This window comes from Rhinolophus sinicus, chromosome 10 (assembly GCF_057876585.1).
Source record: "Rhinolophus sinicus isolate RSI-liver-muscle chromosome 10, RSI-T2T, whole genome shotgun sequence".
NCBI classification, from domain to species: domain Eukaryota; kingdom Metazoa; phylum Chordata; class Mammalia; order Chiroptera; family Rhinolophidae; genus Rhinolophus; species Rhinolophus sinicus.
In genome coordinates, this window is record NC_142510.1 from 18,597,020 (window position 1) to 18,731,594 (window position 134,575).

Sequence of the window (134,575 nt, forward strand, 5' to 3'; positions counted from 1 at the left end):
TCTCTTTCTTCTTCCATCTGTGCAATTTCCAGGTTTCTATCTTCAATGTCACTGATTCTTTCCTCCATCTGGTCAACTCTACTACCTAAGCTGGTTATTTCATTCTTAATTTCTTCTATTGAGTTCTTAATCTCCAGAAATTCTATTTGGTTCTTTTATAAAAGTTCAATCTCTTTCGTAAAATGCTCATGTTGTTCTTTGATTGTGTTTCTGAGTTCATTAAACTGTCTTTCTGTGTTTTCTTGCATCTCATTGAGTTTTTTCAGAACTGCAATCTTGAATTCTCTGTCATTTAAGTCACATATTTCCATATCTTTAAGTTCCTTTTCTGGAGACTTTTCACTTTCTTTCTGAGCTGTCCTGTTGCCTTGGTTATTCATAACAACTACTGATTTATTATTTCTCTTCCTAGACATCTACAGGAGTGGCTTCTGCAACAGGTTGATAGGAAGAGGTCTTTCTTTTGTTTTCCAGTACTTGTTGGTAGAATGTTTTATTTTCTCTCCGACTGCAGCCTTTTTTTTTCTCTCTCACACGGTAGTGCTATGTTTTCTCTGCACTATTCCAGCTTCTCACACAATGGGGGGATTCCCTGGGAGACGGGCTTCTCCTCTGTTAATAGTTCACCTAGGTCACAGGGTGCAGTGTCCGTGTGGGTATGCGGAGAGCTTTTGAAGTTCCAAAGCTCTTCCTGCACGAGATTCAGAACCCCTATGTTTCAGCTGTTCTGTTTACTCCTGGAGGGATCCGCCCAGATAGGTGGGGTCAGGGGCGGGGTGAGTTGTGAGGGGTGGCCCAGAGCAATGGCTGCGACCACCACCCCTGCCAGTCCTGCTTCCACAGCTCCCTCCCCGTTGCTGGAACTAGTTGGGCTGCGAATGTGTGTCTGTGGTCCACAGTTCTCAGAACAGCAAATATTCTGTTCTTTTGATCTGACACTGCTACTGTTCCACTTCTAGCACTGGGCAGGTGGGGGTGGGGCGAGCTCTGGGAGGGGAGGGAGGGGGCAGCTACTCTCAGTGCCTAAGGCTCCGTTCTCTGCTCAGCAGTGAGGGCTTAAACCACCGTTTTCAGCCTCTTCCCGCAGTCTTTTCTCTGAGGTCTCTGCCGTGAGCGTTGGGTTCAGCCGTGTTATATGCTGTCCCCTCAGCCGTGTGGGCCATAAGCGGAGCCCTAGCAGTCTGAGTTCTTCCCTCACTCGCAGCTGCGGTAGTTCCGGGAAGCAGCGAGCTCGGAGCGCTGAGCTGGGTCTGCGTCCTGCGCCCGCGTGGCTGTGGCTCCGTCTTCGCTCTTCTCCCTTCCCTCCTCTCCTGCTCGTGCAATTCGCCCACCTTTAGGTGAATTCAGTAGTGGGCCTCTTCGTCTTGCCTGTCTGCTGTGCAGGGAGTCCTTTGTGGAGTCACTGTTGTTCGATTAGCTGCAAATTCCAGGGGAGCTTTACAGAGGCTCACCTCACGCCGCCATTTTGATGACTGTGTGTCAGGATTTTCTTATTTAAGCAAAATAAAGAGTAAACCAAACAGGAAGCACTGAATGTGGAAATTAAACTGTGTGGACCTGTATTCATGCTTTTCATAACTAAGGCAGGCACGAATCATTCTGGTGAAAGTTTGCAAAACTATCCTGCGTCACACTTATTTGAAAAGATTATTAAAGGTATTGTTTAATTATTTTTTAAAGATACGCAAATTTCAATGGGGTTAGGAGGTAGCTTTCCCCTTACCAAGCAATTCTCTGACACCAGCTGGGTGTTCTACAATTCAGCTCAGCACTGACGTTGTCTACCCAGACATAGCATCAGATTCCACAGGTGAAGGGCTCAGTCCTACAAAACTGCCTCCCACCCCCACTCACATGCCATTTGTAAGCCTAGGTTACCACCTGCGCTTCTGACTGGTCATTTCAATGACCCTCCCTCCTTGGACATGGTTGGTTTTATTACAGTGGCTCACAGAACTCAGAGAAACATTTTACTTTAGATTACAGTTCAGTATAAAAGGATATAACTCAGGAACAGCCAAATGGAAGAGATGCATGTGAAAGGGCACCGGGCTTCCATGCCCTCACTGAATATGCCACACTTCCCAAATCTGCACATGATCACCAACCTGGAAGCTCTCTGAACCCCATTCTATTGGGTTTTATGGAGGCTTCATTACACAGGCATAGCTGAGTAAGTCATTGACCATTAGTGATTGAACTCAACCTCTAGCCCGTGTCCCCTCCCAGGAGATGGGGAGTGGGACTGAAATTTCCAACCCTCTAATCACATAGTTGGCTCTACTGGCAACCAGTCTCCATCCTCAGGTACTTTCCAAAAGTCACCTCATTAATGTGACAAAAGACACATTTATTGCTTTTGTTACGGAGCAAGGGCCTGCTGCCAGACATACACAGGACATACACAGGAGTCAATACTGTGGCACTGGTTTTGGGGGGGAAAGAAAGCTTTTATTGCTAAGTAGACCAGCAAGGAGACAGGAGGCAAGGCTCAGATCTGTCTCCCTGATCCTGTGCTTCAGGTGAGTTTTAAGGGGTTGGGGGAGCAGGCTGGTATGCAGGAACTCTGGCGGGGCAGGTTCCAATCACAGAGCTTTGGAACTTCGTCATTTGTGGTACGGGGGCTTCAGCATCGGCTATTCCTGGAAAATTGACCCTTTGCTTCGGAAAGGGTTCCGGTCATATTCCAGTACTTTGGTTCCATGGTGGGAGGCAGGAGGTGAGACTTTGGTCCCGGGTGCAAATGGGAGGTCCAGGTTCTCTCCTCTGTGCAGCTTCAGCTGTGGGACATGTGGTTTGGGTCTGTTGTCCCTGAAAAGCAACTCAGTATCTTGTCAGAAACAGGATAGGACCAGTTTGAGCTGCTGCCTGCAGTTCTACTCTCATCACTTAGGAAATTCCAAGAGTCTTAGGAGCTCCGTGCCAGAAACAGGACAAAGACCCAATACATCTTTCTTAGTATAAATCACAATATCACAAGCTTTAAGAACATGTACTGAGTTGGTGGTTCTCTTAAGTGGGGAGCCCCACTTGGCACCCTGTGGTTGCCCTGCAGCCCAGTGCCTGCAGCCTATCCTGGAACAGAGGGTTTCATGGCAGTGTCTGGTTTTTTTGCAAGTATTTGCATATTTTTGCAATTTGACCTTTTTGTTCTTTAAAAATGACTGGGAAACAAAAATGTTTTGCTGAGACAAGTGATAATACAATTGAGGCAAAGTTGGAAATCCTTATAGTTGCTGAAATCAGCAAAACGTTAGCCTGAAGACCTGCTTGTGAAGACAGGTCCAAAATGGAAGATTATGTGTGAAATGTGATATCACTCAAGGCAGTGTCTAAAGAAGAAATGTGAGGAAGATGGAGAAAATGAAGAGATATTTACATTTTGGATTTAGGAAAATGATCAAATAATTATTTTGTGGTTCCAGACGCAGAGAAGTTCCCAGATCCACAGAACTGACAGAGTGCTGTTTGCTGCAGACCACTTAGCACCAGAGGGAGAAAGCTATCGCTCAACTTGGCCTCGACAGTGTGAAAGGACAAAATTCAACTGAGTTCATTTGAAGATTGAATTGGCTTTAGTAAGTAATTCATGAATTAGGCGGCATCCCACCTAGTAACTAGAAGGGTGCTTCGAGGGATTGTTTTTATTGGAAGACGGATATGGCAGGGGAGTTACTAGAAAAAGAAAAGAAAGGATTATTTTTGAACCAGGGCATCTTTTGGGTGGCAGGGAAGGCAAGGGTTTTATGCAAATCTCCTCTCCTTCCTTTTAGGGGGAGGGAGAGGGCCCATGTGACATTATCTTAATGGTGCTTGACCAGAAAATTCCAGACTGGTTGATTTAAGATTACATTTCTGAGAGAGGTCAAAACTGCAGGTAAATCAGGTATTAACTCTAGGTTTTTAGCATGAGTGATGCCATTTTGGGCCTGTGGTTTTCTCTTTAACAAGAATCTTTGCAGGAAGTTGGTAAACCAGCCCGAAAGCGAGGAGTCATAGTCTGCCGTTCTCTGCAAGGGCATTATTCATGACCTTGCCGATACCTTGTTCATTTTTCTGTCCATTCAATATCACCTCAAGTAAATTGAGCTAAATGTTTGTTTAGAAAACTATTTTATATTGTCTATAGTTGACACTTAATCTATATTTTAAGTGTTAGAAGTAGCAGTCATATCTGTACTTAAAATAATATACCATAGTTAGGGCTTTTGTCATACATTTTAACCTTCTAAGTCTATGCCTGGGTTTTTATACATGGGACATTTTTTTCATGGGCTTTCAAAACATTCATTTATGTTTAATTGTGTAATCTTTACAACACACAGACAACAGAGAATAAATAGCCTCTACCCATGTATCTACCCCTCCCTGATTTAACATATGCTAAAATATTCAGTGCTGAATGTTAAATTTAACAAATGCTAGAAGTTCCCTCCCCACTGCACCAGAGGTGATCGCCCTTCTGATTTCTATCCTCATAAGTTAGTTTTATCTGTTCATACGAGAGGAATCATACATTATGCATCCTGGTGTCTAGTTTCTTTCACTTATGCTAATGTTGAGATTCATCCCTGTTGATACACATTGTCTGTCACTTACTGCTGACTAGTGAATGCATGGTATGTATTTACCAGCTGGTTATCCATTCTCCTCTGAGTGGGGTTTGCTTGTTAACCAGTACCCTCCCCCATGCCTCCCCTCCCCCGCCCCGAACCCCTGCTGCCTGAGGGGTGGTCTGCCCCTCACTAGGTTCACATCCATCCATCTGCATCCCCCTGTTCCCCCACTTCCACTTCCTGCTTTCTAAGCCTACCAGGGACCTACCAGAGAGCTAACCCCTGGGTATTCACTGAGTCTCAAGGGCTGGGGGAGGGGTTTTCTGGGACAACCATGCCCTGGAGGTGGTGGTGGGGGGAGAAGTTGGGGGTTTCTCCCAGGGTGTCTCTGGCCTCTTGCCCTTGCCTCTGTTCTATGATTAACCAAGGACTTCCTCAATAGGCCCTTCCTCCTGTCACTTCAAGGCCGTGAGTCATTATTCTAACTCATTCCCAAGCCACTGAGTGCCATCCAGGGCTCTGGTGCCTGACTGTCCACTCCTCCGATGCACTGCTCAGAGATGGCTTTTGGTGTTACATTCCTCCTGGGTGGTGAGTGGGGCCCTCAGTGCTGGGGAAGCCTCGGGGGAGGGTATTTACCTGGTGAGGCAGGCTGGGGGCTTGTGGTCAGCTCACACAGCTCGCAAAAGGAGCTGAAGGCAGGGGAGGGCCTAGTGTCCACGGTCTGGCCTGGAATCTGGGAGGGTGTGATCTGAGCAAACATGAGGGAAGGTGGGCTGGTGGGTGAGGCTCGGGCAGGTGATGACCTGCCTCTTCGTGTTCCCTAAGCATCCCTGCCTCCCTCCTGGGGGGCGCTGGGTGGGGGCACTCTGTAGGTGAGAGGAGTCAGCCCCAGCCACCCCTGGAGGGGGCACAGAAGCCACTAGAGGGGAAAAGACTGGGTACCATCTCCTGGCTCTTGTGTTGGTCCCACGTCTTGACCTCAGGTTGGCTGTCCCGCTATTGCCAAGAGAATGTTCCAGAAATAGAAAACTGTATTAGGACCACATTTGCGTGTCATTTAAAAATCAGATTTCACACAAAAATCCAGATTTCCAGCTTCTCTTGAGAAATGGCAAGGTCTGGTGGTTCTGGGCACTGGAGCCTTGTGATGCTTGCCCCATTGGGAGAGGCCACACTCTGAGTGTCCATTATTCTGTGGTGCTTACACCCACCCACGTGACTCACCAATGTCACCTGCCTAGCCCCTCAGGCACTTGAGTCAGATCTTTGGTACCCTACCTCTTGTCAGATCATCAGGGCTGCTTTTAGGCTCAGAATCAGAATCGTTCTCTGAGAGGAAGACGTAGGACGTGAGGCTCCCTTGCTATTGGCTATTGTAGGGTCCCAGAACCCCGAATATCTGGCCTCTTCCCAGAACCCTGGGGCTCAGATGTCCGGACACCCCCCCACACCCACCCTGTTACTGCCCAGCCCGGTATGTGGCATCCACAGAGCTTCTCTTCCCTTGGGAGGGAGTCGGCTCCTCAGTCCCTGACGGATCCCAAGAGAGAGATGGAAATTCCGGGAGGAATGGAGAGGAAAGGGGGTTGCTTGGCTACAGGGGAGTCAGAAAAAGCCCTTGAAATAGGAGCTTTTCCCCTAAGGCTTTCGAGCTGAGTCAGCAGGGAGGAGGATGCGTGGGTCCAGGAGCAGGAGGAGCGCTGGGCTGCTGGCGGTGCCGGCGGCTGCCCTTCTGGGCCAGTCAACAAACAGAAATTAGTCACCTGCTAAGGGCCAGGCACAGCCCCAGGCACCGAGACAAGGCAGACGCATTCCTTGCCCACGTAGAGCCCGACACCAAGGGAGAGTGACCCGGGAAACGCATGATTTCAAATGATTAATCAGCGTTCTAAGTGGGTTCTCCCATCTGGACCTTAGGGGCCTCTGTGTAATGAGAAGATGGCACAGGGCAGTCTGTAAGTAGAGTGACCATATGCCCTGGTGTATCTGGGGCAGCCTCAGCGTCCCTCCCCTGTGTAAATGATCAGCTCAGAAGGTCCCCGTTTCGATACTAAACTGTGTGGTCACTTTATCTTTAGAAGACGTTCCTCGTCTCACACACAAGGAGGTGACTGGCCTCATTTCAGATTGTGGACGTCCTTTGATGTGTCCTTGAGGGGACAGTTCTCTGGATTGTTGTCTTGTGCATTGTGCTTTGATTATTTTGAAGGGAGGGAGAGAGACAGGAACCACACAGCTGGCAAACCAGGAAACAAAAGAGAGAAGCCTTTCTCCTGGGCAGGTGGGAAACCAAGGCTGCCACCGCAGAGTGGGTGCCCAGAACCTAAGAAATCAGGGGGCCAGAGCAGGGGAGCTTCTCTGACTGCCCTCCCACCTTACCTTCTCATACTCCTCAGTCTTCGTGTCTTGTCATGGATTCTACTTGGACGTGGAAGAGCCCAAGGTCTTCCGAGAGGACGGAGCTGGTTTTGGACTGAGTGTGGTCCAGTTTGGCAGTTCTAGGTAGGTCTGCCCAGTCCCTTCACTGTCTCCCCTTGTCCTACAGGCAGGTGGCTGCACGGGGCATGCCCAAGAGGTATCCTGGGGGAGAAGCAGCATAGGTTGGAAGCCTGCCCGAGGCCCCTGACACCACGACTCACCATTCACCATCCCAGGAAGGGCCACAAACTCTGGGCCAGATGTGGCCTTGGGAGGGAGGTCTGGAATCTACCCTCCAGGCAGGGCTGGCTTTATCTCGCCTCTGCGCTGTATTAATGTTTTGCAGTCTCCCTCTTGAAATTATTCATAGTTTAATCTTCGCATTTGTGTTTTGGAAGTGAGGATTCATGGGACAGTGGAGGAGCCCTGGGGGCTTGGAGCTTGGCTCCTGAGCGGCCAAGCCTCCCACTGCCTTCTGGGGAAGGGTCTCAGCTTCCTGCTTCACCCCACTTCCCCACCTAGTGGCTCCTGCCAGCCTCGGCCCCTGGCATGAGCTGGGCAAGGTCAGGGCTGGCTGTGCCCAGTTTGCCCCGTGAGTATCCTTAGACCTAAGCGAGTGTGACACTCAATAACACATAGAAAATACCAAGACAGGTAGAGAGGGAGAGACTCCAAAAGAAAGGAAAAACCTTTTTCTCATCAACAAAAGGCCTCACATTTTAATGTTGCATTGGGATTGGCAAGTTGCCCTGACTCCAGGAGTACATGCTCTCAGGGCCCAGAGACAAAGACCCAAGGAGCTGAAGTCACAATGTAATGCAAGCGTAACCAACATTTGGGAAGCACAGGCAGGGAGAGATCTAACCCAGGAGGGAATTCCAGGAGGGCTTCACAGAGGAAGGCTCAGGCAACGAGCCTGAGCTCAGGGAGGTTCAGGTGGCCAAGAAGACGTGTGCAGAGTTCCAAAGGCGCACACGTCCCTCCCACTCCCCCACCCAGCTGGCAAGCTAGGGACAGAAAAGCAAGGGCCAGGTGCCACATTTTTGTTTTTTCTTTGTTTGGTTTAAAATATAACACCTAGACTGAAAAACACAAATCCAAAAGTCCAGCTCGGTGGACTTTTCCATGTGTGTGTTCCTGGGAATCCACTACCCAGACTGACGTGGACTCCATCTCCAGCTCCCCCACCCAGGTCTTCTTGGGCCCCTCTGATCACCCAAAGCCCAGCAAATCCAGAGACGGCCACTGTCCCTCTTCCATGCCCATCCATTTGTGTTCCAGCCCTCTATCTTAAAAAAATGAATATAAAACGATTGATTGATTGATCACTGTTCACTAGTATTTATAATAAGGCAGATCATATGTTGGATGACATTCTGATTGTTACACGTTTACTCTTTTTGCTGGTTTCTGCTAAATTGTACCCCAAATACTGAAAAGATTGAGTCTGCGTGTGAGGGATGGGTTGTGATAAGGAAAAAACATGCAGAAGAGTAGTTTAAGACTAAATGTTAGTTCATGCGTTTAGACCAGCAGGTCCCAGACAACTGCATCTGCTTAGACACAGGGATTCCAGCTATCCATAAAGGAATGGCTCTCGAGGAGGAACCTATAAATACCAATTTCACTAAACCTTGCTTGGCTAATTAATTAAAATACACCAGTGTTTATCTAGTCTTCTCACCTAAGTGGGAGGTTGTTGACAGTGATAAAAATTTTTCCAAAATTAAAAAATTCTCTCAAGGAGTTTTGCAAATAAACTCCTTGCATTTAATACGACTATAGGTACAGATATGGGTTCTGATATAGCTGTTTTAAATTGTCCAATTTAAATTACTTATATTCTATTATTGTTTAATTAATTATAGAATTATCTATTTGTTTTGAAAGCTTATGGCTTCAAGACATTCTTGTATTTAACTTGAGGTGATCTGTTTCTTGGGTGACTCAGAATGAGGGTACCCAGAAGCAAAATGCACTTACCCATGGTTGGGAAATACTTTCTTATTGTTTTGAATAGTTTTCTTTTTGGTGAAGGTTACAAAAACAACCCAAATCATGTGTATAAGTACATGCACGCACGCACGCACACGCGCTCCCAGGGTTAAACTCAGCCCTGATTTTTTAATGGCCTGGAGTGCTCAATGCCAAGAGCCAAGTCTCACTTCTTCACACGCCCAAAGCGCCCTGTGCACCCCCCCACTGTCTGTCATGGTTGTGCCTCCAGGCTTGTGGTGGGGGCCCCCCTGGAGGTGATGGTGGTCAACCAAACAGGACGCTTGTACAACTGTGATGCTGCCACCGGCCTGTGTCAGCCCGTCTCACTTCACAGTGAGTGATTCCACCCAGGAATTGGGACCCTCACCCCTCCCACCCCGGAGTGCCCCTCCTTGGCCTCCAGCCTGACTCTCCCCCCAAATGAGGGTCCAGCCTGAGGGTGACCGTGTGTATCCGCCCCCCCCAAATGAGGGTGTGCCTGAGGGTGACCATGTGTATCCGCCCCCCCCAAATGAGGGTGTGCCTGAGGGTGACCATGTGTATCTGCCCCCCCCCAAATGAGGGTGTGCCTGAGGGTGACCATGTGTATCCGCCCCCCCCAAATGAGGGTGTGCCTTAGGGTGACCATGTGTATCTGCCCTCTCAGCACCCCCAGGGACCCTGAACATGTCCCTGGGCCTGTCCATGGCAGCCTCCATCAACCACTCCCAGCTGCTGGTGAGTTTCTCTGGGTCACAGGAGGGCCAAGAGGGGAATGGCCAGAGGAGGCTGTTGGGCTGGGGGAGTCGAGGGGGCGTGCCCGGGCCCCTTGCCCACACTGGCCTCTGCACCCAGGCCTGTGGCCCAACAGCACACAGAGCCTGTGCGGAAAACATGTACACAGAGGGAGCCTGCCTCCTGCTGGACTCCCGCCTGCAGAGCGTCCGGACACTCCCTGCTGCAGAGCCAGGTCGGTCCGTAGGGACATGGATTCTCTGTGGAGCACGGGTGGGCTCTCAGGATGGGCAGAGCGTGAGGCCCGCGTCTGAGGTGACCTTCCCAGTAGCCTCACGAGCCCAAGGGGGCTGGAAGCATGGTCTGTCCTGGCAGGAGGCAGCAGGAGCCCTAAGCTGGTCGAGGGGTGAAAGTTTCAGGGGGCAGAAGGGAACCCAGTGTGCTGGCTGCAGGGGTCATGGGGGTCTCCAGTTGTCAGCAGGTGCAGGGACACTTCTTGGACTTGAAGAGGAAGGGCCTCGGCTGGTGACAATGTGTGATGAGGATGATGGAGGCGGTTCTGGATGGTGCCTTGCTGAGCTGACAGTACTCTGCCGACTAGTTCCCCTTCTAAGGGGCGCAACGATGGGGCTGTGGAAAGTGAACCCAGTTCTCCTGCACAGACAGTGGTGCCTGGGACGCTGCAGCACCATCTGTCTGCATAAACTCAGCTCCTGTGTCCTTGGGCAAGTGGCCTCACTCCCTGGGCCTCAGTTTCCTCGTTGGTAAAATGGGTTAAATCATCAAGGCGCTTATGAGAATTAAGATGTAACACAGACGAAGTGCTGAGAGCCCTGCCTTGCGCACAACACGAGATGGCTGTTAGGACGGGTCTAGCGGAGCGCCTGTGGGCTGGGATGAAGGGACAGACAGCCTCATCTGTGGCATCAGAGAGGCCCCCCTAAGTAAGGGCTGGGGCCCCTCAAGGTGCTGACTGGGAACTGCTTTGGACCAGAGAAGCTACGATGCTAGGTCTGGTGGGGTTTTAGCGAGAGGTGAGCAGAAACGCCCCCAGAACAAACAGAGCAGAGTCCACAGAGGGAACAGAGAGTGCCGGCGAGTGCTCCCGGCTTTGGGGTTCCCATGCCCTGCCTAGGATGTGTGTTCAGTCCACGCAGGAGATGTGGCATTGAAACGCCAGGAGGTGAATGTCTTCTTGACGTCTCTGGGGCTCAGAAAATGGCTGATGAATGGGCCGTGAGCTCAGAACCTGGGGCAGGGGTGGGAAGGACGGGTGCCGGGGGTGCATCTCCCGGTGGCATCCTCACAGGATCCTGGGGTGCGGGCAGGATGATCCCCATTCACAGACGAGAAAACAGGCTCAGAGAGGTGCATTCCCGTTGTTAGACGTGGCAGCTGGGCCTGACTGACTGGTCATTTTTGAGAAGATGCTCAGTGAGGCCCAGGGGCTACAGAAGTGACATTGTGAGGGAAATTGCTGGGCCTGAGAGGATGTGAGGGGTGGGGGTGGAGGGACCCCGGTGAGAAGGGGAGCACCTGAGGGCTTCCAGGCCTGCTGTGGCTGCATTTCTTAGTCACCAAGGGAACAGGGAGGGAGGTGACCCTCCAGTTCTTCTCAGCACTAGCTGCTGAAGCAGGCGGGATGCCGGAGGAGCTGCCACAGCTTAGCGTCACTGCTCAATGCCGTGGCCGCCTGGGGGTGACACGATATGGAGCACTGGGGGAGGTCCCAAACGGGTCTTGCACACAGGCCACAACTCCCCGACATGAGTCTGGGGACCATCTGAAATGTCTTATTCGTTACGTACTTAGAACGTGGCTCTCCATTATGGTGAGGACGGTACCATGGCAAGAATGGCGTCTGCTTTTAAATCGGGGGTCTTTTATCACATTTCCCCACAAAGCCTTCAGGACAGAGGCCTGGCCTGGAGGTTGAGCGAGGGGCATGGGGCAGGCAGTGTCCCGGGGGCAAGGTATCTCCTTTTTGACTGGGGTGACTCCTGGGGAGGGACTCACAGCCAATTCTCTGCAGCTGGAGTGGGCGCTTCTGTCCTGGTAGGGGCTGGGTCTCGGTGGCACAGCCCAGCACCCCCGAGGCATGTCCTCGGGCCTGGACCAGGGCCTGGCACGTGGTGATGACAGCGTAACAGCTGCCCCTTGTGGAGCAGGCCGTGGCTTAAGCGCTTTAGGTACATATGAATTCTTTTTATCCTTGCAGCAGTGCCGTGTGGCAGGCACTATGATTACCCCATTTTACAGACGTGGGACACGGGCCCAGGGAGGTTCCAGAACTTGCCTGAATGCACCTCCAGCAGGTGGTGCCACTGGGACTTGGGCCCGGCATGCGGGCTCCAGGAGGCACAGTCAGCCACTTGGCTCAACCGCCTTCCCCTGCGGTCTGTGACACCCTGACCGCGTGTGTTCGAAAATATTTGTTGGTGAAATGAATGAGGAACCCACCGGGCCCCTGTCCTCGTCTTCCTGCTCCCCTTTGTCAGACCTGGAGGGAAGAGGGGAGCAGCAGGGGCTCAGATGAGGGGAGAAGGATGGAGTCTCCTCTGGGGAGGGTGTTAGAAACAGGGTGGGAAGTGACCCTAGGCCAAGGACGGCCCTCTGACTCTGGACCAGGAAGGCTTTCGGGGCCCCAGCAAACGGCTGGGACTCACACGTGTGTCTCATTCTTCCCTCCCTCTCTGCAGAGTGTCCAAATCAAGAGATGGACATTGCCTTCCTCATTGATGGCTCTGGCAGCATCCACCAAAGTGACTTTAAGCAGATGAAGGGCTTTGTCAGAGCGGTGATGGGCCAGTTTGAGGGCACCAATACCCTGGTGAAGACCAGCCCGCCAGGCCTGAGAAGTGGGCTGGGGGCGGGTCTGCTTCTGGGGGCGGGTCTGCTTCTGGGGGTGGGTCTCCTCTGGCATCTCCCTGGGTTGTGGGCTCGGTGGGCCTGTGCCAGGGTCAAGGTAAGGTCCCAGCACAGGGCAGAGCTGAGCCCGACCCTTGGAGATCCCCCCATTGCATTGAATAGGTCCCCGCATGCCACAAAAAATAGATGTTTTTGCTGTTTACAAGCACTGGAGGATTGTAAAATAATTTAACTGAACTTAAATTATGAAATTTAACTTGGCCAAATAATTGATGATTCTTTGTTATGCTTTTTATGTGACACCTGATTTCTTTATCTTATTATTTAATTTCCCAGTCATTAGTGCATATGTATGGACAGATTCTTGAGAAGTGAGGGAATATAGCCTACAAATTGATTTCTCGTGTTACAATTTTTTTAAAATTTAAGTTTAACAAATATTGTGATTGACAGGGTTATTCTCTGTAAACTATGAAAGAAGCATTATTTGATTTCAATTTTCCGTTTTTCTTTTTGGGCCACTTTTTTCCTTCTGTGTTTCAGTATTTACAGAGGGTGCCAAAAAAAAAATGTCTACACATTTTAAGAAAGGAAAACAGTATTAAAATTGTAATAGTCAATATATACTGATAACAAAAGATGAATACAAGTCATGTTTCACTTCTGCAATGACAAGAGGTGCTCAAAGTGGTTCCCATCAGTGTCCAGACACTTCTGATTACGGTGAATGACTGCTTGAGCAACGTTGACCAAAGGGTCCACTTGTATACATTTTTTTGGCACGCCAGTATTTGTTGGGCCTGAAAAACACATAGAACATGGTTTGGAAACCCGAAGTTAGTCCAAAACAAAAAGTTTATTAAAAACAGAGACGACAGCCCCAGTTCCTGAGCCTGAGCCTTCCTCCTGGCCCCCACAGTTCTCACTGATGCAATATTCCAACATCCTGAAGACCCACTTCACCTTCGCTGAGTTCCAGGCCAGCGCCAGCCCGCAGAGCCTGGTGGACCCCATTGTCCAGCTGAGTGGACTGACGTTCACAGCCACGGGCATCCAGGAAGTGGTGTAAGTCCCCCTCCTGCCTCCACACAGCCCATGCCAAGCTGAGAGGCTCTGGGGGGCGGGGGACAGGGGGGTCTCACAGAGGGAAGGGGGATTGCAGGCAGAGTCCTTCCTGGAGTGTTTCTGGCCTCCTCCATTGCTGCCTTCCCACTGATAAAGGACAGTGCTCCTCTGTCCTGTGCTGTCCCTGTGCCTGGCCTTACATTGGCTGGACCCCGAGCCAACCTGGGGCAGACAGCTCATGGGCTTCCCATCCTGGCTCCCTGCTTGTTGTCTGGGCAACCCCGGGAGTTACTGACTCTTTCTGTCTAGTAAACTGTCAAAGGAGGAGAAACCCACACTGGGTTTATGGTGTCACATCCACCGCGTGCCGCTGATTAGAGCAGGTCATTGGGGCAGTTATTTCAAGGAAAAGGGGAAGTTTTGGGTGGAGAGGGGAGGTCTTTTGGGCAGTCGCATTCTGTGGCTTGCGCAGGAAAGCAGAGACCCGATGCCTGTCTCTGCCTGTCTTGTTTTCCCCTTGAGAGACGTGATCCCCATAAAATCTCTATGGGAAGTTCAGGCCCTGCTGCCCAGGGGCGTAGAACTTTCCCTACCTATTGGGGGAGTCACAGAACTCTTGCCCTATCTGATCTCAGATGGAGGAAGGGGTCTCGAGATCTGCATGGACGACCATGTTGGTGTCTTTGGTTGGGACTGGTAATCTTGCTGGGGTATCCTCTGCGTCCTCAAGGCCCCTAAATGAGGAAAAATAGATTTTGGTTAAAAGTGTTGGCCCAAGAAGCAGGACCCAAAGCCATCGACGCAAAGTGGCTGTGGGATAGAAATTCTTTTTAGCTTCATGGAGCCTGTGATATTCTCCTCTGGTTAATCTGGTCATTCAGGTGGCGGTGTTCACCCAGGAGCTGGGCCTGGAGCAGGGGGCAGGGGACTTCCTATGATTCAGGTTAGGAACAACCTTCTGTTTATGATGAAAAAGCTGATTTGAAAGGTGATTAAGATCGGGAACTAGGGAGCTAAGAAACTGGGGGATGGAAAACTTAAGGAAAGGGAAACTTAAAATGCCTGTAGGAAAGAAAACTTAAAAGTTTTTCGGGGGACGGATTGGGGGGCTACTCGCTTGGCCAGTATCATTATGGTGCAAACAACAACCCTGTAATTGTTAAGTTTTCATAATCCTGGGGCTCAGCTGTCCTTGCGTAGGGTCTCTGGTGTGGCTGTGGTCAGGTAGCGTCAGAGGCCAGAACGTAAGACCTTCATTACCTGGCTGCGGCCTTGGCTGGACTGGCTGAAAGGCTGGGCTCAGTCGGGATGGCCGGGCCCCTCTGTCCATGTGGTCACCAGGCTTCTTGGGCCCATGGCCCAGGGCATGGTGTCACATCCACTGCATGCCGCTGGTTAGAGCACGTTGCAGGCCAGTCCAGTAGGGGAAGGGAGTGTAGTGTGGCTCCCGGGGCCATCTCTGGAGACCAGCTGTGGCACAGTTATTATTCTCAAATATTGGGAGAAGCAGTGGCTCAGAGAGCTGAGATAATTTGCCCGAAGAGTGCCTGACTCCAGCACTCCTGCTCCAAACCATTCTGCCTCCTGGGAATGAGGTGCCATATGGATGGAATTTTAGGAACAAGGCGTATGAGTACCTTCATTACTGGTCTTACTAATTATTGTCAGTACGACTTTCAAAAAGGGCCGAATTAATTTCTGATCATACCCAACGGAGTCTGAGGGGACCAGGACTCCTCAGTCTGTCCAGATGAGCTTCTCATGCTGCAAACGATTTCTTCCCAGAATAGATCCCATCTCAGGAGAGTCCACTCCCTTTCTTCCCCGACAGGACTAAACTATTTCATTGGAAGAATGGGGCCCGCAGAAGCTCCAAGAAGATTCTCATCGTCATCACAGATGGACAGAAATACAAAGACTCCCGGGAATACAGGGATGTCATCCCCCAGGCTGAGAAAGCCGGCATCATCCGTTATGCCATTGGGGTGCGTCATCTCGCTCGCTTGCCGGCCTCCATGCACCTGCCCAGGCTGACAGGCTGCTGGGCTCCCTCTCCTCACCTGCCTCTCCGCTGCAGGTGGGCAGCGCTTTTCAGGAACCCCGCGCCAGGCAGGAGCTGGCCACCATTGGCTCCGCCCCCTCGCAGGACCACGTGTTCAAGGTGAACAATTTCACAGCACTTGGCAGCATCCTGAAGCAGCTGCAGGAGAAGATCTTCGCGGTTGAGGGTAACTGGGGAACAGGCTTCGGCACTGAGGAGGTCCCTCCCCAATAGTCCCTGTACACAGCTCACCCCAACTTGTTCCCTGTCCCCAATCCCCAGACCACATTCTCCTTGCTCTGCTCGGAGCCCTTGGAGCCTAAGTGACCTGTTTCCCACAGGAACCCAATCGAGGACAAGCAGCTCTTTCCAGTATGAGATGTCACAAAAAGGCTTCAGTTCAGTGCTCACCACGGTGGGTGGAGCGGGAGCTTGGTAATAGCTATTAAGGACTAACCCTGGGCGGGACTTGCCGGCACCTGGGACCCAGCAGAAACGAGAACGCAGAGCCCATCCTCGGGCTCCCCTATGGCAGGGGGCAGACCGAGGGCAGTAGAAGTAAGTGCTGGGGGCACAGCAGAGATCAGGGTGGCCAAGCTTCCCGCTCTCGCCAGCGCTGAGCCAGGGGAGGAGATGACAGGCAACAGAGGAGACGTTCACGTGTCGCACTGGGATGGAGAGAGGTAATCAGCGGCAGCCTGAGGAGTGACAAGTGAGGCTGCATGAGGAGAAAGGGCCGGCCCTGGAGAAAGCTGGCGAGAACTTGCTCTACGTAGACGGAAAAGCAAGTGCAATGGTCGTGAGGCGGGAACAAGGTGCTACAGGAAAGAGATAGAAGGCCAGCATGGCTGGAGCAGTGAGCCAAGGGCAGCACAGAAGGAGATGGCCACAGAGGTGGGAAGGGCCAGACCATGCAGACCAAAGACTGACAATGTAGCCTGCCTTGTCCAAAAGGAGGTGTGTATGCAAAACATCCGAAGGGATCTGCTTCAAAATAATTTGGGGGGCGACTGAGGGGGATGCAGAAATGAAACAAGGTTGGTCATGAATTGACCATCGAAGCTGGGTCACGGGTACTTATGGGTTCATTATTCGCTTCTTTCTACTTTGGTATATGTTCTGAATTATCCACAATCAAAAGTTTTAAAAGGCAGTAAACCACAGATGCAGAGGAGGAAATGCCTGTCACTCCCTGAGGGAACTAAGGAAGCCCCCAGAGCAGGTGACTTGGAGGCTGACTCTTCCAGAGAGAGGAGCTGAGTCCCAGAGAGAGAGGGGACAGAGAGGTGTCTGGCCTGAGGGTGGACGTGTTATGGGACAGAGGCTAACTCCACAGGTTTGATGGGCTGGATCCTAGATGCCCTCCTAAGGGGTGTGGGCACAGGGTTTTGCCAGCAGGGTGGTGGCTGCACATTTGGGTTTGAGGAGAACTGGAGTCGGTGTAGAAGATAGAGCAGAGGAGAGCCAGCCAGGAGGCAGAGCGGGTGGGACAGGGTGGGGACAGGGGACATGAACTGAGGACCTTGGGAGTCGGACACAGGCTGCTGGTGAGGGCTGGGGGGGCAATTCCAGGTAGTGAGTGGAGTCGGCTGCAGGATTGCCCTGGAATGGCTGTCCTCTCCTCTCCGCCCTGCTCAGCCCAGGATGGACCCGTTTTTCTTTCCAGGATGGACCCGCTTTGGGGGCTGTGGGGAGCTTCGGCTGGTCTGGAGGGGCCTTCCTGTACCCCCCAAATGCAAACCCCACCTTCATCAACATGTCTCAGGAGCATGAGGACATGAGGGACTCTTACCTGGGTGAGAAGAGGCTTTGGCTGTGAGGACAGGTGGGGCAGGGGCTGCCTGGGGGAGGGGCTTGAGGGGAGCCTTTGTGCTGAGGCCTGGCCCCTCAGGTTACTCCACCGAACTGGCGCTCTGGAAAGGGGTACAGAGCCTGGTCCTGGGAGCCCCCCGCCATCAGCACACTGGGAAGGTTGTCATCTTCACCCAGAAGTCCAGGCAATGGCAGCCGAAGGCTGAAGTCACAGGGACCCAGGTGGGGTGTGGAGGAGCCAGAGTGGAACCTGAGGGTGGCGGGGTCTCCAGGGGTGGAGAGGGGGCAGATGAAGGGGTTCGGGGCTCATGGGGGGAGGTCCTGCTGCCTGGGGGGAGGTCCTGCTGCCTGGGGAGAGGCAGGACCTGGCCCCGAAGGGGTGCCTCTGGCAGGGGCAGGCAGGGTGACTTTAGCTCTGCCCTGCAGATCGGCTCCTACTTCGGGGCCTCCCTCTGCTCCGTGGACGTGGACAGAGATGGCAGCTCCGACCTGGTCCTCATCGGGGCTCCCCATCACTATGAGCCGACTCGGGGGGGGCAGGTGTCTGTGTGTCCCTTGCCCCGGGGGGTGAGTGGCTGATGAGACCTGGCCTGGGTGGGGCTTGGGTGTGGGGTGGAGGGTTGCTTGGGTTAGAGCCTGACACTGGTTTTGTTCTGCAGAGGGCTAAGTGGCAGTGTGACGTCATTCTCCGTGGGGAGCAAGGCCACCCTTGGGGCCGCTTTGGGGCAGCCCTGACAGTGCTGGGGGACGTGAATGGGGACAGGCTGACGGATGTGGCCATCGGGGCCCCGGGGGAGCAGGAGAACCAGGGTGCTGTCTACCTGTTCCATGGAACGTCTAGACTGGGCATCAGCCCCTCCCACAGCCAGGTAGGCCCCATGTCTTCAGCCTCTTCCAGTCCCACCTCTTTCCTTCTTAGAGTCACCTGGTGACCTCTCCTTTCAGGGGCCTTAGCAGCTGCCATTACCCTCCTTTTAGTGGTTTAAATCCCTGAATTTCACCAGGCCCAGCTAAGCACAAATTATCTTTCCTCTCTCTGGTCCAAAGCAGACTTCAGTCTGTTGGGGGCAGCTTAGTGGCTAAGAGACCACAAGCCCCAGGTAAAGTCCTGGCCAGCCAGGTCAGTGGTGTGGCCTTAGGCAAGTGGCTGACTTAGCATCTGTGAGTCTCAGTTTCCTTCTAGGAAGCATTCAATGATAAACCTGCTCCATAGGCTTCTTGTAGAGATAAGTCAATGGGAGTACACTCGGCAAATATTTATGAATGCACATACAAATGCTGAGCAAATCTGTTCTCCTATTATTATGCCTTTTTCTTGTTGTCAGCCTGCACCCTCTTGAAGAGTTTGCCCCAAAGAGTCTCCTGTCTGTCTGGACTCCCTGAGATCCCCCCTCTGCTTGCTTTCCTTCCTATACTCTCATCTGCCTTTTCAATTTCTCCAGTCAGATCCGCTTCTGCTGCAGTCTCCTTCCCAAATCTTTCTTCTCAAAGCTTTTCATCACCTCCCCTTGACTTCCACGTCTCCTTTCCCTCTCTGGCCAGAGGATTGCAGGCTCCCAGTTCACCCCCAGGCTCCAGTATTTTGGGCAGTCACTGAGCGGGGGTCAGGACCTCACCCAGGATGGACTGGTGGACCTGGCCGTGGGGGCCCAGGGTCACGTGCTGCTGCTCAGGTGATGACTCCCCTCCTCCCACCCCTGCTTGCCGTGTGTTTGACTCACCTGGCTGCCCCAAGCCTGGGGTTCCTTCCAGAGGCCAGAGCCCCACCAGCTCTCTGACCCTTAGGAGCCAGCCGGTGCTACACGTGGCTGTAGCCATCAGGTTCACGCCCTCCGAGTTGGTTCAGGCCGTGTACCAATGCTGGGAGGAGGTGCCCACCCCCCTGGAAGCTGGCACTGCCACAGTCTGTCTCACCATCCACAAAATCTCCCTCGACTATCTAGGTGAGTTTCCACCAGTGGACCCAGGCCCTCACCCCACTGAGGTCCCCAGCCGGTCCCCCAGACAGAATGGGCCCAGGAATCCAACTGTCACTCACACCCCCACCCAGCTGCTGGTATCAGAAACCTGGGTCCCTGCTCTCCCGCTCTTCGCACAGCCAGACCTAGAGCTCTGTCTCCAGGATAAATCTGGAGTGTGCCCACCCCTCTCCTCCTACCTGGCCGCTGCCCACTCCCAGGCCACCTGTTTCTTTTCCACCCACACTTGGAGCTGCTCCCACAGTTGTCCTTGCCTCCCCTCGCCTCCCCGCCACCACCACCCCCCTTCTCCAAAGAGCAACTAGAGTGATTCGCTGAGAAGTACAAATCTGGCCTCCTCGCTCTGCTGCTCAACACTTCTCAGCCCCCTCGCTGTCGCATTTACCAAACTCCTTCTTCGCGATGCCCTCGTGATATGGCCCTTCCTGGCCACTCCAGCCTTTCACATCCCACTCCCCTCACTCAATGCACTTTTGGTAAATGTGCCAGCCTCTCCCTTTGGGCTTTACCCACTGTTCCCACAAGCAGGGACACTCCTTCCCAGTCTTCACCCCCTCCTGCTCCTCTCCAGGTGGGAGCCAGGCCCCACCCAGGCCTGGAAGAAATCTCTAAGCCTCAGGCCTCCTCATACCTGAGGCCCCACCCTTGTGACGGTCACACTGTGACGTCTGTCTTACGTGCTCGCCTCCTGTCCTAGACTGAGCTTCCTGAGGTCAGGGGCCACATCTGCCTGTCCTCTTCTCCACGTGTGTTCCTAGCACCTGGTACAGTTCATGGCCCGTAGACACTGCTCCGCAAATATTGAGGCCTGAATAAATGAAAACAGAACATTCGAGGCTCTCTTTGACTTTCTAGCTTCTGTCCCTCTCCCACTTTAGGTGACATGCGGAGCTCTGTCAGGTATGACCTGGCACTGGACCCAGGCCGCCTGACTTCTCGTGCCGTTTTTGAAGAGACCAAGCACTGGACTTTAAGTCGGAGCAAAACCCTGGGGCTGGGGGATCACTGTGAATCCATGAAACTGCTTCTACCAGTGAGGACTTTGGGTTCTGGGAAAGGGAAGAGGGGAGCGAGGAGGCGCCCCAGGCTGGCTTCTGGCGTGCCCGCTCAGTGGGGCGGAAGGTGGGGAGCCTGAGGCTGGAGAACCCAGCCCCACGGCTTGGCTGGGAAACTGTGACGGTGGGGAGTTGGTCCAGTGGAGGAGGAGAGTGGGTTCTGGAGCTGCCCTGCTCCCCTAGGGCTGCGTGGAAGATGTGGTTAGCCCCATCGCCCTGCGCCTCAACTTGTCTCTGGTGGGGGAGCCCATCCCCTCATCCCAGAACCTTCACCCCGTGCTGGAGGAGGGCTCAGAGGACCTCGTCACTGCTTACGTGAGTCTCCGACAGAGCCCCAAGGGTGCGTGATGCTCACTCTCCCATGTGCCTGAGAAACTCTGATGCCACCACCCAGTTCCCGAGACCCGCCTGGCCTGGACCCTACACCTGTCCCCACTGGCTATCCACCTCATCCCCACGTAAAGTCTGTGGTTTCCATTCTGCAGGCCCTTCCTCACTTTTCTCATTCCGGCCTCTGCCTTTGTCCACTTCGCAGCTCTTACTTGCAAATATGTCCTCTCTTCACTTCAAAGGTCTGTTCTGCTCCTCAAAGCTCCAGCCTTTTCTCCCTTTCATTTGAAAACCACACTCAGCATCTGTCACTTCTCGGGTCTCCTATTATGTCATGGTGACAGCATGCCAAATATCACACAGCTGGACCCAGCGCGCTCTGCACCTGCCCCTGTGGCTCTCTTGGCATCTTAGGTTCTTTGAGTGCAAGGGCCAGGTCTAATTCCCCTGTAGTTTCTAATTTCCACCCTCTCCCCAGCCCAGAACCTGTCCCTTTATTGACACTTAACAGTGTTTGTTGAATAGTTGTTCCAGTGTGAGTTGGCTTTGACTCCTCAGCTGGATTATGTTCCTAGGCCAGGGAGCTTGTCTTGCCTTCTTTGATGTTCTAACTGCCCACCCACACACACCACACTCCTCGCCGGTCCAGCACAGTGCTGGGTGCGGGGTGTATGACCCGTAATACTCGATGTTGGTGGGCACCCCTAAGGAGGGGCTGGAGAAGCACTGCGACGTGGAGGGGCAGACAGCAGACTGTCTCGCTGCAGCTCCCCTTTAAGAAGAACTGTGGGCAAGATCGCCTGTGTGAGGAGGATTTGCATGTCAACCTCAGCTTCTCAGGGTGAGTGAGCCCCGTCTCCTTTCACCCCAGATGCTCAGACTTGCGAGTCTCCCACCCTCTCAGGATGAAAAGTGCTCCCTTTGGCTGTCTTCTGACAAGGAATGATTTGGACTGGAATGTTATCCTCCCCCCCCACCCCCCCACCCCCCGCCGGCTCCTGCGTTCCCACAGGCCTGTCCTGCCCCTGACCCATTCCCAGTCTGTCCCCAAAGGAGCCGTCACTTTGTGCTTCCTCCTCAGCCTGCAGACCCTGGTGGTGGGGGGCTCTCTGGAGCTCAACCTGACAGTGGTTGTGTGGAATGAGGGTGAGGACTCCTATGGAACCGTGATCAACTTCTACTACCCAGCAGGGCTGTCCTACCGACGGGTCTCGGGAACTCGGGTCAGTAAGTCCCGTGGGCTCCAGCTGGCCGGGAGCTCTCTCCTGCCCTGGGTTATAGTCGATTCCTTTTAATTCTTCTACGATGAGATGTGTGTGTGTGTGTGTGTGAGAGAGAGAGAGAGAGAGAGAGAGAGAGAGAGAGAGAGAGAGAGAGAGGAGATGCATAAAGCACATGTATAGTTTAACAAATATTATTAAGTGTATGTCTATGCAATTAGCATTTAGGTCAAGAAATAAAGCCCTGCCAGCACCCCCAAAAGCCCTCTCACTATGTGCCTTTCCTCATCACATCCTCACTGTCTCCCCAAAGGAAATCACTATTTTGATTCTGTGATAATCAACCCCTTGTATTTCTTTATAGTTTTACCACCCGTGAGTACATCCCTAGTATGGGTCAGTTTTGCAGTCGTTGAACTTTATATAAATAGAAACATGTTATATGTTTGTGTGTGTGTCATTCTTCTTTTCTTCAATATTATGTTTGTGAGATTCACCCACGTTGCTGCATGTGGCTACAGAACATTTTCACTGCCACACAGAGCCCGTTGACTATACCACAATGTATGTATCCATTCTACAATCGAAGGTCATTGCAGTTGTTGATTTGGGCCAGACCCTTCTTGAGCACACATTCTGGTGTGTACCAATGTATTAATATTTGGAAGGCATATACTGCATGTAGAATTGCTGGATCACTGGGTATGTGTGTCTCCAATTTTCATAAGTAAAGCCAAACCATTTTCACCTATTTTCAATTCCATCGGCAGCGTATGAGAGTCTTGTGGCTTTTTATCCAATCCAAAACTTGTCATTGTCTGTTTTTTAAATTTTCATCAAATTGGTGGGTGAGTAAGAATATTTCCTTGCAGTTTTAATTTGCATTTCTTTAGTGAAGTTGAGCAACTTTGCGTATACTTCCTGATCATTTGGATTTCTTCTTTTAGCAAGTTCCAAGTCGTTTTCTTCTTCTATTGAATTATCCATCTTTTTCTTACTGAGTTGTAAATGTTGCTCACATATTCTGGTTACTAGTCCTTTTCCAGTTATATGTGTTCAAATATCTTTTCCAACCCTGTTGCTTGTTTTTTCAGTCACTTTATAATCTTTTAATGAACAGACTGTCTTAATTTGATTGTGGTTGGTTTTTATCAATCTTTGGTGTTTTTGTGTGGATCTTGTTTAAGAAATCTTTACCTTCTCCAAGGTCATGAAAAAATATTCCCTTATGTTATCTTCTAAAAGCTTTACAATTTTGCCTTTTGACATTTAAGACTTTAATCTGGTTGGAATTTATCTTATTGGATGGAGTCAGGTAGGAGTCCAGTGTTTGACTGTTGTTGTTTTCCTTTGTTTGCGTGGACTAATTTTCCCAGGACCATTTATTTAGTGAACAGTCCGTCCTTTCACCTGCTTCTCTATAAGCCCCCACTGTTCTAGACCCTGCATGTGGGTAACTGTGTGGACTTGCTTCTCCTCCCCTGGAAGCATCCCCATCAGCGTCCACTGCACCTGGCATGTGAGGCGCTGCCCACTGGGAACGAGCCCCTGAAGTGCACCCGCTGTCGCGTCAACCACCCCCTCTTCCAAGAGGGCGCTAAGGTCACTGCTCTCCCCGTCACTCTCCCTCCCTTGTCCTGACCCATTTCCTGTCCTCGCTCCCCCCTGACCTTCCCTATCCCCGTTCCTTTTTGCTTTTTCTCTCAGGGCACCTTCACGGTCACATTTGATGTCTCCTACAAGGCCACCCTGGGGGACAAGTTGATTCTGAAGGCCGATGCAAGCAGGTGAGCCCAGGCCAGCTGTGATGTGCCCCTCACCCGCCACTCTCCTGTCCCAGCCAGGGACTCCTCTCCTGGTTTCCTTCCCAACTGGCCTCTCCCTCTCTCTCCAGTGAGAATAACAGGCCTGCAACCAGCAAGTCCACCTGCCAGGTGGGGCTCCCAGTGAAATACGCTGTCTACACAGTGATCAGCAGGTGACTCCTCCCTGGCCCTTCCCTCTGACCTCTGACCTTCCTCCCAGACCAGCACCGCTGCAGCCAGCCCACTCTATATCGAAACTAGCCCTCCGATTTCTCACATGGGAATACTGGGACCAGCCGTGTGTATACCACACACAGACATACCTTGTTTGGCTGACTTCACTGTATTGAACTTTGCAGCTCCTGTGTTTTTCACAAATTAAAGGTTTGTGGCGACCTTGCGTCCTGCAAAGTCTATCAGCGCCAGTTTTCTAACAGGGTCAGATGATGGTTAGCAGTTTTCAGCAAGACAGTGCTTTCTAATTAAGGTCTGTTCACTTTTTTAGACATAACGCTATACTATTGCACATGTAACAGACGACAGTGTAGTGAAAACCTTGCTTTGATGGGCATTGGAAGCCAACTCATTTTATCGCGGTGCTCTGGAGCCGGACCTGCCGCGTCCCTGAGGCCGCCTGTACCATGATTCTTGTTTCTCTGACGAGTTGGCCTTCTGGCGGGACCCGCGCATCCCACCACTGCTGTGCGTGCCCGCCTGTGTCTCCAAGGTGCAGGTTCCCTTTCACATGAAGCCAATCTCGTCTTTGTGTGAAACACGGACATGCAGAAGCTAAAATGCCAGACTGAGACTGAGGCTTTCCTGAGATTCTGAAGTGGGGCACTGGTGCCCAACAGGACATGGTCTTTCACACACAGAGGAAAGTAAAGATCAGTTTTTTACGGAACTGAAGGAAGAGCGGAGATGTGATAAGCTGTTAGCAAGGTCTGTGAACACCCCAGGCAGAGGCAGGCCACCAGAAAGGCAAGCCTGGGTTCTGAAGGTGAGCGGAGGAGCGGGGCAGGCCAAGCCGGAAGCAGGACGAGGAGCCCACATGTCTGTACACTCCAGAGCTGTAGGCAGTTGGGACAGCGCTGGCTGCTGCTGTGGACGCACATATGAGGGAGGGGGACTCAAGGGGTGTCATGGCCCCTCCACCCTCCACGTAAGCCTCCCCCCTTCTGTCCGTGGGAAATACTGACTCTTATACTAAGAGCTTACAGGTATGTATCCCTAGGATGTGACAGGCATTGTTTTAAGTACTTTACATGTATTTATGTTTATTTAATCGTTCTAACAGTTCTACGATATGGTTACTGTTATTCCCCTTTGACGAACAAAGAAATCAAGAGTTTAAATAACTTCCCCTGTCACTCAGATGGGAAGTGGCAGAACCAGGGATGAAACCCTGATGGTCTAGCACCATGGCCAATGCTACATACCTCTCTCGGGATTGGGAAAGCTGAGTGATTTACTCAAATAGGACAAGAGATTTAGAACTGGGAGCTTGTGAGCTGGGAACATGGAAGCAGAGAGAGAAAGGGCTGGGGTGGGGAGCAGAGGAAGACTAATATACTGAAGGAAAAAAAGTGAATTGTAGTATTTATGCCAGTGCCACAAATCTCACCACAACTCCGTTGTTGGTGGCACTGCCGTTAGCACCCCCATTTAAAGAGGGAAAAATTACAGGGCTCCAGAGACATTAAGTAGCTTGCCTTAAACTGAAGCAAGCAGTGGTGGGCCTGGGATGTGAACCCAGGTGGTCTGGCTGCAGAGCCTATGTTCTTACTCATCAAGCTGACAGCCTCACCTGTGGGGAAGCTGGGAGAGGGGGCGTCTGACAAGGCAGGAGTTGTGACTTGTTAATTGATGGATCTCCAGAGCCTAGCATGCAGCCTGGTACAGGGTAAACACTTACTGAAGCAGACCACGGATGGATGGATGGGTGGGTGGATGATAGATGGATGGAAAGCCACCTGGAGCCACGAACTTTTATGTCCACTCCATGGGCTTGTGTTCATGTGCCATCTTCCATCACATTTACTCAACCACCCAGGATAGCCACATCTATTTTTTTATTCCAGTGGATCCACACTCCATTGTCTCTTGAGTGACCCAGCCATCATCCCCTTGAGTCTCCTTAGGCTATTCTTGCAGTAGCCTGTGCGAGCCTCCTCTGAGGCCCACCGTGGATCTGCCAGGAAAGCCAATCTAGAGAAAGCATGTGAATACCTTTTTCCCAAGGGAAATGTTTCAGTGTTAAGCAAGGTGATGTTTACGTTGGGCCTTTAAGTGGAAGTTTCCATAAGAGGGAGTGAGTAAGGACATTTCAGCCAAAGAAAAAGCTTGAACAAAGTCACAGGGATACGAAAGAGCCAGGGTATCAAGGGACAAGCTAGCAGTGGTAGGTGACCAGGACAAAGGGCGTGGGGGACAGGAGCCAAAGCTGAGGCTGCTGTGGTGACCATCATTTCCCTGGGGCATCTGCTGGTCCCAAAAGAGCCCTTGGCAGCAGGCTGGGGCACCACCCAGGATGGTCCCAGGGCTATTTTTCACCAACAAGCCCTCTCTCTCCAGTCAGGAAGAATCCACCAAGTACTTCAACTTCTCAGCATCTGGTGATGAGAGCAGGAGAGAAGCCGAGCATCGGTATAGTGTGAGGCTGGGGGATATTCTTGTCGGCCCTGCCATGGTGCTGCTGACATTGAAAGCTGGTGGGAAAAGGTGGAGGGGAACCGAGGGCTCAAGCCGGAAAAGAAGAGGGATTTGGGGTGCTCCAGATACCACAGTGATATTGTCTTGTTTTCTGTAGGTGAATAACCTGAGCCAGCGAGATCTGGCCATCAGTGTTAATTTCTGGGTTCCCGTCCTGCTGAACGGCGTGGCAGTGTGGGACGTGGCTGTGGTGGCCCCTTCTCAGGTGCCTGCCAGCTTTTCCTAATTCTCCAGGGCTTGAGCCCCAGTTTCTCCCACCTCGTACCACAGACATTTTGATCATTCAGTGGCTATTTCTGTCTGTCTCTAGAGTCTCTCCTGTGTGTCAGAAATGGAACCTCACCAGCATTCGGACTTCCAGGCCCAGATTGCAAGGAGTCTTGTGCTGGTGAGACAGACCCTACATTTCCAGGGGAGGAACAGCTGCTCAGTGAACTGCTAGGTTGCAGAGCGATATACGAAAAGGTTGGACAATTACGTTTGCGAACTTTCCACTGTGTAAGTGCCCAGTGGAAAGTTCACGATCTTAATTTTCCACCTTTGTATGTCCTGCAATTGTTAATCTCCTCACCCCAAATCTAACGGACTATTTCATCTTGTGGTTCCCCCTCAGTTAAGACCGTCCTTAACTTCATTCCTCCCCGTCCCTAGAATTGCTCCGTCGCTGACTGCCTGAGGTTCCGCTGTGACATCCCCTCCTTTGGCATCCAGGAGGAACTTGACTTCATCCTGAAGGGCAACCTCAGCTTCGGCTGGGTCAGCCAGGTGGGTCGGCCAGGTGTGCAGGCCCAGCAGCAGAGTCCCGGCCCCAGGCTCAGGTGGTGCCGGTGGGTCTGGGCCCACCCATCCTCAAGCTAGGACACGTCTCTACACTGAGCCTTCCCTAGAGCTGGTTCACCCGCTGTCCTGCTCCCTTTTGCAGACACTGCAGAAGAAGGTCTTGGTGGTGACTGTGGCGGAAATCACGTTCAACACATCTGTGTATTCCCAGTTCCCAGGACAGGAGGTGTTTTTGAGAGCCCAGGTAGTGACCGTGGGGTGGGCAGTGGCCGGGCAGGTGAGGGGGCTTCTGAGGTTAAATCTGCGATGTTGGGTGGGTGGGGGCTCACAAGCCTGGAGGGAGGGAGGACGGAGGTCCCTGGGCGGGACAGTGGCCTAAGTGCATCTGAACCTCACCCCTTGGAGTCTGGTGTGGAGAAGCGGGAGTGTCCTGAAAGGTCGGGGAACCTGGGAGAGTCTGGGGCAGCCAGAGGCCTGACACTTCCTGGTGGGGTCCCCTCCTCTGCAGACGGGCACGGTGCTAGAGGAGTACGAGATCCACAACCCGGTGCCCCTCATCGTGGGCAGCTCTGTGGGGGGCCTGCTGCTGCTGGCTCTTATCACGGCCACACTGTACAAGGTGCGTATTCTTGTCCCCACTTGACGCCACCAGTGTTCAACCCAAGCCCTCCCACAGGTAGGAAGACCCATACAATGGAGTCAGGCAAGCCTAGGTGCAAACTGTGGCTCTGTCAGGCGGGTTGCTCAACCTCTCTGAGGCTGTTCTTCATTTTTGAAATAATAATACAGAGCGGCTAATGCAAGGCAGGAAGGAGGCCGGGTGCAGGCCTGCAGACCACAGAATCTGTGCCTTTCTGCTCTGGATCATGTGTATAACCACTGTCTTCAGGACACGTGACAGCTGTCGCTCCCATAATTGTCCTGGCACACAAGTACAAGTCCGCTTAGTTCCCTTCTGCTCTCTCAGCTTCTTCCTAACCCTCTTACCCAATTCTCCTGATTTCCTTCCCCTCATAGCTTGGCTTCTTCAAACGTCAGTACAAAGAAATGCTGGAAAACAAGCCTGAAAATACTGCCACACTCAATGGGGAGGATTTCAGCGGTGAAGCCCCACGTCTGCCTTTGTCCTAATAACCTTTTCCTGCTCATCTCTAGCCCCACTGGCTGGTCTTGCGTAGCCTACAGATCTCTTCTGTGGGGATCACTTCTGCATTGATCTGGACTAGACTGAGCAAGTTACCAGGGGCTGTGCTACCTTCCCAAGACCTTGAAAGATTTTTATGTTTTTACATATCTGCCAGACGTCTTCAGTGACAACCCAACTTTTACAGAAGCAGGCATGATGCCAGCATGAATTTTCCTGTGCATGGGAATTTGTCACATTAAATGAGTATGTTTCTAACACATTTTCCTTGTATGAAAAAGCTCTAATCCAGGGACCTGACTGCTGTTGTCAGAAGGGATGGGTGAACCTGCTCCTAGGTATAGTGACTGGTCTCTCTCCCGGGTGAGGGGGGCCTGCGACCATCACTTCTTAGTGGTGTCAAGGCCAAAAGAAGTTTTCTCTGTGTGTTGCTCGTGGGTTTTGGCACAGGCGTCAGGCTCGGTGGGAATGGGAGCTGAGCAGGCGGTCTTAGAAGGCGAATGGAATGTTCAGAGCTGGTTTGAACCAATGTGCCCCATTGAATGGGTTCCCCAGAAGCTAGGAGAGCCAGGCTTCCAGAAAGGAACATCTGATTTCCCTAACTAGACCCATTAAAGGTGGTCATGGAGCATGACGGAAATATTCCATATTCAGCATTAGGTAATGAAACCTCACACAGAGTGCTTATAGGTCTTGTTTGAAATCAGGGTTGTTTCCAGACAGCCAGAATTCATAGAGTCATTGCGAAAGCCGGTCAGAGCCTAGAGCCCTATTTATTAATAGGTGAACAAGAAGGAGCAGGGATCTCCTGCGTGTTTGTCATGGATGTGTCCCCCCCCCAGACCCTCCCTAATCAGGCCTTGGGGAGAACATGAGCTCAGACCGCACTGTGCGCATGCGTCACGGGGAGCGCCGCTGCCCGACCCGCAGGTCCCCGAGGTCCCCGAGGCTCCGGCGGCGGACGCGCGACTTCCGGGCCTTTATTGGGCCTGGGGCCCCCCCCTGCCGGGTCTCAGGGCCGCTCATAGCCGGTGGGCAGAGGATTGACGTGCGGATTGTGGAAAAGAGTGTGGTTGCCGTCCCCCCAAGAGTAGGGCTGTGGAGAGAGGGAGTTGTCAGCCTGGGGGTCCCCCTGTACCCCAAGACCCTGCCTGCTCCCGCCCCGGTTGCCAAGGCCTCGGGCCGCGTACCTTCGTGCGGATGCGAAGATGGTGGTAAGGGATGAATTGGGGGCGCTCGTGCTGGCCCCCGTGGAGCCAGCAGTTGAGGGTGCAGAGGGCCACGCCGGGGAGTGCCAGCACGAAGGTCAGGAGGCGCCAGGTGCCGCCTGCAGAGGGGACAGGCCGGGGTGAGGCAAGCGGAGAGGTGGAGGCAGTTAGCCCGGGTGAGGGGGTGCTGCCAGGGCGCTGGGCGTCTCTAGAGGCAGCAGGACGTCCAAGGGGCAAGGTCAGGAAGCCACAGGCTCAGAGCCGGCCCCACTCACCTCCTGCCCCGCCGTGGTCTCCCTTGGCGGCACTGGCCAAGCCCCGACTCAGGGACCTCAGGGGCAAAGCCATCGCGGTGAGAGAAGCTGGGACACCACTGTCCTCTCAGTCCCCTTCACCGAGCCCTAGCCGCCCCTCCCCTCTTCTTGGGCCAATCACCTGTTGAGTCCATAACATGGGTGGCTATTTTTAGGGGTTTTCTATATTTAAAATGAGGCCTGCCTGGCATGAAGTCCTCTGCAGACAGCTGTGGTACTGTGGTGCCTCTTTTATTGAAAATGCAATACACCATTCTTTTTATAGTTGCCGGGAACTGTTTTGTTCAGTACTTCGGTCCCAGTGGCTGGCACACAGTAGGTTCTGAATAAATATTTGTAGAATGAATTAAGTGTCCTTTTGAATCTCAGTTTTTCTTTCCATCTGTGACATATATAATAATTTGTGTTTTAAATTATGTGTATGAAGTTTAAATAAAGTAACATGGATATGCCAGCTTAGAGTCTGGCGCATAACAGTAATTCAGTACATGTGTTAGTCACAGTTCTTTGCAAAGAATAGAAATCACTCTAACTAGTTTTTAGAAGATAAGCAATTGAGAATCTTAGGTAGCTCACAGTATCCGTGGTCTAGCTGGAGAGGCCTCCAGTCTGCACAGCCAGACACAAAGCGCTCTGTGGTGGGGGCCATGAGACACCATCCCAGTTCGCATTGCTGGACACTGGATTCTAAAACCTTCATCAGTTTGCCCTGGAAAGCCAGGTTCTGCCCCTTTCACCCTCTCTTGAAAATGGATTCTCTGTGAAGCTTACATCCTCGATTTCCTGTCTTCTGAATCCTGTGCGCCCCAACTGGCAACATTGAGATCATTGCCTGTGCTCTAGTTTCCAGAGAGGCTAGGTAATTGAATTCTGGCTTCTGCCTTAAGAGGACAGGAATTGTAACTTAGAGAAAATCCCCCGAAAGAGGAAGAGTATTCCAAAGATGCTGGGCAGCCACAAATTGGACAGGTGTCTACTGCTAAATATGTTATTTCAGTCTGAAAAATTGGACTACTTGGAAGAAAAAGAAGAAAGCCTAGGCAAGTCTGCATGAAACTGCATCTAAGCAGGTTGCTAGAAAGCTGCAGGACGGGGCAGAGCTGAAGCCTGCTGTGGTATCTGCTCCGTCCTCAGCACCAGCGTGGAACCTGGCATGCAGTGCATGTTCTAAAAGTACGAGTCGGAGGAATGCTTGAACCATGTGAGTTCACTTACCCACACAGCCCAATAGGGTGCCTGCAGCTTTGATCAAGAGCTGATGTACCTGATAGGAATATACAAAAGAAAAACAAACGTTATGCACCTCACCTAAACATATAGAAGAAAAATGAGGAAGGTACATTTCAAAGTAAGTTTAAACTGAATTTAGCTTTTGCTTGACTTTCTTACGCTTTTAGTTTTGGTAACCTCGTAATAACAGGCAGTTGTTAGAGTGTTGCTTACTTCTTCCTGGGCCCTCAGTGAGCTATAATGGAATTCTTCCTACAGTTGCTTTTTGCCAGTTGGGCTCTGGAATTGCTGTGGAGAAGATGGGGTCTAATTTCAGTTAAAGTGGCTTGGCATTGCCCTCTGCACACATTCCCCTCAAACCCCCTCCCTACTTGTGATATGGTTCTTGAAGAAAACACATGTAAAGAGGGTTTTTTACCTGAGAAGGTTCTAGGCTCCCCTCTCTGCACTCAGAGTTTTGTTGGTCACTGCCAAACAATTCCGGGGGATTCTATCCCTTTGTCTCAGCTTGGAAGTACCCACTGAGCTATTCTTGCTGGTATTCGGTGACTGCCCTGAGGGCTGCTGCCCTCTGCTGGAGTGCAGCTGCCTCCACACCCCCGCGCCTTCTGTGTAGATACTTAGCGCTTTCCTAGGCTGATGGTGATTTTGTCTGAACTGTGTAGCGGCAGTGCAGAGATGGCCCCAGCAGTCTTTGTACCCCATCGTTCCGTGAGTTGTCTCTCACACAATTAATTAATTGGGCTGCTGCCAAAGCTTCCAGTTTCTGGAGGTTTAGGTTTTTCTTTGCTTTGGGCAGAGGGAAGAATGAACTTACCAGGTGTTAAGTAAACCCCGGCGGGCAGCGTCCCAGCCCGCTTTCAGACAGTCCTCAGCTGTTGGTGGTGAAGGGTGTGGAGCGGTGACCATATTTTCCAAAGCACAGAGAAATCCAACATGTGATCTACTAAATATAAGTTTTGTTATGGGTGCTCTAGAACAGAATATTTGAAATTGAGATTGTCCCAGAAAGACGACTCCATGATGACACAGGACATGAATGGTAAAGGGAGCTGGAGCGAAGAGAGAATCCAGGTGGATCCCATCAGTGGCCTGATGGCAATAGGATGATAGGGTCTACGAGGAGACTCAGCTCGCTCTGCCCTTGGAGGGGGATAGAAAGCTTATGACCGCAGACACCGACACGTCGAGCTGTATTCCAACTTGCTAAAGGTTTAATGGTTGAGCCTTTATACTGTTCTTTTCTCCTTCCATTTCAGAACACTGTAGTGTGATGCATCAAAATAAATCTACATGCTGTGACCTGATTTCTCTGAAACGTGTCTGATGCTGGGGACACTGATTCTTTTAGCCAAACTGGTACATTTATGCTCAGGTCTGGAAACAAATTACTTTGAGACTCTTTGAGATTATTTTTTACCAGGATGTAGAACAGGCAATGTTATTTTTAGTGTTCAAACTGTGTAGATCTTATATGTGATTATTTCCCATGGTTTGAAACTTATAAAGAAATTTTGGGGAAGTTCACTGTTCCCTCTTGGTTACTGATGTAGACCCCGAGAAAGACGGTACCTACCAAAAAGGGCTTCTGGTGGCTAACTGGCTCAAATTTAAAAGCAGAGCCTAGCAGCCATTTCTAAACAGGGGCCTCTCATACAAACTGAACTTGAGAAACCTCCACTGAACAGTCTGCCTGCACGTGTTCCTGACATCTGAGCCAGCCCTTATAAACGAGTTTCTGGAATTGTATTTCAATCAATAGGACCGAGGCTTTCCTTGTCCAATCAAAGCTGTGCAGCTCTATCTGACCAATCATGACAGTGCCTTTTGGACCAAACTGCAATAATATGGAGTTCTCATTTGCATGATGACAGACCAATTGGGGACCAGAGGGTGGGGATTTGTCTACACAGGTTTTGCACTCCAAATTCACCCTTTTGCAAATCAAATTCACCTTTTTGCAAATAGAATCCATCCTTTTGCAGATCAAATTTTTCCCCAAAAAAATGTTTTCTTAATCTTTGTAATAAAAATAACTCCAATGTTAAGTTATTGTTAAAATTAAACATTTTATTGCATGTATTTAGTAATAAACATAAAATACTTATTTAACATCAGAAACACTTATTTACTTATAGCTTCATTTATAACGGTTCTCCTGCCACTGCTTGTGGTAATTTCATATACATATTCATAAAATAATTATGACAATCTGTAGGAGTAATAGTTGCAATGGAATGATTAATAACATCTACTAAATGCTCATGGTTTGATGGATCAGCCAAAATATTTCTTGTGCAGAACTTAATTTTTGAAAAACGAAGGCATGATCGAAAGTTACTACACCAGCTCATGTGACCGTGCCAAAGGTTAGAGGACGAAATGTTTCTCTCATTGCAGTAATATGTATAAGCCAGCTCCCCTTGTGACTCAGATAGTGTCTCTTTCCACTGAAGGCTCCTAGTTGGAGTTGGGGACCACTGAAGAGAAGGGTGGCCTCACAAACCTGCGGTTTCATAATTGAGTTGTGACACTATTGAGCTGTCTCACAACTGTGCTGTATCACAACTGAGCTGTTTGCACTGAACAAGTTTCCTTTTTCACTACACCCTAAATCGGGAATTCCTGTTGGTATTGATATCGGCACCAACAACCCTTTGTAAGCGCTGATTACGTCAGAGAAGCTGAAGCACAGATTCCTTTCTCAGAGGAAAGAGGAAAGGGGCAGTAGTAGACGTGCTTGTCCCACCCCTTTCACCCCGACAACTTGCCGGGATTCATGGAGTGCCCTGCGAAAGTGGCTTGCAGAGGCGTGTATTCAGAAATACTCCTGCTGCAGGAAAGAGGCTCCTGCTGCAGGAAAGAGGTCCAGGCTGCTACCCCTCAGCTTTGACCCAGTGAGACCCCGAGCCTGCATTCCTCCTGCATGACACCGGGAGATGCAGCCAAGTGGGGGCCAGTTACCCCCACTTTCCGGAGACAGCCAGACCCCTAGCTCCTGGAAGGCCATGGGGCATTGCAGAGGCCTCAACGACCCGAGAGGGCCCACGGCAGGGAACGCTGCAGCTAAGACGCCGCTTCCTCGCAGCTAGGCGCCCTACTCCGGGAAGGGAAGGCGCAGGCCCCGGTGCCGGCAGCCCCTTCTGCGCTCGCTGGGAAACGTAGTCCTTCGCAAGGTGCCCTGGGAGCGGGAGGAGCGTTGACACGCCCCCGAAGTCACGTGGGCGGCAGTCCCCGCCCCGCCCAGGATGCGAGGGTCTCCGGCATCCTCACCCAGCGTCGGCCAGGGTGTTCCATTCCGGGCTCGTCCTGCTTGCTTCTCACGTCCCCAAGCCCTGCCCCCACCTGTGCGGTGACGAAAAGGCCAAAGCAGTGAGTCCACTACAAGGAGCCCCGTGGGACTCTCTATTCCACTCATGCAGCGAGGGCCCAGCGCCTCCCCGGGAGTTGGGGAGGGGGAGGTGAGGCGCCCCGGGCGGGACGACCGCGCCCCCTAGCGGCTGCAGGCGTGGGGCGTCACCGCGGCTGGACAGCGCTGGAGGTTTAAGATGGCGAGGGGGAGGCCGGGCGCTGAGTGACAGGGCTGGGATTAGGGTGAGGCGCGTGAGGTGTGCTGGTCTCTGGCACAGAATTTAAGGGGCACCCCGAAACTTAGTAATCAAGATAAATGACTTTTTAATGCAGTATTTCAAAAAATCAAAATGTGAAAAGTCCATGGAGAACAAAATGTCAAAATTTTTCTTTTTTTGCTTTCTTCCCCCCTTCTTCCGCTCCCCCCCCCCACTCTGGTTCAAGCCGTTGTTTCTCAGTCTAGTTGTGTAGGACACAGCTCCCTGGCCCAGGCTGGTATTATGAGCCTTATGCTCCCCCAGGCTGAGAGAGTCGTTGTGCTCGCAGCAGCCGTCCACTCTTGCTGGACACCAGCTGCTCAGGGCAGTACATGGTAGCCCACGGCAGCTCATGATGGCTGCCAGCCACGCACGCTGGCTGCTGGCTACTCATGCTGGCCACCGGCCACTCATGGCAGCACATGGTAGCCCACCGCAGCTCAGCTCCAGGGAGAGCTGTTCACAATCTTAGCTGTAGAAGGTGCAGCTCATTGGCCCATGTAGGATTCGAACCGGCGACCTCAGCGTTAGGCGCGCGGCACTCCAACCACCTGAGCCACTGGGCTTGGCCCCCAAATTTTTCAATAAAAACAACATTCAACCCCGAGTTTTCATGACCCTCCTTCACTCAGCTCAACCTAATCATGGCCCTGGTTCCAATAAAACTTTTTTTAATTGAACTTATTGGGGTGACATTGGTGAGTAAAATTATATAGGTTTCCAGTGTACATTTCTATAATATATCACCTATATATTGCATTGTGTATTCACCACCCAGAGTCAGTTCTCCTTCCATCACCATATATTTGATCCCCTTTACCTTCTTTTATTCTCCTCCCGCCTTACCCTCTGGTAGCCACTAAACTATTGTCTGTATAAGTTTCTGTTTCTTTGTTTGTATTGTTCCTTTGTTGCTTTCAGTTTTATATCCCACATATGAGTGAAGTCATAGTTCTCGACGTTTCTGTCTGATTTATTACGCTTTGCTTGGTAACTCAAGTATTTCATTTTTTCTTACGGCAGAGTAGTGTTCCATTGTCTTTATACACCGCATCTTTACCCATTCATCTGTCAAAGGACACTTTTGTTGTTTCCATGTCCTGGCCACCGTAAATAAAGCTGCAGTGAACATTGGAGCACATAAATCTTGACGAATAAATGTTTTCAGATTTTTTGGGTAGATACCCATAAGAGGGATTGCTGGATCATATGGTAATTCTATTCTTAATTTTTTGAGGAACTTCCATACTTTTTTCCATAGTGGCTGCACCAGTTTATATTCCCACCATGTATGAGGGTTCCTTTTTCTCCACAGCCTCTCCAACATTTGTCATTATTTGTCTTGTTGGTGATAGCCATTCTAATGGGTGTGAGGTGGTATCTTATTGTAGTTTTGATTTGCATTTCCCTAATAGCTAGAGAAGTTGAGCATTTTTTCATATATCTCTTGGCCATTTAATGCCTTTTTGGGAGAAGTGTCTGTTCAGATCTTCTGCCCATTTTTTTAATTGGATTGTTTTATTGTTGTTGAGTTGTATGAGTTCCTTATATATTTTGGATATTAGCCCCTTATTGGAGGCGCTATTTGCAAATACCTTCTCCCATTCGGTTGGTTGCCTCTTTGTTTTGTTGATGGTTTCTTTTGCTGTGCAAAAGCTTTTTAGTTTGATATAGTCCCATTAATTTATTTTTGTTTTTACTTCCCTTGCCTTTGAGGTCAAATTCATAAAATCTTCTCTGAACCCAAGTTCCATAAGTTTAATACCTATGCTTTCTTCCATGAGGTGTATTGTTTCAGGTCTTATGTTTAAGTCTTTGATCTATTTTGTTAATTTTGGTATATGGTGACAGAGAGCAGTGTAGTTTTTCTTTTGCACATGGCTTTCCAATTTTCCAAGCACCATTTATGGAAGAGACTTTCTTTTCTTCATTGTATGTTTTTGGCTCCTTTGCCAAAATTTATATGCATATATATATATGTTTATTTCTGGGTTTTCAATTCTATTCCATTGGTCAATGTCTGTTTTTCTGCCAACACCATGCTGTTTTGATTATTGTCATTTTGTAGTGTAATTTGAAGTCAGGGAGTGTGATACCTTGGCTTTGTTAGTTGTCATTTTTTCTCAGGATTGCTTTGGCTGTTTGGGGTCTTCTGTGATTCCATACAACTTTGTGTTCTATTCCTTTAAAATGGGGATTGCATTAAATCTGTATATTGCTTTGGGTAATATGGCCATTTTAACTATGTTGACTCTTCCAATTCATGAACACAGAATATCTTTCCATTTCTATGTCTTCTTCAATTTCTTTTAATAATGTCATAGTTTTCAGTATATAAGCCTTTCACATCCTTTGCTAAGTTTATTCCTAGGTATTTTATTCTTTTTGTTGTCCATTTATAAAAACAGGTGGACACCACATGCTGTAGTTTGCTGATTAAAAATAAATTGCATTCAAGTGTTATTTATCTTGATTACTGAGTATTTCTGTGTCCCCTTAAATTTTGCACTAGAGGCCAGTGCCTCACTCATCTTACTCTAGTGCTTGCTACAGTTGGGGCACTTATAGGGCTTCTCGCCCATGTGTGAGCTTTTGTGTTTAAGGAGCTTGGAGCTGTAGCAGAAGGTTTTGGCACACTCTAGACAGGCATAGGTCGTTCACCCAAGTGGATGCACTAGTGCTCAGTAAATGGGTGTGCTCACTAAAGCCATGGCCACACTCCATTGTGGGTTTGCTGGTGCTGCAGGCAGTCAGCTGGTGCTGAAGTTCTTGCCACGCTCACAGTGTGAACGCTGGTGATTGAGCAGGTAAGAGCTGCGCCTGAAGCTGTCACTGCACCAGGTGAGAGCTGCGCCTGAAGCTGTCACAGCGGTAGGGCTTCTCACCTGTGTGCGTGTGCTGGTGCTGGATCGGGTTGGAGCTAACAGTGAAAGTCTTAACACACTTGGCACAGGTATAGGGTGAAAGCCCTGTTGGTGTTTAACCAGCTCCAAGCAGCGGTCACAAGCCTCCTCGAACTCAGGGCACTTGTGAGGCAGGAGGCCTGAGTGGGAGCAACTGTGTTGGATGAAGTTGGAGCTGAAGCTGAAGCAACAGCCACGCTCAGCGCATGGTATGGCTTCTCACCAGTGTGTCCCCAGTAGTGCTTAACCCGACCTGAGCTACATTGGAAGCTTTTGCCACACTGCAGACAGCGGTAGGGCTTGACACCAGCGTGGCTGCTTTGGTGGTGACTGGTCAATCCACACTCTTGGCACCCAAAGGCTTTGGGGATTGCAGGACAATTGGTCCTGGGGTGGGCTTCTATCTCGCCAGATCCAGAGCCTGACCAGCAGTGTGTGGACCAAAATGGAAATGTCCACCAGCCCCTGTGGATCTAGGAAGTGACAGTGAATTGTTTCGGTAGGTTTAACCCCGTCATTCATCTGTCTGATCCAGAACTCCCCATCTGCAGCAGCTGTTAGGAATGTGCCACTTTCGACCTGGCTCTGGGTTCTGAGTAAGTCAGCGCGGACTTCGGTGCCCCGCCATCGCTGGGGGGCGGCCAAGCGAGCCTAAAGGAAAAGGCGGTCGCTACCCTGGAAACCTTGGGGGCGGGCTAGTCAAGTCACCTGGCGCAGCACTATATTGAGACTCCATGGTCCCATGTTTGGGATCTACAGAGGCACCGGCCCATTCTGGGTCCTATCCATCCTAAACCAAGCATGTTAAGCTTAGCGTGGACTACATATCCCAGCATGCATCGCACGCGCCTCCTGGGCTCGCGCAACGATTAGACGACCACGTCCCTCGAAGTGCTTTCTGCGACTGTGCAAGAATCAGAGTATCGGGCTTGAGAACTACAACTTCCGACTTGCTTAATAACTGTGGGGGCGCTATTTTAAAAGCGTCAGAGAGGAGGTGCCTGGCTACGTCCCTCTCTTCCAGTTCCGCTCCCTTGGATCAGCGGCGAGAAGGGGGGCGGAGCCTTACGCCTGAGCCAAGATGGCGGCTGCGAAACCAACCCCCACGGACTCGCTCTCATTCTGCCTCGCGCAGCTCATGGCGGCGGCCGGGGAGGGTCTAGGTGGGGGAAAGGACACAGCTACCAACGAGACACCCTTAGGCCGTGCGCTCTTAGCCCTCCGCACGCGCCACGTCAAGGGAGCGGGGGGAATCGAGCGCTTCCGGGCACGCGGCGGGCTCCTCCCTCTTCTCGCGCTGCTTCGGCGAGCGTCTGCAGCGGGTCACGCCCCGTCCCAGGCTGGCCCAGGCTCCGCCCCCTCGTCGGTCGAGTCAGCGGCTTCTGCTGGCCCCGCCCCCTCGTCGGGTCCCACCCCCTCCGTTGCGTCCTCGTCGACGTCCTCGCCGCCAGCGCGCCTGCGCAAGACCCTGGACCTGGCGCTTAGCATACTAGCCAACTGCTGTACAGAAGGGGCGTGCCGGGATGAAGTGCGCAGACTCGGAGGCATTCTCCCTTTGGGTAAGTGCTCCGCCCCCATTTCTTAGAAGGATTCCACGCACACCTCCCTCCTTGTCTGGGCCTGGGCGCTGTCTTAAGTTCTTTGTGTTGTATCCTGGAAGAACGTGCTTTATGTCGGCGTAGCGCCCCGTTAGGTTGCAGCACTGTTTATAGATTACACCCGAGCCCGCCCAGATCAGATCATTAATAGCCATTGCCTGGGTATTGGTTGTCCGACACCTGCCTGCATCTGGGCTGGTGATGGCAGAGTTATTTGGTGACTTATTTTACCCTCCGTTTGTGAGGGTCATAGCAGACAGTGTCTCCTGAATGTCCGGCCCTATGCAAAGCTCCCCTTTGATGAGTTAGAGTCAGAAGGCTAGTGGTCCAGAAAGTGGGCTCTGCAGAGAGCTAAACCCCTCCCAGGCTAGGATCCCTTGTTGTAAAATGGGATAATCATAGCTACGTCGCAAACTTGGAGTTGGAAGAAAATGAAATACAAATATACATACCGCAATGGAAGGAGAACTGACTTTAGGTGGTGAACACACAATGTGATATATGTGTATAGATGATGTAATACAGAATTGTACACCTGAAACCTATGTGATTTTACTAACCATTGTCACCCGCAATAAGTTTAATTTTTTAAAAAAGAAAGAAATACAAATACATAACGCAGATATTCTAAGCATGAACTGGGTTTTTTGAGTCATTAAAAACTAATACAGTAGAAATAAATCCTAACAAAAGATAAGAAAGCTTTTCCGTTCACTTAGCTAAATTGGCGCCACCTAGTGGCAATGTTGTGAACACCATTTACACAGAGCCTGCCTGAAATTATGCCAGTTTTGACAAAATCTTAAATTTTTTGATAAAACGAAACATTAATATATTTTAATTTGCATAAAATGCAGTTGGACCAAAACGTGTTTGACAAGAGTTCTGGCACATTAAGAAGTCCTCAAGAAATTATAGGTTTCGTTTTTAGTGTATAACCCCCCATCATTTAGTCATTATTCTCTGGGTTTTAAATGTCTCCTGAATCCATCCATTCCTGCCCCTCTTCCGTCATGTGCCCAGAGACCTGTCCCCAGGCGCTGGGCTGTCTGGTAGCTGACCTGAGCCAAGTCATTGTCCTTTCCTGGACTGTTGTGGCAGCCTCCTTATTGCTTCCCCTGCCTCATTCTTTCCCCCTATAATCTGTTCTCCCCCTGGCTCTCAGATTCTATCATGTCACCCCCCTTCTTAAAGCCCCACGTGGCTCCCAGTGCCCTCACATTCAGGCCCCAATTGCTCGGCCTGGCATTGGAGGCCCTTTGTGAGGTCACTGGTCTCACCTCTGGGCCTTTGCAAAGGCTGCTCCAAACCCGAAATGCCCAGTAACAGCCCCATCCGTCATCCGTCTGGTCAATACCTACCTATTTAACCTTCCAGACCCAGCAAGTGTTAGCTTCTTCTGAGGCCTTCCCTGACCCCTCGGACACATTTTTCAGGGGATTAATGAGAAAGACAAGAAGGGGTAGAACCCTCAAGAGGCCACACTCTCTTGCAGTGACTATTCTTCAGTGTGTGAAGATCGACAGCATCCAGAACCGAACAGCCCGTGCTCTGGGCAATTTAGCCATGGAATCTGAGAGCTGCAGGGCCATCCATTCTGCTGGTGAGAAGGCTGTGGGGTGCAGCTCACTAGGGCTTGGGGTGGGGCAGGAGCTTGGGTGTCCGTCATCGGCCACTGTCTGTCCTCCCCACCCCCATCCAGGTGCTGTCCCCCTGCTGGTGGAGAGCCTGGCGGCCTGCCAGGACTCTCAGTGTCTACAGAGTGTGGTTCGCACAATCCGCAACCTGGCAGACTCACCGCAGCACCGCCTGGCGCTGGCACAGCAGGGAGCAGTGCGCCCGCTGGCTGAGCTTCTGGCGGCTGCCCCAGACCCTGCGCTGACCTTGGCCCTGGTCCGTGCCCTCCTGGAGTTGAGTCGAGGCTGCTCCCGGGCCTGTGCTGAGCAACTGAGTTTGGGTGGTGGGCTAAGCCCACTAGTCAGCCTGGCTTCCCACCCTAAAAAGGCGGTACGCGAGGCAGCCATCCTGATCCTTGCCAACCTGTGTGCCCAGGGCCTGGTACGGCCTGCACTGGGCAATGCTGGTGGTGTGGAGGTGCTGCTGGGTGAGCTCCAGCGGCGCCGGGGCCCCAGTGGGGCTGGCCCAGCCTCCCAGCAGCCCCTGGTGCGGGCTGTGTGCCTGCTGTGCCGGGAGGCCATCAACCGGGCCCGGCTGCGGGATGCTGGTGGTTTGGAGTTGCTGATGGGCCTGTTGCGGGACCCTCGTGCCAGCGCCTGGCACCCACGTGTCGTGGCCGCCCTCGTGGGCTTCCTCTATGATACGGGGGCCCTGGGCAGGCTCCAGGCTCTGGGACTCGTACCGCTCTTGGCCGGGCAGCTGTGTGGCGAGGCTGGTGATGACGAAGAAGAGGGAAGAGAAGCTGCTTCCTGGGACTTCCCTGAGGAGCAGACGCCTGAGCGAGTGGAAGCTGGAAGCTTCCGAAGCCTCAGGTGAGACCCCACCTGAGGCTTTGGGACGGGGCTGTGTCCGCTCTGGCTCTCTTCACTGCCCTCTCCTCCATTCTGTCTCGATAAGACTTTTCTTGACTCTGACTCCTGATTCTTGCTTTCCTGACATGACCACCTTCCAGGCCCCATCACAGACACTTCCTCTCCCCTGAGTCCACCTTTGACCTTGGCTTCACCGGCACCCTGAACTATGGGCCCCGACAGCCATCCCCGGAAGGTGGTGTGTACAGTGGGTGTGACGGTTCGCCCTGGGCTCTAGGTTCTTATTCTGGTGCCGGCATTTAGAGGCTGAGGTTTCAGGGGAAAGATAGCTTAGCGGGGCCTCTGATTCCTCGTATGTAAACTGGAGGGTCCTAGTACACACCTACCCCCTGGAGTTGTGAAGATGAAATGAGGGTCCTTTGCCCCTTACCTGGCACTAAACACATCCAGGAAAAGTCAGCCTTCTGTGAGGCTCTGATTTCCCCGGTGTCCTCTACGCTCTTAACTCTCGAGCCTCCTGGCTGGTTTCTGACCACGCAGATGAGCGCCGTCTCAGGGCCCCCTCGGTTGCTGTTCTCTGCCCAGAGCACCCTTCCTCCTGCCTTGACTAGATCTTCTCTTCTCAGTGGAGGCTACGATCACCCCCACTGTGAAAATGCCAGCTCTTCCCTCCTCTGGCTTTTTTCTGTGCCCTTTCTTTTTCGCCACATGCATCGCTGCACACTAACACCTGTGGCTTCCTTATTTATTTCGTTGTCTCACTAGAATATAAACTCTAAAGAGGACAGGTGTCGTGCGGGAGACCCTGCTCGCTGCACCATTTGTCGTGCAGGGAGGCCTGCGGGGTCTCTGCTCCCGCTCCCCACATAAGAACGCAGGATATGGTGAGGCCCAAAAGGAACACCCACGGAGCCATAGATGGGGGAGTCATACCACTGTATTCTCGCTGGTGGCTGGGTTGCAGAAACAGGAAACAGGAGCCATACAATTCTCAACCCTCATTGCGCCGCTTGGAGGCTCAGCCACCAGCTTCTTGCTGGCCTCCATTCTTCTCTTTTTCTGCTAGCGTAGCCACGGCAGTTATATTAGTGGCCAATGGCTCACTGGTTACAGCTGATGGCCAACTAGCCACAGCTGATGGCCATCCCATCACAGTTGATGGCCATTTACTACCTGAGCCAGCACCTGTCTATGTGAGGCCGAGAGCCTGGAAACTGCTTTCTGGGGCTCTGCCCCCACATTCCACCCCAACAGGCTCTCGCCTCACAATCTACGCGACAAGCGTCTTCCACGAGGGGCCCTGTGAGAGGAGCCTGGAGGTGAATGCAATATTCTGGACATAGCCAGGCTCTCTGGGCACAACCAGGGTTTCTCAGGGCACCACCAGTGCTTCGGGCATAGCCAGACTTCCTGGGCTTCTTAGGGTACCACTAGTCTTCCCGGACACAGCCAGGGTTTCTCAGGGCACCACCAGTACTTCTGGGCACGGCCAGACTTCCTGGGCTTCTTAGGGTACCACCTGTCTTCCCGGACACAGCCAGGGTTTCTCAGGGCACCACCAGTGCTTCTGGGCATAGCCAGGGTATCTTCAGGGCTCAGCCACACTTCCTGGACTCAGCCAGGGCTCTCAAGGCACTGCCACTCTCTGTGGGCACAGCCACACTTCCTGGGCTCGGCCAGGGCTCTCAGGGCACTGCCACTCTCTCTGGGCACAGCCAGACTTTCTGGACTCAGCCAGGGCTCTCAGGGCACTGCCACTCTCTCTGTGCCTCTCAGGGTACCCTGCTGAAACAACAGCGACTCACAATCAAGGTGCTTACATATTCTCGATGGCGGCCAGTCAAGACACAAAAGCAAATATCCCCCAGTTCCACTAACAACAGTTCCCAAACAAACAGTCAAGCTGTCCATTAAATTAGGGATGGAAGGCAATTCCCCATAGTCCATAGTCATTCACCAGGGCTGTCCTGGGGGTGAAGGACGACCTTGACCTCACCCGCATCTCCCACGGAGGACTCAGCAAGCCTTTCCTCCTGGGACAAGTCCTGCATCTGGGCTGCCTGAGCCAGAACTTCCCAGCCCGCAGGGCCGCAACGACCTTTGCTTTCTCCGGCCTGTGCTGGTTGGGGAACCGTCCACATCTTTCCACCTCTCCACGGGGCTCCATCTCTCTAGCAGCTGCATGGCTTTTCCTGTGCTGGTGGGAGAACCGTCCACATCCTTCCACCCCTCCACGGGGGTCCAGCTCTCCGGGAGCTGCTCCTCCTGGTCTTCCAGAGACTGAGTGTTCATACACACAAACTGCTCCACCGTCCTTTGGAGAGCTTTGGCTGGCACCATACCCTGCTCGCTGCGCCATTTGTCGTGCTGGATGGCCTGCGGGGTCTCTGCTCCCGCTCCCCACATAAGAACGCAGGACATGGTGAGGCCCAAAAAGAACACCCTTGGAGCCATAGATGGGGGAGTCACACCACTGTATTCTCGCTGGTGGCTGGGTTGCAGAAACAGGAAACAGGAGCCATACAATTCTCAACCCTCATTGCTCCGCTTGGAGGCTCAGCCACCAGCTTCTTGCTAGCCCCCATTCTTTCTCTTTTTCTGCTAGCGTAGCCACAGCAGTTATATTAGTGGCCAGTGGCTCACTGGTTACAGCTGACGGCCAACTAGCCACAGCTGATGGCCATGCAATCACAGTTGATGGCCATTTACTACCTGAGCCAGGACCTGTCTATGTGAGGCCGAGAGCCTGGAAACTGCTTTCTGGGGCTCTGTCCCCACAACAGGACGTTTTGTTTTCTTCTTTGCTGCTCCCCAGCACCTGAAATGGGACTGGGCACATAACAGGCCTCAGTACTTGCTGAATGAGTTGGGGTTCCCACTGCTGTCTCCCCCATCTCCCCTGCTCCCTCTTCCTCTCCCAGGCGTCAGTCGCCTCCTTTGGCCCGCCTTCCTCCCTCACCTTGGCCCAGCATTCAGCCTCCCCTCTTCTGCTCTTACACGCTCTTCCCCTCCGCAGGTCGTGGCTGATATCTGAGGGCTACGCCGCAGGCCCGGGAGACACCTCTCCCGACTGGTCACCGGAGCGCTGCCCTCTGCCTCCACCACCTGAGCCGGCTGAACAGACCAGCCCCGACCCTGGCCCAGCCTTGCTGCGGCCCCCTCGAACCCTGCGCACGCCAGGCCGCAGCCTTGCGGCCCCCGAGGAGCCGTGGGGTCGCGAGGGGCCAGCACTGCTGCTGTTGTCGCGCTTCTCCCAGGCTCCAGACCCCAGCGGGGCACTGGTGACCGGCCCGGCTCTGTGCGGCCTGCTGGCCTATGTGACGGGCGCGCCCGGCCCTCCGAGCCCGCGTGCACTGCGTATCCTGGCGCGCCTCACCTGTAACCCTGCTTGCCTGGAGGCCTTCGTGTGCAGCTACGGGGCCGCGCTGCTGCGCTCCTGGCTTGTGCTCGGCGTAGCCCCAGACGACTGGCCCACGCTGCGTGCCCGGCCCCTCAGTCGCCACAGCCAGCACCGGGAGCTGGGTGTGTCCCTGCGCCGCCGCCCCATCCTCCCCTTATGCCTTCCGTGAGCCCAGAACCCAGAACCGTGCCTTAGTGCTCACCGCTCTCACTGCCCGGCCCACCATCCAAACGACTCCAGCCACCAAGAATTAGGAAGGAAGAGCTCCATCCAGCCCCGCCGTCCCAGCATGCAGAGATCTCCATCCTCTGCCCCAGCCTTGGGGTCAGATACCCCTAAACCAGGCTGGGCCCCAACAACTTAGAATTGTGCCTGCCTGCATTTCCTTGACCCAGTGTGGGTTCTGAAGTCAGGCCTGCTCCCCACTGGGCACACGGATTTGTGAGCCCAGGCTTAGGCACCATGGCTTTCCAGACCCTACCCCCATTTCCAGCACTGCCAGGGAGTGTTTCAGTCCTTATGGGCCCTGACTCACTCCCTCAGACTCCCTCCCACTTCTCATTTTTGCCCTTGACCTCCAGTTCCTAGCCACTGGCCCCATCCTTCCAGAGCCTGTGGCTGCCCCCTTCCAGTGCCCTGAGGTCCTGCTCTCCTCCCTGTCTGGGGCCTGAGCCCTGTCTTGCCCAGGCCAGCCCCGTCCAGCTGTCTTGGACACTTGTCAGCTCCCAGCCTGACCCTGTCTGCCCATCCCTGCAGGGGAGATGCTGCTGCAGAACCTCACTGTGCAGGCTGAGTCGCCCTTCGGGGTGGGTGCCCTCACTCACCTGCTGCTCTCCGGGAGCCCCGAGGACCGAGTGGCCTGTGCACTGACCCTGCCCTTCATCTGCCGGTGAGGCCGTGGGTGCTTTTCATGGGTTGGGAGCAAGGTTGCTGTTCCCCAGTCCTGTCCTTTCCCACCTTTTAAAGGATTCTCTTTCTCCCCGAAGGAAGCCTTCTCTGTGGCGCCGGCTGCTTCTGGACCAGGGCGGCCTCCGTGTCCTCCTGTCGGCGCTGACGCGGCCAGCCCCACACCCGCTGTTCCTCTTCTTCGCTGCGGACTCCCTATTCTGCTTGCAAAGCCTGGTGTCGCCCACTGCAACCCCAGCCTCCCCACCGGCAGTCCCTGCGGACCCAGAGGTGCCCTCCCCTTGCCTCTATGAGCCTCTGCTGGGCCCAGCACCCACCCCAGCCCCTGACCTGCATTTCCTGCTCGACTCTGGCCTGCGGCTGCCTGCCCAGCGAGCCGCCTCTTCAACAGCATCCCCTTTCTTCCGAGCCCTGCTGGATGGCAGCTTTGCCGAAGCCCAGATGGACCTGGTACCACTCCGAGGTCTGTCACCCAGTGCGGCCTGGCCTATCCTGCATCACTTGCACGGCTGCCGGGGCTGTGGGGCGTCCCTGGGGCCCATCCCCCCGCCAGGCAGGCCCCTGCTGGGCTCCGAAGCTGAAGAGGCGCTGGAGGCTGCTGGCCGTTTCCTGCTGCCTGGGCTGGAGGAGGAGCTGGAAGAGGCCGTGGGCCACGTCCACCTGGGACCTCAGAGTGGCCCAGAGTCCGTGGGTGAGGTGTTCCGCCTGGGCCGGCCCCGGCTGGCTGCTCACTGTGCCCGCTGGACACTGGGGCCACAGCAGTGTCCGCGGAAGCGCGCCCTGGGTCTGCTGGGGCTTGTGGAGGCAGCAGGCAAGGAGACTGGTCCCCTGACTGAAGCTTTACTGGCCGTGGTGATGGAGGGTGTGTCGGGGGGTAAGGGTCCCAGCGTAGACTGTTGATATCCCCTCGGAGGGGACCCAAGGATGAGATGGCTGTGAAGGAGGTCTCCCTCAGAGAGGCTGGGCGAGGAGGCTGAGCAGAAGGTGCCACCAAGGACAGGAGAGGGTGTCCCTCGACCCCAGGATGATGGGCTGACGACTCAGGAGTGAGAAGCCAAGGCCGGGGTCTGGCCTGGGGCCCGTGAGACGGGAAGAGCCCAGGGCCCTGGGGCTGGCCCAGCCTCCTGGAGTGGGATTAAACTTTGGAAGTGGATACCCAGCTGTGTGTTGTCTCTGTTTACTTTCCCGTGGGGGTCTCCTCACACCCTCACCCATCAAGGAGGGTTTTGTCCAGGCCCCTGTGTCTCAGTGCAGGACAGTCTGGCATGGAGGAGTTTCATGAGTGACATGCAGTGGTTCCTGGAGTCTCGGCATAGGGTGGAGTCCCCAGCCCTCTCCCTAGGATGTGGTTTTGGGCCCCAAGGGAGGCCTGCCTCCTGCTCACATGATGTCATTGCTCAGACAGCTTCTCAGCTGGCCTCACACCCTCCGTGGAGGCCGAGAGCTGTGCTGGGGCAATGCTGCAAGATGCCCCTGGCCTGGGCGTTTGTGCTTTCCAAGTGTCCATCACCCATCTCGGGCCTTCAGTCTATGGGTTCATTTTCATCTCTTGGGTCAAGTGTCCTGCTGTTTTCCTAAAGGAAGGTCTGCTGCATTCCTGGAGTCCCTGAGGCCTTGTCTTGGGCTGGCAAAGCCCTGGGCTGGCACTGAGGGCTCCTGTCACTTTGTCCCCATGGCAGGGTCTCCGTCACCTGGCTCCCAGGTCTGACCACTCAGGTGGCAACCTGACTGAGGGGACTGGCTGGACAGGTTGTGCCAGTGGCCTCTGTGGACTAAGGTTGACACTGATGTCACTGTCCAGGTCTCTATTAGGCTGCGCATTAGACCACCAGAGCGCTTTTGGAAGACAGGTAAAATACTGATGCCTGAGTCCTCTCTGGTTGAATTGGACTGCGCAGCAGTGTTTTTAAAAAGCCCCCCAGGTCGTTCTGATTGGCTTCTGGTTTTGATTGTTTTCCTTCTTCAGTTTAATATGGCCTATTGCCTTACAGGAAAAATACCAAATGAAGATCGATTCTTGTAAGGATCTCAGCTCAACAAGGGATATCTCACAAGAGATATTATCAGCAAGTATACACAACTGGGAACCACCGGTGGCACCGATTCTTACATTATTTTTCAGAATGAAAACCTTAAAACAAGGGTCGTACCCTCTTCTACGGTTGTCAGCCTTGTTTTAATCATTTGCTCTACTGTTTACAACAGGACATTGTATACCTTAGTTCCACATCCAAAAAACGTGCTGTAAGGAAATTTACATTTTAATTTAAGATTTTCACATATAAATCAAAGCCTATGTTAAAAATTTAATACTCCACCCAGCGCAAACCGTTTTACATGAAATAGTTTACGTGGTGCCTTGTACCCAGTTCTGGCAGCAGATGCACTGTGCCTTGTACACGCAATGGCAGTAAATGCCTTGTACCGTGGCCTGCTGGCGGCCACATCGGTTCACGTGGCCAGCTAAGTGCCCAAGGTTGAGGTGCTCGTGGCTGGACTCTGGTCTGGGTGGACACCACGGCCCAATTGTGTCTGTCCAGACCCGTCTACTGCGTGTCTCATTTCTGCCCTGACTTCTCAGGGTCTCAGTCCAGGGAAGGCCTCTGACTCCTTGGCGGCTGGGCTGGCTGGAGCCTTGTCTGGCTTGCTCTCTTCTCCGTGCCCATCAGCAGCTCAGGAATAGGGCTGGGCAGTCACAGTGCTGGGGAAGGGCTTTGTCTTGAAGGCTGCCTGGGGTCTGGCTGGCTGGCAGTGTTTTCTGAGTCTGCGTGGGGCTGGTGCCTGAGTTTCAGTTTAACTGTGTCTGTGTCCAAGTCTAGGAGAGAAGGTCCTGGTTTAGTGGAAAGGTTCACTGTGTCTGTCTCAGTCTCTGAGAGATTTATTCGTGTCTAGTGCACGTGCCCTCTGGGATCTGTATGTCATTGTGTGTCAGGGTCGCTAAGCGAAGTTCTCTGAAGCTGCGATCTGACTGATCCTTAGAACATCATTCCTGTCTCCAGCCCCCAAATTCTGTCTGGAGCAAGCCTCAGCAGGAGGAGGGGCTGTGTCTGCGATTTGGGGTGCTGGCTTCGGGAGATTCTGTTTGGGGGTCTCAGTCTACATCCGAGCGTCTCTCTGGGCGGAGCTCCCCAGGCTGCTCTAAGAGCCACTTCTCTGACTCTGGCTGTGTCCGCCTGGGGCTCCCTGCAGCCGAGGCCAAGGCCGGGGTGTGGCCGCCTCTCTGCAATCAGGGGCCGGGCCTGCGTGGCCTGGGCCCTCCCTCCCTTACACGCCCCCACCCCGGCTTCTCCTGTTCCTTGCCCCCACTCCCCCCACCTTTCCCTCCAGCGCCATCCCAACGGGTCCCGCTTCCTTACATGGTCACGGGCTGGGCCTCCAGCTCCCGGACGTCCCCCCTTCCACCGGACACGGCCCCCGCCCTGCTCACCCAGCGTGGTCCGTCTGCACCCCGCCATGGAGGACCTGGGTGAGTGGGGCTGGGTCCCCCTGTCCCCAGCCCTTCACCATCCCCTGGACCCGCTTCCCCATACTGGAGCCCCCTTGCACTCCCCTCCTGCATCTCCGCATCCCCGCCTCCTGTCGTCTGGCTTCTGTCTCTGCCGGAGCTCCTTTCTAATTCCACGTCCCCCTTCCTGCCTCTCCCTTCCTGCCTTTCCCAGGCTGGCCGCTCCCTCCCTTCTCGCCTCGCCCCACTCTTCCTTCACAGGCTGCGGACAGATGGGCAGGGAGGTGCGGTGGCCCCAGCTGGGCTCCTGGGCTCTGGAACAGGAGGGGTTAAAGGGACCCTGGGTCTGGGGACTGGGAAAGGAGGCAGGAAGGGAGGCTGTGACACCCAGTTCTGGAGGAGGAAATGGCCTGCCCTGGGGTTTCGGGAAGGAAAGCGTTGAGGGGTCCCTAAGTCAGGCAGCGATCCATAGATGGCAGGGAGAGGTTAAAGGTTCCACCACGCTGCTCAGAGATGAAGAGTAAAGGGACAGGGGCTTCTAAGTTCTGGAAGGGAAAGTGTTCAAAAGCTCCAGATCTGGGAATGGGCAGTTGTGCTGTCTGGGCAGAAAGGAGGACGCAGGCATCTTGTCCTCCCTGTCTGTTGGAACTGGGGCTCCAACCGTGGGACAGAAAGGGTTCCAGCACTCTGTAATAAGGGGTGCTGCTCAGTAGGGGTAACGGGGCACTAATACTGTGGAGAATACGCCAATCAGCAAGCAGGTCCCTGCAGACTCACCAATGAGGTGCATAGGGTGGGACCCAGTAGGTCTGGAGGTGGGCCAGAGCTGAGCGGGCCTGTTCAGGTCGGGGGAGAAACTAGTGGGCGTGGCAAGAGAGCTCCCAATCAGAAGGCTGGGTTCCAGGCATATAGCCAATTGAGCAATTTGGGGTGGAGCCAAACTTGGCTCCAGTAAAGAGCCAATTTTGACTGCATTAGGGAAGATTCGGAGAATAAAAAAATCAGGTGGGTGGGTTTGTGCGTAACTCCCAGGATGAGCCATTTGGGATGTTCCGCTCATAAATGTTCCTTGCTGCCCTTCCACTTCTCTGCCTTGGTTTGGCCTTGTGCTTCCCTCTGATTTTTTTTTTTTTTTTAAAGATTGTATTAGGGAAGGCGAACTGGACTTTATTGGGGAACAGTGTGTACTTCCAGGACTTTTCCAAGTCAAGTTGTCCTTTCAGTCTTAGTTGTGGAGGGCGCAGCTCAGCTCCAGGTCGTTGCCATTAGTCGCAGGGGGCACAGCCCACCATCCCTTGAGGGAGTCAAACCGGCAACCTTGTGGTTGAGAGGACGCACTCCAACCGACTGAGCCATCTGGCCACCCAAGGAGCTCAGCAGAAGCTCATTGACTTCATTCTAGTTGCAGAGGGCGCAGCTTGCTGGCCCATGTAGAAATCGAACAGGCAGCCCTGTTGCCCAGAGCTTGCGCTCTAACCGACTGAGCCACCCGTCCGCCCTCCCTGATGCCGGACGTCTGCTCTCAATACTCGCTTCTGTCCTCAAATACTGCCCACTTGGAACTCATCTTCTCATCTCTTAAGACCCTCTTTGTCTCTGACCTAACTTTGACATCTCAGCTTCTCACTCCGATGACCTCTCCCTGCAGATGCCCTGCTCTCTGACCTGGAGACCACCACCTCACACATGCCAAGGTCAGAGGCTCCAAAAGAGCAGCCCCCAGAGGCCCTCATGTCTTCCCTGTCCTATGGCCACCAGCCGCAGGTGAGACCTGACGTTGTGGACTGGGCTTGGGGAATCTGGACCTGAGTGAGGCAAGATACAGGTCTGCCATCCCATACCTGTGTCCTCTCTGTAGATGGGGTCTGGGGAGTCTTCAGGAGCCTCAGGGGACAAGGACCATCTGTACAGGTAAGGGGCCTGGGAACGGGGGTGAGGAAACCAAATGAGACTCAGGTGAGGAGGCTTGGACTCCCCACCCCTGAACCCCGGCTCCCACCCTGTTTCCCAGCACGGTATGCAAGCCTCGGTCCCCGAAGCCTGCGGCCCCCGCGGCCCCTCCGTTCTCCTCCAGTGGTGTCTTGGGCACAGGGCTCTGTGAGCTGGACCGGTTGCTTCAGGAACTTAATGCGACTCAGTTCAACATCACAGGTAGGGGGGTTATTGCCACAGGCCTTGACGAAGGGGTACAGACTCCCCAGAGCAGCAGCGGAAAGGACTCAAAGCCTTATGAGGGAGGCGGGTAGAGCACAGTCCCGTGTCCAGCCCTTCTCTCCTCTCTGCAGATGAAATAATGTCTCAGTTCCCATCTAGCAAGGAGACTGCAGGGGAGCACAAAGAGGACCAATCTGAGGACAAGAAAAGGCCCAGCGGGTGAGTTTGCACAGTTGGCAGGGCTGGGAGAGAGGTGATTGGTCCTGAATGACTGAGATACTGGAAGAAGCATTCCTCTCGGCAGCTCTGAGCTGACACATGCTGTGTTCTTCACAGACCCCCTAGCCCATCCCCCGTTCTCCAAAAGCCTTCGGCTACCTCTGCCACCCTGGAGCTGGACAGACTGATGGCCTCACTCTCTGACTTCCGAGTCCAGAACCACGTGAGTCAGGCAAGGGGGTGGGCCGGTGTGGATGTGTGGCTCCCTGGCCCATTTTAAACCTTTCCACATCTGCTGCCTTGCTGACTCAACTCACATGTGCCCCCTGCTGCAGCTCCCAGCTCCTGGGCCAACCCAGCCACCAGGGCCAAGCTCCGTGGATGAGGGCTCCCTGTCCCCAACGGGGCTTACCAGCAAGGGCGGCCTGGACACCATGCTGGGTCTGCTGCAATCCGACCTCAGTCGCCGTGGCATTCCCACCCAGGCCAAAGGCCTCTGTGGCTCCTGCAATAAAGCCATTGCTGGGCAAGTAAGTGGAGCCCTGGGAGCAGGGAGACAGGGACCCACAGACCCATCTTCACCGAAAGCCAGCCTTTGTGCTATTCCTTTAATAAATAACTCTGGAAGGTGGGTATTATTATTCATATTTGATAGATGAGGAAACTAAAGCTCTGAGTCATACAGCACCTAAGAGGCAGGGTGAGAATTCCGACTCAGTTACCACCTGCTGTGGTTCTCCAGTGTGCCAGGCACTGCTACTCGCTCCGTCACACCACCCCGCCTCATTCAATCTTCACAGAAGCCTAGTGGCTGCAGCCACCACAGGACAGTTTCTCCTCCAGCAGAGTGCTTCTTGACATGTTGACTGAGCAGCTATTACTGACAACTGTGCCCAGTTAACTCAGATCCTCCCAGTAGATGAAGCGCCCTGCTTTCATCCCCAAATTTCTCATCTCAGCAAAGCCGGGTGGCATTATGATTTTGTGGTCCCTAGGCACTTTTGCATTCATGAGTCCCTTCCTCCATTAAAAAAAAATATTTAAAATTGTATTTTATGAGTGGGTTAATGTAAAGATGAATGTATTAATATTATGCGTGAAATTATGTTCTTCTAACTCATTTTTTTCTTCTGGCTTTAAAAGAAAATACAACATTTTTGCAGGCCCCTAAAATTTGTGGGCCTGGGCCCTGGACTGGAAGACCTGGGTGGAATCTCCACCACTTACAGGGGAGTGACCTGGACATTAGATTATTCATCCTGATCTCAGAAAGCAGACTTGAAAAGAGCACGGAAACCTTAGCTCACTGGGCGGGCACACGGTAGCCCACGGGACACTCTGACCCAGGCCTCATCTCCAACTCCCAGGTGGTGACGGCGCTGGGGCGGGCGTGGCACCCTGAGCATTTCCTGTGTAATGGGTGTTCCACGGCCCTGGGAGGCAGCAGCTTCTTCGAGAAGGATGGCGCCCCCTTCTGCCCTGAGTGTTACTTTGAGCGCTTCTCCCCACGATGTGGCCTCTGCAATCAACCCATCCGACACGTGAGCCCCGCCTGGCCCACAAGCCCCTGCACGGTCTCACCCAAGGAGCCCGCGCGATGGGCTTCACCCGCTCGCCGTCCCCAGCCCCAGCCCTGCCCATGGCCTCTCCATTAACTCCCAGCTCTTTCTCCGCCTCCCAAGTGCCTCCTTACGTCTCCCACGCCTCAAACTCATACTTCAACCCGCTCACCTAGGTTCAGGGCGGGAGAGGGAGGAAAGAAGAGATGGAGGGTCACGCTGAGTGTCCACTTTCATTCCCCACAGAAGATGGTTACTGCTTTGGGCACCCACTGGCACCCAGACCACTTCTGCTGCGTCAGCTGCGGGGAGCCCTTCGGAGACGAGGGTGAGATTGAGCCCCACCTTGAAAGCCAGGGGTCCGCTGGACGTCCGCATCGCCCCCTCTGGCCCAAGCCCCTACGACCTCCTTAGTCCTCGGGGCCAGGAACGTTCTCCCACTCGCCTCGGGCCCGGTGCGTTCCCATCCCATCGCCTCTCGCTCTGCCCCCGCCCCAGAGCCCGTCCCGCTCCGGCTACTGCCCCTCCTCTGGCCCCACAGTCTCACATCTTATAGGTCCCTGGTACCGCCCCGCCCCCTTTCCTTCCGCCCACTGGGTTTCCGCCCCTAGGTTTCCACGAGCGCGAGGGACGCCCCTACTGCCGCCGGGACTTTCTGCAGCTGTTCGCCCCGCGCTGCCAGGGCTGCCAGGGCCCCATCCTGGACAACTACATCTCAGCGCTCAGCGCGCTCTGGCACCCAGACTGCTTCGTCTGCAGGGTGAGCTCTGTGGGGGCGGGGCCGGACTAGGAGCCGGGCGGGTGATTGATGGTGGGCGGGGTGCTCCTAGAGGCCAGGCTTTGTATTTGGGCGGGGCTTCGGTGTCTCGGGCGGAGGAAGGTTATTTAGCTCGCGGAGCGAGTCATCTGGGAGGCGGTTCGGCCGCTGACCCACCCTGTCGCGGTCGCCTTTCCCCAGGAATGCTTCGCGCCCTTCTCGGCAGGCAGCTTTTTCGAGCACGAGGGCCGCCCGCTGTGCGAGAACCATTTCCACGCGCGGCGCGGTTCCCTGTGCGCTACGTGTGGCCTCCCGGTGACCGGCCGTTGCGTGTCGGCCCTGGGCCGCCGCTTCCACCCGGACCACTTCACCTGCACCTTCTGCCTGCGCCCACTCACCAAGGGCTCCTTCCAGGAGCGCGCTGGGAAGCCCTATTGCCAGCCCTGCTTCCTCAAACTCTTCGGCTGACTGCCTGTGGGGCTCGCCCCTCTGGGAGACCACGACCCCAAAGACCCAGCCCTTACCCCCAACGCCATGCCCTCCACACCTGAAGACCTTGCTCTTTGAGCTTGGGCCTCTCCTGTGAGCCCCACCCTGTGAGGCCCGCCGGGGTGACCCTCCCCAAGGTACCCTACTCTGTGCTCCAAGGGCAGATTCAGAAAAGGCCCGGCCAATCCCAAGGCCACACGCCCCCAAAGTGGGTCGTCCTCTGACGAGCGATGCCATGCCACCTAAGTCCTTCACTTTGCAGGAGGGCCATTGCAATTACAATTGACCAGAGGCCGGGCCAGGACATTCCTCTCCCCCGGCCCGCAATGCTCTGTGCACTTTTTTTACCTACATAAATACACAGTCCACATCACGTTGGTGCTGACTCTGCACTGTAGAGCTTTACTGCGACACCCCGTCCTTTGTGCTGGTTCTTTCCACAGCCAGTTCTAAGCCACCACCCTGTGGCTGGAGTGGGACCTCCAGCCTCAGCCTTGCAGGCTGTCCTTCACACGTCAGATGAGCCTGACAGCTCGGAAGGGCGGCCACCATAGCAGAATTGTACAGATAGTGGCAGAGCCAGGACAGGAGCTCAAGCTGGGCCCCATAGAAACTTCCGGCCCCCATTCCCCTTCATTAGCTCTATATTCTTTTTTTTTTTTTTTTAAGATTTTATTGGGGAGGGGGAACAGGACTTTGTTGGGGAACAGTGTGTATTTTCAGGACTCTTTCCAAGTCAAGTTGTCCTTTCAATCTTAGTTGTGGAGGGCGCAGCTCAGCTCCAGGTCCAGTTGCCAGTTGTTAGTTGCAGGGGGTGGAGCCCACCATCCCTTTTGGGAGTCAAACTGGCAACCTTGTGGTTGAGAGCCCACTGGCCCATGTGGGAATAGAACCGGCAGCCTTCGGAGTTAGGAGCATGGAGCTCCAACAGCCTGAACCACTGGCCAGCCCGCTCTATATTCTTGAAATAAGGACTTAATCTATTCCCTTCCCAATTCCCCCCACCTCTGCCATCTTGTCTGGTTTCCAGATTTTTCCCCCCTCCCTATAAGACTTTCAGAGGTGGGGGTCTGTCCAGAAATGCCAGTGTATGCCCACCCTTTGGATCTGGGCACTAAAGCAGAGATCCCTCTTACCAGTACCGGCTCATTACATCTCCTCTAGGCAGAGGGTAACACTTGGTGTGGTCAAGGCAGTGACTGAGGGACGCCCTGGGGGCCAGAGGAGCCAGCCTGGGAGTCAAGGAACACTTCCTGGAGCAAGTGACACCTGAGCTAAGCCCCCGAAGAGAGGGGTGGAGCCAGAGGGTTTTAGGTGTGGAGCTCAGGCTACATCTGAATCTCCGAGCCCTGGGGCCCATTCTGAGCCCCAGAACTTCACCTTGGACCCTGCAGGTCCCTAGGGAGGGGGCATGGACTCCTAGATCCAAATTATAGGGATCTTTGAGGATGGAAATGGATCCTCAGAGCCTCTTTCAGCTTGAGGAAGAGCGAGAGAGCCAACAGCCAAGCAGAGCATGTGTGGGCAGGAGACAGGTGAGGTGTCCTCTGCCCTTGCCTCAGGCAGAGCCCTAGGTCCTGCTCTGTCTCAGGCTCCTTTCCCTGAGTCTGCCCAGGCACCTGTCTCCATTCATTCTCCAAGTGTTTATTGAACACTTCCTGTGCCAGGCTCCATGCCAGGTGCTGGGCAGACCACAGGGGACCAAGCAGACATGCTCCTTGCCCTTGTGGAGCTGAAGTGTGGTAGGGGAGACCCAGGACAAACAAGTGCGCAGGTGATGAGTGTGATCAAGCAATGGAACTCGCCCGACAGCCCCGCCCTACTCCTTCACAGCACTGGGCACTACTGCAAATATCTGTTTAGTTATTGCTTGTTAATGTCTGTTTCTGAGACTGGAATGCAAGCTCCTGACAGCTTATTTGTCAGATGATGTGTTTGTCAGATAACATTGTCTCTCTAGGGTCTAGAACGGCATCCAGCATGTGGTAAAGGCTCAGTAAAAGTTTGTTAATGAAGGAAAGAACAAGGAAGAAAGGTGCAAAGATGAGAAGGAAAAAAATAGAGAACTAAGAGAAGTTGGGGAAGGGGTTACTTTACCACATAGTCGGAGAATGCCTCTGTGCAAATGTGACGTCTAAGAGAAAGAGCCAAGCAGGAAAAGAGCCCGAGGAGAGCATTCCCGGCAGAGGGAGCAGCGAGAACAAAGGCCAGGAGGTGGGGGGAGACCGGCATATTGGGAGAAAGGAAAGGAGTCCAGTGTGGCTGGATTCCAGTGAGCAAGGGGACAGTAGCAGGACATGTGCTCATAGAGGATCAGGTGCCACCGGCCCCCGTGAGAGCACACAGATTTTGTTTTAAGAGCCGTGGGGACAGAGCCCCTGACAGCAGGTTCCAGGCTCTCGGCCTCACGTGGAAAGGTGCTGGCTCGGGTAGTAGATGGTCATCAGCTGTGACTAGTTGGCCGTCAGCTGTAACCAGTGAGCCTATTAGCCACTGATGTAACTGCCGTGGCTGAGCTAGCAAGTGAGGTTGTTTGGTTGGTAGAGAAGCGAATGGCAGGCTGCAGATTGTGTGGCTCCTGCTTCCTGTGTCTCCAGCCCAGCCGCCAGAGAGAATATAGTGGTGTGACTCCCCTATCTATGGTTCCGTGGGTGTTCCTTTTTGGCCTCACCGTATCCTGTGTTCTTCTGTGGGGAGCGGGAGCAGAGACCCTGTATAACACCCTGTATGACAGAGCCTATACCCCCAATGTGTCCTCTGATACCGAATTCCTCTCAGGCACTTCATCAGCCCCTGAAGCAGACATTGGGTGTCCTGCCCATATCTGCTTGGCCCAGCAGACATCATCAGGGAAGGCCTATGTAGGCAGTGCCCAGACACCCAGTCTCCCCAGCTGCTGCCTGAGCTTCTGTCTGAGGGTGCCCTCAGGGGGAAGGAGTGTGCTCCTGTACCCAGCAGGCCTGAAGTGGGTGGGGAGGTTCCGTAATCGCCCACCAGTTAGAGAGAGGAATTAGTGGATAAACACCCCAGGTTCCTGGCCCTGTGGGGGGTCAGTTGTCAGGTGTGTTCTCCATTGCGACTGGGTTCCAGCTGTTCACAGTGGTAACTTGTTGGGCGGCACACTCTTTATCGGCGTTTCCCTTTTCTATGTCTCATTTCCCTACTCCGCAGTCCTTACTGGGCTCACCTCCCCGGGAAAGCCCTTGCGCTCCAATTCTCATTGTAGGGTTTACTTTTGAAGGTACCCAAACTACGGCACTCCTTAAACATAACTCATGATATTCTCCTAAAATATTGTTCTCTTTCCCCGTTTTAGGCATGAACCCTACTGCCGTAGTCAGACATCTAATTCTGGTCATTTCTAGAAGAAAGGCAGAGGTACAGCTATGTATCAATCCCCTCCCTTCTTGTATTCAGGGATAATCAGATCATTTTCTGTTCTTGGGGAGTTTCTAACTTGTTGGAGAGATGGCCTGGTCCCAGACAAGGACCATACAATGTTCTCAGAACTGTATCAGAAAAGTCAGAGAAGGCTTTCCTGAAGAAGTGACATGGGCTGGGCACTGAAGATGAGAAGGAGTTGGCCGTTTGGGGGGCCAGGAGGCCCTTATGCAGAAGGCACAACTCACGCAGCAGTTTGGGGCACGCAAATATATGGGCTGAAAAGAGCAAGGGAGCAGGAAGGAAAGTCCAGATTCGGGATGCAGGAGCAAGGGAAGGGTGGGCAGGGGGTGGCCACGGTGGGCCTTGACCTCCAGGCCAAGGAGCTCCTACTTCCTTGTGAGTGATGAGGAGCTATGTGGAGGGTTTCTGAGCAGCCGAGTGACGATGTCAGGGTTTGAAAATGATCCCTCTGGATTAGTCAGAACCAGGGGGCTGGCTTAGTCAGCCCCCTAGATCACGTCAAGGCTGAAGGGTAAGCATTTTTGGGGGGTGAAGAAAGTGACTTTGAGCTTGAGGCACTGGGGAAGGGGTAGGGACTAAGGCCCAGGAAGGAGCGCTCCTGAACTTGAAAGGGCCCACCTCCCCAGGACCAGCCTTCGGCCTCGATGTGACCTGATTCAGCTAAACAAAGCTGGAGAGGGGGGACCAAGGCCTGGGGGATTTGTCAGCTCACTGCCCCTGAGGTAACCATTAATCCCTCCCCTGTGAGAATCCAGAGATTGTTCCCTTGAGGGGCAGTTCCTGGACAGAATGGAGGAACACACAGAGGCAGGCTTGGCACCCGGGCTGGGGAGTCAGAGTGTCCTGATTGACAACCCTGCTGACATACTGGTCATTGCCACTTATTTCCTGCTGGTCATCGGTGTCGGCTTGTGGGTGAGAAGTCAAGGGGGTGCTGCTGGGGGCCAGGTTTCTGGGGCGTGGGGGGGGTCTCAGGGAGACCCCAGGTAGCAGTAAGGGCTGGCTCTCTGAGGGAAAAACCGGGCTGGGGGGCAAGCAAGTCTTGACAGCCTCAGGGAGTGCCAGCCAGCACTCTGTCGTCCCACCTTTGGATTGGGCTAGTATTTTCATCAAGGTCGGCATTCCAAGTGAGGCTTCTGTTCCCCCATCTGCATTAGGGCTGACGGAAGCCCACAGGCCTGATCCAGGGTCCCTAGGAAAGGCAGGCCCAATCCGGCCATGCTCAGGCTTGGGTGGCTGGACACCGGGTTCGGGCCTGGATCACTCTGGGTGCTGGGAAGTTTGCAGGGTGGGGAGCTGAGCACTGGTTAATCTTCAGCCCAGAACAAAGCTGAGGAATGTGTTCAGGAAGCTAATGAGGTCCAAAGACATGCCCTGACCCTAGGTCTCCAACCCCTGTCCCCCAGTCCATGTACAGAACCAACAGAGGCACTGTGGGTGGCTACTTCCTGGCCGGACGGAGCATGGTGTGGTGGCCGGTGAGAGAGGCTTGGCCGCAGTGTGGGAAGGGCCGAGCGAGGCAGCCTGGCTCACCCACACCTCTGGCCACCAGGTCGGAGCCTCTCTCTTTGCCAGCAACATCGGCAGTGGCCACTTCGTGGGCCTGGCAGGGACTGGCGCTGCAAGCGGCTTGGCCGTGGCTGGATTTGAATGGAACGTGAGGCCCTCTTTTGTCTAGTAACCCCCACCCCAGCAGGAACCCCTGGAAGGGTCACACCCGGGGGGCAAGGTGGTGGGGCTCCAGGCCAAGGGGACATGAGACTGGAGGAGGGACTTACCAATTGTGGGGTGGGGTTGGGTTTCAAGTGAGGGGCACACATCCAGCATGGAAGCAGGGGATGTAGGAAATGTCCATTTTTAGAGTAGGGGTAGGCCTCACTCCTGATTTGCTGGGTGAATATGGACCAGCCTCTACCCTGTGTGGCCTTGGTTTACTCCTCTGTGAAGTGGGCTGACCAGCCTCAAAGATGGTGAAGTGCTTGTTCTGATGAGCTCTGGAGTTGTGGTCTGTGGGGATCTCAAGTTAAAGCCCCTTGCAGAAGTGAAAGGGAGACAAACCTTGGGACTAAGGGCCGCGACCCAGGGCTGGGGAGACCAGGGCTTTGAGCTCAGGGCTGCCTGGAGGAGGAGGCCTCTGAGCTAAGCACAGATGGTTTTGGTGGGTGGAGAGGAGAGTGGAAGCAGCCCCTCCTGGCAGAGGCTGAGGTCAGTCTGAGGGGTCTGTACTTTGATTCATGTGCTTGGGGTGGAGGGCTGGAACCGTTTTGGGAGGGACTGGCCAGGGGTCATGGCCTGAGAGAGCAAGGATGGCTCCAGGTAAAGGTCCAAGAAGGTGTCAAGAACCTTTCCCTTAATGCTCAGGGCCCAGGGATATCGTCTGCATTTGTGTCCTCTGGGCCCCAGATTCGACGCTGCCTCTACAGCAGCACGTTCAGAAAGAGAAGGTCTTTGGTACCCTGGGGGGGGGGGGGAGCGCTCAGGGCAGCATCGTAAACAGGGAGTCACCCTCGGCTGTCGCGCTGTGCCCGCAGGCGCTGTTTGTGGTACTGCTGCTCGGCTGGCTCTTCGCGCCTGTGTACCTGACCGCGGGCGTCATTACGATGCCGCAGTACCTGCGCAAGCGCTTCGGCGGCCAACGTATTCGCCTCTACCTGTCCGTGCTCTCGCTTTTTCTGTACATCTTCACCAAGATTTCGGTGCGCACGCGTGCGCGGCAGGCGGGACTGGGCCCTGGAAGGGCGGGGCCACCGAGCAGAGGTCTCAAAAGCCTTGGAGGGGCGGGGCCAAGGGGAAGTAGGCGTAAGATTACGATGGAGGCAGGGCCAAGAAAGCATCGATTTCTGGGACCCGGGCCACGGTGGATGGGACCCGGGAAAGCCAGGCCATCGAAAAATGAGGGAACCTTTGAGGCGTGGCCACACAGGGTCGTGGTCTGGGCAGGAAGTGGACCTGGGTCCCTGCCCTGGCGTTTGGGTCCTCACCTGTATGCTTGCTCCTTTCTCCAAGGTGGACATGTTCTCTGGGGCGGTATTCATTCAACAGGCTCTGGGCTGGAACATCTATGCCTCTGTCATCGCGCTGCTGGGCATCACCATGATCTACACGGTGACAGGTGGCCGTGGCAGGGGCTTAGGGAAGGGAGAGGGCTCGGGAGATGTGCGAGGAGCGTCACTCAGCCATATTCTGCTCACCAAGTCCTGCTTCTGTGGCCGGAGTGCATGAGCCGGAGAAGGGGCCATCGTTTTGAAATTTGTTCTCCAGGAAGGGGCACCTTTTTCACATTCGCACAGACACCGTCTTATCCGGGAGCAGCCTGTCTGGGCTGTCCCCACTGACCCAGGCCCGTTGCAGGAGGGCTGGCAGCGCTGATGTACACGGATACCGTGCAGACCTTCGTCATTCTCGGGGGGGCCTTCATCCTCATGGGTTACGGTATGTCCCAATGAGGGAGGGAGCGTGGAGGTCGAGGGTCGCAGGCCTCTGACCCTGGGAGCTGGGACATGGCGCGTCTCAGGCGTGTGGGTCCTAGGGAGGATCTTGGCGTGGACGCTGGGTCCCTTGACTGCCTTTCCCCGCACAGCTTTCCACGAGGTGGGCGGGTATTCGGGGCTTTTCGAAAAATACTTGGGGGCAATGACGTCGCTGACCGTGTCCGAGGATCCTGCCGTGGGCAACATCTCCAGCATCTGTTATCGACCCCGGCCTGACTCCTACCATCTGCTCCGGGACCCTGTGACAGGCGACCTGCCGTGGCCCGCGCTGCTCCTGGGGCTTACCATCGTATCAGGCTGGTACTGGTGCAGCGACCAGGTGCGGGGTCAGGGCTTGCGCGGGGGGAGGGGGGGCGAGGCTGGGGCAGAACCAGAACCGCTGTAGGTGTAGCTGAAATGGGCGGGACCAAAGCTAAACCCGGGGGGCCTGGGTGGGGCCACGCTGAGCCAAGCAGGGCCTGAATTACAGCGGCGAGTGAGGCAAGGCCTGAGGCGGGGAGGTAGCCTGGACTGGACGCAGGCAGCTGAACGCCCCTCGTACAGGTCATTGTGCAGCGCTGCCTGGCAGGGAAGAACCTGACCCACATCAAGGCGGGCTGTATCCTGTGCGGCTACTTGAAGCTGCTGCCCATGTTCCTTATGGTCATGCCGGGAATGATCAGCCGCATTCTGTACCCGGGTAACTTATGCACCCCAGCCCCGACCGAATCCTGTCTGTGACCCATCCAGACCCTTTCTTGTGCAAGGATCCAGGTGCCTGCCTCCCATTCCCGTCCTAAGATTCGGGAATCCGGTCCCCCAGTCTCACCTCCCACCAGGGGTCCCATCTCATTTTCGTTAGAATTCCCAGTCCCCACTAGCAGTGTTGTGCCCCCTTCCCCGCAGACGAGGTGGCGTGTGTAGTGCCGGAGGTGTGCAAGCGCGTGTGCGGCACGGAGGTGGGCTGCTCCAACATCGCCTACCCACGGCTCGTCGTGAAGCTCATGCCCAACGGTGAGGACGGGCACTCAGGTGGCCGCCTGCCCACAGGCGCAGGCACGTTGCGGAACTGCAGCCGGGAGGAATCACCCATCGTCAAACCCGCATCCTCCCGGGAGACCTGGTGGCCCGGGACTCACGGCTCCCGTCGGCCCACAGGTCTGCGCGGACTCATGCTGGCGGTCATGCTGGCCGCGCTCATGTCCTCGCTGGCGTCCATCTTTAACAGCAGCAGCACACTCTTCACCATGGACATCTACACGCGCTTGCGGCCCCGTGCAGGCGACCGCGAGCTGCTGCTAGTAGGACGGTGCGGCCTGGGTTTCCCATCTCCTGCCCCTCAATCATCCCGGGGTGGGGGCACGGAACGCTCGTAGAATTAGGGGGCGTTGGGGGACCTGCGTGGAATCTCCTGATGGCCGCCCGCCGCAGGCTCTGGGTGGTGTTCATCGTGGCCGTGTCGGTGGCCTGGCTGCCCGTGGTGCAGGCAGCGCAGGGCGGGCAGCTTTTTGACTACATCCAGGCCATCTCCAGCTACCTGGCGCCGCCCGTGTCCGCGGTCTTCGTGCTGGCGCTCTTTGTGCCCCGCGTCAATGAGAAGGTGAGCGTGAATACAGGCTAAGCCTGGGGCAGGGCGTGGGCATCACAGCAGGCTGACGTCCTCTCCCCCGCAGGGCGCCTTCTGGGGACTGATTGGCGGCCTGCTGATGGGCCTGGCGCGCCTCATTCCCGAGTTCTCCTTTGGGTCTGGCAGCTGCGTCAGGCCCTCCGCGTGCCCTGCGCTCCTGTGCCGCGTGCATTACCTCTACTTCGCCATCGTGCTGTTCGCCTGCTCCAGCCTCCTCACCCTGGTGGTCTCCCTGTGCACAGAACCCATCCCGCGCAAGCACGTAAGTGCCGACCTCCCTCCGGATGGGCATGGACCATATACCACGTGGCTAGGGCAGGCCTGTCCACAGCGTTTGTCAGTCTCCTTCCAGGAATGCCCAGTGGAGAGGCTTGATTCTGTATATTAAGGGCTGGTGAGGGCAGCCTGGGGGTCCAGTTAGAAGATGCATTTGCAAACGGTGTTTTTACTTAATGACGTTTATCTGAGGTGGTTTGGGGGAAGTAGCTTGAAGATTGTGGGGGAGGTGACTAAAGCCCCCAAAGTCCTTGGCATGACTGTTGGGACTCAAAACACAGATCAGACTGGTGCCCGAGAGGAACTGGATGCCATCTTAAAAGCCCACCAAAGGGTTTGGTCTTGTGCCGTAGGGCGCTTTGGGGGGGGGGGGGCAGGATTCCACAGGTGGAGAAGTGGGGGGAAGGCAACAGGGGGAGAACTGTGTTAGCAGGACCAGAGGAGAGTACAATTCTGAGTGTAGACAGGAGACGAGGAGAGAAAAAGGCTGAGCTTTCCAAACCCAGGGAGGAGCTTGGGTTTAGCCTGAGGGCAAAGGGCAGCCATGGAAGGTCGGCTGACCTGGGCTAGGTGTGGGAAGTGCCCTGTGGGCAAGACCTCAGGGCGGGTGGGGAGCACACCACCCGCTCAGCCCCTGCTTCCACTCCCCAGCTCCATCGCCTGGTTTTTAGTCTCCGGCACAGCAAGGAGGAGCGGGAGGACCTGGATGCTGACGAGCAGGAAGGCCCAACCTCAGCGCCCGTGCAGAACGGGCGCCCCGAGCTGGCAGTGGACATGGAGGGTAAGGCACTGCCCCGGCACGGGGGCGAGGGGCTGGCGGGGCCGAGTCCCTCTAACTGTAGCCTTGACTTCCGCAGAGGCCCAGTCCCGGGCACCAGGCCTGCTCCGCCAGTGCCTGCTGTGGTTCTGTGGAATGAGCAGCAGTCGGGAGGGCAGGGTCCCACTGCCCACCCAGGAGGAGGCAGCGGCCAGCGCCCGGCGGCTGGAAGACATCAGTGAGCACCCGAGCTGGGCCCGTGTAGTCAACCTGAACGCTCTGCTTATGATGGCTGTGGCCACGTTCCTCTGGGGCTTTTATGCCTGAGGCTGACCGTGAGGGACGCCATGGGCCCAGCCAGGCAGGGTCAGCCTCAGGAGTGCGGGTGGGAGGAGGGAGGCCCTGGTTCTCCTCCCTGCCTGGTCTCTCCCAGGGACCCAGCCCATGTGCCTGGCAGTTACTTCCTAGGAGGCCTGGGCCAACCTGTCGCAGCAGCTCCCCTAAGTAGAAATAAAGCTGCCTTCCCAAGTCCTGCTGGGGCCGTGTCCTTGCTTCAGGTTCCTGGGCTGGGGCCTGGGCCTCCGTCGGCTACTCACAAGACCTTCTTTTCTGGAGACGGGAGCCACGTGGCCCTCCACTCATCCACCTCTAGCTGGTGCTTCTCTGTCTTCCAGCCCGCGTCCTGCAGTCCTGGGGGGGGGGGGGGTGTCACAGGGGGACTAAGGGAGGAGTCTGGGCTGCCCCTGGAGGCAGGAAAGGAGCGGCAGGCTGGGTGCAGGCCCTATGCCTTGCTCTGCTGGGTCACCTCTGGCATAAAATGAGGCTAAAACCTAATCAGATTGCAGCAAGAATTCAGAGCTAGCACATGGAAAAGGCTGAAAAGGAGCAGGTGCTAAATAAAAGATCAGCACCGGTCACTTGTGGAAGTGCCCTCACTTCCTGTCCTTCAGCCAACTGGCATTACAGACTGTCAACACTGACAGCCTCAGGGACTGTCCTAACCCTCCATCCTGCAGACGGGGAAACTGAGGCCCAGACTTATGCTCACAGAGAGAACCCGGGTCTACCCCCTCCCAGGTGGAGGGGTGGGGAGGGGGCAGGAAGAGCCCCTGGGGACAAGGCGCCAGAGGCCAGGGAGCCTGAAGGATGTTACCTTTCAAGAACTTTGGGAATAGCTTGTCCAACACTTGGTGTGTCTCCTTGATGACGACCCAGCTCTCTTTCTCAGGACCTGGAGAGGGTGTAGAACCAGCTCGGGTCCCCCAGCCAAGCAGAGAGAGAGCCAGCATCCTCTCTCCACCCCACTTTAAATCCTCAGCAGTCTAGGTTAGGAGGCGCTTACCTGCTCGTACTCGGTGCCTCAGTTCCTCCAGCTCTGCTGGGAGCGGCCCCTCTTCCTGCAGGGCTCCAAGCACCAGCCCGTGTGTGGCAGCCCTTAGGATGGTCTCAGGGCCAGCCATGTGGCTCAGAACCACCTGGACCTGGTCTGGAGACCCAGGGACAGACTGGTACCAGTGAAAGCCACCTCCCCACACACTTAACCCTATCACTCTGCTTCATTCCCGTCTGCCCCGAGAGACCTTGGCCTGGCCTGGAAGGCCACCTCTCGTGCATTCCTTTCCAACACCACCTTCTGCTGCTCCCCAATGCTCTGAACAGTTTGCGGTTTCACAGCAGCTCACTGAGGCGGTTTCCTCTGCAGGTCTTTAATGGCCAGTGAGAGTAAGCACTTTTACCACGCGACCAGCAGACCAATAAACTCCAGTACTTTTTCCCTGAAGAGATGACCCCCGATGGGAGAAAAAAGTGGTTCCCCTGAGGTAATCAAAGGTCAGGATCCCATTGGATTAACTGTGTTTTGATCCTCACAAAACACTGCAGGTAGCAAGGCGGTATTGTTAGCTCCATGTTGCAGAGGGGTAAAGGGCATTTCACTGGGGCATGCAGCTGCAATGTCTCAGTCTAATCTCCCCTCAGAACAGAACATAGACTCCAAGTGGTCCAGGGCTTGTCCAGAGCTTATGGCCCTGGAGCTACAAGAATGAGGCTGACCCCAGGAGGGCAAGTCCAAGGCTGGGAGGACATGGCACTTACTTTGCGGCTGATCCCAGTGGAGAAGGTAGGGTTCTTGGTGTCCGTCCACCAGCTGCTGCAGCTCAGAGACTCTGAAGGAAAGGAGAGGGCAGTGGGGGAGGGGGAAGCAAAGGGAGGAGCAACCATCCCATCAGCTGCACAGCGGCCGCTAACCCTAATGTGCACACTTCCCGTCCATCCTTTAGCTGTTCTCAGACAGCCAACACCCGTCCTTCCTTTCTTCCCGCATCTCGTCATCCATTTGCCTCATCCACCTATTCTTCCTTCATCCAACAAATATATCCTTTAAATCTAGTCTATAAGGTATGATCAAAACATAGTTTACAAAAATTTATTACAGTAAAAGATACATTGCCATTAATCCCCCTTGAAATACTCCCCCTCACTTTGGACACACTTATCCCATCGTTTTGCCACTTTCTGAAGCTGTTCTGGAAGTCCTCTTTCGTGAGTGACTTTAGTTGCGTTGTCGAGACTGCCTCGATGACCTGAATTGATTCAAAACATTTTCCTGTCATGGTCATTTTGACCTTAGGGAAGAGCCAGAAGTCGCACGGTTCCAGACCCAGTGAATAAGGTGAATGAGGACACACATAATGTTTTTGCTGTACACCGGAAGCGATGTGTGACGCGGAACCTTTCTGTTATGATCACAAAATACGGTGAATGCTGCTGCTGAGTGCCATCCAACAGAAAGGCAGGGATCTTCAACATGGGAAGCAGCGCATCGGAACCTTAGTAACAGTGTGTGACAAGTTTCAACTTGTTCGGTGTAGTCAGTCAGATGTGAGCTATGGTTGAGAGAAGGTGTATTTTAAAGTGTGCCATAAATCATCCTCCATCATGACAACGTTCCGTGTCACTCACTGCTTCTGCTAGGGCAATTTCTATCAAATAAAAACATTATGGTGTGACCTCACCCACTTATTCAGTGGATCTGACACCGTGCGACTTCTGGCTCTTCCCCAAAGTTAAATGATTCAGGATATCGAGGCAGCCACAACAGCGCAACTAGAGACACTCACGAAAGCGGACTTCCAGAACTGCTTCAGAAAGCGGCCAGAACGAGGGGGAGCATTTTGAGGCGGGTTAATGGCAACGTGTCTTTTACTATAATAAATTTTTAAACTTTAAACATTCACCGTATTGTTTGATCACACCTCGGATGTTACGCCCTGCTGCCCTCAAGCACCCTGCTGACTGGTCTGGTCAGTAGAAATAAAGAACCTAGAGCACAGGTGCGGCCTAGTGGGAAGGCCAGCGTGTAAGGGGAATGACATGCATGTGTGGGTACTGGGTGCCAGTAGTGATGAGTGGGAGACACTGGGTACTTACCTGGAGACCAAACGATGTAGGGGGACCCCCAGGGAGAGAGACAGAGACGGCCAGAAACCTGTGGGAAGTGGGAAGTCAGGAATCCCAGGCAGGGGGACAGGTGGAGAGACACAGGACTGGAAACCAGGGGGCTGGGTCACCTGTCCACAGTGGCTCCATCTGATTGGCTGAAGTGGGATCAAGTACCTCCCCCCTCTGAAGGAAGTGCTTCAGAACCAGCCAGAGCCGGCCTTCGTTCAAGGTCTCTATCACCAGGGCTCGGACCGCCCGGTAGTTGGCGTAGATGTGGAGGGCAGTGAGGAGGAAGAAGCAGCCGAGGGTGAAGCTGAAGTGAGAGAGTGAGGTGGTCAACAGGGGCAGAGGCCCCCCCCCCCCCCCCAGCACCCCGCCTGGCGCTTGCTCTCCGCTTACCTGGGGCAATCCGACACCAGGGGAAGCAACAAGAGGCTAATGAGGAGCCCTGCCAGGTTCACCAGCGTCTCCTGGGAAACGGCAGAGGGGTTGGGAGCTGCAGGGCTCCCTGCCAGGCCAGACAATAGGCTTGAGTCCCTTTCACACATTCCTCCCTGTCCCAGAGCCTCCCAGTGCTCCCCACGCTGATGAGGGAGCCTCGTACATTTTTAACATTTTTAGCGAGTGAGCTGTCATTTAAAAGATACTAGCTACTTCATCTGCCCGTCCTGCCCCGGTAGATACAATGCCCGTGAAACATGTCTCCTTTGTTTGCAAGAGTCACCTGAGTAGCCCCACACTCAGGCGAGAAAATATCCAGAGTGGGGAAGTATTTTTGTTTCGTGGTTTAAAAAGACTGGTCTCCCCTAACCCCTTGATATGCAGTAACTGGTCAAGGAACGACCTAGGAAGAAAGGCACAAGATCTAAACCTCTTCCCTGGAGAATCAATGTTGTTAGATCCCTCTGATGGCTTGAGATGGCCTGACTGAGCTCACCCCAGGGGAAAGGACCCCAAGCTGCCGGCTCCACCTCCCCATGAGGGAGGAGGAGTCTGGGTGGGTACCCCTACCACTGTGCTCCCCAGGAGATTTGGTCCTGGCACTAAAGGGGTGTGCGGGGCTGGAGAGCTTTTCTTACCGGGGGTGGCTGTGGGGGTATGACAGTAAACTGAGGACCAGAAGCCGGGGGAGCTCAGGAGCAGAGGGACCACCTCTTCCCCAGGTGGGAACAGTCACTTCCAGCAGCCACAGTCAGTGGTAATAAAGCCTGGGTCTGCTATGGGGCTGCACGTAAGCCCAGGTTGCCCCTGGGAGGTGTCACTGCATCTGTGCACTGAGGGAAGCCTGGAGCCTTAGAAACACAGCTGGGGTGGGGGGAGGGCTGAGGGGTTAGGAGGAGCGAGGCCTGCGGTGTGCTTCCTTCCCCTTCCCTAACAACCTACAGTTCCTGAGGGGGGACGCGTCCGGGGAACCCAGGAGCACTCGGGTGCTTCTCTCCACACTCCTCCAGTGATCTGGCCTGACGCGCTGCCATCCCTCCCATTCCGGCTGCTCACCTGGCTGCTGTCCTTGGCTGACACGTCGGCCATGTTGTTTCTCCGAGCCTGGTGCATGGTCAGTGCAGCCCGAGTGGCCCCACCAGCCACGCTTACAATGCACTGCGTGGGAGAGGGGAGAGTAATGGTCCGAGTGGCCACGAGCTGTGGCAACACGGACGCTTCTGTGGGCGAGCCACGCAAACAGCTAAACCAGCTCAAGAAAACCAGGCCTCAGGTGACCCCAGAGCAAAACGCTGGACGCCACCCCTGGTATTTTGTTCTCACCGGCTCTTCTGCTGGGTCCATGACCCCTGCCCTGTTCTAGGAGAAAACTCATGTTCTGCCTGCAATCTGACCCTGTGGACCCAACCCTAAGGACACTCACTTTCTTCCCTCAGGTGGAAGCCCAGAGACCCCCAAGCCCAGAAGTCGCAGCCCTAATGTCCCTTTGGCCGCAGCCTCCCTCCTGCAGCTCCTGGTCCAGTCTGCTTACTGCCCGCCTGCCTGGAACGGACTCCACGCTCCAAGTGCCCCAGCAAAGGCCCATCCATGCCGCCAGGCCAGTTCAAAGCCCACGCTGCTGCCTCACCTCCCAGGACACCTGGTCGCTCACTCTGAGATCCAGGATGGTCAAGCTCATTGGGGACTGTCACTGACCACCTTCATTCATCGCCTACTGATCAAATCTTAGATGTCAGGCACAGATTTAGGCACTGACCACATGGAACCTCCCCAGCCTCGTCTTTATCCTAAGAGCAATGGGCAGGGACGTGACCAGGTCTGATGTCCATTCTTACAAGGACCATGGGCTGCTCCACGAGGACTGAAGAGGAGTGAGAGCGGGAGCTGGAGCCTACATAGGAAGCGACTGTGCTCTTTCAGCATCAAGGAACCGCCAGGTGGCACGGGGACAGAGGATGAATGGACTGGAGAGTCAGGAGGGGAAATAAAAGGATTGAGTGGGGATTTGGCTGAGGTGACAGGTGAAGGGGGAGGAGGAGACATGGATGACCGCCAGGCTTTGGGCTGGTGTACTTGAGGAACAGCGGTGCTGGTCACCGAAACGAGAACTCTAGAGAGGGTCGGGTTGAGGGGGAGAGGGAGGGAAAAGGATGGAGGTCGTGGCCATTTTATCCCTCACGTGAAGAGACTGAGGCCCCAGGTGGGGTTCGGAGCAGAATTTGAAACGTGGCAGACCTGGGTCCACAGCTACCACAGTGGTTTTTCCTGGGGCTTCCTGCCCTGCAGGGAAAGGGTGCTCGTGGCACTGAGTGCCCGGGCCAAGGCAGCCGAACATCCTCCTCTGCAAAGACCCGCTGCACGTGAGACAGCGGCAGCGCCCTGTGAGGAACACGGCTTTGATGGGCTTCTGAACGGATGGGCCTGTGCGAGGGTCGTACGTCGCCTTAGGCCTCTTCTCTCTGCACCAGGCACTCACCCTGTGGTGAAGACGGGCCTACGTCTTCACCGAACCTGGTTGGCTTCCACGTCCCCCTGGAGGAGGCCAGCCTGAAGGAACTGTGAGGAAGAGCTCGCAGGTGCCTCGCGTGTCCCCATAGCCTCACCACGTGACCTGTGCTGTCTTGCCGCCAGACCATGACCCATGCAGCTCTTTCTGCTCAGAATAACCTCCCTGCACCTTCAACCCATCCGTCAGGACCCAGAGCCCGGGGAGGACTGCCTGCGTCTCCTCCCTAGGCCAGGCTTCCTGCTGCGCCTCTCGCCCCGAAGCTTCTCATCGGGAATACCTGTAGCCGGGGGTGGGGGGGGCACATTCTGTGCCAAACACGAGGCAGACACTCAGTAAATAGCTTACTGAAAGAACGAGAGGAATGCGGGATGCTGAGCACAGAGCACCCTCACGTGCCGTGGCTCTTGGCACTGCCTCAGACTGACTATCTGACACCCGAGGCTGTATGGCTGGAGAAGGAACAGAAGATACTATTGCATCTGAGCAGAAACATCTGAACTTGTTCACTCCTCTGGGTGCAGGCTGAGCCCACACAGCACCAGGCTACCTTGGCCAGGTTGCTGATGCAAATGATCACAGTGAAACCTATCGGGTCCATGGGAGCCATAATCTCCAGGAACATGGCCACGTCGTTGAGGATGTCGGCAAAAAGCCTGTGGGAAGGATCGGAGGTTAGAGGTCAGAGGTGAGGCCTTCCCAATGAAGAGCCCCCTCCTCCAAGGCCCTGCTCACCTCCACTGCTTGGCATTACAGTCCAGCTTGCTCCTGTCGGGGAGGAGAGTCTGGTTTGCAGTTAGATTTAAGGAGAAAACCCCCTGCGGGCAGTCCCGGCCACCCTTAGGCCATGGTACGGTCTGAAGGGCTTAGGAAAACCCGCATCCCAGCCAGACGTCTGCCCCAGCACCCTGTCACTACTGCCTGAAATGTCCCGGTGAGCTGGGAGGACCTTTGATGGCCATTGAGTGTTCTCCCTTTCCTAACCCATGACACACAGACCAAGGGAAAACACTGCCTATGGCTGCTCCCCGTTTTCCTGCTCTCTGCTGACAGATGCTAGCCCTGGCTTCCCCTGCCATCTCCCCTCTTCTTCTCCTGCTTCAAGGGTGCCCAGCAAGCAGTCCACATATTTTGCACTGGTAAACACGACATTTAGTGTAACCCCCCTGCATTTCATAGCTAACTACTAAGAGAAAGCATGTGACTTCCCTCGGATCCCGCGGGGAGTGGGGGCTAAGGGCAAGAGCCAGGCGCTGACTTCCAGACCTAGCGTACTCCTATTACACAGCACGGGACAGCGGCTTCTCCTCCCCGCCCCGTGCAGACACCTTGGGCTGCCTCTCCAAGGCCCCAACGCGGGAGACGTGGCAGCCCCAGTGCAGGGTTAGCCCTGACCCTTCATCTGAACTCTCCTGAAGAAAAGGGGGCACTCCTGGGTGGGGATGGGCCACACAGCAAACAAAGGCGGGCCTGGACACGTGGGCCTGGTCTAGGGCTCTGCCCAGTAACGCAGCCTGATACCACGGAAAGACTACAGGCTTCAGGTTCAAATCCCACCTTACTAGTTACAAGCTATGGGATGTGGGTAACTTCCATCGTAGGTTTGCTTCACATCTGTAAAATGTACACATTTAATCCTACTCCACAAAGTTGTTATGAGAATTACAGACAAGATACAGAGAGCTTATGAGGCAACTGGAAGTGTTAACGGCAGCAAATGTTTACCGAGCACCTATTAGGCGCCATGCAATGTGTGAAGCAATCGCATAAACTACCTCACTTAATGACCACAGTAACTGGCAGATAGAAACCACTCCTGGGGCTGCCCAGCACTGACTCGAGGAGGCAGCAGGCAGCACAAATGCTCAGTCCCTCGGGACCCACAGTGCCAGTGATCGCACGTGGGAAGGATCCTGGTGACCCGCCCAGGCCACGCCTCACTCCCTCAGCAGGGTCTGACGAAGCGCCTGAACCAGCACAGTAGCCTCTGGAGTACTCATTCCTTCCAAGCACTGTCCCTCCAGGCTTCTTTCAACAAGCACACAGAGGACACATGGTGACAGGCAGCCAGTGGCAAACCAGTGCTCCTGAAGGCACATCTGGTCACAGCAATGGCTGTGGCTTCACTGCCAGGGGACCCGTGGTGAGCCACCTGTACTGGGTCCTGTAACGAAAGACTCCTTGGCTGTAATGATGTAACTGCTGAAAGTCCCCTCCCCTGGAGACTGGACAGAGGGAGGGGGTGCTGACAATACAGCCAGGGCTGACAGGCAGGACCACGGTCTGCGGGGAGTGGCCAGAAGTCTCTGACCGGGAGAGAAACTCACCCCTTCCACCAGGCAAAGACAATGCGGCCCAGCATGCCAGTTGAATCTGGGGAGAGAGGCATTGATGAGGAAGGAAAAGCCTTGGGCCTGTGGGGCCTGGCACCGAAATGGCTGATTTGCATGGGAGCTCTGTCTAGTCCGGTAAGCTCTAGACAGACCAGCGGGATCGAGGGGCCAGACGTACTCAGACTCAGCTCCTCAGTGTGCACCCAGGAGACACGGACCAGAAACAGTCTTGACTACATTGTTCATAAAAGCAAAAGACTAGGGATACTGCAAACGCTCATCGGCGAAAACAATTCGGGTCCTTTCTTTCACTTAATGTCCTAGTAGACAGCTGTGAAAAACCAATGGGCTCACATCAGCACAGATGAATCCTAGTGTCTTACGTGAGAAGTCAGTCATGAAGACTGTCTACAGCCCAATACACTTCTCATAAAGCTCTAAAACTACGCAAACTAAACTAAGCAGTGCAGTGTTTCCGTGTATATGTATCTATATGGCAACAGCTGTGACACCGAGGGCAGTGGGGGGCCATGGTGCTGCTGATGTGAGACACGTGGTAGTTTCCCTTCCGTGCCCCACTCTGCACGGCCACGGTACCAAACCGTACCTTTATTTATTAGTGGCTTTTCAAAAAGCGGTACATGCTAAACAAACAGTTACTAGAGTTACTATGCATAGCACCACCTAAAATGCCTTTGACTCTTCCCAGAACCTTCTCTCTCCTACTCGGGAGACCAACTACGATTTATTCCCCCCTAGTACTAACTAATTTCCCAAACCCAGGCGGCTGGCACTTTGATTCAGTAACAGCACTCGTAGGCAGTTCTCCACAGAGACCAGGGTAAAGGGAGGGAACGGCTAGCTTAGGGGATCTGGGCTCCAGATGACTTAGGGACTCTGAACAGTATGGCTGTGGCTGCAAGGGGGTGGCGTGGGATGAGGGCATTCCGGCATGGGGAGGCCAATTAACATTGGATGAAGCCAATAAAAAGGTCAGATTTACTCAACCGAATTTTGTTTTTTCATTAACAGGGTACAAGGCACTGTTCTAGGCACTGGGGAGACGTGGCCCCCAGATCTAATCAGGCGTCGTCTGTAAATATACACATCACTGTCCAGAACACGGGGCGAGGGGTAAAGGAGAGGCTGGGCTTCTTAGGAGGAGCAAAAGGAGGAGACCAGAGAGATGGCAGGGCTGGGAGTAGTGGCGACAGATCGGGCTCCTGGGGCCCAGCTTACCTTTCACCAGCCAGGTGGCTGTGGCCGCTGAAACGGAGGCTTGAGCGTTCCCCACCCCGATGCCCAGGAGGACCGCGTGAGTGGCCAGGGAGCCGGAGAGGCTGGAGGCAAAGGCCTGGAGAAGAAGAGCGGTCGGGTGAGGAGCGGGCGCGGGAGCGCGGAGGTCTAAGCCTGCCATCGGCTCTCCTGGTGTGTGACCTGGGACTCGTCCCGTCTGCGGGCGGGGGGACAGGTGGCCCGCCCGCCCCGGCGGACGCCGCCCCGCTGACCTGCACGGAATCCCACAGCTGGTAGGGCAGGTAGTCCGGGCTGACGCTCTCCGGGAAGCCCTGGGGCAGGAAGACGGCCAGCAGCCGGGAGGCCAGCGGAGAGGCGGGCCCCGGTGCACCCCCTGCGCCCCCATCGCGCCCTTCGGGCTTCACTTTAAAGGCCTCGGAGAGCCCGCCCCAGGCCTCCCAGTGCAGACGCCCGTCCGCAGCGGCGCAGCAGCCTCGGGCGGCCCGGGAGCCGAACTGCTCGGAGCAGAGCGGAGCCGCCAGGCCGGCGCGCTCGGCCATCCCGCCTCACTCGCCCCAGGCCCGCGCGGCGCGCGACGTGGCCGGGACGCGTTTCCGGCGCCGCTACGGCGGCTGCACAGGGACAAGCTTCCTTCCGCCTCTGGGCTCCGGCAGCGGACGCTCCGTCTCGGATGCCCGCTCCCGACCCTCGTTCTCTGTAGCATTTTCTGGCGAGGCCGCTAGAGCAATGGGGGCCTGTGGCCGGGTCGGGGGGCGCCTGCACTCCTGGTACCCGCAGCCTCCAGTTACGGGGAGAAGGAAGGAGCATCCGGGGAGCCTTTGCGCCCCAGGTCCGTGCTGCTGCCGTGCACCCTCGCCCTGCAGGACAGCGAGCCTTGACCTCGCCACTGGTTTATTCCCAGGGTCTTGTGGCCGTGCCCCGCCCAAGGCAGGTGCCAAATACCTACCTGTGGAACGAAAAGATTCATTTTCTAAAGAGCCTTTGTAAGGCAGGTATTATTTTTTTCCTCCCTTACGGACAAAGCTGAGGCTTGTGTATGTGAAGTGACTTCAAGTTTACAAAACTGAAAATGGCAAAAGCATTCATTTAGTCACTCAACAAAAATATTTAGTGAGCAGCTGCTACTCTTGTAGGCACTGAGGCAAGATTTAAATCTGAGGCTAATGACTTTAGAACTATTCTTTCTGTTTTATTTTGTATTTTTAAGAATTACTAAATAACAGAGGATACATTCTTGCTGTAAAATAATTCAAACAATAATATAGATAGGTAAGGTCAAACTCTCCCTTGACATTTATCCTTTTTAACATGTCCCAGCAAATACCAGTCAATCCCCAGAAGTAAATATTGTTTACCTTTCTACACAAAGAGAGAGGGAGGTGTGTAGATGGGGAGAGAGATTTACATGTAACCCCCACTCTCATGCGCCCCACTTGCAGCCTGGGGTAGCCCTCTCTACTGTAGTTCATCTCACATTTCTCTGAGATCTTTTCATATCAGCACAGATGTATCTACCTCATTTATTTTCATAGCTGCATGTCATGCCATAGCATGAATATGCCATACGTAGTTTCTATAAAGATCCCCCTATTAATGGACATTTAGGTTGATTCTGCCTTTTCATTATTACAAACTGGTATGGTAAATTCCTTGTATAGGCCTTTTTGTGCACTGATTATGAATATTTCTTTAAAATAGAGACCAAAGCAGAATCACTGGATAGAAGGGTATATATACTTTAATTAGAACAAGTGTTGTCAAATTATTCCTCTAAAAAGTGTTACCAATTTACATACCTAACAGTGTATGAAAATGCACGTTATAATCAAGATACATATATTTCCATTATTTGCAAAAAGTTCCCTTGGGCATCTTTGCATTTTCATCTCCACTCTTGTATTCTGATTCCAGGTAAACACTGACCTGCTTTCCGTCACTATTTTTGTCTAGTCTAGGATTTTATAGGAATAAAATTATACTGTATATGGTCTCTTTTGTCTGGCTTCTTTGCCTCAGCATAATGGTTTTGAGATTTACTCATGTCACAAGTACCATTAGTCTGTTCCTTTTTATTGCTGAGTAGTATTCCATTGTATGATTATACCCCAATTTGTATATCCACTCACTGGTTATTGGACATTTAGTTTATTTCCAGTTTGGGGTTATTATGAATAATATATTATGAATATAAACATTTACATGTAAGTATTTTTATAGACATGAATGTTCATTTCTCACAAACTCCACCTTGGAGTGGTATTGCTGGGTTGCGTGGTAAGTGTATGTTGAACTTTATAAAAAATTGCCAAATTGTTTTCCAAAGTGTTCTACCATTTTACACTCTCACTAGCAATGCATGAGAATTCTGGTTGTCCCATATCCTCACTGACACGTAAATAGTCTTTTAAAATTTTTGTCACTGTAGTGAGGATGTAGTTGTATCACATTGTAGCTTTAATTTGCATTTCCCTGGTAAGTGATAATGTTGATTGTCTTTGCATGTCCTTATCATATTTGTATATCTTATTTGTGAAGTGTCTGTTCCAATCTTTTGCCCATGTAAAAAACTGGGTTGTCTTAACATGGAACTATAAGAGTTTACATGTTCTTTGTCAGGTAGTATTGCATTATTTCTCCTAGTGGTAACAAATATTTTCTACCCTAGAAAAATGAAAATATGTTCACACAAAAATCTGTACGCAGATATTTATAGCAGCTCTATTCATGCTTGCCCCAAACTGCAGGTCGTCTAGATGTCCGTCAGTGGGTGAATGAATAAACAGACTATGGGGTATCCACGCGAGGCACACTCAGCTATGAAAAGGAACAACTTACTGCTACGTGCAACAAGTCAGGTGAACATTAAGGGTATTATTCTGAGTGAAAGAAGCCGGTCTTCAAGGTTACGTACTGCATGAAGCCACTACAGGGTGTCCTCAAAACACTGAACTGTAGTCATGGAGAACAGATGAGCACTTGGCAGGGTTTAGGGATGGTGCTGGTTGTGACTACAAAGGGAGAACATGAAGGAGTTTTGGGGGCGATGGAAATGTTCTATATCCTGACTGTGGTAGTAGTTACATGAATCTATGAATTAAAATTCATAAATTGTACACCAAAAGGAGATCAATTTTGCTATATGTTAAATAAGAAAAAAAGCAAATCAAAAAACAAAACTATAAACAAAAAAGCAAATCAACAAACATCTAATAGGTGCCTATGAATGTTGGTTTTTGAGTGCAGAAAGATGTGACAGGAAATAAACACATCTTTAATGCTGGTTACTTTGTAGGGGGAGGGAGCAAAGATGATCACCTTTTCTCAGTGTACATTTTTTTGTGTTGTTTCACTTACCTCAGTACATGGTAATTCTGAAATTTGGAAACCAGGGAAATATTTAAAAAGAAAAGATGTTTCTGTTTTGTTGAATACCTGATGATATATTAGAGAACAATATATGTCCTTGCAGAGCACAGCCTGGTGGAGTTCAGTCCTCATGTCTTACAGATGGCTCGTCTGCAAAATGTGACTACTTGCGTAATAGGGTATTTTATAAGGATAAATACTTTAACAGATGCTTGAAACAGTGCCTGGCATAAATGATAAAGATAATGTAAACTGTTATTAATATATCATCTAGGTGTTGGGACAATAATTGCCATCACAATGTTGTGATAATTTAAAAGTGCCTGTCATGAAATGGGGTCAGGTAATGTTTGTTTTGTTAATGTTTGGTGCCTGGATCGTGGGGTGTGGGGCAGAGGGCAAGGGTCTGTCCCTGGCCTGGTTTTCTGCCTCTCGCCACTTATCTGTTGTTTCCCAGCTTTGCTATCTTTCTAACTTCAGGGAAGCCTCTCCCTCCTTTCCCCTCCCATGCTTGACCTATCACCCGCCTTCAGACCCTGATGCAGGGCGTTTCCCTCTGAAGCTGACACTTGACTCCTCGCGCACATCTAGCTTGGCACAGAAGAACATACATACCCTGAAAAGTGTGGGTGAAAGCACCTTTCGACCTGAAGGTGAGCCAACCTGGTAGAAGGTGGTTTCAAATCAGGGCAGGATTTGAAAGGTATCTGAGGGAAGTGGTCCTGCCGGTTACCAGGAGTCTTTGAGGGGAGTGGGGAAACGGGGGGAAATACCCGGGGATGAGGGGAAAGGACACTTAAATTGTCTTTCTCTACACAGGCAGATGGCTCTTCTTCAGGCTAATAAAGATCTCATTTCCACAGGAATGAAGGAATTTAATGTTTTGCTGAATCAGCAGGTAAGCCAGGCATTTTGTTTCAAAGGACAGGCCTGGTGTGGTGGGGGGTGGGGGGTGAGGACAGAGAAGGGAGGATAATTGGGAGTGGGGAGAGTAATGGTGGAATTGATAGAAACAACTAGAGACGGAATACAGAGAAAAGAGGGTGTCCGGGTTTGAGGGTTATTCCTGAATGACACTGCTGACCACACTATCCCCCCGCCCACCCCCAGGTCTTCACTGACCCTCCAATCGCTGAAGAAGCCATGGTTACTGTACTGGACGACTGGGTGAACTTCTACCTCAACTATTACAGGCAGCAGGTGGTGGGAGAAGAGCAGGAGCAGGACAGGGCTGTGCAGGAGCTGGGGCAACAGCTGAGAAGGTTGTGCGCCCCTTTCCTGGACAAGTATAAGGCCTTCCTGAAGTCTCTGTGAGCGCCAAGCTTTTCTCCTGGCCCAGGGAGCTAGGCCTGCGCCTCCCAGAAACCCCGAAATCCTGCCTCTGAATCGTCCAAGTCCTCAGGCTCTGCTCCTTCTTGATGTTACTCCACCTCGACACCCCAATAAAGACTCACACTGGTATTGCTCATCTTCCTGGCTCTTCTTTGATTGTCGGTCCCTGACTCGGTCCCTTTTCCTTCAGACCCGCCTGTAAAAGCGGCTCTGGTCTCTGGAGTCTCCATCTCAGCCCTGTGCCCCTTCCTAACCAGGGCGCAGAGAGAGGGCAGGGTGGCCCCTTGCATCGCGGGGCTGACTGGTGGGACCCGGGCGCCCCAGGAGGACTCCCTGGGTGGGGGTGCTCGGGCTCTCCGGGCCGGGGGTTTCTCTGCCGCGGCCTACGGGTGTCGCTGCTTCGTTGCGAGCCTGGAACAGCAGCGGCGGCAGGGCCGACAAGCGCGGGTCACCGCAGGCTGGGGCGCCGGGGCCGCTGCACTCCCCGCCTGTCCCGTGCCTCCGGTGGGCGCCTGGCCTCCTCCGCCCCGCGCCTGCTGTCCTGCGGCTACGGGTGGCTGCAGCTACCGGTGGATGTTGGCAGCGAGCGCGCGGGGAACTTTCACGCCGGCTGCCAGTGCGGGACCCGGGCTGCCTGGGACCTGCGGTCTGAAGCCGATCGCCGCCTCGCCGGCCGCATAGGTGCGGGCTGACCCCACGCCCCCGCCCCGGGCCGGCTGTGCCCCATCCCGCGCGCCCCTCCGCCCCTTCCCAGGCGGCGTCCGGCCGTACTCAGCCAAACTCCGCGCCATCCGCCCGCGGCCAAGTTGGCCACCTTCGGGGTGGGGGCTGTTGCGCAGGGGGCGCCCCGCGGCGCACCCAGGCGCCTCGGGCCGTGGGGAGCTTCGGAGCTCTCGCGGCTCCCCGGACGCGCGCGGAGCCTGAAGGCGGAGGGCCGGGAGGGCCCCGCGGCGGACCCCGCAAAGCCAGCGGGGGAGCCACGGTGAGGCAGCGCCCGGGCTGGCGTGCGGGGACGCTGGAGCGGTGCTCAGCACACAGCCTGGGGCCCTGAGTATTGGTTAGGGCGCCCATGAGGGGATCCCCAAAGTTCCGAGGGACCCTTCTCCACCCATCCAGGGACGGGAAAGGACAGCGGGCTCAGTGTGAGCTGGAAACGGAGGACGAGCTGCCCGTATGAGGTGGAGCTGAGTCCTCGTCGCCCCATGGGCCACTGAAGGGTAGAGGCGCAGGTGTAGAGCGCCAAGCAGGAATGTTTCCGGAGTGGCCCACGTCCTGCCAAGGATGGTAGGATCACGGGCCGGGGGTCGCTCTGACGCGGCTGTCCTCTGGGGAACTGTGAAGAGACCGCGGAGCCCCACCGCGAAACGGGGCAAGGGCAGAGCGCTCGGCTTGCAGGGTCCCAGAGTGGACCACCCCGGCTGCGGGGCTATGGAGTGGTGGCTGTTAAGGCCCCTCCCGGGTAGGCAGAAGGCCATGGAGGTGCCGGCTAGTTCCTGGGGGTTGCCTGGCGGAATGCCCTTCCCTTTGCAGTGGGGGCGGGGCTGAGGGGGGGGGGTACGGGCCCCGGGGGAGTGGGAGGAGCTGGGGGCTCCTACGTTTCCGTGGCTCTAACACCGTTCTCCTTGCAGGCGAGTCCCCGGGGCACGGAGCAGAGCGCACCCTGGCGGTGTCAGTGTGCACTGACACCCAGGGTCTCTTGGCGTCCCTCCTGGTGTTGGCGGCGACAGCCCAGGCGGGGGTTTGGTCCCTCAGAGCCGCCCTGGTGCGCACCCCAGGCTTCCCTAGAGTCAGGGAGGAGGACTCTGGAGGCAGCTTTTTGTACAATGTCACGGTCTATGGTGGAGACCTGCACCTGCGGACCAATGCCGGAGTCATGGTGCCAGGGGCCATGGTGGAATGGCAGAGTGAATGCCCTGTGGAGCCCCTGTGTGGGGACAGAGTCCCCAAGAGCAGTTTCCAGGCTCTCGGCCTCACATGGAAAGGTGCTGGCTGGGGTAGTAGATGGCCATCAGCTGTGACTGGTTGGCCATCGGCTGTAACCAGTTAGCCAATTAGCCACTGATATAACTGCTGTGACGGCGGCGTTGGTTGGTTGGCTGGCCGGCGGGGCCGGATTGGGATCATGTGGCTCCTGCCTCCTGTGTGTCCAACCCAGCTGCCAGCAAGAATATAGTGGTATGACTCCTCTATCTATGGCTCCATGGGTGTTCCTTTTTGGCCTCACCATGTCCTGCGTTCTTATGTGGGGAGCGGGACCAGAGACCCTGCATGACACCCTGCTTGGGACCTGCCTCTATTTGGAGACTTGGCCGGCGTGACTGAAGCCTCCTCCTTTGTGCTCAGCAACTGCAGAGGCTGGCGAGTAACCACTTCTCCTGCTCCTTTCTGTCCTTTCTTGCCTGGGCCTCAGAAGCCAGTTACCTGGTGTCCCCTTGCAGGGCAAGGCCTGCACTGAGGACTGCCTCTGCTTAGGGAAGACTGGGCATCTACCCAAGGGGCTGGCTGGAAGGCAAGTTATTCTGATGGGCAGGAGAGGGGGGATTTATGGAGGGGGAGCCCAGGTCCCCAAAGGCCTGACCCACATGTGTCTCCTTTAGGCTTGCAGGTACAGGTCTTGTCTTACCTCCAGGTGTGTGTATACCTCTCAGAGTGTGTGCACAAGTGTTTTGGAATGTCGCTGTGTATTCGTGTCTGGGTACCTGTGCACCAGTGACACGTGAATGGGCCACTGTGAGTCTTGTTCACATGTATATCTGTAGGTTTCTGCTCACTCCTGTGTCAGTGCCTGTTGAGTGTGTGACCCAGTGCATTTTAGTTTGTGTGATGTGTATGTGGAGGGCACGTGCTGGCAGTGGGTCTTCTTGTTTCTGTGTGTAGGTGGTGCCGGTCCAGGAGGCAGGCCATGGCGCTGAAATACCCAGTTATTCCCCTGCCGCCTGACTGCCTGGGAGCCATGGTTTTTATTCTGTGGCTTTTAATGCAGGTGTTACCGGCTTGTGATGAGTTCCTTGGCTCTTCTCGAGGGAAATACTTCAGTCAAGAGGGAGTTTTGTGCAGGTATAGGACAATAAAAAGTTTATTAGTAAAGGCAGATACACTGTAAGATGTGGAGTGGACCAATCCCAAGAGGGGGAAAGGCCTCTCCTCACACTGTATGAAGGCTTTGACTAGGTAGAACTGCCTCCCCGTCTCCCTTCTCTTTCTCTCTCTCTAGTGCTGAGGTGCCCAGGCCTCCCATTTGCTTCTCAAGGCAGTGTCTGTCAATGTGCTTTTTAGGATTTGTTTGAGAAGCTCACTCAAATGGTCCTGATAAACAGGTGTATACTCTGATGAGCAGGATGACTGGGTCTTATATTAATTTTTGTTCCGAAAGACGTATTAGAGCTCATTATCCAGGTAGGTGTTATTTTTGGGAAAACACAGTATTTCCTAATGTTTATACAGTGAGCAGACCCTGATTTGGCAGCTTCTAAAGTTATTCCCTTGAAGCAAAGAGGAGGGCCATTTCTCAAAGGCGTGAGCAGCTGAGGTTGCCTTGGCTCTGGGTCTGGAGACCACTGCCTGCAGACTTGGGGCACCCTGGGGTAGTGTGATCTCCCACTCCCTCCTGGTAACCTCCTTCAGTGTCACTCAGGAGCTGCCCTGGGGCCTGTTGGCCTTCGGGACACCTGGTATTGAGGTCACCAGCCTCCAGAGTGATGGATGAGTGGCCACCCTGCACCATCCACGCGCTGCACACATGTATCTGGAGAAGCATGTTCTGTGCAGGAGACAAACAGCATTCATCTTCAGTTACCGGGGAGCACTTTCAAGAACTGTGAAGACCACACTGACCAAGAGCTGGAGCTATGCATCGCCATGCACAGGAGCTGTGACATTGCCATCCATCAGCCATGGTCTTTCTCAGAGTCACATCCTATTGAAAGTGAAGGTGCCGTAGACAGACTGCCCTCTCCGAGGGGTGCAGTACCCTGGTTTTTAGTTACTGGGGACACGGCTCGGATGTCTCCCACAACCTCTGCTTCCATGTGCTGTTGGCTGGATCCTCAGGGCTCTAAGACCCAGTTGGGCAGCCTGACTGTCTGTCTAAGTCTCTTTGGTAGCCTGTTGGCCTGGCACCTGGTGGGAGCATGATGACAAGGGCTTGGCCTGGGCAGCACCATGGACAGCGGTGCCTGGCAGTCCTGGTGGCTGCCTGGTCAGCTGTGGGCGCCTTTGGGCTCTTCCTCATTCAGATGTGGTTTCTGGGTGGAGGTCAGTGCAGCTCTGTTAGTGCCAGCTCAGGCCTGCCCACGGGCAGTACTGGTGTCCAGGGACCCTGGGAGGCAGCCACTCACCCCACAGTGACCTGGCGTCTCAGCCCCCAGCCCCCGTCATGTCCTGGGACCTGTGAGGCTGGCGATCCCAGGCGAGCCTCCCGGGCCTGTCTCCTCCCACTCGCCTGTGGTCAGCCCCAGTTTGCTCCCCGTTGCCCTTTAGGATGGTACTGCTTCAGTTTGAGGAAATGGAAGCCCAGGTGAGGGCAAGGCCAGGCGGCTGGACGGACTGAACTGACCATGTGAGTCTGGGTCCCTGTCCAGTGGAGAGGTCCCTGGCTCTCCAGAGAGGCTGTCATGTCCACGTGTCACGTGACACGAGCTCTAATTCGTGAAGAACCCCTTCCTGTCAAATGGTCCCTGGTGGGCCCAGTGATCTGCTCATTTCTCTTTGTCCTGTTCCTCTGTACACCTGAGCCCAGCCACCCACTGGCCACCACAGGCGTCTGGCTGTATGGCCACACACAGCACATGTTGGAGAAGCACAGCCAGCCCTCCGCTGCCCAGACTGCCCCAGCTCCAGTGGCTTCCCTGGGAAGTTTCATGGTGCCAGGGACTGGTGGAGCCCACAGGAAGCCACCTCTGCTGATGGAAAAGGGGTTTGCCCCGTCCACCCTCCCCAGCCCCACCAAGGAAGGGATTGGTGATTGGCCTGCATTTGGGGGCCTTCCAATAGGAGTCCTTGGACCCCACAGACAATAACCGGAAATTTCTGGAGCTTAACGAGTGAGACACTGAGGCAAGAAGCAGGGCAGGAGGGAGGGTGCTGGGACGCCTCTGGCTGGCTGTCTTTGGGAGAAAAGCTTCCCTGGCACGTGACCCCCTCCCACTCGGAACACGGTGTTCACAGGTCCCTCACTCCTTGGCTCTTTTCCTTCTGCTGTGGCCCTTTTGTGGCCACCAAGGGGGCAGCCCACAGAGCCACCGAGCTCAGGTGGCTGAGTCTGTGTCATGGTCCCTGGGTCTGACCCAGAGGTGCCCACGCCCTAGACAGAGTGTGACAGAGTGTGCGAGTCTGTGCTCCTGGAGCAAAAGCAGCTGACGGGATCATGTGTAATGAGGAAAGTTAGGACCGAGTCCTCAGGCACCATGAGCTGTTGAAACAGGTCAGGGGGCGGCATGAGCCGACTACTTTGTCACTGAGGGTCTGTGATAGGAAATGTTCTAGTGGAAACTGAGAACCACGTAAAAGGAATCAAGTGCAGGTGGCAAATGGTGACACTGCCTCCAGCCTACCCTGTCTGAGGGCCCCATACTTTGTCCACACGGTCTCCCCAGGACCTGCACCTGTCCTCCCTTACACCTGGCAGGGGCGGGGGGGTGTCTGAGGGTATGTCCTCACCCTCCCCCCTCCCCCACACCTGGCAATGGGGCATATCCAGGGGGCGGGGACCTGGCTTTATGAGGTACCTTGGGCGTGTCAACCAGGGAGATTATGAGGTTCTCCTTGGGCGGTGTTCCTCACTTTAGCCTGGGCTGAGCAAGAAGCTGTAAGCGTTCCTGTTCATCTGGGACATTTGTGATAGTTGTAAATAGTTGGTTCTGTCTGCGGGGGAGGTAGGTGCTTTACTTCTTCCTTTTCTCCCCAGGGGACTAGCAGCTTTACCCTCTGGAGGTCCATGAAAGTACCAGGACCCAGCAGGACACAGAGCAGACAGAATAACGACTCAGAAGCTTTTGGGATCTGTGTCCCATGATGGGGTTCAGAAATGTAGGCACAGAGGTCGTGGTGTCATAAAGACACTGACGGGAGTGCCCAGGGCACCCCCAGGACAGCGTCCCCAGCCTGCGTGCTGATGTGCCAGGACGCCTTGTCCCTGGGAAGGACAGGCACAGTGTGAGAATGGGCTGTTTCTACACCCACAGATAAGGAGAGGCAGAAGGTCCTGGCAAGGTGGTCACCGCCCATTGGTACTACCCTTTCTGCCTCCCTCCGTAACCATGGGCTGGCTTGGCAAAGCTCTGTGAATGGCGGCCATGGTTGTGTTGGAGGTCTGAGGACTTGGGGGTGAGGACCACTTTGTGGGGTCATTCCAGCTCCGATGCGTCATGGACCGAAACTCAGCCTATAAAGCTGAGGGACAATGAAAAATAAGAGGCAGGAGCTGAAATAGGGCAGAAAGGGGACCCAGGCACCATCAAGCCCCAAACAGGGCTAATTTCCTGAGTCCAATCTAGAAGTCTGCCCTACAATGACATCATAAATGTTCCCAGTCCTTAGAATGAATCGGGATTAATTAAAACATCTATGGAAGGAATAAATGAAAGGGCCAACTCAGACTTGGTGGGGCTGCCTGGGAGGACATGGAGAGGAAGTAACCGTAGGACGGGGCACAAGGTGAGAGCTGGGGGAGGGGCAGAGGTAGGTCGAGCTTCCAGGTCTAGGAAACCACATGAAAGAGGTCAGAAATGAGAAATGAGTCCAGAAACCTGAGAGAGAGAGAGAGAGAGAGAGAGAGAGAGAGAGAGAGAGAGAGGTGTGGTGTGTGTGTGTAGTGTGTAGTTTGTGTGTGAGTGCTTTCTGTGTTTGGTTTGTGTGTATAGTGTGTGTGTGTGTGTGTGTGTGTGTGTGTGTGTAGTGTGGTACGTTTGGTGTATGAGTGGTGAGGTGTGTGAGTTGTGTGTGTAAGTGGTTTTCGTGTGTGGTATATATGTGTATATGGTAAGTATGTGATGTGGGTTTAGTGTGTGTGAGTGGTATGTATGTGTGGTGTGATGTGTGTCTTCCTGTGCAGCAGCAATGTCAAAGCCGTGTGCCGGGTGTGGCGGGGAAGAACAGCCTTTTCCTTGGCTGTTGGGGCCTGACCAGGGGCTGAGGGGGTGAGCCTGCTGGTCAGCTGCTATTGCTGACTGTGGGTGGGGTGGTACCTGGCCTGGCCTCTGCCTCTGTCGCTGGGACACAGCCTCCACTGTGCTGCTGCCCCAGCCCTGGGTCACTTTACTGAGAGTTTGGCTGTGTCTATTTTGGTTCAAAGTACTGTTTGAACTGGAAGAGCTGCTCTGTTTTGAATTCTACAAAATCTGAAGCCAGTTCCCACTTTCAGGTGTCCATATAGTTAGTGTAGGTAATCTTATTTCTTTTTGTCACGACTCCTATCTGGCTCTTGAAGCCAACTTCAGGTCGAAAGTCTTGAATCCCTTGAATTGCAGACACATTTTCTCCCCCTTTTTTCCTTGTTTCTTCTCTTACACCCTCTCCATTGTCTCTTGTGCAGAATCCTAACAAGTAACATATGTCTCCAGCTTCTAGTCTCCATGACACTTCAATTTTCTCTCATAATTATGACGTCTTCACCTCTCTGTTCCCAGATCTGCGATAAGTCCTTGATGTTGCCTTCCCCACTCTGGGACTTTGACTTTTAGCCATGTGTTTTCTGTGGTTGGCCTCGTAGCTGCATGTGGTTTTGATGTGGGAATCGTGTTTTTATACAAATACTACCTTTCTGTGTTCTCTTCCCCCCACCGCATGGTACCCTGGTCTTGTTTTATAAATGTGATATTGTCGCAGGTCTCCCTGAGATTCTCATGTAACCCAAGGAAGCTCGAGGCCACTGTGGCCTCATGTCCACATGGTCTCACACCCAGAGTATCAGAGTGGACAGCAGCCAAAACCTCTTAGGAAAATTACCAAGGGAATTTGCAGCTCATAAGAAATAGTCTTTGAATATTTTCCAACAAAAGTCTCTTCCCAAAGAAACAGTTTTAGCAACTACATTTTCTGTGCATTTTATTCTGAAGGGACATGAAGGGCTCTGCACAGTGCATAATGTGGCAGAGTTTTCCAAAAGTCCCCCTGTAGCAGCTGTGAGACATCGTCCACCCCTCCCCCACACTCTCACTGCTCTGCAGTTGACGCCATGTCCTTTCTTATCCCGGTGGCTCCTGCCCACCTGACTGGACAGAAGGGACCACAGTCCCTCCCAGCCGCTGGGTGACACCAGGATGCCTGGATGTCGGCAGGTTGTCCTGTCGCAGGAGGACTAACACAGAACTCTCTGGAAATGTGGTCTCTGGTGCTGTGCTTGAGGGGAGCTTTCAGGAAGAATTCTGAGGGTGGATTTCAGTTGGGTACACACATCACCAGGTCATAGCAACTGGCTCTGCTTTCCCTGCATGGCCTCAGTTTCCCCAGGGTGAGGGCCTCATGCTCGTGTGGGTTTTCCTCCCGCACTGATGCGTCTTCAGACAGACTGTGCGCTCGCTGCAGACTGTCCCCTGCCCACCCCTGGGTCCTGTTGGGTGGGTGCCCCTTCCATTTTCCAGAGCGGCATGGTGGCTGTGGCTTGGGTAGGCTCTACAGGACTGGCTTTGGTCCCCCATGGAGGACCCCCTGCCCACTCTGGCCCCGCCCTGCCAACTCTGCCATCAACAGCAGGCCCCGGGCGATGCTGGGTGGTGGGTTCCTGCCTCTGGGGTCTCCCAGCCATGCGGGGCTGTGGCAGGAGGCTCACGGTCTGCCATGCTCCCCTCCTCTCTCTTACAGAGGGGCTGCTGCCCAGGCCGATCATCCCGGACACCGTGCCCAGCATGGTGAAGGAGGTGGCGCCACCTCGTTGGTCCAGAGTGAACGGCTGGTCGAAGCCCTTCGATCCCTTCCAGGTGGTGGCTTGGGCCATGCTCCTGACCCATGTGTTGGCCATGTTCTGTGTCTTCATCCCCATGTTGCCCCGTGAGTGGCAGTACGTCACCTACGCTGTATCCTTTAGGGAGGGCAGCACCTGCCTGTGGTCTAGGGTGGGGCAGGGTCACGGGAGTTCTCCTCGGGCAGAGGGGCTCCTGTGCCTGCTGTGACACTCCTCTGTGCTCTGTCCTCCACACTGAGTCACCCACAGGTGTCCTCTCCCGCTCCCCACTCCTCACCCTGTGCACCCCCATTGTCACGGAGCCTGAACCCTCACACACCTGTTCTCTGTGTGTCTCACTGGCTCAGGGTCCTGGCTAAATGTGCAGATGCTCACACAGCAGTGTCCGCCCCTCACCTGCCCCTGGTGTAGGGAGACTGCGCCTGGTGGGGAGGGGGGCGGCCAGGGTCCTGGGGTGGGGGCAGGGAGCCGGGGGACTGGGGGAGGTGGAGACCTGACCCACCGCAGCTTTCCCAAGGATGTACAGGGGTCAGTGTGTGTTGTCCAATGAAGAAAAGTGAGTTTAATAAGGAAGGACATCAGCACATACAGCCCAGCCTCTGTCGGGTGTGTGCTGTGGAGCCCTGTCCCACGCAGAGCTTTCCAGGTCAGCCTTCACATGGCTCGCTGTGGGCTTTCACATCTGAGGTCCTCCCGGGTGGCCGTGCTCTGTGGGGTACCCCAGAGACGTCTGCCTTTACAGCTCAGCAGGGTGCGTGAGGGCAGCATGGGATCCGTGTCTCTTGTTTGGTCCTCTTGTGACATCAGCCTGTTTGCAGGTGGCAGCCAGGCCAACAGCCCCTTGGCGGCAGCATGGACTGTGCTGCGTGAGTTTCCCCTGGTTGCTGCCATAGTGGGTGCCATAGACAGGGTGGCTTAATCAAAGAAATGTATTCTCTCTGTTTTGGGGCCAGAAGTCCAATGTCAAGGTGGCGGCAGGGCTGTGCTCCCTCTGAAGGCTCTAGGACAGGACCCATTCCAGGCCTCTTTCCCAGCCTTGTGGCCTCAGGTGTCCCTGGGCTGGTAGATGGCCGCCTCCTCTCTGTCCTTCTGTATTTGTTCCCCTGTGCATGTCTGTGTCCTAATCTCCTCTTATAAGGGCACCAGTCACATGGATTAGGACCCACCTTAAGGACTTCATCCGAAAAATAAGGTCACATTCGCAGGTCCTGAGGGTTAGGACTTCAGTGTCCTTTGGGACCCAGTTCAGCCCCGAACTGTGGGTCTTGCTCACGTGCTGGGTTATAACCCATCATCTCGTTTCTCTTTGGCCCTGTGTCTTCATCCAGGAGTCGCGCTGTGCAGCCCAGTGACGAGGCCGGGCTCACCTCACCCCCTGCTCACACCTGCCTTGGTCGTCCCCACCCCCAGGGACTGAGCGCCCACTCTGTGCTGCCCCTCCCGCTTGTCCTAAGTGGTGGTGTTACTGGAGGGTGAGCTCTTCTCGGCGCTGTGCCCAGGTTCTTGACATCTGGAGCAAAGAATTGAATGACACACAAAGTGGTGAAAGAGCAGTTTATTAGAAGAGATAGTACACTGCAAAGAAATAGGAGCGGACCCGAGCAGCAGAAATGGCTCAAGGGCTCATTATTAAAAGAAAAAGTACACTCCAAAGGGTTTGGAGCGGGCCCCTGAGCAAAAGCAAGGCTCAAAAGGCGCAAAGGGCTCGGACTGGCAAGGACTTGGAGTTTTTACCCTTTTTCTCTAGAATGGGCTGTTCCTTTCTGGGCATGGGACCACATGATTGACACCTGTGATTGACAAGAGGCGATTACCTCATCTTTTTAGACTATGCATGTTCCTTCCCAGAATTCAGTCTGTTATACTGATATTAATGAACTTCCGGGCATATGCATGATATTATAATGATGGTATAATGAGGCCCAGGTGAAACGAAGGTCGTTGTGGCCTTTACTGGAGAGGTGTGAGTGGCCGGTTTAATCTAGTTGGGTATTTTGTACCCATTTGTTGCTCATAGGGGTAGATAATTACAATGAAAAGGGCAAACTTTGGGCAGAGAGGGGAGGTCTTTTGGGTGGTCGCGTTCTGTGGGTGCAGGAATGCAGAGACCCGATGCCTGTCTCTAACTGCCTGCCTAGTTTTCCCCTTGAGAGACATGATCCCCATAAAATCTCTATGGGAAGTTGAGGGACAGACAGAAGGTCTTTTCTTCTGTATCTGCTTCCTGCTGGGCAGGGGCATGGAGCTGTCCCTACCTAGTGGGGATTCATGGAACTCTTGTCCTATCTGATCTCACATGAGAGGAGTGGTCCCGAGATCCACCTGGAAGACCGTGTTGGCTTCTTTGGTTGGGACTGGTGATCTTGCTGGGGCATCATCTGTATCCCTAAGGCCCCTGAATGAGGGGAAATAGATTTTAATAAATCCGTTAGCTCTATAGAGCCTGAAGCCATTTGACCAGTCATTCGGGTGTTGTTATTTGTTCAGGAGTTAGGCTCAGAACGGGCAGGAGAGAACATTAGGCTTCAATGATTACAATCAACAAGTATGAATCACAAGTTTTAAGTGTCCCCTGGCCACCCTGACCCCTCCTGTCCACCTACCTGTCCCTGGCTATTCCCCATCCTGTCCATCCACTGCCCCCAGCTGTCCCCCTGACCACCTAGCCCACCACTTTCTGACAAGGGCCATTCTCCTTTAGGACTGCATAGAAAAGGGCCACACCTGGGCCCAGTGCTACTTCTCACTGTCCTGGACTGTCACCGCCTGTGTCCTGCCTGCTGGTCAGGATGTACTCCTGTTGCCCCAGTGACCACACAAACAGTGCTGCGTGCGTCTGGCCTGAACCTCAGGCTTCAGGGAGCAGGTGCAGGGGGACCAGCGTGCCAGGACAATGTTAGTGTCACTGGCTGTGACTGTGAGGCCCGGCCCAGCCACTGAGCACCTCCCCGCTCCACCCCACACCCTATCCAGGGGTCCAGGGGCCTGGCCTCATTCTGCTCAGCAGCAGAGCAGTGCAGCAGTCAGCCATGTAGTTCTCGTGGCTGAAGTTGACTTCAGCTCGAGCCTTTCCCCCACCCAGCCCTGCAGGTTCCCATGGCCATGGGAAGGGTCTGCATGTCACTTGGCCCCCCACATGGCCCCGGAGGGGTCTTGTCAGTCCTGTCCCCCTCAGAGGACCCCCAGGGCCTGGCTAGTTGTCAGCCGGCTCCCCTACCCCACGTGGAGGCCCTCCCCTGGTTTTGTCTGACCCTCTTGTCTTTTTATTCTCACCCGCCCTCATCAGGGTCATCTCAGCTGCCCCCCAGCCCTGGACCCTGCAGCCTCCATGCTCACACTGGGCACTTAAGGCCCTGGGTCTGCACCCAGTGGCTGGAGGCCAGAGGATGAGGGAGGGATGAGCCGCCTTGGCCAGTAGCAGCCCCCCTCAGGCTTCTTGCACTGTGGATGTCTGTGACGGGCCCTCATCCACACAGGGTCGCAGCGCCCAGATGGCTTCCCACGGAGGCTGACTTGGATTCAAGGTGCAAAGGAAGGACGTGAGGATTTAATTCCTCCATGAGGCTCTAGAGGGAGTAGCAGCTGCTACAGCCCCTGGGGCCTGTGGGGAGACCACCCACTCACCCCAAAGCTCATTGGCTGAGTGTGTGAGTCCTCCCTCCCCTCTGCCTGCTCTTTCTGTCTTGAACATAAGCTCAGAATGCCACCCATGCATTGGTAACCCCTGTGCAGACCCCCTGCTCTCACCCCAGGACAAACTTCAGCATGTGGCCTGGTGCCACCTGCTTGCACAGGCCTTCCCACTGCCTTTAGTGAGACAAGTGGGAGCCACACTCTCAGGTGAACAATGGTTCACCTCGTGGGGCCCTGGCTCCAGGGTGAGAGTTTCCCTCCAACAGCCCCTGCTTTGGCTTCCTGGAACAAGGAATGAGAAACAAGAGAGGCTGTTCTGGGTCCTGCCAACAGGTGGGCCCACAGCTCCTGGCCGGACACCAGGGCCCAGACACGTGGCTCCGTGCTGACCAGTCTGAGGGCTGTTTCCTTGACACACCACCCTCAGGTGACCAGCGGAGGGTTTGTCTTACATTACATTGCTTACGTCACTGCAATGACAATCGACCCGGCCGAAGCCAGCGTCCGTTGTAAAATCTACGGAGCACCTCGGCCTTCTTTCGATCGTGCCCACCAGGCCCATGTCATCCAGGATCAATACTGTAGCCTGTGTGATGCCATTGTGTGAGTGCTGGGGGCGGGGCTGTGAGTGCTGGGGGCGGGGCTGTGAGTGCTGGGGGCGGGGCTGTGAGTGCTGGGGGCGGGGCTGTGAGTGCTGGGGGCGGGGCTGGGCAAAACCAATGGCCCCACCACTCGCGAGGGTCAGACGCTGTCCTCCACAGAGGCGGGGGCTGGACTCGGAGGAGGGGTGGCTGCCTCGGGCCTGCATGTGTTTGGTGCTGTGGCCTCAGACACACAGTCCTCCCCGCCCCATGCTTAGGGGCCAGAGCATGGTCTTCCTTGGGGTTTCTCAGATGAGCCCCTGCCCCACTGGATCACAGGGTGGTAGGACCTGGGGACCTCAGTGAGAGGAAGGCCCAGTGGTCATGGTGGGATCCGAGCCTGGCCTCCAGGCCTCCCTCAAACCCTGGCCACACGTGGCAGGCGTGGCCAAGGGAAGGCACGCCACCGCTGGGCGCAGGTCCTCTCTGACTCTGACATGGGCTGCTGCTGCCCTTTTGTCCCCCTACAGGCAGTTGGGGGCTCTGACCCAGTCCCTCTCCTGCACTAGTTGCTGACAGGCTGCCCCTCCCCAATTTTTCCTTCCAGAAGCATGAAAGCAAAACATTGTCGTACGTGCAACAAATGTGTGTCTGGCTTTGACCATCACTGCAAATGGATGAACAACTGCGTGGGGAGCAGGAATTACTGGTGAGGGGGTGGGGGAGGGGCCTCGGTGAGAGCTGTGTCCCACCCCCCAGCACAGCCGCTCTCCCAGTCCGTCAGGTGTCCTGGTCTGGTCCTGAGACGTGTTTGGGTGGGGCCATCCCTGGACAGGCCATGTCAAGCCCGTCCTCACAAAGTAAATGACTGGAGACCCCCATTAGGATTGGCGAGGAGTCAGTCCCTGTCCGTAGGGCATGGGCTGGGCTGACGAGTCCTTACCCTGCTGGCCTGGGTCCCTCTGCCTTCTGCTCGCCAGAGGCCTCAGGCCCGAGCACAGAGGATGTAGCCCGCGGGCTGCGTCAGGAGCAAGTGTCCAGCCGTGAACGGGAGGCTGGACACTTGCTCAGCTCAGGGTGTGGGCCTGTGGTTCACCAGGCTGTCAGTCAGCTCTGCTGGCGGTAAAGAGCTGCGTGTCACCAGGAAAGACACAGTACCTCCCAGTAATCTGCACCGCACTTGGAAACGGGAAGACTTTGCTGGCAGGTCACGTGGCCTGCCAGCTATAGTCAGGTGTAGGGTGGAGCGGGCTCCGTGGCTCACCCACCAGTAGGCAGCAAAGGTGCCAAGTGCTCTCCCAGCCACCAAGCGAGGGACACCGCGTGGGAAATGCCCCAGTTGTGCCTGCATGGAAAGAAGCTTCACTGCTTTGACCAGAAGGAAATCCAAACGTGCCATAATTAGAAAAATCCAATCAGAATTGTATGACTGGAAGGGACCTGGGAACGCTTGTCCTGCCTCTGCCCCTATAGAAGAGGGGCCCCAAGAGGTCAGGGACAGGGCAGAACCCCAGTCTGCATGCTGGCATGGCCCCTCCCCTGCATGCAGCTACTTAGGGCTGGCATAACCACCATTTTTCAGTCTTGGCGATGAAGGATGGAAGTATGGAAAATGAACAAAAGCAATTTAAGTTCTCTGGATAAACAAGAAAGGGTCAATAGTGGAACATATGTCCCAATAGAACTTACTGTTTATACTCAAGAAGGAGAAGAAATAACCTATTGAAGTTATCAGATGAAAAATTATGAGTGCTCTCCCTTCACCCCAGTATAAAAAGGTCACTTACATCAGTGCAAAAGAGAATGGTTTTGTACTGGCGTCTCAAAAGTAGTGAAGTGCAGTAGAACCAAACGGCTACAAAGGAAGGGTCTCAGAAGAAATCGAAGATATTATCAAAAATGGGGAAGCAAAAACTCATTAGAACACAATAGAATGTATTTACGGATGTTTTCTCTGAGTGCTAATATACTTTCAATACTTAGAACAGGGATCTGGGATATCTCTACACTTAATATATTTTCAACAATGCTCTGAAGGGATCTCTCACCTGAGTGATTCCTGTTTACAAGAAACTGGGTCAGGAGTTAGACAATTGCAGAAGGGGCTGTGAGGCCCTGGAATGCATGATAAATGGCTTTGGGTACTTCTTCTGTGAACACTTTATGTTCTTGAGTTGATCTGAAATGTATCCCTGATGAAGGGTAGTTTGCAACTTAACGATGATGCTGGTGAATCACTCTGCTCTGGAATTTTTCTTATCAGCTTAGTAAGAGCTAGTCAACTTCAGAGAGAGTTGGTAATAAAATCGTTTAAATTGAAAAGCTGGCATGTATTTGCGGTTTAACCTGAGCGTCACCATGCGACCCGAGCAGCAGTAAGGGTGTGCTGGGCCAACCCGCAGTGGGGACGCCGGGCTCTGGGTGCTGCCGGCAGCGCTGTCATCGGTCGCTCTGAGCCCTGTTTCTCCCACAGGTGGTTCTTCAGCTCCATAGCCTCCGCCTTCACGGGTCTGCTTGGGATCATTGCCATTGTGATGTACATCTTAATCCAGCATTTCATCAATCCAGAGGCCCTCCGCGAGGACCCCCACTATGGAGGTACGTGCTGCTCCCCAGGTTTGCTTCCCCTCGGGTTTCTGTGTGTCTTTCTAGCAGTCTTCCAGGTGAAAGCCCTCCTTCCAGGAGCTGTCAGCCTGTTTGGGGGAGGGAGGCTGGTACTTTCCTGGGGCAGAGGGACTAGAGTCCACATATCAGCCCAGCAGCTTCCTGAGCCCCCAGGGAGTGTCAGGCATCAGAGAGTGGGGTCTGCACCCCGGCCCTTGCATTTGGTCATGGACAGGAGCAGTGTGGGGCACGAGGCAGAGCTGTCTGGGGACGGGCCTGGGGTGCTGCGGCCTGGGGTGCCGCAAAAGTGAATGGTGGGGCTCAGTGAGACCAGGCCCCGTTCAGCAGGAAGAGCCGCCCCAGGCCTCTGCCAGCCACCCTCCCTGACACGCCCCACAGGAGGCCTCAGTCAGAGGGGCAGTGGTGCCCAGCAGCCTGGGAACGTCCCTTGGAGAACGAGCTCTGTGAGCTGCACGTGGCGGGCCCTGCAGCGCCTCTGTCCACATTGGTGGCGGCTGGTTCCACACTCGGCCCCATAGATGGAATGGGAATGTGGCTCGCGTCTGGTGAGCGAGACCTTGACACACCAGGTGCTCAGGGCATGGTCTTTGTGCATTTCCCTTGTCCTTTGTCACTGGTCAAGTGTCCTGTTGACTGGGCCCCTCACTTTGCTGGCTCTGAGGAGAGCAGGAGAGGGCAGGAGGTGCTGGGCAGCAGCACGTGAGCAGGGTGAGGTGAGGCTGGCCTCTCTGGGACTTGCTGGTCCTGGAGCCATGGTGCAATTGATGGGCTCCAGGTGAATTCCTCGACTGGGAGCGGAAGCCACTTCCTGGGCTCACTGTTCTGGAAGATTCCGCAGGGCTTCTAAACCTCCAGTTCCCCAGGATGTTTTGCTTTTATTGGTGGGTCCAGCCCAGCCCCACCACATGGTGCTGCCACCCCTGGGGCATCAGACTTTGTCTGTAGCCACACAATACTGCTGTGCGTAACCCCATTTGGGCACCACGAAGGTACCTGGGCTCAAGCCCTTTTCCGGACTTTGCTGTGGAGCAGAGACTTCAGCTGCCCCACGCACGCAACCTTTGAGATTTTCTCCTACTTACTTTTGGAAGCCATGTGGCTGGGAGCATCACAGCAGACTGTATCCTAGAAATGCCACAAGGTGCTGGCTGTAGCCTTCTTGAGAGTGGCTGGTGCAGAAAGGAGGGCCTGGCGAGGACGTGGACTGCAGGACAGGGTGGTGGTGGGATGAGGCAGAGAGGTCAGGCTCTGTGTCCTGGATGTAGTTCCCCTCTCCCAGCCTCACTTTCAAGACCCATAACATGGAATCACAATGCCCACTGCAGACAGGAGGGGCTGTGAGGCACTTAGGTAAGGCAGGGCACACACCTGGGTAAGGAGGACGGGCTCACCTGGGCCGGTAGGTGCTCACTAGGCTGGTATCGCCTCCCCCACTGCCAGGCTCTGGCCCATGGTGCTCACCTGAAGAGGTGCTGCCATGTCAGCAGATGCTGGATGCAGGTGTGTCTCCCTTGTCTCCACAGCCATCAGCAGTCAGGGCACGTGGCTGCTGTTCCTGCCTTTTTTCCCCGTGAGGACGAAGACCCTAGTGGTCGTGAGCATCGAGATGTTTGTGCTGCTGTTGGCCAGCCTCTGCCTGGTGGTGATCACGTACCTGCTCTTTTTCCATATCTACCTGCGTACGTACCCCCCCCCCCCATTGGCCAGTCGTTCACAGGTGTCCCAAGTCAGGTGGCCCTTCCCCACCCCACTGGCCTCTGCCAGCAACCAGCTCGAAGCCGAAAGGACAAACGAGCACCACGGGAGGCAGCTGGGCAAGTTCTACCCTGAGACTTGGGGAAAACATGAGAGATGGAAAAGCTGTAGGTTAACACGTTCAGGGAGAAATGGAGTCTATGAGGTAGGACCAGGGCACCATGGGAAGAGAACAGGGTGACTGAGAAAGCACCAACCGGAAATCCTAACCATGAAGACACTCAGCTCAGTGACAGCGTGTCCACTAGGCAGACGTGCTGCAGGAGGACTGGTGGCTTGACTGTGTGCACTCAGGGTGGTCGGCAGCACGTGGCACGCTCCATCAAGCCCCTGGATAGGGGAGGTATGACTTCCCCCAGCCTGAAGCCTTTCTTTGAAAGTCATGACGGCTGCTCCCTAAGAGAAGGTGGACCTGGAAGGGCTGTGCCAGTTGGTCTAGTGTGGTGACATCCCTAGCTGAGCCAGAGAAGTGTCCTAAAATAGCGCCCGAAGGCCTGGTCGGCTGAGGCTGTTCCCAAAGCTGCTGAGCACGCTGCAGGCTGAGTGGGGGTTGAGGGTTCGAGGGTGCACTTGGAGACAGTGCCCCAACAGCAGTGTGCACCACAGGCTGCAGGGGACAAGCTGGGCAGGCAAGCTGGCCTGGGGACATACATGATGAGTTCACGGGCACAAGAGAGGGGACACTGGAGAACCCTAAATCCACAGGACTTAATGGCCAACTGGAGATCTGAGGACAGAGACCTCCGGGGTTCCAACTCGGGCAACCAGGAGGGCAGTGGTGCCACACTGACTGCTTTGGGCGCGCTCAGGAGGAGACCCCCTGACAGGGAACCAGCACACGAGTTCAGCACTGACCATATCTAGTTTAGGGGTTTGGACATCAAAGAATAGGTTTCAGGGCCGGCCCGGTGGCTCAGGTGGTTAGAGCTCCATGATCCTAACTCCGAAGGTTGCCGGTTCGATTCCCACATGGGCCAGTGGGCTCTCAACCACAAGGTTGCCAGTTCAATTCCTCGAGTCCCACAAGGGATGGTGGGCAGCGCCCCCTGCAACTAAGATTGAACATGGCACCTTGAGCTGAGCTGCAGCTGAGCTCCCCGATGGCTCAGTCGGTTGGAGCGCGTCCTCTCAACGACAAGGTTGCCGGTTGGACTCCCGCAAGGGATGGTGGGCTGCACCCCCTGCAACTAGCAACGGCAACTGGACCTGGAGCTGAGCTGTGCCCTCCACAACTCAGACTGAAAGGACAACAACTTGAAGCTGAACGGCACCCTCCACAGCTAAGATTGAAAGGACAACAACTTGACTTGGAAAAAAAAGTCCTGGAAGTACACACTGTTCCCCCAATAAAGTCCTGTTCCCCTTCCCCAATAAAATCTTTAAAAAAAAGGTTTCCAAGCAGAAGTTGGGATGTTAGTTAAAGTAAAACCACCCTGAAGCGTGGCCACGTCAAACAGCGTGTGCTTACTGCCTCGGTGTCCGTGGGTCAGGAGTCCAGCTTGGCAGGGTCCTCTGGCCCTGGGTCTCCTGTGAGGCACCAGTCAAAGCTGCTGGCAGGGGCTGTGGTCTCATCTGACTGGGGAGGACCCTCCAGGCTCCCCAGCAGGTTGTTGGTAGGCTCAGTCCGCGTGAGTTCCTGGCAGGGGCCTCCTTCCCTTGCGTGACGGGCAGAGCGTCCCACAACAGGACAGATGGCATCATCAGAGCAGCAAATGAGAGGACAAGAGAGTGGGAGGCAAGATGAAGCCAGCCTCTGTGACCCAGTCATGGAAACAACGTTCCGGCAGTCAGCTTTTCTGCAAGTCCCTAGGCCCAGCAGTCCAGAGGACGGTACAAAGGGATGAATGCCCTGTAGTGGGCACTGCTGGGGACACAGACGCTGTCAGCAGTGGGGTGCTCCATTTCAAAGCTGGGGAGAGGGACATCATGCTGAATCCTCAGAACGCACGTGGAAGTGACGCCCTGGTGAGGGCAAGGTCTGCTGGGAAGATGTGTGAACGTGGAGAGCGCCCACAGCACAGGTGTGAAGAAAAGCCACCTTTGTGGCCAAAGGAAGAGAAAGCATCTTGGACGGTACTGAGGGCGAGCAGGGTCCCACAGACGGCCCGAGCTGGTGTGTGCGCACCGGGTGATGTTGGAGGGAACACGGGCGGTCGTCCGTTTACCGCACACTGCGCTGTGGGCTCCAGGTTCCTCACCTGTCGGGTCCAAAGTTCTGTGCTGTGTGTCCTCTACTTCCTCGTTATGTAACATGTCAACGTTTCACATGACACAGAGTGACCGGGTGCTCGGAGTCACGCAGGGCCTGCTCGCAAGCTGCTGTGGGTGGCATTTGTGTAAACCCAGGCAAAGGAATGGCTATTCCTCTGGAATATAAACACGTGTGAGTGTATGGCCTCCAACTCTGACCCAGGTCAGAGGGAATGTGGAAGAATGCAATAAGAGCCAGGTGGAGTTCATCAGAAAGAGAAGCAGGCCCATCACAGCAGAAACAAAAGTGGGTGCAGACCACCAGGGAAGGGGTGGGCTTCTGCTCCTCGAGCCCTGACCTGGGCGAGCTGCAAGTCGGCTTGTGGGGGGCCTCACTTTGCAGACACGATTGTAAACCAGCTGCTGTGTGCCTGTTGGTTTCCAGGGAGACAAATGGAAAGATGGCCCCTCATGAAGCACACTGGTGAAACAGGCACAGAACCCATTCTCACTGATACTGCTTTTCCATTGACAAACAGACCTCAGCCTTTCTTTTGAGAACCTGTGGTGACTTGCCACATGCTGGAGCCAGTGTCCCAGCTGCCACTTGCTGTAGGTGCACGTCCACTTTGTGGGCTCTGAGGCAGGCAGGGCAGCCGATCCTGCAACGGGGAAGGAGCTGTGGCCGCTGCCCACAGCCAGATGGGCTCTGGAGAGGCTGTCCAGTAGCTCCCGGGGTTCCGGGTTAGGGAGCAGTCCCCAGCACTGTGGGGTGGGGCCCTGGGGTCTGGGACTGGGCCCCGTGCTGCCCACTTGTGTGTGGGCACTGTGCACAGTTGATGGCAGTTCTGCCTTTTGTTCCTTTCTCCTTTCTAGTGTGCAACGGCCTAACCACTCTTAGTTATGTAAAAAGAGGGTCCGAACAGGCATCAAAAGTTTCAGTGCTGAGTTCAAACCTGCCTACAGCAAAGGTATGAAAGTCCCTGTGAGCAGGGCTGGAACAAGGCCCAAGGTCACCTGTGGCCATGGTCCTGTAAGCGTGCCTGTGTGTGAGTGTGTGGGTGTGTTGTTTTGGGGTGATGTTTCATGTGTATGTGTGATGAGTGCCTATCTTCATGTAAGTGTGTCTGGGAGACGTATGTGTGCACGAGTGAGTTTGGGTGATGTGTGTAATGTGTCGGTGTGTGTTTGCGTGGGGTGTGTGCAGGAGTGATGTTTGTGTGTGAGTGTGCATGTGTGAGGCAGTGCCTGTGTGTGTGTGTGTGTGTGTGTGGTGTGCACGTGTGTGCTGCCTCCTTTCTGCATTCCCTCTCAGAGGACCACGCCAGCAGGGCTGACTCCCTTAGGCTCGCCCCTTTCTGCAGCTGCCCCTTATCAGTGGTAAAAACACTTGCTCCTCCAAGGTCACCATGAAGAACACGAAAATATGAGCCACACACAGAAAAAGAATATTTGCAAATCTATTCAGAATAGATAAAGAGCTTCCAACACTCAATTATGAGAAGCAGGACCCAGTTTTTTAAATGGGCAAAAGATTTGTACATACTGTACACCATCGTGGATCTGTGGGTGACAAATGAGCTCGTGGAAAGGAGGCTGGCCTCACTCAGCATTAGGGGGTCAGGGAAAAGCAGAAGGTACCGCTGCACGCTGTGAGAGTGTCTACAATCAAAAAGACTGACAATACTTGTAGCACTTGTCAGTGAAGCTGGGGGGAAACTGGCAGTCTCCCACATGTCTAGTGGAATTGTGAAGTCCACCACTCTGGAGGTGAGGCAACTTCTTAAAAACTGAAATACACATTTACCCTATGAACCAGCGGTCCCATTCCTGGTGTTTTAGGAAAGAGAAGGGGAAAAACAGGGTAGGTACACATGTCACGAGGGCTGGGAGGAGGATGCTGTCCCCACAGTGAGGTCCTTGCCCAGGACCCAGGGGAGTCAAAATCGACTAAACATTGCCTTGGATTTTGTGTAAGATAAGCTCAGTGTCAATAACTTGTCTTCGTTTTCTGTATTTTCATTATCCTCACAGCAAGCAGATAACCCGCTTTCATCTGCACGAAGGTAAGTTGCAATCTTACTAGAGTAGTTTTATCTGAAAATTAGCTATGTTCTCTTCTTAACTGTCTTCCTTCAAAAAGCCTTCCTTACTCCGAGTTTACACAAACATCCTCCATATTCTCTGCTAATTTCATAATTTATATTTGCTTTCTTTCCATTTTGATTTGAAGCCATCTTGAATTTGATTTTGCATTTGCTGAGATAGCAGCTAAGGCAATTTCATCACAATATATAACTGTTGGTGTCTCCGTGTTGCCTTCCCTGCAGCCGCATGCAGTGCTGTTCTAATGACAGGGCTTTGTTTAGCTACACTTTAATATCTGGTAGGTGAGTCCCCTGATTATTTTATTTTATTTTTAAGATTTTATTGGGGAAGGGGAACAGGACTTTATTGGGGGAACAGTGTGTACTTCCAGGACTTTTTTCCAAGTCAAGTTGTTGTCCTTTCAATCTTCGTTTGTGGAGGGCGCAGCTCAGCTCCAGGTCCAGTTGCCGTTTTCTAGTTGTAGGGGGCACAGCCCACCATCCTTTGCGGGAGTCGAACTGGCAACCTTGTGGTTGAGAGGACAGGCTCCAACCAACTGAGCCATCCGGGAGGCAGCTCAGCTCAAGGTGCCGTGTTCAATCTTAGTTGCAGGGGGCAGAGCCCTTGTGGGACTCAAGGAGGTAAACCAGCAACCTTGTGGTTGAGAGCCCACTGGCCCATGTGGGAATCGAACTGGTAGCCTTTGGAATTAGGAGCATGGAGCTCTAACCACCTGAGCCACCGGGCCGGCCCCAAGATTGTTTTATTTTTCATTACTTTTGAGAATTCTGTCACATGTTTATTTTCCCATGTCAACTGTAAAATAATTTTCTGCAGTTCCAAGAAACCTGGAATTTTAACTGGACACACATAAAACACAGGCAACCTCATTTTGTTTCATGTTACTTGACTGTGCTGTGCAGATATTGCGTTTTTTTGTTTTGTTTTGTTTTGTTTTGTTTTTTTACAAACTGAAGGTCTGTGGGATCCCTGCATCCAGTAAGTCTGTTGCATCATTTTTCCAACAGCTTTTGCTCACTTCATGTCTCCGTGTCACATTTTGGTAATTCATACAATATTTCAAACTCTTTCATTATTCTTACATTTGTTACGGTGATCTGTGATCAGTGATTTTTGATGTTACTATTTAACTGTGTTTTGGGCACCATGAATAGCTCCCAGAGAAGATGGCAACCTGAATGAATAGATGCTGTGTGTTCTGACTACTACACCGACTGGCCGTGCCTTGTCTTTCACCCTCTCCGGGGTCCTCCCATTCTTTGGGACACAGCAATGTTGAAACGAGGCCAGTGAATAACCCTACAATGGCCTCTGAGTGTTCAAGTGAAAAGGAGAGCCACAGGTCTCTCACTTTCAATCAAAAGCTAGAAACGATTAAGCTTGGTGAGGAAGGCACGTCAAAGGTCGAGAGTAGACGAAAGCTAGGCGTCTTGCCCCAAACAGTTAGCCACGTTGTGAGTGCAAAGGAAAGGTTCTTGAAGGAAATTAACTGTGCTACTGCAGTGAACTCACAGATGATAAGAAAGTGAAGCAGAATGTTGCTGACGTGGAGAGAGTGTTAGTGGTCTGGATCGAAGCTCAAACCAGCCACAACGTTCCCTTATCCAAAGCCTACTCCACAGCAAAGCCCGAACTCTCTTCAGTTCTATGAAGGCTGAGAGGTGAGGAAGCTGCAGAAGCAAAGTTTGTAGCTGGCAGAGGTTGGTTTATTAGTCTTAAGGAGAGAAGCCATCTCTATAACATCAACATGCGAGATGAAGTACCAAGCTATCCAGAAGGTCAAGTAAGAGAATTCATGAAAGTGGTTGCACTAAACAACAGGTTTTCAATGCAGACAGCCCTATATCGGAAGAAGGTGCCATCTGGGACTTTCATAGCTGGAGAGGAGAGTCCGTGCCTGGGTTCAAAGCTTCAGAGGACAGGCTGACTCTCTTGCAAGGGGCTCACGCAGCAGGTGACATTAAGTTGAAGCCTGTGCTCACTTACTGTTCTGAAAGTCCCAGGGCCCTTAGGAATTATCTAAACCAACTTTGCCTGTGCCCTGTAAATGGAACCACAATGCCTTGATGACACAGCTGTTTACAGCACGGTTTACTGACTGTTTTAAGCCCACTGTTGAGATTTACTGTTCAGAGGAATGATTCCTTTCAAACAATGACTGCTCAGTGACGATGCACCTGGTCACCCATGAGCTCTGGTGGAGACGGACAATGGGATGAATGTTGTTGTCACACCCGCTAACACAGCAGCCATTCTTCAGCCCATGGACCAAGGAGGCATTTCTATTTTCAAATCTTATCACTTTAGAAATACATTCCATGAGGTTACAGCTGCCGTAGATGAATCTGGGCAAAGTTGATTGAGCATCTTCTGGAAAGGACTCACCATTGTAGGTGCCATTAAGGACATCTGTGATGCACGAGGAGAGGTCAGAATATCAACATCACAGGAGTTTTGAAGAAGCTGATTCCAACGCTCGTGGGTGACTTTGAGGGGTTCATGACTTCAGTGGACGAAGTCACTGCAGATGTGGTTGAAACAGCAGAACTAGAACTAGAAGGAGGTCTCTAGGTGACTGAACTGCTGCAGTCTCATGAGAGAACTTGGATGAAGGAGGAGCTGCTTCTTATGGATGAGCAAAGAGAGATTCCGTTCTTGAGATGGAACCTACTCCTGGTGAAGATGCTGTGAAGGTTGTGGAAATGACAACAAAGGATTGAGAACATTACACCAACTTAGTTGAATTTTGAAAGCTGTATTGTGGGTAAAATGCTGTCACACAGCATTGCACACTACAGAGAAATAACTCATGAAAGGAAGAGTCATTGGATGGGGTAGACTTCAGTGTCTCATTCTAAGAAATTGCCACGGCCGCCCTGGTCTTCAGCAGCTACCCCCCCTATCAGTCACAGCCATGAACATGGAGGCTGACCCTCCCCCGGAAAGAAGATTATGATTCACTGAAAGCTCAGAGAATGGTTAGCATACGTTAGCAATAAGTTGTTTTTGATTTCGGTATGTGCATCATTCTTCCAGACATGATTCTCATAACACCTGCACGGGCCAGGGAGCTGTGTCCTACACAACTAGACTGAGAAACAACGGTTTGAACTGGAGTTGGGGGGGGAGGTGGAAGAAGGGGGGATCTCAATATTGTGAACATTGCTAAGAGAAAAACACAATTATTAGGACTACAATCATTCCATCTTTGGTTGTACCATATGCCTCATTTTGGGAATATTTTTTATTTTCAATCTAGTCTTTACTTCTCCAACAGGAAAATGAGCTACCTTTATTTATTGAAAGGGTTAATTATGTGAGAATCATGACACCACTCAATGCGTGTTTACAAACTGTCTAATGAGCACTAAAATGCCCATGGCCTTTATTGTTGCAGATGTGTCTTCGAGGTCCCCCTGATCATTGACTAAGTAGATGCTGGCCCTTATTTTCTAGGCAAAGCCTGCCATAGCAGGTCAGAAGTTCAGGGCCTGGAGATCAGGGAGTCTGTTTAAATCATGTGATCCTGTCAGGAAGTGCCTGTGGAGTGAGAGGCTGTCAATCACAGGCTCGTTTTAGTGGAGAATGTTCTTGGACTTTCTCAAGTGTCTCTCTAGTGACAGTCGTCGTGCCAATGTGCCAGGAGTGTTTCTTCTGGACTGTGTTCTGTCATGGACTCTTATGGAATGGCCATATAGAAACTGACCAGAGGATGAAAATATGATTGAGGAGAAGGTGCAGACATGCGAAGACGCTTCTTGTCTCATTTTCAAGGAGTTCCACTCAGCTGCTGTCCATCGGGTGGTTTGTGTACGCTTTCCAAATTGCTGCATGGCAACTTCCCACAAATGCAGTGGCTTAAGACAGGACTCGTCATCTCACTGTTTCCGTGGGTTGCAAGCTCTGGCAAGCACCACTGGGTCTTTATTGCACTGCACGGGGCAGCTGTCAGGGTTCAGTGGGTTGGCGTTCCTTCCTGGGAATTCTGGGCATCAAAATGCCTCAGTGCACTTAGGTGTGGGCAGATGCCCGCTCCCTGCCCTCCCACGGGCTCCTCAGCCTGTAAGTCTCTAATGGGGGGTCGAGCCCGTCTGTTGCTCTGAATCTCTCTGAAGTCCTCCTTGCCCTCATTTCCCAGTTTTTAAAGGTTCATGTGATTCCACTGGACCTACTAGGATAATGACGGACAAGCCTCCTAGAACAGTTTCATAGAAAGACCAGCTGCAAGAAAGACCACAGAGGCGTAACATGGGCTCCAAGGCAGGCAGGCCGGCCATCCCTATGTGAGCCCCGTCTGATGTGGGCCCCACGGTGGGGAGAAGCACCTCTTCATGGCATCCCCCTGGCAAGCAGTCACGTCTTTACCCGTGAGGCTCCTGAGGCGGGTGTTAGTTATGCAATGAACTCAGGAGCACTCAGCCACCTGGCAGGAGCCGTGGCCTCTGACTTTTGCAGATCAGGAAGAAGCCACCGTTATGCCGCTTGCATGACACTTTGCCGTCTTCAGCCGCCCTCTGCAAGCTCACTGCCCAGACACAGGTCTTCCCTGCTGAGGCCCATCTCTCCCCCTTCCTGCCCCTTTGTAGGTGGCCATGGCTGTTCTGCAAAATTGCAGTGCACCCAGCAAAGTCCGAGTCACTGATGGTGAGCTCAGAGGCCCCCGGGGGTGGGCCTGGCACGCAGGGTCTGAGCCTAAGGTGGGGTCTAGGGCCCCCAAGAAAGAGGATAGAACAGTATTCGGAATTGCTTGCTTGACTGGTCTGACGCTTTTATGTGGTACCCAAGGATAGGAACAGAGGAGGGTGGGGACAGGAAGAAGTAGTGAGGGACAGAAAATAATCTTAACTGTGAGGTTTTAGTATGTGTGTGTGAGTGTGTGTGTGTGTGTGTGATGTTTGTGTATGTGATGTACGCTGTGAATGTTTGTGGGTGACGTGTGTAAATGGGATCCTGTACATGTGTGGTTGTGTCTGTGTGTTTTAGCATTTGTGTCCCCTTGTCACAGGTGAGTCAGCAAGCTCACTCCTTTAGCTCAATCATTTCCGGCCTGGCAGAGGGTTTCTGACGGGTTCTTTCTAAGCAGGGTTTGTGACCTTGAGTGCTGAGGGTGACAGGTGGCTTCACTTTCTCTGGAGGGGTTCTGTCTCACTGCAGCCCTGTGACAGAGCCCCTTGTAATGACGTACAAACAGTCAGGGGTGGACAGCCCCTTTAGTGACAGAGAAAGTGTAAGCAGGCGTCTCTTGCCTGCACTTCTACTGGACCATCTGAGACATGGTGAGTAGAAACCAACATGCTTCTGCTGGCTCCCACTGGACTCAGCTACTGAACGGTAACCCCAAACAAGAATGAGAACGTGTGCATATAACATGCCCTGTCACTTTGCTGGAGCTGCCATCGCAACACCACAGATGGGGCAGCTTAAACAGCAACCTCGTTTTCTCACAGTTCTGGACGCCGGAAGTGTGAGATCCAGGGGTGGTCAAGAGATAGGCCATGTCCTTGGCTGTCTCCTCTGTGTCTTTACATGCTCTTCCCCCCGTGTGTCCTTCTGTCCTGTTGTCCTCATTGTAGAAGGACACCGGTCGCAGTGGATCAGGGCCCAGCCCAGTGGCCTCATTTAACATGACCTTTCTGAAGCCCCTCTCTCCAAATACAGTCACAGTCTAAGTTCCTGGGGGTTAGGACTTCAACATGTGAAACTGGAGGGACCGCAATTCAGGCCACAAAAGAAGGATTGGGAGGAAGGGTAGCTCCCACCAGAGATCTTTCCCAGGACCCAGGGAACTCTGAGGTACCTTTATGAAAAATCGACTTCTTATGCAATGGATTTTGATTAAAAATAAGGACAGTGTCAATAACTACATCCTTTTCATTTTATGATTTGTCATTTAGTCCCTCACAGAAAATAAATGACGATGTAAATCCCCCTGCACTTGGGTAAGTGTGTACGCTTACTGGAGTTATTTTAGGAATCTGAAAAATAGCTGTGTACTCATCTTAACTCACATTGCTCAAAAAGTAATTCATATTTGACGGGACATTTTAAAATACTCTGACACCAGCACAGAAAATGAAATCGCTTATGTGGACGTTATGGACACAGCCTAGTGCTTTCCTTTACTTGAACAAATACACTCATTCAACACAAGTAACCCAAGAGTAAGAAAATCAGACTAAATTTATGCCAAAAAATGTTTAACAACTTTGATAAGAAACATTTTCACCAACAGCAGTCTGGTCTCTAATCTTTACCACATTTCCTCATAAACAGCATACTATAGAGAAAAATAATGTTACAATTTAGTAACTTTTGCCTGTTGAAAATTTTAACATATCTGGAAATTTATCCCATGGGTTATAATTTTTAAATGTAGCATTTATGGGTGCTATAGATAGTTGTTTTTGTTTTGCTTTTTTGTTTGAGCTGTTTGGCTCAACATTGCAAAACAGCAAACAGATTCAAAATAAGCCCAAATTAGTAGCGTTACTAGATAAAAATTGTTGCTTCAGATTTGAACTAATTTAAAAGACACTGAGCAACAAATATGCAGCAAGCTCAATTCTAGATGCTTTTTTTCATACTTGATCTAGGTTTTTGTTTCTGTTTTCTAAACTACTCAAGAATGGTGGGTCATTTTCTTTTTTTTAAGTAACAGTCACTAAAGTACAAAAAACTTACATAGAAACACAGTTTCTGGATTTTTTCATAGTAGAATTTTAGCTGCTGCTTAACCTATTTAACATAAACGCTTCTTATACTAGAAGAAACACTGGATATTGATTATAATTCTCAGTCACTCAGGCTCCAGGGCTCAGGCTGGGTTAGAGAAACCAATAATTCTGCTCTCATGACAAACACTGTGCAAATCCCAAGAAAATTCTTCTCTGCATCACACTTGATCTGTATCTTCAAAGCAAAGGCAGAACAAATCCACAAACATTTAAAGATTGTGCTGTTGCTGACATAGGTGTCAGAAACTAATTTGAATAGCAGGGAAGATTTGAGAGGTAGAAACACGTAAGAAAGTGTAAAAACTAATTAACTTGTCAATTCCTTCTTCACAGACCACATGAATGAAACGGATTCTTGCATACGTACTAATATTTCCAAGTAATGCCAAGTACCCATTTTCTTGCTTCAGATTTTGTTCCAAATTGAGTTTCCAGAGATAATCACAAATTAGGGCAATAGAGGCAACACTTGCACATGGCATCTGGAGAAATTTTGCACAATTTAAGTTGTGTAAATGTAAGTCAGGAGGAACATGTGTGAATGTAATGCTGACTATTTTTCTGACTAGATGGATACTGAATGCAGGGGAGCCTTCCAATTGATCCACATCCTTGCCAACAATTAGTATGTTAAGACTTGTTATAGATATAGGCAAGATTCTAAAATTATATGGAAAGGCAAAGGAATAAGAATTGCTAAAACAATTTTGAAAAAGAATAAAGAGGGAAGAATCATTCTATGTGATTTAAAGACTAATTATTAGCTACAGTATATAGACAATGTGCTATTGGTGGAGGGATAGATCAGTGGATTAGACAAAGAATGCAGAAATAGGCCCAAAACAAATATGCCTGATTTTGACACAAGCAATTCAGTGGAGGAAAGATAAACTATTCAGCAAATGGTGCTGGAGGCAAAAACAAACAAGCAAAGAATTTTGACCTATGTTTCACACTTTATATGAAAATGAACTCAAAGTGAATAATGGCTTAAATATAACATATAAAACTTTTAGATTAGAAAAATACAGGAAAAAATCTTTGGGTTCTAGAGCTAGGCGGAGTTTTTAGACCTGACACCAAAGGCATGAGCTATCATAAGAAAAAATGTATAAATTAGACTTCATAAAAATTTAAAACTTTGCTCTGTGAAAGACCTTGCTTTATCCTCTCTTAAAAGGATAAAAATACAAGTTACAATCTGGAAGAAACTATTTGCAAATTACATATCTGATAAATCACTAGCAGTATCTAGAATATATGAGGACTCTCGTATCAGGACTCTCAAAACTGAACACTAAAAAAAAAGAAAAAGAAAAAAGCAATCCAGTTAGAAAAAAGACAAAACACATGAAAAGACATTTCATCAAAGAGGGTAAACAGTTGGAACATAAGCACATGAAAATAGTTTCAACATCATTAGGCAAATGCAAATTAAAACTGATGTGGGCCAACGAGTAGCCCCTCCCCCCACTGAAAAACTTTTAAGATTTCTTTGCTATAGAAATTTTAAGTTTCCTTTCCCCCCGTTTTTTTTACCTTTTACCCCTGCTTTAGATAATTACCCTAAAATTTGTGATTCATACTTGGTGACTAATCATTGAAGCCTAATGTTGTCTCTTACCTGTTCTGGGCCTAACTCCTGGACAATTAACAACATCTGAATGACTGATTGAATGGCCACAGGCTCTATAGAGCTAATGGATTTATTAAAATCTATTTTTCCGGGGGCCGCCCGGTGGCTCAGGCGGTTGGAGCTCCGTGCTCCCAATGCCGAAGGCTGCCGGTTCGATTATCACATGGGCCAGTGGGCTCTCAACCACAAGGTTGCTGGTTTGACCCCTCGATTCCATCAAGGGATGGTGGGCTGCGCCCCCTGCAACTAAGATTGAACATGGCACTTTGAGCTGAGCTGCCGTTGACCTCCCCGATGGCTCAGTTGGTTGGAGCGTGTCTTGCCGGTTCGACTCCCATAAGGGATGGTGAGCTGCGCCCCCTGCAACTAGTAACGGCAAGTGGACCTGGAGCTGAGCTGCGCCCTCCACAACTAAGACTGAAAGGACAACAATTTGACTTGGAAAAAGTCCTGGAAGTACACACTGTTCCCCAATAAAGTCCTGTTCCCTTCCCCAATAAAATCTTTTTTAAAAAATCTATTTTTCCTCATTCAGGGGCCTTAGGGATACAGATGATGCCCCAGCAAGATCACCAGTCCCAACCAAAGAAGCCAACACGGTCTTCCAGGTGGATCTCAGGACCACTTCCTCTCATATGAGATCAGATAGGACAAGAGTTCCATGAATCCCCACTAGGTAGGGACAGCTCCATGCCCCTGTCCAGCAGGAAGCAGATACAGAAGAAAAGACCTTCTGTCTGTCCCTCAACCTCCCATAGAGATTTTATGGGGATCATGTCTCTCAAGGGGAAAACTAGGCAGGCAGTTAGAGACAGGCATCGGGTCTCTGCATTCCTGCACCCACAGAACGCGACCACCCAAAAGACCTCCCCTCTCTGCCCAAAGTTTGCCCTTTTCATTGTAATTATCTACCCCTATGAGCAACAAATGGGTACAAAATACCCAACTAGATTAAACCGGCCACTCACACCTCTCCAGTAAAGGCCACAACGACCTTCGTTTCACCTGGGCCTCATTATACCATCATTATAACATCATGCATATGCCCGGAAGTTCATTAATATCAGTATAACAGACTGAATTCTGGGAAGGAACATGCATAGTCTAAAAAGATGAGGTAATCGCCTCTTGTCAATCACAGGTGTCAATCATGTGGTCCCATGCCCAGAAAGGAACAGCCCATTCTAGAGAAAAAGGGTAGAAACTCCAAGTGCTCACCAGTCTGAGCCCTTTGAGCCTTCTGTGCCTTGCTTTTGCTCAGGGGCCTGCTCCAAACCCTTTGGAGTGTACTTTTTGTTTCAATAATGAGCCCTTGAGCCAGTCTCTGCTGCTTGGGTCTGCTCCTATTTTTTTGGAGTGTATTCTCTCTTCTAATGAACTATTCTTTCAACACTTCATTTGTGTCTCATTCAATTCTTTGCTCCAGGCGCCAAGAATCTGGACTCGACACCTTACCAAGGAGGGCCCACCCTCAGGTAACAAACCTATAATGAATACCGCTGTATACTTATCAGAATGGCTAAAATAAAAACAGAGTCAGTGTCAATTTCTGGTTAAGGCACAGAAACCGAATCGTAATCGGAATGAGTTAAGAGTTGGTTCTACATTCAGCCTTGATTTCATTGCAGATACAAGGATTTTGGTGACATTATTAGTGTTCACCAACATCGGTCCAGGCATAAAGAAAATGACACTTCCCAGCCCATTGGTGGGTAGGAATGGCTAGATCTGAGCAGTTCAACATGAGAGGAAGCAGTGTGTGTTGTTCCGGATGATAAACCCATTTCCTTTGCTATGTCCTGGTATATGAGGCTTCAGCTGAACTCAAGATCAAAATGGCCTTGATTTCTGAGCTGACCACATGGAGGTCGGCTGGACCCTCAGTGGACTGTCCCTGAGATTGTTCTTTTGTTGCTTCTTTGTTTTTTTCACAGCAGAGCCCAGCCTATCCTTACGAGTGAAAACTGAGTATTCAATAATTGGCTTTTATAAGCACGCAGAGAAAAAGAATCATCTGCTTGAAGAGTTTCTGTATCTTCCATTAAGTCAAAAAACAAAATTATTTTTGAGGCCTTTGTTTGGATTTCAATTTTAAATAAGCCTCTAAAAAATAAAGCTTTGATTTTCATAGAGTTAGGATAATTTGAATTTATCCTTACAGCATGAGAGTTAAAACACAATGAGGCTTTACGATTATTGACTGATTATGGCAGAAGGACTTCCATTGTTTGACTCTGGTACTATTTTAAAATGGAAAAGTTAACAGGATTTACACAAGTCTGTTCATGTGTCATGATTGGGCAGATTTACAGGTCAGAAAGTGACTGACTAGGTGACATGAACTTCCAGGAAGCCAGGATTCAGTGTGAAAGCTATGAAGTCATGTTTGCCTTACTTAGTTCCTTCTTTTGCAGCACCAACCTGCAACGCCACCACCAGTGCATGAGGGTTCCCTTTCCTCCCATCCTCACCAGCACTTGGTATTTGTGGACTTTCTGATAACAGCCATTCTGACTTTCATTTTCCTTATGATTGCTGACGTTGAGAATCTTTCCTTTTGGCCATCTGGGTGTCCTCTTCGGAGAAATGTCTATTCAGGTCCTCTGCCCATTTTTTCATTGTTTTGTGTAGTTGTTTTGTTAGTGTTAAGTTGTATGAGCACTATTGACGTAAGAAACATACAAACTTATAGAGAATTTTTATGAGTTTATTTGAGCCAAACTGACTACAATTGCCAGGAAGCAAAATCTGAATAAATTGAGAAAACACTCTGGAAAATGGCAGTTTTGTAGCTCATTTTATACATTAGAATACAAGGAGGAGATTTTGGAGGGTTACCTGGAATCCATTAGTAGTAGATTAAGGGTGCGAGAGAAGCAAAACTGTGAAATATCTGGGACTAGATAAAAAGTAAAAGGGAGAGACACTTCTTTTATTTGGGTTGGTGCGGGATAGTTAAGCATGAACATTCACAGCACAGAGACGGTATTCAGTGAACAAGATAACAGTGAGGGGTTCTGTGGTCTGTGCTCTGATGGGAGGCCCTGGCTTGAGGGTCCGGAAAAGGAGATAACGCTGATGTTCCAAGGGCATGTTATTTTAGATGCAAAAAGACAGTAGAAAGGCTCACTTAGAGTAAAGATTGACCTTTATCAAGGAAGCTACAGGCCCAGGATGTGACTGCCTGCCATGACCCGCTTTTAGTTGGAAAGACCTGTGGTACCAGACCAAAATCGAGGAAGACTCTTCCGTAACTTGATTTATTTACGAGTCAAGGCCCTGAAATCTGTGACTTGACCCAAAGAGTAAATAATTATATCTTTTAATTGTGATAAATCTGTCTGGAGTAGGCAAATATTTGATTCTCAGTTAATTTCCTCAGCACTCCCAGCAGTGACCGTGCAGCTGCCCCGTGACACCTTCCACTCGCTATCAGGACCAAGTGCAAAGCTATTGAAGGGACAGGGGGCTGACAGTGACTTGCAGGGGACAGGCTGTGCCCTGAGAGTCTGTGGCAGAAGCCTTGTGATAGAAGCACACATTATGAGGAAATTAATATACAGCTATAAATTGGTATTTGGCCGCATCTCAGATGAATCAGAGGCCAGGCTCTGATGTAGCAAAACTGCTAGACAAAGTGCTGAGTATAGGATCAGCGTGTGACACCAGTGCCAAAATAAGCCATCATTTCTTTGAGAATTCAGTTGCCTGTTATATCCTCCTGTCCAAAGCCTGGGGTTATGGGGAGTAGCAGGAAACTGGGAGAACATTTTTTGGGCTCCAGTCCTCAGTAACTATGAGACAGAATTCAAATTACAGAAACCCTATCTTTGTGCCTCAGTTTACCCACCTGTAAAATTGGAATAGTCATAGCACCTATGTCTTAGGTTACTAGATCCTAAGTTTATACAGGTCCTACTGTGAATGAATGAATAACTGTTAGTTGCTATTATTACTAATATCAGTATCACCTTTATTACTGTGAATGTTTGAAATGCACAGAATAAAACAATAATAAAAGAAGACCACACATACGGTGCTTCTAGGTGCCTGGCCAACAACATGGCAAAACATCCCCAGCTAAACTCCCTTTGCACAGGCACAGCCCCCTGTGTCCCGGGAAGCTGTGACGCCGTTCTGCTCGGTGTTCCTTCTGTGCAATCGCCTGGAGAGCTGTGCAGTCCAAATGCAGGGCGCTGGGAAGTCAGAGAGTCTCATAAGCATCTCTGGCCTGGGTCCAATGCCCCAGAGAACTGGAGAACTCAGGAGCAGCCGCCAGCTTCTCAGACTCACAAGTTCCCTCTGGACCTCTCAGCTCTGGGGCTTGGGGGTCTTAACCGGAAGTGCAGGGGTTACTGGCAGCTCCCTCAGCCATGTTACACAGTAAAGATGACACCATAACTCTGAACCACACGACTGCCTGGCCATCGAAACATGGCTGCATGGGGCATCTGGCTCCAAGTTTGGGCTTGGAGACCCCAAGCAAGAAGCCTACAGTGAAGAAAATTAAAACCACATCATGTTGACTATGCACCCTAAAAGAGATGATAGATGCCACACCTCAGTGGTGTTCAACACATTTTACTGAATTGCCTCCCCCAGACACTGAGGCCACAGCAACTAACCAAGGGAGTAGGTCCCATCCCCCGCATGAGACGTACAGCCCACAGAGTGATCTACTTTTTCCCTAAGAGTGGGATACAAAACTGTCATCTAGGTTGTGTGCTTATAAGCAAGACAGACCAACTCTAACTGAAGGATAAGAGGACTTAATTAAAAAGACATCTGGGCCGGCCCGGTGGCTCAGGTGGTTGGAGCTCGGTGCTCCTAACTCTGAAGGCTGCCGGTTCGATTCCCACATGGGCCAGTGGGCTATGGGCCAGTGGGCTCTCAGCCACAAGGTTGCCAGTTCAACTTCTCGAGTCCTGCAAGGGATGGTGGGCAGTGCCCCCTGCAACTAAGATTGAACACGGCACCTTGAGCTGAGCTGCCGCTGAGCTCCCGGATGGCTCAGTTGGTTGGAGCGCGTCCTCTCAACCACAAGGTTGCCGGTTCGACTCCCGCAAGGGATGGTGGGCTGTGCCCCCTGCAACTAGCAACGGCAACTGGACCTGGAGCTGAGCTGCGCCCTCCACAACTAAGACTGAAAGGACAACAACTTGACTTGGAAAAAAGGCCTGGAAGTACACACTGTCCCCAATAAAGTCCTGTTCCCCTTCCCCAATAAAATCTTAAAAAAACACACCACAGGACATCTGTCATAGTTTGCAAAGATGGCCCTGATTCCTTACTTCTCCCGATCTCCATAACTTTTGAATGTAACCTTACAGTGCCACCTACCATGGTGGGGCTGACTTTCACCTCGCTTTGACACGAGGCTCCAATGTGTGACTTGCTTTGGATAGAGGGATGTTAGCAGATGGGACAAACAGACTTGGGGGTACAGCCCCGACCCTGTGAACCCCTTCCTTCCATGGGCTTCAGATACCACTGCAGTGCAGTGGGCCGTCAGTGACGTGGAATCTGCTGCTCTCCCCAACAAAACATGTATTCTCCTCAGCTTCCCTTTGGGGGCCTCACCCCACCTGCTTCCAGTCCAAACAGTTCCAGAGAGCTGACCCCATGTCTAGCCTACCCCACAATCTATCTTCTGGACGCTCGGATAGGTTCAAGGACGAGAGTGTGACCCAAGCCAGGCCAAAGGCATTTAAAGCCATGACCTTTCATGGGACCCAATGGGATGAGAAGCCCTCCCAGTAGAATGGACGGTAAGTGGGTGTGAGCCTGCAGTGGCGGGAGGCCCTGGATGCAGGGAGAGACACTGTGCCTGCTAATGGGGCCGCACAATGGCAGTTAGAAGGATGGAGTGTCAGACAGGGATCAGCTCACACAGCGAGACTCAGCACCTGGACCTGGCAGGACCAAACCCACTCTTAAACTTGCCTCTTACAAGTGTTCATTTCTTTCTGTCATTAAAAAAATATTAATTTCCTTTTACTGCAGTGTGTCTAGACTCTTGCAATCAACAAAGTCCTGGCTGACACAGCAGAATCAATAACCTCTGAGATGCCCTCTGCACGGTGTCCTCACTGGGTGGGGCATGTCTGGAGGACATGAGGACACTGGGTGGGGTCAGACTTTAGGGCCTTCCGACCAGCTCTGTCCCTGTTTATTGTTTGCCCCAGGAGAGGGAACCCCAGAACAATGAGAGGAGAACCAGCAGGGGAAGAGGTCCCTGGATGGCTAGTTTCTTTGTATTGTCCTTAAATTAGGGTCCATTTTATTAATGTTTAATTTTACTAGGAGATCACCCGTTTCCTCTAGGTTTCCATTTTGATGAAATAGGTTTCTCTTATTTGACTTTTATTTTCCCTCTCTTTCTAGTTTTCTATAGAATTGTTACAATTAATGAACAAATATCGATATATGATTAGTCATGAAAGTCTGTATTTTATACAGTTTCCCGCATTCAAGGTACAGTCTCAGTGCTGGCACCTCTATTTGTAAAAGCCCCCACTGGTCATCAACCAGACAGGTTAATGCTGACAGCTGGGGTACCTGGTGACGTAATTGGGGTGTTATGATAGGAAATGAGACCAGGAGAAGGACATGAGGCCTGATAAAGGTAATGGACATTGTGCTGATGACAGACTTTATTCCCTACCCCTGAAGGAAGCTGTTGGTAGTTCTAGGCACAGGAAGTGACAGGATTAGATCCCTAACTTAGTTGGAAAGATCTAGCTGGTCACAGTGTGGAGGTTGCACTGGACGAGAGAAGGACAGTGGCAGGGAGACCAGTGAGAAGACTGGTGAGAGGCGCTCTGGCCTGAGCTGAGACTAGGGCCTTGAATTTGGAGAAGAGCGGGGGTGTGAAGACCAGGGAGGGGCTGTGGCGAGCGCTGCCCTGAGGATGAAGCCGGCACAGATGCCAGAGTCAGCACTCAGGGGACTGTGGCTGTGCGGACACCAACAGGAGAGCTCATTCTGCCACCAGGAGACTCTGCTAAACTCTTGATCCTTCCAGCCCATAGAGGTAGAGAAAGGACTGGGAAGGGAAAAGGGAGGGGGTGAGGGCCCATCACCTGTGGGGCAGGACTGACCTGCTTCACCTCACTGATCTCACAGCCACCTGAGACGGAACGGTTACCCCACCTGACAGGTGAGGAGACAGACTTTCCATGAAAGTCTTTGCCCGAAGTCACACAGGTAGTACTTGGAGGGGACAGTTGTCAGCTCTGCACCTGTCTGAGGCTCAGTGCCCCCCCCACCCCATAAGGAAGGTGCCACCCCAGACTCCCTTCTGAGCAGCCAGGAAGCTCTTGTCAGTTGTGACCTCAGAGGAAGGGAGCATGGGCAGAAGATGAGCTGTGGTCAGGGACGAGGAAAAACATTTTACAAGGCCTGAGCACAGGCATCGCATAGCTATGCCGGGGAGTCGTTGTCACAGGGATCTAGTGTGGCTTGTGCTCCTGTGAAGGGCCAGGGCACCATCTCCCTTCCCACCTGTCCCCGTCCCCATGTCCCCATCGGCTGCCCCAGTCCCACCCCAAAACCAGCCTGGGTGAGTGCCTGGCACGCTGCAATCTTATGTACAGATTTTCCTCAGTGGAATGAGCAGGATTCCACCCAACGCTTCAAGGTCTATTTGGGTCACTGTAGTTTGTCCAGCATCTCTTGCGTGCCAGCCCTAAGGATGCATTTCGGTCTCGGTCCTGGACTGACTGCGCTAGAATCAGTCTCCCGTTTAAGTACCATGTGAAATGGAGATAAGAATCGTCTCCGCCTTATCTGGGAAGGGGGAGCAGTGGGTGAGATGAGGCCTGTGAAGGGCCTGAAACAGGATTTATTTCACAGGGAGCTAGCTTATTCCCGGGTGTCCTGTTTCTCTTTGAAACGCGGAGCGAGGAAACGTTCTGCTGCCATCTCGTGTGCACTTTGGAATTAACACCATGTGCTCGTCATCATGGAAAGTGAGTCTGTGCTGCCACCTCGTGGACAACATGGGAACGGGGTGTCACCTGTAAATGCTATTTTTCTCTGCTCCCAGCTTGACAAGTTAAGCTCCAGTTTATTTCTTTTAACACTTGAAGTGCCCATATCATCACCAATATCAACTTCAATTAAAAGGGGAAACAACTTTGTAAATGATACATAAATGTGTTATACTCAAGGTCCATTCTTCTTAGATAATAGAGAAAGAAAGAATGAGAAAAGACAAGGGTACGTCTTGGAAATTTGATGTTCTGCCTGTAAGAATTTCCTAAGGTCCTTGTTCAGAGTTATTGGGACCTCAGTAGATGGTGACATCGGATACCAACTGGGATTTCGCCTGTTTGTTGTGACATAAACTACTGAGGTTTCAGTAGTTGGCGTTTACCTAAGTTTTGAGGGTTTATCTTTTTTATGCTTCTTTGACTAAATTACTACATTTAGAAGACAACCCGATTCACTCTTATATTGCAAAATGTACTTTAATTTTAATTTAGTTATGTTTTTATCTAGAGTATTATTGGATATTTCTCATCTTAAAGGGAACTCAGTAACTTTTTTTTTTCTTTTTAAGCACCCTACCCATTTTAAGGAGTCTGTTAACAGTCCCCAATAGGAAGGACTGCATGCTGGTGGGGGACAGGGTGGTTTTATGGTTTGTTTTGTTTTGTAAGTAGATAAACAAACTTATACTTTATTCCACTACTTTCTGCTTGGGAGGACCGGTCGGGTTGCAGGCCAGGCTCGTACTGTCTTTCCCTCCGTAAGTACTTCAGCCCACGAGTCATCTTCTCTTCCCACGTCTATTCAGTGCTGGTTCTTTCCCTTGTGTTGACACCTCTCATTAAACAATGTAGCATTGTTTTTGACCATCTTTTCAGCTATTGTCCTGCTATTTTTTTCCCACCATGAAATTTCCCTTTTTGGAAATGGCCCTACTCTCCCATCGTTCACTTGTTCACCAGCTATTCTTGTATTAATTCAGTGAGAGCCATGATCTACAACTGTCACTCAACTAAAACCACACTGTGGCCGAATCTCCAGAGGCTAATTGTATTTGTAGAAATTATTAAATTTGTTCATGAATGTCAATCTAAAGAACACTCGTGTAATAGTCACAGTACTTACCTTTTAGTTAGCACTAGAAATGAAGGTTTTTTAAAGTTAAGAATTCTAATATGTAATTAAAGCTACAGAAATAAAAATTAATAGGAAAAATAATTGTATATACAAGAAAAACAGGATATGTTTTGGGTATAAAAAAAGGTATGAGATATGGAGATGCATTTTTGAAGGAAAGGCAATTAACTTTGAAAGTGAAGCTGGTTGTTTCAGAATGGGAAACAGGGATACGGGACAAAATCTGAATGTAAACTGGACAGTTGTAAAGGTTTGTGAAGAGAAATCTTGAGAGAAGAAATGTTATGCATGGTCAAGGCAGATAAGGTTGGAATAAATTCAATTAAGTAGATGAAGTAAAATATCAAAAGTAAGGCGATGTGGAAGCAGAGTTTGGTTCTTTTCGACTTTGTTAAAGGACAAAGTTTCCCTTCATTGTTCTGCTCCAGAGAAGATGTTATGAAAAGTTTTCTGTCAAGAAAGCAAAGATCCTATGTTGTCTTAAAAGAGTTTTCTGTTTTAATCTGGTCCTGGATTACTAAGAAAACAATCCTATCAACCCTGAGTACCAAAGTTGTGGTTATCATATATTGTCATGTTGGATAAACGAATAATTTATATTGTTTCATAATGACATATGGATGGAAAACATGGAGGTCTAGTGTGTTTTCGAAGCACAGACTGCTGCCGTGCCTCCATGGCTCCCTGGCCAAGGACAAATACAAACCTGAAGTGCTTTTCACACAAATGTTATTAAGAGAAAACTTTGACCGTCTACACAGGAAAGCTTATTTTATTCCACCTGCCAGCAATGCATTTCTGGTCTAACTCTTCTTTTACATTATCTTATCCATCCTATGGTTGTAATTTTCAAATACAGTTGTGGGAGTTCAGTACAGGTCACTCCAAGATGTGTGATTGTGGTTTGCAGATTGTTTTGAGCTAAGGGTAATTTTCTCCTCAGGCTGATGATAAACTTCTGGCCCTCCCTTTAACTACACAGAAGAATGCGAAATAGGGGCTTTGCCCATAATGAGATCATCAGCCACCATCTCTGTGTGACCTGCCTACAGGGCAGGGCAACCTGGTTGTCACTGATCATGTGCTCTAATCTTTCTGCCCTGGCTCTTTGAGGCCCCCAGGGCGCCTTACCTCACCCCTAGCTCAGGATGTGTTCAATACCCACTTCCCCTTCTATCTCTCTACCTCCCCTGCATGTGGGGTGTCTGACTCTCTCTTGTGTGCGGGGTTCCCATACAGACGTACGAGGTCTGACAATTAAGTTCGCGAACTTGTTGCTAACATCTTTTTGATATCAGAGGGATTATTCATTATGAATTTGTACCCACTAGACAAACACTTAACCAAAGTTACTATTTGGAAGTGCTGCAAAGGTTGTGTGAAAAGGACGACCTGAACTTTCGCCAACAATTCACGGCTCTTGCATCACGACAATGCACCAGCTCACACGGCACTGTCTGTGAGGGAGTTTTTAGCCAGTAAACAAATAACTGTATTGGAACACCCTCTCTACTCACTTGATCTGGCCCCCAATGACTTCTTTTTTTACCTGAAGATAAAGGAAATATTGAAAGGAAGACATTTTGATGACATTCAGGACATCAAGGGTAATACAACAGCTCTGATGGCCGTTCCAGAAAAAGAGTTCCAAAATTGCTTTGAAGGGTGGACTAGGCGCTGGTGTCGGTGCATAGCTTCCCAAGGGGAGTACTTCGAAGGTGACCGTAGTGATATTCAGCAGTGAGGTATGTAGAACTTTTTCTAGGATGTGTTTGTGAACTTAATTTCCGACCTCATATGTATTAAATTGGGTTATTTTCTCTTGCTAATCTGTCTCATGTCTATTTGATTATTAGAGCAGCCAGAAGAACCTGGAGGGTAGAGGAAAGTTAATCGCAGAGTTGGTGCTGTGAGCAGAACACACTCGCTGGCTGGAACCCGGACTTCGCCTCCAGGCTGCTGGAGATCGGGAGATCCTGGGGCATCTGACACTGGCCTGCGTAAGGTAAGGATTCTTACCACGTCAGCACCCCCCCTGATTTCTGTTGTAGGATGTGGTGGAAGCCAAACTGGTGAGAATCTTTTTCTGTCTTCTATATTCAGATTGGAAGGAGAAAATATTTGTGACTCATTTCTTGGGCTAGTGGCTCTTTGTTATTTGATATGAGTGCTTGTGGGTCTCACACTTCTCAGTCTCAGTCCTGGTTTCTCTCCTTTCATCCTCTCATATGTCCTGAGAGCTTGGCCTTATGATCAATGAGAATATTTTCTCTCCGATTCAAGGGGTGCAATTGCCAGGGTGCACCTCGCTGAGTATCCGGTCATGATAAGCTCTCAAGAGAGCTTTCGGTGTCTCTCCCATTCCTCCCAGAGATGGTCTGTTATCTCCCTCAGCTGGAGAAGGCTCATGCATCTATCTGGTGGGCAGCCAAGTAGATTGTGGATACAAGGTTAGGAAATGTTAAAGCTCAAAAATATGGCCATACAGAAACACGGGTGAAAGTCCACGTATACGGATAAGGTCCTATCAAACTGCTGCGACCCGAAGGGAATGATAATGTAAAACTACAGTGGCAATTATGAGGAATATTCCTATTAGACTATTTAAAAGTGCATTTGGAAAGCATATGCTCCCAAATCAAATAACGAGAGAGATACCTATTTTAAAATATTAATAAAGGTGAAACAGAGAGAAAGAAGAGTCAGTTACAGGACTTATCCTGGCAGGGTGGAAATCTTTAGATACTTTAAGTAAATTGAGTATAAATAAAAAAGACATTGATGGGGTTCTAACCAAAGTTTCAGAACAGCACTATCAAGAGCTGAATGGACCAAACTGACCCCTGATAGTCCCCCCAAAATGAAGGGCCTCAAACAAGTCACTTGTATTCTACCCCCATGTGGAGAAACTTAAAACACTGGAAGGAAGCGATTATGATGAGAAATCTGACCAGCCATCCCTTGGGGTGGCAGTCAGGACGGTTCAGTCAAGTAAAGATTGATCACAGGGCAGGGTCCCTTGGGCAGACTTCTTTCTGAGGAGCCAGAGAATTTTGACTCAAGAGCGTGTAAAATGGTAAGAAAATTTTCCAGGTTTCCTTGATAAATTTCCAGAACTTCTTGATGGCAGTTCTTGACTAGGGGACCAAAACCCATTGGCGTAGCCTTGACTCGGGGTATGACTATATTAAAAAATATATAGAAATGGAAGTTTTGGCATGATGATGGAATTTGGAATGTTTAAACAGGCTTTATTTGCATCTCTTTGACCTGATTGTATTGTGAAAATAGACCTTGTGTCTCAGTGGGGAAACGGGAAATGAAAACTGTCATTTTTAAAATTTTTGCTATCAGAGGGGAAGACTCTAGAAGTTATCATTTTAGTGCCCTTTTGGGTCTAAGGGATTGTTTAACAACACCAGAAATATTTACTGTGTCCCATTGAAATCTGACAAGATATTGAATGGATTTATTAACCTATTGATCAGAAATTGGGAAAATAGAAACAGATTTTTCAAAGTGTGATAGGAATTTAAACAAAAGTCTCAGCACCTCCCCCACGCCCACCTGGCGAGTAGATCAGAAATACTAACACAGGCTGTTGGGACGGTTTTTCCTGCAGCCCCCCCTAAGAGCTCTGCCCCCTCCTCCTCCCTCCTTATCGGAGCTGTCTCCTGCAGGCCCTCCAGCTCAGAGCTCTGCCCCCTCCTACCTCCCACACCTTATCAGAGATGTCTCCTGCAGACACCATAGTTAGAGGCCTCCCTGTCAAAACAAAGTTGAGGGATCACAGCTGCTAGGGACGGATCTCCCTGGCACCCCGACCAGATTTTCCCCCCAACCCAGAGGTCTAAACATATAAAAGAAAGCGCCTGACCCCAGTCAGTGCTCAGTTCTTTGGGAACAATCCCACTGGGCCCACTAGTAATAAAGCTGAGTTCTCCTTGCCCTCTGGGAGCCGCTTGTGTTTCTCGGTCCTCGCCGCTTTTCCTCAACATTTTTGGTTCCCTGATCGGGAAATCCAACCGTGATGGCCCCTTGCGCCACCAGTGTGGGGTGCGAGGTGGGCCGTAGTGCAACGGGAGGCCCGAGAAGGGTGTAGGTGCGCCCCACCGATTTTGGCGGACCCTGGACTGGGCTTCCCCGGGCAGCCACGGCCTGCACCTCCCCAGCTGGACCCTCAGAGAGGGACCGAGGACAACCAGCCGGATCCACCCGTCGGACCAGGTAAACCTCGAGGCCATTGTCCGGAGCCAGTCCTGTCCCATGTGACAGAAGAGGAGCCTGATCACCTCCTTGTAGGTTCTTATAACCTACCAGTCAGGGACACCCATGGAAGGGTGTCAATCCGGTGTGTGAGTGATTGTGTGTCTGTCTGATTCCATTGCTTTGGCCATGGAAACCTGGATATGCTTCGCCCTGAGTCTCAAGAGCGTCATTTGGCATAACGGTGATTCACTCTACGGAGTGGCCTGGTCTGTGAAATTATTCACAATACACTGTAGCCAGAAAAACGCTCCTAAGTTCCTGCGAGGGACGCCAGCAGGGCAGCACCTGAGTAACTCCCCCTCCCCGGTCTGCGACATCGTACACTGCAGGAGGAGAGCAAAGTAAGCCTGCAGTCCTAGACTGCATGTTAAAGAATTTTAGAAAGGGTTTTTGTGGAAATTATGGAGTCTGCATGACCCCAGGAAAAATTAAGAACCCTCTGTCAATTAGCATAGCCCACTTTTAACGTCGGCTGGCAGTCAGAGGGAACCCTCGACCTGGCCGTCATCTGGCGTGTTTATATTGTAGTGACCGGCAATCCTGGTCACCAAGTCAGTTTCCATACGTTAACTCCTGGTTGGAAATTGCCAGGATCCCTCCATTTTGGGGTACGGTTCTGCTCTAGTAAAAAGGGACAGTGCAGGATTCTCGTAACCCAGGCTCGGAAAGAAACTCCTAACGCCCCTCCGACAAAGCCCCTTCACCAAGAGAACACAAGAAAACTCCACTGAATGTTTGAGGACAGACATCTGAGTGCCAGAAAAACATTTCGGGAAGCCGCGATCCACTGTGTTTGGGGACAGCGCGAGCGCAGCACGAGCGGGAGCACCGAGAGGCACCTCCGGAACGTACAGTAACAATCACAACCCCACATTCTGGGCGAGTGCGAGTGGGAGGGGAAGCGACCCAGGCCCAGGCGCTGCGTGAGCGCCCTGCGGTCAGCCGGTGCAGCCCGGGTGCCAGCCAGGCCTGGGGGCGGCAGGAGCCTGCGTGCCTGCGTCTTGTCTCTGCTTTCATGCGTCCTGGAAGCAATAGTCACGGTGGCTCCCTCCTGGCCTGCAAACCCAGACGCCTCCAGGGGAGACTGCGCTATAATGGCGGAGAGAGGCTCCTCCCTCGGCTCCCCCTCTCTACCCCAGTTCTAGGAAGCAGAGATTTCAGCAAGATTGGACCCGGGCTCCGGGTGGTGCTGCACCCTCTGGCCTTTGCCCCAGGGAGCCTGCCCGAGAGAGGACGCATCTCGTAGGGGGGGCCCCAGGGAAGAAGGAAAGACAGCTCCTTTCGAGCTTCCACACACCAGCCTCTCCAGGGAGAGGGCCCGAAAGCCAACAGCGGTCAGCACCCGGCACCCCCGCCCCCTCTGCCCGGTCCTGAAGCTTTCAGCTGTGGCTCTTGGGTTCCTGCTCCCTTCTCGGTCGCCGCTGAAGAAGCCCGGGGGCTTCCCCGCTGCCGCTGCGCCCCGTGCTCCCGTGTTGCGAACCTAAACAAAACCGTGGCCTGACTGCAGCCTCTGGTGGAGCCGTCCCAGCTCGGCTTGGGAACCCGGGAGCACCCTGACGGCCACCCCAGCTGCCCCCGGGCTCCGTGAGTGCAGCCTGGGCCTTGCCCAGCCCCCAAACTACAGTAAAACCAATTTTGCTTGGGTAATGCGAGAGAAAAATAAATAAAAAGAAAGAAAGAAAGAGCACCATCAAGGGAAGGCCGCGCCCAGCTTCCTGCCTCCGGATTTCTCCTTCTTAGACTTTACTACACGTGGTGCAGCGGTAGAATTCTCGCCCACCAAGTGGGCAACCTTAGGTTCAGTTCCCAGCCAGGGGAACGGTCGAAGGGGAACCTAAAGACCACGTTTAAACTTTGCGTACAAGTTAACCTTTAATTTTTGTATGAGGCGTTTTCTGCTTACAAGCTCCGCGACAGTTTTGATGTTCCGGGTGCAGCATAATAAGCGATATGTAAAATGTCTCTGGGTTTTTTAGATGAGGACTATTTAAAGGCCATAGTATATAATACCAAAGGAAACTGCTGCCACAAAACTGAGAAGCAGGCAAACGACGTACTCAGTGTCTCTGAATGCACGCCTGAGAAATTTACTGAGCGCTGCTTGGGAAGAGGCTGACTTTGTGAATCTCCTGTCTTTTAACGAGGTTTGGCGCACCTGTGCTGATTGGATTTTGTCTGACAGGATTGGGACACGCTTCTTTGTTACTTGGTTCGTCTAAACAGCAGCCACAGATTTACTACTTATTATTTCCTTCTCATTTCTTATAAAAGTGCGATGCACGTATGACTTCTCCTCAAGCTCCCAAACAAAGATCGCGTTGACGCTAACGTTACCTTACTACCAGATGGAGAACCCACCTGTAAAAGGGAGGCTCACCTACTTCCAGCAGCAGGAAGGAAAAGAAAAGTTGACCTGTAATTTTGCTGAGTTTGAAAAGGAAGAAGAGGAAGACACTAGGGAAAATCAAAGTGCCGATATCAGTGCTGGATGCACCAGCCTCAGTTCTGCTGTCTTATGAGACAATCCAGGGGTAATCTTGTTCCCAGAGTCACACTGACTGCAGCTGCTCTGACAGCAGTTTTCCACCCAAACTCTTCCTAGCTGCTTATACAACATACGGCCTTAAGCAACGAGAGCTAGAATTTCAAGGACTCCAGCCATAATCGTTTCATAACCCCTCACCATTCACAGGGCAACGGACCAGTCTTATCCCAGATGTACTACGGACTCTGGCCTCGGCCCTCAATGTCTCCTGGAAGCTTCATATGGACGGCCTACCGGCCTCAGAATTCAGGGAAAGTAAAGTGCATGAACCGTACCCTCAAAGAAACATTGTCTAAGCTATGCTAAAATAAAACCTCCCTGAGATGGATGGATCTACTCCCCTTAGGCGCCCTCCGCTTCCAGTGTACTCCTCAAAAGGATGGTTTTTCCCCCGTTTAAAATTCTCTATGGCGGCCTCCCCCGTTGCTATCATCCATCAGAGTAGTAAGTGACTCCCAGGTCAGCTTATCGCCCTAGGAAAGATCCTTATGAGCCTACACTCACATCTACTAGAAAGAACTCCTGACTCGTTAGGGACCCCCGTCCATCCCCACCTTCTAGGTGACAGCGTCTAGGTCAAGATTAGAGACGTGAGCCCCTCCCCCCATATAAACAGGCCCATGCGCAGTAACTCCTGACTCGTTAGGGACCCCCGTCCAGCCCCACCTTCTAGGTGACAGGGTCTAAGTCAAGATTAGAGACGTGAGCCCCTCCCCCCATATAAACAGGCCCATGCGCAGTAACTCCTGACTCGTTAGGGACCCCCGTCCATCCCCACCTTCTAGGTGACAGGGTCTAAGTCAAGATTAGAGACGTGAGCCCCTCCCCCCATATAAACAGGCCCATGCGCAGTAACTCCTGACTCGTTAGGGACCCCCGTCCATCCCCACCTTGTAGGTGACAGGGTCTAAGTCAAGATTAGAGACATGAGCCCCTCTGCCCAATATAAACAGGCCCGTGCGCAGTAACCCTTGTCACCCGCACTGCACTTAAGGTCCCCAGAAACACGCCGTGGATTCACCACTCCTGAGTCACCCGAGCAGGTCGGACCAGCCTGCCCGGACTTCTCGTCCAGTGCCCGCCGAGCCACTGAAGACCACGCTTGAGAAGACCGCCTGATTGGACCCCCACCCAGCGGGGTCTCCTCCTGTCCCGATTTCTGTCATGGGTTTCTCCTCTGCTCGTGCTCGCCTGCCTGAGGCCCTCTGGCTCTTAGGCCTCCTTTGCCTTTCCCCCCTTAGGTCTCTCCTCGAAGTGTCCCTGCTTCCGGGGGTCCGGAACAAGAGCCTCAGACCTCCCAGTTCCCCTGTAATCTCTTCCCCCGAGGGTCTGTCTGCTGGACTAACTTAGCCCAAACCGGGTCCTGCGATGACGGAGTCCAGGGCACCGCCCTCCGCGACATTGCAGTGGCCTGGATTGCTGCGATGGCTCGGGCTGCACTGCCCCAGCCTCGCTGCCGTGGCCTCGGCCTGACTTCCCTCTGCAGGGCCAAACTCCTGGATGCCCAGGACCCTGCCCCGCGGCTCAGAGCCTCCATCGTCTCCGGCCTGGTCGGCGCCCCCTGACTCCTGCCTGGAACTTAGCCTGTTACCTGCCCCCGGCCTTGCCAGGCTCCTGGCACCGGCTGCCAGAGCTTTTCTGCACCTTCGCCCTCTGCACGCTCTTCTGTAACAAGCGACCCATACAGGTGTTGGAGCGCATCACGGTGGAGGTGGCTACGTCCTCATTTTCATTCTCCTTCTGCCCGTTTTGCTGACGCTGAATTCCAGTCTCGGGTCTTGCCTTCCCTTCGCACCTGCGGGGCGGCTTTCATCCCTTTCCTCATAGGTGCTGGCATCTTTACAGGGGTCGCCGCTGCTGCCTCCGGCCTTGGGACTTCCATCGACTTTTACTACAAACTTTCTCAAGAAATCAATGATGACATGGAGCGGGTCGCAGACTCACTCACCGTCACTCCAGACCCAACTCTCCAGCCTGGTGACAGTCGCCCTCGTGGGCTGGGGAGCCCTGGATCTGCGCACGGCCGAAAAGTGCGGGACCTGTCTCTTCCTCCAAGAAGAACGTTGCTGCTGTGTAGGCCAGCCTGGGATCCCCACCGCCGGGTCCATGAGCTCCGGGATCGCGTATAGAACTGCTGCGAGGAGCTCGCCTCCTGGGGTTTAGCTTTCAGTCCTGGACTTCCTGACTCCCCCTTGCTCTCCACTTTCCTCCTTGCCGCCATCGGCCCAGACGTCTTTGCTGCCTTTGTCCACTTCATCGAAGGTGCCGTCTCCCGTCTAATCACCGCCCACGTCCTTGTCCTGCGGGGCTGTCGCTCTCTGTTTGGATGATGATCTTTCAGGGTTCCCCTTCCGATCATCAACAGGGGGGAATATGTTGGGACGGTGTTTCCTGCAGGCCCCCCTAAGAGCTCAATCTCCCCCTTTTTGGAGCTGTCCCCGGCAAGCTCCCCCTAAGAGCTCTGCCCCCTCCTCCTCCCTCCTTATTGGAGCTGTCTCCTGCAGGCCCTCCAGCTCAGAGCTCCATCCCCCTCCTCCTCCCACACCTTATCGGAGCTGTCTCCCGCGGCGCCATAGTTAGAGGCCTCCCTCTCAAAACAAAGTTGAGGGATCACAGCTGCTAGGGACGGATCTCCCTGGCACCCCAGCCAGACTCCCCCCCCCCAACCCAGAGGTCTAAACATATAAAAGAAAGCGCCTGACCCCAGTCAGTGCTCAGTTCTTTGGGAACAATCCCACTGGGCCCACTAGTGTAATAAAGCTGTGTTCTCCTTGCCCTCTGGGAGCTGCTTGTGTTTCTTGGTCCTCGCCGCTTTTCCTCAACAAGGCCACAACTGCCCCAGGCCAGCGGAGCAAAGGAAGGGGAAAAAAAAGGATAAAATGTACATCTACTACCACGCGATGCCTTTGCATAGTCCCGCTCCCCAGACTCCTTAAACACTGTCCGAGGCAAATAAAAACCGCGACACAGTGACCTCAGCGGTGGACTGGAAGACTCCAAGCAGGAGCCTGGAAACCCACCTGCTCTCCACACTGCATAGTATATATACACTATTGCTTTCTGGCAACAGAAATGTACCTGCCACGTGTACTGAGCTTTTCCAAATGACCTACAAACTGCCCATGCCTACACTAAAATCTAGAGGCACATCCCACCCCTTTTCCAAAATGTCATCTATGCCATGTGTCGTTTCACCGCCTGTAGAGCATTCATGCTTCTGTGAATTCCTCCTGCACGTATATTAAAATTCCTGCAGGGTTTGTTAGGGGTTAGATGTGATGAGCCCTATGTCTGTCTTCTGAGTTTAAACTGTCAGTGACAACTGCGTATTTGTGAAGTTAGCCTCTCGGCATATGGAGGGCTGGGTTTTCTCTATTCAGTCTCTGCTTTTATCGATGTTTGGTTTTGTTTTTTTTTGGTGTCTGTCTGTGGGTTGCGTGCGATTTGTCCTAAGAAGGAACTACCACGGGGCAGAACACAGGCACAGGCTCCTGTAAGGCTGTCTTTGGAGCTGGCCCTACATGCTGGGGGACTTAAGTGGCTCTCTCCAGACCGGCGTCTGCAGAGACAAACTTTGCTGTGGGTCCCTGTCTAGAAACTGCATGAGGGTTTTCCTTCCATCTCGTTCTGTGTCCTGGCAGCACGGCTCTGTGACCGGGGCACATAATCCTCTCTGGTCTCTGCCATCAGCAAGCTGCAGTTTCCGCGGTGCACCTGGTGGCCAGTGGAATAGACTGGGGTTCCCAGTGCGCCTCTGCCTGGCCACGCCAGCTCCCAGGGGAGTGTGTCAGGAGCGGCCCCAGCTCACAGGAGGCCTTTGTCGTCTTAACCTTCGTCACCGTTAGTGCTGGACAGATCCCAGTGCAGTCGCGCTGGGGGCCACGGAGGAGCGGGTTCGTGGCTAGAGCACCTCACGTTCTGTGGGAGACCGGACACTGTATGCTCCCCACCATCCTGACCGCCTGGGTGACGAAGGTCCGTGCTGTCTCTGTCTTTGTGACCCTTTGGCTCTGGGAGGTCTGTGTCCCTGGTCCTCTGTGTGTGGCGGCCTCTGACTTCCTGCCTGAGCTGTGAAGAGGCTGATGGGTGTGAGTTGCTGCTGAGACCTCGCTGTGCACGTTCAGAAGATGAAGTTTTGGAACAGGGGAAACCGCTAATTTGGAAACTGTTATAGAGATATCATGACAATCATTGTTTTTTTGGGAAAACATCTTATGTGTTCTCTACAATTACTGCTAATTGCGTTAATTTTTGACGAGTGTGTGTTAATTTTTGTGTTTGTGTGTTAAGATGTTTTTTATGTTTGGGTGATATTACTAGTTTGTAATATTTGATGGGACTGAAGAAATTCAATACTTAATGTAATTTAAGAAATAAAATAGAAACTGACCAAATGTGTTTCAGGATCATGATAATTTGAAATATTTGATATTAAAAGTGGTAAGTTTAGTTTCATTACATAGTCATGTTTTGGAAAGTTATTAACATAAAATATATTTGTTTTAGGTGGGTTTACAATATTAAGTGTATGTCTTATGTTACATAACCTGTCAAGAAGAGAGCTTGGGCAATTATTGACTGAAATCTCAATAAGTTTTAACTAATAAATACAATAGGTACAAATAAAAGGTTTTAAGTAAACTTCAGTGGTAATTATATTGTACGTATACATTGAAAAGGCTCTAGGTGTCTTTGGTAATTTGAAACTGTAAAGTTTCATTATCTCATTTATCTGATGAATATTCATTGAATGTCTAGATCATTTCCAAATAAGTGAAAACAGTGAAACACTAATTACTGAATATAGATTTATCAACGTTTTGCTATTTATTGTATAGTAACTTAATATATTTGGGTGTATTACTAAACATATCTTTTATCACATTAAAATTCCTTTATGTGCTATGAGGAAATATATTTCTAGAAATTATTCATTACAGTCATAACTATCTAAAGAACTCTGGTGTAACTGCACAATTTCTTACTTAGTTTTTACTAAAGATTAAGATGGACATTTAAGGGCTGGCCCGGTGGCTCAGGCAGTTAGAGCTCCATGCTCCTAACTCCGAAGGCTGCTGGTTCGATTCCCACATGGGCCAGTGGGCTCTCAACCACAAGCTTGCCTGTTCGACTCCCGCAAGGGATGGTGGGCTGTGTCCCCTGCAACTAGAAAATGGCAACTGGACCTGGAGCTGAGCTGCACCCTCCACAATTAAGATTGAAAGGACAACAACTTGACTTGGAAAAAAGGCCTGGAAGTACACACTGTTCCCCAATAAAGTCCTGTTCCCCTTCCCCAATAAAATCTTAAAAAAAAAAAAAAAAAAGATGGACATTTAACTGTTCATACATCTCTGCTCTTGTGAACCAAGCTGCTGCGGATTCAGGTATCAGCTTTTAACACCTGGCTTAGTTTTGGGGGGTATATTTCTAGAAGTGGATTTGTTGAACTGTTGCAGAAAAGCGGCAAAGACCGAGAAACTCAAGCGGCTCCCAGAGGTCAGGGAGAACACAGCTTTATGACGCCAGTGGGCCCAGTGGAATTGTTCCCAAAGAACTGAGCACTGACTGGGGTCAGGTGCTTTGTTTTATAGGGTTAGGCCTCCGGGTTTGTGGGAGAAATCTGGCCGGGGTGCCGGGGAGATCTGTCCCTAGCAGCTGTGATCCCTCAACTTTGTTTTGACAGGGAGGCCTCTAACTATGGTGCCTGCAGGAGACAGCTCTGATAAGGAGGGAGGAGGAGGTGATTGAGCTCTTAGGGGGAGTTTGCTGAAGACAGCTCAAATAAGGGGGAGATTGAGTTTTTAGGGGGTGCTTGCAGGAAAAACCATCCCAACAGAACCATAGAGGAATGTGTTGCGGGGTAGAAATTTCAAAGTATTGTATGCACAAATCACACCATTTTACATTTTCACAAGGAATGTTTAAGGGTCCTAATTTCTCTACATCGTGGTGCCTTTTGTTAGTTTTATTTTTCTTCATTATAGCCGTTCTGGTTTGTGTGAGGGGTATCACATTAGTTATAATTTGCGTTCCCGTCTGTGTGAGGGGATCACACTGGTTATAATTTGCGTTCCCATCTGTGTGAGGGGATCACACTGGTTATAATTTGCGTTCCCATCTGTGTGAGGGGATCACACTGGGTATAATTTGCATTCCCATCTGTGAGGGAATCACACTGGTTACAATTTGCATTCCCATCTGTGTGAGGGGATCACACTGGTTACAATTTGCGTTCCCATCTGTGAGGGGATCACACTGGTTACAATTTGCGTTCCCATCTGTGAGGGGATCACACTGGTTACAATTTGCGTTCCCATCTGTGAGGGGATCACACTGGGTATAATTTGCATTCCCATCTGTGATTTGATCACACTGGGTATAATTCGCGTTCCCATCTGTGATTTGATCACACTGGGTATAATTCTTGTTCCCATCTGTGTGAGGGGATCACACTGGGTATAATTTGCGTTCCCATCAGTGTGAGGGGATCACACTGGTTATAATTCGTGTTCCCATCTGTGTGAGGGGATCATACTGGTTATAATTCGTGTTCCCATCTGTGTGAGGGGATCACACTGGTTATAATTCGCGTTCCCATCTGTGTGAGGGGATCACACTGGGTACAATTCGCGTTCCCATCTGTGTGAGGGGATCACACTGGTTATAATTCGTGTTCCCATCTGTGTGAGGGGACCACACTGGTTATAATTTGCGTTCCCATCATGACTGAGGATGCTGAACATGTTAGTGTGCTTTGTATGTCTTCTCTGGAGAAGCGTCTATTCAAGTCCATTTAAAATTTTAGCTTTCTTTTTGTTGATGAGTTTTATAAGTCCTTTAATCTGGATAACAGACTCTTAGCAGAGATATAATTTGCAACTATTTTCCCCCATTTATGGGCTGTCTTTTCACTTTCTGGATAGCGTCTTTTGATGCACATAAGTTTTTAATTTTGAGGAAGTCCAATTCATCTTTTTGTAGTTGCTTCTATGTGGTGTCATGTCTAAGTCCAAGGTCATGAAAGTGGTCAGGAAATGCTCTTCTCTGCTGCCATCTCGTGTGCATCATGGGCATAACACCTGAGCGGAGGTCACCAGGAAATGCTCTTCTCTCTCCAAAGGTTTCCGAGCCAATGAAACAGGAGTCAGACTCAGTGCCCCAGGTGCAGTCATCTGTGCCCTGGGAGCTGCCCACAGGAGTGTGGAGTCCTTGCGGTGAAACACGGCCCAGGGCTTGGCACACCTGAATTAACTGCCTCTCGCCTGGCTCTTACCTATGCTGCCTTAGGCTACCCTCTCCATTGTCTCCAGACCATCCCCAGGGTCGTTTTTCAACTCCCAGTGTGCTTAGAGAGAGCCTCTGTAAGTCGCCACATCTGGGGGAGTGGGGTGCAAACCAAAGATTTATTTTGCATGTAAAAGAGGCAGCCCAGGAGGTCAACCACAAAAGGAGGCCAGCTCTGAGAGCTGAAAGCCTGGGTATGGAAAGACCACAGGGAGGCCTGCAGGGGCCAGACTGCAGCCCGTAGGGAGAGCTGGGGAGGCAGGCTGTGGTGGGATCCCAGGCTCTGGCCTGGGTGCTGGGGCTGAAGGGGCCTTGGGGACTCCACACCTGGTGCAGGATTTGTAGGGGGAGCTGAACACCGGGCTCCTTGGGCAGCTTTGCTGGAACAGCCGTCCCCCTGCACAGCTGTGGTAGCTGGACCTGTCCTCAGCTTTCCCTGGCATAAGGTGTCTTGTCCAAGGGTGGGTCCATCCTCAGGTCCATAGGACTGGCCTGGTGTGGGAACTTCAGTCCTGGGGGGCCTAAAGGCTTATATGGAAGACCTGGGAACACAGTGTGGAGTCAGCCGAGGACACCCCAAGAAATCCCAATCCCACAGGCCACGCACACAGTTGGCGACCTTGAGCTGGCAGCAGCTCAGCACCCCACACCTCACATTCTCCATCTATTTCTGTCCCTGTCTGACCTTCTCCTTCAGTCTCTGTCAACATCTGTCTTTGACTAGGTTCAAGATATTCATAAAACATGCTTGACGATGAGAAAACATTCAGCCTAAGAGAAAGGCTATAAAGAGTTTATTTGTGCCAAACCAATACCGATTGCTGGGAAGCAAAATCTCAATGGACTGAAAAAATGCTCCACAAAATGGCAGTTTGCAGCTTATTTTATACAGAGAATCAAAGGAGGAGGGTTACATGAAATCCATTGGTGGTAGATTAATGGGCCGGGAGAAAGCAAAGCAGGGAAATCTCTGTGATTGAAGTAAATTGGGGAGACAGGTACTTCTTCCACACAGGTGGGTACAGGATACTTAATACTTCACTTTTCACAGCACATAGAGCTGGTCATCCGGACAAGAATAATAATGAGGGGTGTACAGCTTCCTGCTCTGGTGGTGGGGGCAGGGAAGGGAGGGATTACTGACCTTCCAAAGGGTGTGTTATCTTAGATGCAAAAAGACAACAGTCAGGTTCACTTCAGGTAAAGACTGACCTTTGCCAAAGCAGCTGCCGGCCAAGGATGTGACTTCCCGCCATGGCCACCTTAGTTAGGAACGTTTATGTTCACGCCGTCCTTTCTATGCCGTTATTTTCAGTCTCCTGAGCTTGTCAGGTTTAACCTGTGGCCCCTTTTCCGTCCTCATGCTCTTGTCGTCACCCTGCAGTGACCCTTTCGAGCCCCCAAGAGACCTTACTTCATCCCTAGCTCAGGATGTGTTCCCTTTCTGTCTCCCTACGTCTCCTGCACGTGGGGTCCCTGACTCTCCTTTGTGCAGGGTTCCCATATGTATGTATGAAATCTGCTCATTTCCTCTTGCTAATCTGTTTCATGTCTATTTGATTATTACAGCAGGCAGAAGCCTGGGGTAGAGGAAAGTCTTCCTCCCCCACATAAGCAAGTAATCAGATATTTAATAAAAGGTGAAATGTGGGAGTGCGTCTACATCACTGGGTCCTGAAATAAGATTCGACAATTTAACTAAACTAAGTTATTCTCAGGACTGAGTGATTAGATCAATGAAATATGTAACAACCTACCAATTTACCTTCTGGATGTGAAACTTTTATTAAAGTTTCAAAGGTGGGAATGAAGAGGACCAAAAGTTTTGCCCTTGAGCAAATTGACTTTAAGCTGGTTCTTAGGAAACAAAAGACTCATTTAGTACCTTTGACCCTCCCTCTTTCCTGCCTAAGAGATTCAGATGGAAAGACCAGGTTTAGGGAGGGAACCTTGGCATAAACTCCTTAGCATAAGGCGGGAAGACAGCCTGCTGACCACCATTCCCCATGTCCCACTCTTCCTAAATTACCTGCAAAGCACCCAATCTTACCTCGCTGTCCTAGGAATTTTCACGTGTATGTGAATTCCCCATGCACGTATGTTAAAATTCTATTTTATCTTAGTTTGATTCTGTTAATTTTATGATCAGCTCAGCTAGAAGAAGTTGTTATAGGCACAGAGAACAGGGCCAAG

At 52.4% G+C, this 134,575-nt stretch overlaps 9 protein-coding genes and 2 long non-coding RNA genes across 35 annotated transcripts; 7 read left to right on the forward strand and 4 right to left on the reverse strand.

Annotated features, from left to right (window-relative positions):
• Positions 1-3,220: 3,220 nt before the first annotated feature.
• ITGAD (integrin subunit alpha D) lies at positions 3,221-28,762 on the forward strand. Of its 9 annotated transcripts, none has more exons than XM_074322611.2 (32): positions 3,221-3,345; positions 3,426-3,578; positions 4,999-5,147; positions 6,956-7,061; positions 9,205-9,308; positions 9,622-9,692; positions 9,810-9,924; positions 12,389-12,519; positions 13,477-13,622; positions 15,454-15,607; positions 15,700-15,850; positions 16,005-16,078; positions 17,330-17,459; positions 17,555-17,697; positions 17,902-18,042; positions 18,135-18,344; positions 19,018-19,148; positions 19,261-19,418; positions 20,333-20,487; positions 20,693-20,824; positions 21,607-21,680; positions 21,921-22,062; positions 23,500-23,661; positions 23,767-23,846; positions 23,954-24,037; positions 26,439-26,517; positions 26,674-26,781; positions 26,887-26,964; positions 27,228-27,341; positions 27,499-27,600; positions 27,865-27,975; positions 28,374-28,762. In XM_074322611.2, exons 3-32 carry the CDS (start codon positions 5,102-5,104, stop codon positions 28,485-28,487), a joined length of 3,546 nt encoding a protein of 1,181 aa, XP_074178712.2. In that variant the 5' UTR covers positions 3,221-3,345; positions 3,426-3,578; positions 4,999-5,101; the 3' UTR covers positions 28,488-28,762. The 9 variants fall into 9 exon arrangements, 7 of the variants coding, with proteins under 7 accessions (XP_074178712.2, XP_074178713.2, XP_074178710.2 ...); XM_074322612.2 differs by having other exon boundaries at positions 3,223-3,345; positions 23,548-23,661; XR_012493064.2 differs by lacking the exons at positions 3,221-3,345; positions 3,426-3,578; positions 4,999-5,147 and adding an exon at positions 6,480-6,840 and having other exon boundaries at positions 26,439-26,510.
• A 492-nt stretch (positions 28,763-29,254) lies between these two features.
• On the reverse strand, positions 29,255-30,120 carry COX6A2 (cytochrome c oxidase subunit 6A2). The gene is made up of 3 exons (XM_019717287.3): positions 29,984-30,120; positions 29,691-29,827; positions 29,255-29,596 (listed from the first exon to the last, which is right to left on the reverse strand). Exons 1-3 carry the CDS (start codon positions 30,054-30,056, stop codon positions 29,513-29,515), a joined length of 294 nt encoding a protein of 97 aa, XP_019572846.2. The 5' UTR covers positions 30,057-30,120; the 3' UTR covers positions 29,255-29,512.
• A 29-nt stretch (positions 30,121-30,149) lies between these two features.
• Positions 30,150-33,260, reverse strand: LOC109437802 (uncharacterized). 2 transcript variants are annotated; one of them, XR_002136299.3, is made up of 3 exons: positions 31,671-33,260; positions 31,412-31,540; positions 30,150-31,286 (listed from the first exon to the last, which is right to left on the reverse strand). It is a non-coding gene; the product is annotated as an uncharacterized LOC109437802 (long non-coding RNA). The 2 variants fall into 2 exon arrangements; XR_012493066.2 differs by having other exon boundaries at positions 31,466-31,540; positions 31,671-33,258.
• A 1,208-nt stretch (positions 33,261-34,468) lies between these two features.
• ARMC5 (armadillo repeat containing 5) lies at positions 34,469-47,309 on the forward strand. 7 transcript variants are annotated; one of them, XM_019717314.3, is made up of 7 exons: positions 34,469-34,624; positions 38,299-39,322; positions 40,857-40,964; positions 41,064-41,850; positions 44,867-45,372; positions 46,007-46,139; positions 46,237-47,309. In XM_019717314.3, exons 2-7 carry the CDS (start codon positions 38,845-38,847, stop codon positions 47,054-47,056), a joined length of 2,832 nt encoding a protein of 943 aa, XP_019572873.2. In that variant the 5' UTR covers positions 34,469-34,624; positions 38,299-38,844; the 3' UTR covers positions 47,057-47,309. The 7 variants fall into 7 exon arrangements, with proteins under 7 accessions (XP_019572873.2, XP_019572871.2, XP_019572872.2 ...); XM_019717312.3 differs by having other exon boundaries at positions 34,470-37,972; positions 38,267-39,322; XM_019717313.3 differs by having other exon boundaries at positions 34,470-37,972.
• Positions 47,310-48,401: 1,092 nt separating this feature from the next.
• LOC109437828 (uncharacterized) lies at positions 48,402-53,841 on the reverse strand. Its single transcript, XR_002136310.3, has 4 exons — positions 53,706-53,841; positions 52,387-52,479; positions 51,443-51,521; positions 48,402-48,971 (listed from the first exon to the last, which is right to left on the reverse strand). It is a non-coding gene; the product is annotated as an uncharacterized LOC109437828 (long non-coding RNA).
• TGFB1I1 (transforming growth factor beta 1 induced transcript 1) lies at positions 49,461-55,152 on the forward strand. Of its 2 annotated transcripts, none has more exons than XM_088801483.1 (11): positions 49,461-49,622; positions 51,250-51,365; positions 51,460-51,509; positions 51,591-51,752; positions 51,887-51,974; positions 52,092-52,197; positions 52,310-52,504; positions 53,342-53,515; positions 53,780-53,861; positions 54,145-54,293; positions 54,492-55,152. In XM_088801483.1, the coding sequence occupies exons 2-11, from the start codon at positions 51,250-51,252 to the stop codon at positions 54,756-54,758; spliced, it is 1,389 nt and encodes a 462-aa protein (XP_088657609.1). In that variant the 5' UTR covers positions 49,461-49,622; the 3' UTR covers positions 54,759-55,152. The 2 variants fall into 2 exon arrangements, with proteins under 2 accessions (XP_088657609.1, XP_019572852.1); XM_019717293.3 differs by having other exon boundaries at positions 49,465-49,622; positions 51,460-51,512; positions 51,613-51,752.
• A 282-nt stretch (positions 55,153-55,434) lies between these two features.
• On the forward strand, positions 55,435-64,845 carry SLC5A2 (solute carrier family 5 member 2). Of its 3 annotated transcripts, none has more exons than XM_074322677.2 (14): positions 55,435-59,099; positions 59,591-59,662; positions 59,737-59,841; positions 60,716-60,880; positions 61,191-61,296; positions 61,536-61,616; positions 61,765-61,994; positions 62,219-62,354; positions 62,561-62,710; positions 62,813-62,963; positions 63,086-63,254; positions 63,328-63,543; positions 64,209-64,338; positions 64,415-64,845. In XM_074322677.2, exons 1-14 carry the CDS (start codon positions 58,974-58,976, stop codon positions 64,639-64,641), a joined length of 2,064 nt encoding a protein of 687 aa, XP_074178778.1. In that variant the 5' UTR covers positions 55,435-58,973; the 3' UTR covers positions 64,642-64,845. The 3 variants fall into 3 exon arrangements, with proteins under 3 accessions (XP_074178778.1, XP_019572847.1, XP_074178779.1); XM_019717288.3 differs by having other exon boundaries at positions 62,561-62,668; XM_074322678.2 differs by lacking the exon at positions 59,591-59,662.
• RUSF1 (RUS family member 1) lies at positions 63,722-74,884 on the reverse strand. 3 transcript variants are annotated; one of them, XM_019717290.3, is made up of 13 exons: positions 74,544-74,881; positions 74,275-74,389; positions 73,030-73,075; positions 71,438-71,470; positions 71,253-71,358; positions 69,253-69,354; positions 68,155-68,225; positions 67,884-68,068; positions 67,744-67,801; positions 66,409-66,479; positions 65,657-65,800; positions 65,468-65,545; positions 63,722-65,004 (listed from the first exon to the last, which is right to left on the reverse strand). In XM_019717290.3, the coding sequence occupies exons 1-13, from the start codon at positions 74,829-74,831 to the stop codon at positions 64,907-64,909; spliced, it is 1,395 nt and encodes a 464-aa protein (XP_019572849.2). In that variant the 5' UTR covers positions 74,832-74,881; the 3' UTR covers positions 63,722-64,906. The 3 variants fall into 3 exon arrangements, with proteins under 3 accessions (XP_019572849.2, XP_088657608.1, XP_019572850.2); XM_088801482.1 differs by lacking the exon at positions 65,657-65,800 and having other exon boundaries at positions 74,544-74,884; XM_019717291.3 differs by lacking the exon at positions 71,438-71,470.
• Positions 74,885-78,057: 3,173 nt separating this feature from the next.
• Positions 78,058-79,126, forward strand: AHSP (alpha hemoglobin stabilizing protein). Of its 2 annotated transcripts, none has more exons than XM_019717294.3 (3): positions 78,058-78,361; positions 78,478-78,556; positions 78,769-79,126. In XM_019717294.3, the coding sequence occupies exons 2-3, from the start codon at positions 78,482-78,484 to the stop codon at positions 78,970-78,972; spliced, it is 279 nt and encodes a 92-aa protein (XP_019572853.2). In that variant the 5' UTR covers positions 78,058-78,361; positions 78,478-78,481; the 3' UTR covers positions 78,973-79,126. The 2 variants fall into 2 exon arrangements, with proteins under 2 accessions (XP_019572853.2, XP_074178786.1); XM_074322685.2 differs by having other exon boundaries at positions 78,082-78,311.
• On the forward strand, positions 79,077-81,179 carry LOC148756866 (uncharacterized). Its single transcript, XM_088801507.1, has 3 exons — positions 79,077-79,116; positions 79,315-79,671; positions 80,619-81,179. Exons 1-3 carry the CDS (start codon positions 79,077-79,079, stop codon positions 81,035-81,037), a joined length of 816 nt encoding a protein of 271 aa, XP_088657633.1. The 3' UTR covers positions 81,038-81,179.
• A 4,668-nt stretch (positions 81,180-85,847) lies between these two features.
• LOC109437776 (putative palmitoyltransferase ZDHHC11B) lies at positions 85,848-114,028 on the forward strand. Of its 4 annotated transcripts, XM_088801484.1 has the most exons (9): positions 85,853-88,001; positions 91,950-92,125; positions 92,711-92,812; positions 94,577-94,701; positions 96,252-96,407; positions 99,550-99,644; positions 100,708-100,739; positions 110,579-110,627; positions 111,567-114,028. In XM_088801484.1, the coding sequence occupies exons 1-9, from the start codon at positions 87,480-87,482 to the stop codon at positions 111,855-111,857; spliced, it is 1,548 nt and encodes a 515-aa protein (XP_088657610.1). In that variant the 5' UTR covers positions 85,853-87,479; the 3' UTR covers positions 111,858-114,028. The 4 variants fall into 4 exon arrangements, with proteins under 4 accessions (XP_088657611.1, XP_088657610.1, XP_088657612.1 ...); XM_088801485.1 differs by lacking the exon at positions 92,711-92,812 and having other exon boundaries at positions 85,848-88,001; XM_088801486.1 differs by having other exon boundaries at positions 85,861-88,001; positions 110,579-111,668.
• Positions 114,029-134,575: the final 20,547 nt, after the last annotated feature.

What these genes read in the sequence shown, in the direction of transcription:
- COX6A2 (XM_019717287.3), bottom strand. Translation starts at nt 30,056, where the DNA reads ATGGCTTTGCCCCTGAGGTCCCTGAGTCGGGGCTTGGCCAGTGCCGCC. An exon ending in AGACCACGGCGGGGCAGGAG is followed by an intron (nt 29,828 to 29,983) that starts GTGAGTGGGGCC and finishes TCCCCTCTGCAG; the next exon opens with GCGGCACCTGGCGCCTCCTG. An exon ending in ATCTTCGCATCCGCACGAAG is followed by an intron (nt 29,597 to 29,690) that starts GTACGCGGCCCG and finishes CTCTCTCCACAG; the next exon opens with CCCTACTCTTGGGGGGACGG.
- AHSP (XM_019717294.3), top strand. Translation starts at nt 78,482, where the DNA reads ATGGCTCTTCTTCAGGCTAATAAAGATCTCATTTCCACAGGAATGAAG. An exon ending in ATGTTTTGCTGAATCAGCAG is followed by an intron (nt 78,557 to 78,768) that starts GTAAGCCAGGCA and finishes GCCCACCCCCAG; the next exon opens with GTCTTCACTGACCCTCCAAT.
- ARMC5 (XM_019717314.3), top strand. Translation starts at nt 38,845, where the DNA reads ATGGCGGCTGCGAAACCAACCCCCACGGACTCGCTCTCATTCTGCCTC. An exon ending in CAGGGCCATCCATTCTGCTG is followed by an intron (nt 40,965 to 41,063) that starts GTGAGAAGGCTG and finishes ACCCCCATCCAG; the next exon opens with GTGCTGTCCCCCTGCTGGTG. An exon ending in CAGCCAGCACCGGGAGCTGG is followed by an intron (nt 45,373 to 46,006) that starts GTGTGTCCCTGC and finishes CCATCCCTGCAG; the next exon opens with GGGAGATGCTGCTGCAGAAC.
- ITGAD (XM_074322609.2), top strand. Translation starts at nt 6,579, where the DNA reads ATGATCAGCTCAGAAGGTCCCCGTTTCGATACTAAACTGTGTGGTCAC. An exon ending in GAAGATCTTCGCGGTTGAGG is followed by an intron (nt 15,851 to 16,004) that starts GTAACTGGGGAA and finishes TGTTTCCCACAG; the next exon opens with GAACCCAATCGAGGACAAGC. An exon ending in GACGGGTCTCGGGAACTCGG is followed by an intron (nt 22,063 to 23,499) that starts GTCAGTAAGTCC and finishes CCACTGTTCTAG; the next exon opens with ACCCTGCATGTGGGTAACTG.
- SLC5A2 (XM_074322677.2), top strand. Translation starts at nt 58,974, where the DNA reads ATGGAGGAACACACAGAGGCAGGCTTGGCACCCGGGCTGGGGAGTCAG. An exon ending in ACATCTTCACCAAGATTTCG is followed by an intron (nt 60,881 to 61,190) that starts GTGCGCACGCGT and finishes CCTTTCTCCAAG; the next exon opens with GTGGACATGTTCTCTGGGGC. An exon ending in CAGCCGCATTCTGTACCCGG is followed by an intron (nt 62,355 to 62,560) that starts GTAACTTATGCA and finishes CCTTCCCCGCAG; the next exon opens with ACGAGGTGGCGTGTGTAGTG.
- RUSF1 (XM_019717290.3), bottom strand. Translation starts at nt 74,831, where the DNA reads ATGGCCGAGCGCGCCGGCCTGGCGGCTCCGCTCTGCTCCGAGCAGTTC. An exon ending in GTCTTTGCCTGGTGGAAGGG is followed by an intron (nt 71,471 to 73,029) that starts GTGAGTTTCTCT and finishes CCTCCCCGACAG; the next exon opens with GAGCAAGCTGGACTGTAATG. An exon ending in GCATCAGCAACCTGGCCAAG is followed by an intron (nt 69,355 to 71,252) that starts GTAGCCTGGTGC and finishes TCTCCCACGCAG; the next exon opens with TGCATTGTAAGCGTGGCTGG.
- TGFB1I1 (XM_088801483.1), top strand. Translation starts at nt 51,250, where the DNA reads ATGCCCTGCTCTCTGACCTGGAGACCACCACCTCACACATGCCAAGGT. An exon ending in GACAAGAAAAGGCCCAGCGG is followed by an intron (nt 51,975 to 52,091) that starts GTGAGTTTGCAC and finishes TGTTCTTCACAG; the next exon opens with ACCCCCTAGCCCATCCCCCG. An exon ending in ACTTCCGAGTCCAGAACCAC is followed by an intron (nt 52,198 to 52,309) that starts GTGAGTCAGGCA and finishes CCCCTGCTGCAG; the next exon opens with CTCCCAGCTCCTGGGCCAAC.
- LOC109437776 (XM_088801484.1), top strand. Translation starts at nt 87,480, where the DNA reads ATGCGTCTTCAGACAGACTGTGCGCTCGCTGCAGACTGTCCCCTGCCC. An exon ending in CGAGGACCCCCACTATGGAG is followed by an intron (nt 94,702 to 96,251) that starts GTACGTGCTGCT and finishes TTGTCTCCACAG; the next exon opens with CCATCAGCAGTCAGGGCACG. An exon ending in CAAGGAGGGCCCACCCTCAG is followed by an intron (nt 110,628 to 111,566) that starts GTAACAAACCTA and finishes CTTCTTTTGCAG; the next exon opens with CACCAACCTGCAACGCCACC.
- LOC148756866 (XM_088801507.1), top strand. Translation starts at nt 79,077, where the DNA reads ATGTTACTCCACCTCGACACCCCAATAAAGACTCACACTG. An exon ending in CCCAATAAAGACTCACACTG is followed by an intron (nt 79,117 to 79,314) that starts GTATTGCTCATC and finishes CGGGCGCCCCAG; the next exon opens with GAGGACTCCCTGGGTGGGGG. An exon ending in CCGCCTCGCCGGCCGCATAG is followed by an intron (nt 79,672 to 80,618) that starts GTGCGGGCTGAC and finishes TTCTCCTTGCAG; the next exon opens with GCGAGTCCCCGGGGCACGGA.